The sequence below is a fragment of the Electrophorus electricus genome, unplaced genomic scaffold, assembly GCF_041902795.1.
Source record: "Electrophorus electricus isolate QZ-2024a unplaced genomic scaffold, ASM4190279v1 Scaffold33, whole genome shotgun sequence".
Taxonomy (NCBI): Eukaryota; Metazoa; Chordata; class Actinopteri; order Gymnotiformes; family Gymnotidae; genus Electrophorus; species Electrophorus electricus.
This window is the reverse complement of record NW_027658616.1, coordinates 1030694-1152589: the sequence shown is the minus strand read 5'-3', so window position 1 is coordinate 1152589 and position 121896 is coordinate 1030694. Positions and strand designations below refer to the sequence as shown.

The 121896-nt window shown below is 40.9% G+C and overlaps 1 protein-coding gene, 1 long non-coding RNA gene and 1 pseudogene across 3 annotated transcripts; 1 reads left to right on the top strand and 2 right to left on the bottom strand.

Annotated features, from left to right (window-relative positions):
• The first annotated feature begins 2455 nt into the window (after window positions 1-2455).
• On the top strand, window positions 2456-105450 carry LOC145655728 (uncharacterized). The gene is made up of 16 exons (XM_081709221.1): window positions 2456-2540; window positions 3083-3288; window positions 4597-4719; window positions 5165-5266; window positions 5772-5830; window positions 6584-6710; window positions 6838-6916; window positions 100628-100825; window positions 100917-100956; window positions 101178-101348; window positions 101596-101727; window positions 101850-101976; window positions 102135-102271; window positions 102698-102791; window positions 102920-102999; window positions 103118-105450. The coding sequence occupies exons 1-16, from the start codon at window positions 2456-2458 to the stop codon at window positions 103245-103247; spliced, it is 1890 nt and encodes a 629-aa protein (XP_081565347.1). The 3' UTR covers window positions 103248-105450.
• A 1352-nt stretch (window positions 105451-106802) lies between these two features.
• On the bottom strand, window positions 106803-112407 carry LOC145655727 (homeodomain-interacting protein kinase 1-like; annotated as a pseudogene).
• Window positions 112408-113142: 735 nt separating this feature from the next.
• Window positions 113143-118300, bottom strand: LOC145655735 (uncharacterized). Of its 2 annotated transcripts, XR_014121698.1 has the most exons (4): window positions 118243-118300; window positions 114674-114812; window positions 114184-114461; window positions 113143-113502 (listed from the first exon to the last, which is right to left on the bottom strand). It is a non-coding gene; the product is annotated as an uncharacterized LOC145655735 (long non-coding RNA). The 2 variants fall into 2 exon arrangements; XR_014121697.1 differs by having other exon boundaries at window positions 113143-114461.
• Between the last annotated feature and the right edge of the window lie 3596 nt (window positions 118301-121896).

The window sequence follows — 121896 nt, the reverse complement described above, 5'->3', positions numbered from 1 at the left end:
CCAACACCTCTATAAATGTGTGTTGAAAACGGTCATGCAGCCATTTGACCAAAATAAATTACACTGCCAAAAGAGACTTTTAGTAGAAGACAGAAACACATTTATAGTACAGCAGAGCCCTGCTACTACAAGGCAGTAATAATGGAATCTAGACCCTATAATAGGTTTATAATAATCACACGCTATAATAGGTTTCCAACAGTCCCATGTTGGGCCGTAGTTCAGCTGGGTGCTGGGAATATTGACAAACTATCGATATCTTGGTGCCCTTTTTTTTTGCTTTGGCTCCTCCTACAGGTCCAGCAGTCTGTGATGTCATCCCACGATAGATCAGGAAGCAGCTCCCTTCGTCACCAGCTCCCTGACCAGCCCTACCATTGGCCCGTGGCCTACTCGCTCGGCCAGAGGAAAGCCTGTATCCTTACCTGTGAGAGGAAGAGGAATACGGAGAGACATGAGGGATTCGGACATTGAACATCAGCTCGATTATTGAACTTGATTATTGTAGTTTCTGGGCTTATTGTTTGTTTTAATGCCTTCATTTTTTAAAAAAAATAGTGTTTTTTACAAACAGACTAACAAACTGTATTAAATGTATCTCAAATGCAATGTGTGATTAATGTGTTTAACAAGTTGATTGTCGTATTTTGAATTCCATGGGAGGTGTAACTATAAAAAAATAGTTATTTGGCACTTAGCGGCAGTATGTGTTCAAAACACATGCAACATCAAGCTCTTATGTAACCTTTATAGGATCTTCCCCTCAGACTTTGAATTTTGGCTTAATTTAAAGGGATATTGTGGGCTAATTGGAGCTAATTCTACAACTATAGTAGTGAACTAGTATTACTACAGGGAAAACCTTTTGGGATTGTGTGTGTTTAAAATAGAAAACAAAAATTAAAACGGGTAATTTATCAGGTTTTGGATTTCCTGTTCTGCTGGACTGAGGGCATGTTGCTATACTGACAAAATCCAAGTAACTGCAAAATCTTTAGTACAATATATCAACATGGGCAGTGGTAGTTCAGCGGTTAAGGTACTTGACTTGTTCTCGGAAGGTTGCTGGTTCACTGCCACGTTGCCACCGTTGGGCCCCCGCGCAAAACCCTTAACCCTCAATTGCTCAAATCATACTCAGTCATAATTGTCGCTTTGAATAAAAGTGTCAGCTAAATGACATAAATGTAATCAGCACAGTCAAAGATTGATTAACCACACTAAGTCCAATACTAAGAGACTGGTACAGTGGATGAGGCACAGAGCAGGATACAGCACTATTTTTTGCTTTCCATCAGCAAGTGCTACCTGGATGCAGTCTTGCTACTTGGGGATTTTGCAGGCTTTGACTCCTTGGGTGTGTGATGAGGATTTTGCTTCAGTTAAACTCCTCATGAACATGTCTGACAAACCTGCACGTATGCTCTACCAGGACCTCATTGAATACTTCTCTTTCAATAACTTGGAGCATATGGTTTTTGCTTTGCTATTTCTGACATAACTGGGCAACATTTTACATTTAATGTATATATGGAATCCACAGAATCTATACCATAATACTGTAAAGAAATAGTATACTTTATACATTGTAGCTAGTCCATGCTAGAAGCTCCCAAACAACTCCACATAAACTTCAGCTCAAATAAGCCTCTTCCTTTCCATGATGTCCAAAAGTATTGGCGTTCAAATCATTCTTATGGCTGCATGAGTTTCGCCGAACAGCGTCAAACGAATGGGAAGCTGGTTGGCAGCACGCAGACCTTTAAACGGTTAAAGGGAGAGCTAAATAAGACAAGAGAAGGGTCTACGTTTTCATCTAAACCTCCTCCATTTGTTGAAACAGCTGCCTTTCACACCACTTGCCCAGGAAACATATGTAGTAAATAATAGTCACCCACCCCACGTTTTATGTAATTGAATTTTCTTTGACAAAATCTGGTCATCTTATACTGGAAGCATGTTTTAAAAGGCCATTTAAAAGGACAGGCACGATTGTTGTGGAAATTTACCAGCAAAGCACGAAATATTTAGCGTGGGATTCTGGAGAACGGATGCATGTAGACGGCTGAAATCGGTAAGCAGTTACATGTATTAGTCCTAAGAAATGTGATGTTGATAAATTTAGTACTTTAAGAATATTCGATGTTATCAAGTGATTTATATGAGCCTGCCAGTTTGGGCCCGTAGGTGCAGCAGGCGGACAAGCAGACACTAGTTTTGATTATGTCTGGACAAAGAGTAAAATAAATGTGAGCTTTTATCTTGTCTACTGGCGAGGTTCAATACGTGCACTTGAAATTCCATTTTATGACGTTACACCTGTCCATGTCACCTTGTTGCCATGGAACGAAGAGTCCGTAGAGTAGCGAATTGATATTTGGTGGAAATCTTCTCACTCCGGTCGATATAGCGTGCTAATAATTTCAATTATTTAAATTAAGAACCGCAAAACAACATGGATGATCATGAATTAAATCCGTTCGGTTTTCATGAGCCTTCTTTCCGTAAGGTTAAAGGTGGGAAAATAATCAACACTCAGGGTAAGTTATGAAGTTAACTAGCGGTTAGCGTTAGCGTTAGTTAGCTAGCGTTAGCTAAATCATAGATCATGTTTTTGTTGTTTTAATCTGCTGTTTTAGTTTTAATTTTGAATATAGCCCCTAACTAGATCCGCATAGCATTCCTTTGGTTAGTGGCCCTGTTTTCATCTTTCCCTAAAGGTATATTCTCTTCCCCTTCAGATTCCTCCAGTGGGATCGCCAAGAAAGTAAAATTCGAGAGCAATTACTACCTGCGGAGTCCTGGTCCTCGGATCCAGGGTTCAGTTCAACCGATGGCTTACCTGCCCTGGTCTTTTCCCCCTCTGGAGCCTCAGACAAGGCTGCGTCGTCGTCCAGCCAGCGGGGAGAAGACGCCCGTCAGAAGCGGTGCAGCCTGAAGAGGAAGAGAGAAGGGGAACACAGCAGCGACAGCGTACAGATCCTGGAGGATCTCTACACCCCTTCATTGTCCAAGCGCGTGGCCAGGAGCGGAACAACCACCTCTTCCACCCAGTCCATTGCGTACTCCGGTTGTACCGCAGATAGAAAATCCGTAGGCGATTGCGAATACCAGCTGGGGCAGAATGGGATCCTCTGCTCTGCCTCCAACAGCTACGAGGTGCTGCACTTCCTTGGTTGTGGAAGTTTTGGCCATGTGGCCAAATGCTCCAAGAAGGACACCAATGAAATGGTTGCCATCAAGATCCTGCAAAACCATCCATTCTTTGCTCGACAGGGTCAGATCGAGGTGGGAAAGTTTTGCCTGCTTTTTTAGAGCTTTTGATATGGAATCAGCTGTAGCCCTGATTCTGTTTGTTGGTATCAGATGTGCTAACTCACACTGTGGAATCTGTATACAGCCAGGGTAGCACAAAAACACTTGTGTTTGGTATCAGCACACTAGTTCTAATTTTCAAAGCATCAGTAGGAACTAGTTCAGATAACACATGGACAGCTTGAAGCTTACTATAAAAAGAAGGCTTAGCTACAATTGCCATGCCTGTTTGGATGTGTATAAAAAAAAAAAACATGCAGAAAAATTAAATCCTGAGACGCCTGAGCAGGGAAAACGCAGACGAGTTCAACTTCGTGCGCGCGTACGAGTGCTTCCAGCACAAGAAGCACATGTGCCTGGTGTTCGAGATGCTGGGGCAGAGCCTCTATGACTTCCTGAAGGACAGCATGTTCAGCCCGCTTCTGTTTAAGTGCATCTGGCCCGTGCTGCAGCAGGTCGCCACGACGCTCATGAAGCTGAAGAGCCTGGGCCTGATCCACACCGACCTCAAGCCCGAAAACATCATGCTGGTGGACCCCGTCAGGCAGCCGTACAGGGTCAAAGTCATCGACTTCGGCTCGGCTAGCCACGTCTCCGAGGCCGTGTGCTCCAGCTACCTGCAGACCAGATACTACCGGTGAGGGACATGTGCTGAGGCGTGTTAGAAATAAGTGTGCACTTGTTGCACTCGAGTGTGCTTTAGAGTAGAGCTGCACATTTTGGCAGTTGTGATGACCCTGCTACACATTAAAATCGTGATAAGCATTCCAGTTAACTGGAGCACGACTGATTCATATTTGATTTACAAGTGGTTTAATTTTAGTGATTCATGTGAGTGCTGTTATTTAGCAACCATCTTCAGTGTCTGAGATTAGATAGGATGCTCCGAGTTGCAGGCTTTGGTAATATCAGTATTGGTCATGTCTGTACAAAACTGCTGTTGCATTGTAGCTATACCATTTAATTAACAGTGTCGTTTACTGAGTAACAGTGTTTAACTGCATTGATACTCTGTATTTACTTAATGGAAAACAGAACATCATTGTAGTGTCAGTGCATTTTTGCATATTGTGTAATGTAATGTAAAGGTGTGTAATGTAAAGTGGTGTTTCGGGGGGGAAAAAAACCTGGACTCATCAACAAAATACTATTTAAACCTTTTACATTTTCATGAATGAATTCAGCACCCTTTGTGTTAAGCAATTGCCGCCGAATCACCACAAACGACGGAATCAACCGAGGCTGATTTCATGATGGCGATATCGGTGTTTTTGGTTCAAGTCACTTGAGATCATCCTGGATCTCCCGTTCTGCGAGGCCGTGGATATGTGGTTGCTGGGCTGTGTCATCGCCGAGCTGTTTCTGGGCTCTCCCCTGTATCCGGGAGCCTCTGAATATGATCAGGTAAGCACACGGGTCTTTGAGCTGTGCCTAGTCTTTTTCACGCTTCTTGCGCTTAAATTCATAGAGATCTGTAGAATTTCGCTGATTTGGGGTCGTTTTTTTCATTTTCTTTTCATACTTTTCTCACTGTGTGATGAAGACGTAAATCTTATTTGTGAATAGAGTGGCGTAGTGTTGCTAATGGCAATGGCCGTTCTTCTAACTATGCAGTTTGTTAGGGAGTCCATAATGGCTAGAAGAGAGTGACTGTATGGTTTGCGCTTTTAGCTGCTGCTTTGGCTATCTCATTTTTAGGATTAATATAAATAATAAGAGTTTCTATGGCCTGTTTTTTTTGTTTGTTTGTTTGTTTATACATGCATTTTGAAAATGGAAGGATGAACACAAAATGAAATCGTAATCCTCTTGCCATGTGGTGTCTCTGCAGATCCGTTACATCTCCCAGACGCAGGGCCTACCAGCAGAGTACCTGCTAAGCGCAGGGACCAAGAGCAACTACTATTTCCACAGGAGCCCTGACTCCAGCTGCCCCCTGTGGAGACTCAAGGTTTGCCAGTCTTTCAATGCCAAATACCATGTGTTTGTTTCATAAGGGATGTAACTTAATGATGTCATGTAACTTTATGGTGGAGCTGAATGGTTGATTTTTTCTTTCCTTTCTCCAGACGCCTTCAGAGCATGAGGCAGAGCATGGCATCAAGTCCAAAGAGACACGGAAGTACATTTTCACCTGTCTTGACGACATGATGCAGGTTAATTTGGCTTTTGTGCGCATAACTGTACGCATTGCTTTACTGCTGTGATGTGAATTTGAAGAACGTGAGAAACAGCTTCCACGGCTCACGTTGTAGAGCAGGTCGAGCAAGGTGCTAGCTCAAAGCTCGAGCGTTCGTGCTGTCATAATGAGGAACGCACGTGAGTCGCTCTGGAGAACGGCGTCTACGAAAGGCAGAGCAATGCATAGTAACTTGCTGCAGAACTTGCTGCGTCTTAGGTGGATCGGTGCCCTCTGCTGGTGTTTAATATGACTCACCCCTGGGTCTCTCGCACAGGTCAATACGACCAGTCTGGAAGGCGCAGACGTCTCGGCGGAGAAGGCAGACCGGCGGGAGTTCATCGACCTGCTGAACAAGATGCTCACGCTGGACGCTGACAAACGGATCACGCCGATGAAGGCCCTGAAGCACCCGTTTGTCACCATGAGCCACCTCCTCCAGTTCCCTCAAAGTGCCCAGTGAGTTGTTCCAGGCCTTCCAATCTACATGTCACAGTTTTTAAAAAAAATTAAGGAACACCATCTTAATTTACAAATCCAAATGGTAGCACTGTAACTTGCCCCCCGCCCGTGTCTCTCTTTCTCTCTCTCTCTCGCTGCAGTGTGAAATCTTGCTTCCAGAAAATGGAGATCTGCAATCGGCAGTGCACAGGGTGTGATGGCAGCAAGAGCCTGTTTGGCAGTGGGGGTGGGGCGGGGGGCGGGGCCAGCACAGCTGCCAACCTCAATGACACCTTCAGCAGCTGGCTCGCCCAGCACAGCCAGGTGGGACAACCGGCACAGCAGGGCGGGTTCAAGAGGTCAAAAGATCGCCAAGCAGAGAGCCGGGCTAGGTACTCCCTGCTTCTTATTGCACTTTTTAATGGTTGGCATTAACGCTAAAACTCCGCACTAATTCAGTGCAAGGGAACCCTAGAACAGGACTCGAGACCTACTGGTCTAGTGTGTGGGTCTGCATTGTGGGTACAACTGTTGTAACAAGTGCTGGATGGCTCTGTGCCATCACACTTTGGTGATAGGTTGTGTGTGTTCACTCGAGTGTGCAGTGTGTGTTGAGAGTGTTGACGTGCTCCTCTGACCCTGTGCCAGACCTGTGTCCTCCCCCGTGCATGGCATGGGCGACGCATCGGAGCCCATTATCATCTCTGACACGCCTAGCCCAGCTATGAGCGTCATCATCATCTCCAGCGACTCGGAGGACGAAGATGACACCAAAGTCCAGCCCACCAGGTGCCCTCGCCTCGCCTTTTTAAAGCCATTATGAAATCCTTCCTAACACTTTCCTTGCTGTCACTCATCTTGTTGTTTAACCCTTCCTTCCCTTCCTTGGCCCCAACTCCCAGCTGCGGCGGGCAAACGTCATGAGCTGGGTGACGGCGCAGCACTCCGACATGTCCACATACATCCCGCTCAGCCCCAAGCGTCTGTCCAAGTTCGTGTAGAGCGCCACCAACCTGCCCAAGTGTTTTTTTGTTTTTGTTTTTTTTTACTTTGAATAAAAAACTTTGAATTGAAGTCGCTGACTGTGCCATGCCTTTCTGTGGGAGGCCCCATTTTTAACATTTTTTTTAACAATACCCATATTTTTATACATTTATATTTTGATGTTGATGGTTTTGGTTCTGTGTGAAGTTAAAATATTTTTTTATGCTGCACTTGGCCTCAATTAATGTATTTTAAACATATTGGATGTGAGTCCTTGACCAGCATGTCAATAAAGCTTCATCTAGTTGCTCTTGTCACAATGTGTTCAGTTCTTCTTAAAAGGGTAACATCGCAATTCTAAATTGTATTACAGTAAAGCAAAACATTAAAGGTTATTTGGTTGTACTATTCTATTGATCCTATAGTCAGTGGCTATCAATAAGAAATGATCAAGCACAGTTTTATTGGGTGTGTGTCTGGAAAGAGAACTACAGCTCCCGGCGAGATTTTTGGTTCAAGATTAATCATCATGCAAATTATTGTGATTAACGCGTTGTCTGTTTAATGAAACTATTATACTATAAATCTAATATTTTAATAGGGCTGGCAACTTTCTAGATCCGATTACTACACGTGTGTGAAGTACAGGTGCTGTAGCTATACAAAATACAAATGTCCACAGTAGCCTAATTATAATATATGCATCCAAAATAAACACCAGAAGCCTGGACTAATGCTAATGTACATAAGTGCATTAAATCTAGGTAGAACTGTTCGATAGGTAGGATAACAAAACACTTGTCCCGCCATACAAAAGAAATGAGAGCGTGATAAGGACTCCAAGTCGCCACCAGATGGCGCCCGAAACCGCTTAAATGTATTCCAGTCGGAGATGCCTTTTACCTTAACATGCCAGGATACACACTCACTGGATGTTTAATCTTTCGAATGGGTCAGCTATATTTTTATAGTCAGGAAAGATTTTTTATTATTATTAATCAGTTAAGTAATTCAAGCTGTTGCATTTTGCTGAGTTGAGGGAATATTGCATAACCCTGTACTAGCCAAATAATTAGATTTGATGTGCTATTTTGTGGATTAATACCATACCTGGCATGGTTTTAATGGCACATGGTCAATACTTGCTGTCAAAATACAGAGGTTCATAAGGACCTCCTTCCTTCATAAGGAGACTCCTGTTTTTGAAACTGTTTCACGCTAACACCACTGTTTCTGCATACTAGCTCTTACTGCTTTTTTGCAACATGTTTATTCTTCGCCGTTAGCAATAGTTTTATCTGTGAGAAGTGTAGATGAATTGCTGTTCTGTGACGTGGGAGACAAGGCAGGATGCAAAGACGAGCCGTGGTTCACATGAGACAGATGTTTATTAACACACAAAACAAAATGAAACCAAACACGAAGAACATTAAGCACTAACATCGGAGGCTCGTTGCTTTCAGAGTCCTCTGACCCGGTCTATAAACCACAGGAAGGATCCTCATGGCGGGCCTCCTCCACCTCCACTGATGGATCCTCAGAGCGGTCGGATTCGGTGTCCGACCTGAGGCCGACGTCAACATACTCCTCACTCCTGCTGTAATCCTCATAGTCCTCCTGGTAGTCCGTGGGGGGAGAGTAGGACCCTGCAGAGTCAGACCCTGGATATTGGTAGTCGTAATCGTACGGGTCCCGGTAATCCAGTGAAGGTAGGCAGGACTCTGCAGCATCTGATCCTGGACCACCACCAGGGCCCCCCCAAAATCCTCCAGAGATACTCTCCCCCGATGTGATGACAGGGAGTGTTCCCACAAGCATGGAGGATTCTCCTGCATGGGTTGGGTAGAAGCAGCTACACTGCTTCTTCCCCTTTTTCTTCTTTCCCTTGGCTCGAGGCAACCTTCAACGGTCGGTGTTCCTGTGACGTGAAGCCGGATGCAAAGATGAGCTGCGGTTCAGATGCCACAGACGTTTATTATCATACAGAACAAGACAAAACCAAACACGAAGAACATTAAGCATTAACACTACTTAGAACATAACAGGCAGTCTTAAAACACAGCAAAGCAGCATACATGGGGTCAAACACTGACAAGCAACAACAAAACAAGGGTTTAAATATGTGTGCTCACAATTAAAAGAACTATAGACAGATGCTGGTTCACTCCTAACATCTGCAAATTAAAATACAAGTTGGTTATTTCTCAAAAAGGACTGAAGCTCTTCCTCTGTCAGTGAAGCACCCTGGTAGTGTTCTCATATGTGGCGATGGAAGTGACGTCCATGTAAATAGGTGTTTAATCCCTGCCATGTGCTACTTGGAAAAGAAATTAATCTTTTAGTATGAACAATGTTGGGGATAAAGAATGGGGACTTGTACATCTCCAATAGCGATTAGAAGACAATAGCTGACACTAGGACACCTCATCTAAATATGTTGACTTGACAAGTATAGTATTATTCATGTTATAAATCTATGGCATAAAAATATGGAAAAAGTGTTTTAACAAGAACGCCAGAGGGGGCATTTACTATTTTGTGGAGAATAAAAAATGGCTCATTTTAATGGGTTAAAAATTTTTTAATTCTTTTACAGAGAGGGAAGGGTGAAAGGACTGAGAAAGAAGGTTAGCACCTGCCAACCGGTGCTGGGAGTAGGCCTCACTCACCTGTCATGCACAAGAGACCTGCAGTCCCAGGGCACAGTAAAGGCTAATTTACTCCCTACATATATAAGCTTGTAAAACTTGTTTCTGTTAGAGTGCTCCTAGACTGAGGTACCTACATTCCCAAGTCTGAAAGGTGAGATTCTACCTGTGCACGTAGAAAATCAGGTAGGCTGTTTTTGTCCTGCTCTTCAGGATGGCTGGCTCAGTGCTTCTTGATACTTTTAAGTCACTGAATGACAACCAGCTCTGTCCTTCTCCCTCAGCTGTGTCACTGATATAGTGGCCTGTCGGAGTAGTCGGTGGTCCTTAGTCATTTAATAGTTTCCACTGCACGTGTATAAATAATGTCAGATTACTCACCATGGTCCATGCTGTCACCTAAATGAGAAACCACCGCCTGGAGTCTGTAGGTGCCAGTGGGTGCACATTCCTGCAACAAACAAATACACCTTTTTTTTCATATGATTAACTGAAAACGCATCACGGATCGAACGCCATCTCTGTATTAACAGGCCTCTTTCATTCTCTCTCATTCTGTCTCTGTGTCTCTCTCAGCTTGCATCTCTCTTCTTTTTGGTCTCTCTCTCTCCTCTCTCCTGTTATGTTTTCCCAAATTCACACACACTCTGAGATTTGAAAGCTATATGATGAATACAAGCTGAACTTGTGAGCATTTTACATGTTCATATTTAAGTTATGTATGTTATGAAACTTTCATGAATACTTTAAACAGAGATGTCCGGAGAAAGCGCCTACTCTCGGTGAGAAAATGTACTTTAAACAAACACGTTAAGACTGGTTAAGACCAGTCAATTAACACAAAGGAGATATGCAACAGTGATACCTAATTACCTGGTGCATGTGAGCACAGACTTGATATGAAACTCAAAGTTTGCCACAGGGCAGATGTAAGAGAAGAAAGAGGCCCTGAGTCTCTCTCCCTCCTCTTTCAGCTGCAGTAAGCAGAGCATCAGGAACTCATGAGCATCCTGTGGAGGACAGCACAGGAGAACATCAGAGGAGGATTTGCTCCTGGACTTCAACAGCAGCACGGTGAGAAAACAAAGGTGGCCATGTGCAGTTCCTGCAGGGTACTGCGTGAGGTTCTGATGTGTTCTGAATGGCTGAGGGGGCCATTTAAAACACAATCTCTTGCCCTGAAACAGTGTTTAGGGCGATTACAATGCTGTTTCAATGTGTTTAAAAGTCAAAGAACAGAGTTGCAATGTAAAGATTCCAATTATAATGCATTACATTTTAGTCTAAAACACAATCTCTTCCCCTGAAACAGTGTTTAGGGCGATTACAATGCTGTTTCAATGTGTTTAAAAGGTAAAGAACAGAGTAGCAATGTAAAGATTCCATTTATAATGCATTACATTTTAGTCTAAAACACAATCTCTTGCCCTGAAACAGTGTTTAGGGCGATTACAATGCTGTTTCAATGTGTTTAAAAGTCAAAGAACAGAGTTGCAATGTAAAGATTCCAATTATAATGCATTACATTTTAGTCTAAAACACAATCTCTTGCCCTGAAACAGTGTTTAGGGCGAATACAATGCTTGGAAACGCTGTTTCAATGTCTTTAAAAGTCAAAGAACAGAGTAGCAATGTAAAGATTCCATTTATAATGCATTACATTTTAGTATAAAACACAATCTCTTGCCCTGAAACAGTGTTTACGGCGAATACAATGCTTTGAAACGCTGTTTCAGTGTGTTCAAAAGGTAAAGAACAGAGTAGCAATGTAAAGATACCATTTATAATGCATTACATTTTATTCTAAAACACAATCTCCTGTCCTGAAACAGTGTTTAGGGCGAATACAATGCTTTGAAACGCTGTTTCAATGTGTTTAAAAGGTAAAGAACAGAGTAGCAATGTAAAGATACCATTTAGAATGCATTACATTTTAGCCTAAAACACAATCTCTTGCCCTGAAACAGTGTTTAGGGCGATTTCAATGCTGTTTAAAAGGTAAAGAACAGAGTAGCAATGTAAAGATTCCATTTATAATGCATTACATTTTAGTCTAAAACACAATCTCTTGCCATGAAACAGTGTTTAGGGCGAATACATTGCTGTTGCAATGTGTTTAAAAGGTAAAGAACAGAGTAGCAATGTGAAGATACCATTTATAATGCATTACATTTTAGTCTAAAACACAATCTCTTGCCCTGAAACAGTGTTTAGGGCGAATATAATGCTTGGAAACGCTGTTTCAATGTCTTTAAAAGGTAAAGAACAGAGTAGCAATGTAAAGATTCCATTTATAATGCATTACATTTTAGTCTAAAACACAATCTCTTGCCCTGAAACAGTGTTTAGGGCGAATACAATGCTTTGAAACGCTGTTTCAATGTGTTTAAAAGTCAAAGAACAGAGTTGCAATGTAAAGATTCCATTTATAATGCATTACATTTTAGTCTAAAACACAATCTCTTGCCCTGAAACAGTGTTTAGGGCGATTACAATGCTGTTTCAATGTTTTTTAAAAAGGTAAAGAACAGAGTAGCGATGTAAAGATACCATTTAAAATGCATTACATTTTAGTCTAAAACACAATCTCTTGCCCTGAAACAGTGTTTAGGGCGAATACAATGTTTGGAAACGCTGTTTCAATGTGTTTAAAAGGTAAAGAACAGAGTAGCAATGTAAAGATTCCATTTATAATGCATTACATTTTAGTCTAAAACACAATCTCTTGCCATGAAACAGTATTTAGGGCGATTACAATGCTGTTTTAATGTGTTTAAAAGTCAAAGAACAGAGTAGCAATGTAAAGATTCCATTTATAATGCATTACATTTTAGTCTAAAACACAATCTCTTGCCATGAACCAGTGTTTAGGGCGAATACAATGCTTTGAAACGCTGTTTCAATGTGTTTAAAAGTCAAAGAACAGAGTTGCAATGTAAAGATTCCATTTATAATGCTTTACATTTTAATCTAAAACACAATCTCTTGCCCTGAAACAGTGTTTAGGGCGAATACAATGCTTTGAAACGCTGTTTCAATGTCTTTAAAAGTCAAAGAAAAGAGTTGCAATCTAAAGATTCCAATTATAATGCATTACATTTTAGTCTAAAACACAATCTCTTGCCCTGAAACAGTGTTTAGGGCGATTACAATGCTGTTTCAATGTGTTTAAAAGGTAAAGAACAGAGTAGCAATGTAAAGATATCATTTAAAATGCATTACATTTTAGTCTAAAACACAATCTCTTGCCCTGAAACAGTGTTTAGGGCGATTTCAATGCTGTTTAAAAGGTAAAGAATAGAGTAGCAATGTAAAGATTCCATTTAGAATGCATTACATTTTAGTCTAAAACACAATCTCTTGCCCTGAAAAAGTGTTTAGGGCGATTTCAATGCTGTTTAAAAGGTAAAGAATAGAGTAGCAATGTAAAGATTCCATTTATAATGCATTACATTTTAGTCTAAAACACAATCTCTTGCCATGAAACAGTGTTTAGGGTGAAAACAATGCTGTTGCAATGTGTTTAAAAGGTAAAGAACAGAGTAGCAATGTGAAGATACCATTTATAATGCATTACATTTTAGTCTAAAACACAATCCCTTGCCCTGAAACAGTGTTTAGGGCGAATACAATGCTGTTTCGATATGTTTAAAAGGTAAAGAACAGAGTAGCAATGTAAAGATTCCATTTATAATGCATTACATTTTAGTCTAAAACACAATCTCTTGCCCTGAAACAGTGTTTAGGGCGAATACAATGCTTTGAAACGCTGTTTCAATGTGTTTAAAAGTCAAAGAAAAGAGTTGCAATCTAAAGATTCCAATTATAATGCATTACATTTTAGTCTAAAACACAATCTCTTGCCCTGACACAGTGTTTAGGGTGATTACAATGCTGTTTCAATATGTTTAAAAGGTAAAGAACAGAGTAGCAATGTGAAGATACCATTTAGAATGCATTACATTTTAGTCTAAAACACAATCTCTTGCCCTGAAACAGTGTTTAGGGCGAATACAATGCTTTGAAACGCTGTTTCAATGTGTTTAAAAGTCAAAGAAAAGAGTTGCAATGTAAAGATTCCAATTATAATGCATTACATTTTAGTCTAAAACACAATCTCTTGCCCTGAAACAGTGTTTAGGGCGATTACAATGCTGTTTCAATGTGTTTAAAAGGTAAAGAACAGACTTGCCATGTAAAGATACCATTTAGAATGCATTACATTTTAGTCTAAAACACAATCTCTTGCCCTGAAACAGTGTTTAGGGTGATTACAATGCTGTTTCAATGTGTTTAAAAGGTAAAGAACAGAGTAGCAATGTAAAGATTCCAATTATAATGCATTACATTTTAGTCTAAAACACAATCTCTTGCCCTGAAACAGTGTTTGGGGTGATTACAATGCTGTTTCAGTGTGTTCAAAAGGTAAAGAACAGAGTAGCAATGTAAAGATACCATTTATAATGCATTACATTTTATTCTAAAACACAATCTCCTGTCCTGAAACAGTGTTTAGGGCGAATACAATGCTTTGAAACGCTGTTTCAATGTGTTTAAAAGGTAAAGAACAGAGTAGCAATGTAAAGATACCATTTAGAATGCATTACATTTTAGCCTAAAACACAATCTCTTGCCCTGAAACAGTGTTTAGGGCGATTTCAATGCTGTTTAAAAGGTAAAGAACAGAGTAGCAATGTAAAGATTCCATTTATAATGCATTACATTTTAGTCTAAAACACAATCTCTTGCCATGAAACAGTGTTTAGGGCGAATACATTGCTGTTGCAATGTGTTTAAAAGGTAAAGAACAGAGTAGCAATGTGAAGATACCATTTATAATGCATTACATTTTAGTCTAAAACACAATCTCTTGCCCTGAAACAGTGTTTAGGGCGAATATAATGCTTGGAAACGCTGTTTCAATGTCTTTAAAAGGTAAAGAACAGAGTAGCAATGTAAAGATTCCATTTATAATGCATTACATTTTAGTCTAAAACACAATCTCTTGCCCTGAAACAGTGTTTAGGGCGAATACAATGCTTTGAAACGCTGTTTCAATGTGTTTAAAAGTCAAAGAACAGAGTTGCAATGTAAAGATTCCATTTATAATGCATTACATTTTAGTCTAAAACACAATCTCTTGCCCTGAAACAGTGTTTAGGGCGATTACAATGCTGTTTCAATGTTTTTTAAAAAGGTAAAGAACAGAGTAGCGATGTAAAGATACCATTTAAAATGCATTACATTTTAGTCTAAAACACAATCTCTTGCCCTGAAACAGTGTTTAGGGCGAATACAATGTTTGGAAACGCTGTTTCAATGTGTTTAAAAGGTAAAGAACAGAGTAGCAATGTAAAGATTCCATTTATAATGCATTACATTTTAGTCTAAAACACAATCTCTTGCCATGAAACAGTATTTAGGGCGATTACAATGCTGTTTTAATGTGTTTAAAAGTCAAAGAACAGAGTAGCAATGTAAAGATTCCATTTATAATGCATTACATTTTAGTCTAAAACACAATCTCTTGCCATGAACCAGTGTTTAGGGCGAATACAATGCTTTGAAACGCTGTTTCAATGTGTTTAAAAGTCAAAGAAAAGAGTTGCAATCTAAAGATTCCAATTATAATGCATTACATTTTAGTCTAAAACACAATCTCTTGCCCTGAAACAGTGTTTAGGGCGATTACAATGCTGTTTCAATGTGTTTAAAAGGTAAAGAACAGAGTAGCAATGTAAAGATATCATTTAAAATGCATTACATTTTAGTCTAAAACACAATCTCTTGCCCTGAAACAGTGTTTAGGGCGATTTCAATGCTGTTTAAAAGGTAAAGAATAGAGTAGCAATGTAAAGATTCCATTTAGAATGCATTACATTTTAGTCTAAAACACAATCTCTTGCCCTGAAAAAGTGTTTAGGGCGATTTCAATGCTGTTTAAAAGGTAAAGAATAGAGTAGCAATGTAAAGATTCCATTTATAATGCATTACATTTTAGTCTAAAACACAATCTCTTGCCATGAAACAGTGTTTAGGGCGAAAACAATGCTGTTGCAATGTGTTTAAAAGGTAAAGAACAGAGTAGCAATGTGAAGATACCATTTATAATGCATTACATTTTAGTCTAAAACACAATCCCTTGCCCTGAAACAGTGTTTAGGGCGAATACAATGCTGTTTCGATATGTTTAAAAGGTAAAGAACAGAGTAGCAATGTAAAGATTCCATTTATAATGCATTACATTTTAGTCTAAAACACAATCTCTTGCCCTGAAACAGTGTTTAGGGCGAATACAATGCTTTGAAACGCTGTTTCAATGTGTTTAAAAGTCAAAGAAAAGAGTTGCAATCTAAAGATTCCAATTATAATGCATTACATTTTAGTCTAAAACACAATCTCTTGCCCTGACACAGTGTTTAGGGTGATTACAATGCTGTTTCAATATGTTTAAAAGGTAAAGAACAGAGTAGCAATGTGAAGATACCATTTAGAATGCATTACATTTTAGTCTAAAACACAATCTCTTGCCCTGAAACAGTGTTTAGGGCGAATACAATGCTTTGAAACGCTGTTTCAATGTGTTTAAAAGTCAAAGAAAAGAGTTGCAATGTAAAGATTCCAATTATAATGCATTACATTTTAGTCTAAAACACAATCTCTTGCCCTGAAACAGTGTTTAGGGCGATTACAATGCTGTTTCAATGTGTTTAAAAGGTAAAGAACAGAGTAGCAATGTAAAGATTCCAATTATAATGCATTACATTTTAGTCTAAAACACAATCTCTTGCCCTGAAACAGTGTTTAGGGCGAATACAATGCTTTGAAACGCTGTTTCAATGTGTTTAAAAGGTAAAGAACAGAGTAGCAATGTAAAGATACCATTTAGAATGCATTACATTTTAGTCTAAAACACAATCTCTTGCCCTGACACAGTGTTTAGGGTGATTACAATGCTGTTTCAATGTGTTTAAAAGGTAAAGAACAGACTTGCCATGTAAAGATACCATTTAGAATGCATTACATTTTAGTCTAAAACACAATCTCTTGCCCTGAAACAGTGTTTAGGGTGATTACAATGCTGTTTCAATGTGTTTAAAAGGTAAAGAACAGAGTAGCAATGTAAAGATTCCAATTATAATGCATTACATTTTAGTCTAAAACACAATCTCTTGCCCTGAAACAGTGTTTGGGGTGATTACAATGCTGTTTCAATGTGTTTAAAAGGTAAAGAACAGAGTAGCAATGTAAAGATTCCAATTATAATGCATTACATTTTAGTCTAAAACACAATCTCTTGCCCTGAAACAGTGTTTAGGGCGATTACAATGCTGTTTCAATGTGATTAAAAGGTAAAGAACAGAGTAGCGATGTAAAGATACCATTTATAATGCATTACATTTTAGTCTAAAACACAATCTCTTGCCCTGAAACAGTGTTTAGGGCGATTACAATGCTGTTTCAATGTGTTTAAAAGGTAAAGAACAGAGTAGCGATGTAAAGATACCATTTAAAATGCATTACATTTTATTCTAAAACATAATCTCTTGCCCTGAAACAGTGTTTAGGGCGAATACACTGCTTGGAAACGCTGTTTCAATGTCTTTAAGTGGGAGTTCATTCCACCATCTTGGAGCCAGGACAGAAAATGGTCTCGATGCTTGTCGTCCATGAGATCTGAAGCAAGGTATTTCAAGCCGAGCCAGACTTGAGGTTCGAAGTACTCCAGGTACGGATCGGGGTTTGACCATTGACCTAATGTATGAAGGGGATGGTTCATTTTTGGCTTTGTAGGCAAACATCAAGGTTTTAAATCTGATGCGTGCAACTAGAGGGAGCCAATGAATTATTACCATACTGAGGTAATATCAAGTATTATTCTTTAAGAGATGCTAACAGCTGACAGTGTGTGTTGGAACTCTACATAGACTATAGTTTGAATTAAATATGTGTTGTATCAACAGTTTTAAAAATTGAAAAAATATTATGTATTCAAGATATTCAGATATATTGCAGTATATTGTAAAGAATTCTCACGAAAATCAAAAATGAATTAAATAATATTTTCCAGAATAGTACGTATCAGCTAAGTAAACTTGTACATTTGCTTATTTCATTTTTAATTAATTTTTCTCTTTAAACTGTTATCATTGTGGTGACCGTTGTCAGCCAGAGGAGGATGCTTCCCACCTCCCCCCCGCCTTGAGTCTTGATTCTTCTCAAGGTTTCTTCCTCATGCTCTAGGGAGCTTTGCCTTGCCACTGTCGCTCTTGGCTTGGACATTTGTAAAGCTGCTTTTTGACAACATCTGTTGTAAAAAGCACTGAATAAATACATTTTGAATTTGAATTTTGAATTTGAATTTATATTAGCTTTGCATAAATCATGGAATAAACATGAAGTTCTTGGTAATCATCTAAGACTTTGGACTGTATTGTATGTGATTACAGAAATTTCTTAAAGATGTTATATTTGTATCATAAAATATGAGCTGGACCCTCAAAAAAACAATGATAAATCTGATGCATGCAGCTACAGGGAGCGCAGCTGTGGAGTAACGTGTGAACTTCGGAAGATTGAAGACCAGTCGGGTTGCTGCATTCTGGACAAGTTGTAGAGGTTTGATGGCTCTTAGAGGAAGACCAGCAAGTAGCGAGTTGCAGTAGTATAGCTTTGAGATCACAAGAGACTGCACAAGCACCTGGGTAGCTTCCTGCGAGAGAAAGGGTCGAATCCTCTGTATGCTACAAAGGAGGAATCTGCAAGACCGTGTTAGATTAGAAACATGAGTTGAGAACGACAACCTATTGTCCAAAGTTACGCCCAGGCTACGGGCAGCTTCGGATGGTGATACCAGGGAGTTCTCGAAGGAAACTGTGAGGTCATGGTAAGGGTTGGGATTACCTGAGATGAACAGAAGCTCGGTTTTACTGGGGTTGAGCTTCAAGGGTTGGACTGTCATCCATGATGCGATGTCAGTCAAGCATGCTGAGATACGTCTGGAGACCTGCATGTCAGAGAGTGGAAAAGAAAGCAATAATCGAATGTCCTCAGCATAGCAGTGGTAGGACAAACTATGAGAAGATATTACATCACCAAGAGAACGAGTATACAAAGAGAAGAGAAGGGGGCCTGATACTTAGCCTTGTGGAACACCAGTGGAGAGTCTACACGGTTTGGATGTGGATCCTTTCCATGTCACCTGATAGGACCGTCCCTCCAGGTAGGACTGAAACCATCTCCAAGCAGAGCCAGTCACACCAAGCCTGGAGAGAACAGAGAGAAGAATGTTGTGGTTCACTGTGTCAAAGGCTGCTGAAAGGTCTAGAAGAATCAAAACAGATGACAGTTTGACAGCTTTAGCAGCATGAAGTTTCTCAGTCACTGCTATGAGGGCCATTTCTATAGAATGTGCCGGTTTGTAGCCAGACTGACTGGGATCATGCAGCTGGTTCTGTGTGAGAAAAAGAGACAATTGATTTTAAACTGCTCGTTCAAGGGCTCTTGAGAGGAAAGAGAGAAGTGATACCGGTCTGTAGTTGGTAACGCTGGAGCTGTCAAGTGTGGCCTTCTTCAGGATTGGTACCACCCTGCCGGTTTTGAATGCAGTAGAATGATACATTTCTCTATGATTTTGGTCTTTCAATAAGCACTGACTTTTGGTGCCTGACTAAAATATAGAGGACCCTTGAAATTTCACTTTTCAAAATATGCTTGATGGGTTTTTTTGTTCATATATTTTCTTACGTAAAATGTGTCCCATGAATCATGCATAATTACTTAAATTTTATTAATATTTTAAAGAACCACCACATGGTGGCAGCATGTGCATAACTATAGACTGTATATATACAGCTTATGTTCACAATGCAGTACGTCCTATCATCCACATCTTGAAAAAGCACTGGATAAAATTAAACGTCGCTTTTGGTTAATACTTTTTAATCACAGCTTCTTTGTATGGGGTGTTAACATGGCGAGTTTACAGCTGTAATTGGGACCACATAACAAAAAGATTATTACTTCTAACAAGGTTCAGAACACAAAGCTATGTTTTGATTATTGCTGTTAAAGTGAATGGGATGTCAATGTCAATGAGGAAAAAAATATTCTGCTTGAATCAATACAGGGCTGAGGGCATTCTCCGTTCAGTTTAAACCCGTGTGTCTTATAACGAAGCGTCTTTCCCATAGCAGGGTTTGGCCTGCAGGTACTGGGCCAAGAACACAAAATTCCTGAGTGACAGTACATGTTGAGAAGTTGCCTTTTCTCTAGAAGACACCACACAGGCAGTCGTGTACTGTCTGAAGTCTACATTCTTTAGGTGCATCCTCTCCTGGGATTCCATGTAGTCGCCGACACCCGCAGGTGTGCTGAGTCAGGCAGGAGTTCTCTAACCCCGACCTCAACCCTAACCTCAACCCTAGCATGTCACTTGTAACCTGCACATAGTAGTATCTGATGGCTTTCCACCAGATGCATGGCTTGGCCTACTTTATCCACTCAGAGATGCCTTCCATGTCCAATTCCTGGCATTCCACCAGCAAAGTCAGTGGGACGTAGACGTAGCCAACGGTGCGCAGGTTGTCACGGTACATCATAGCCATCCGTTGGTAGGCACTAGGACGTTTCATAGGCCCTCTTTATCTGAATGACATTATATTCTGCATCCTATGCTCAGTCAGGTCCAAAAACGTCTGATGGGTGCTCTGAAGAACTGAAGGGATTTTGTGCTGCTGTAGTTTGCCAGTGAAACAGAGTGACCTCATACTGCTGTACTGAGCTCCTATGACATTGTTGCAACTTCTCAGCAGAATTATTACCACACTGAGTCAATATCAAGTATTATTCTTTAAGAGATGCTAACAGCTGACAGTGTGTGTTGGAAGTCTACATAGACTATAGTTTGAATTAAATATGTGCTGTATCAACAGTTTTAAAAATTGAAAAAATATTATGTATTCAAGATATTCAGATATATTGAAGTATATTATAAAGAATTCTCAAGAAAATCAAAAATGAATTAAATAATATTTTCCAGAATAGTACGTATCAGCTAAGTAAACTTGTACATTTGCTTATTTCATTTTTAATTTATTTTTCTCTTTAAACTGTTATCATTGTGGTGACCGTTGTCAGCCAGAGGAGGATGCCCCCCCACTCCCCCCCCCGCCTTGAGTCTTGGTTCTTCTCAAGGTTTCTTCCTCATGCTCTAGTGAGTTTTGCCTTGCCACTGTCGCTCTTGGCTTGGACATTTGTAAAGCTGCTTTTTCACAACATCTCTTGTAAATGGCACTGAATAAATACATTTTGAATTTGAATTTTGAATTTGAATTTATATTAGCTTTGCATAAATCATGGAATAAACTTGAAGTTCTTGGTAATCATCTAAGACTTTGGACTGTATTGTTTGTGATTACAGAAATTTCTTAAAGATGTTATATTTGTATCATAAAATATGAGCTGGACCCTCAAAAAAACAATTGAACACAGGCTATGTTAAACATGAAATAATTGCATTTTATTTTATCTTTATTACTTCTACAAAACTTCAAGCATAAGTTTTTATTATTATTGCTTGATCGACGTGACTTTTCATTCTCATTCATGCTCTCATCTTCTCATCTTCCTGGGGACGCTCTCTGTCTCGGAGCAGTGAGAGGAGCTCGGGGAGTTTGTCTCTCTCCTTCTCTTTCTGGAGCTCCTTTGCTCCGTCTGGCTCCTGCAGCTCTGGCCCACGGCAGGAGCAGCATTGGAACTGTGAGCTCTGACCTCACCAGGAAATCTGACAGTGTTTCCAGGCCAGGAGCTGTACTGAGGTTGGTGATTCTGTGCCATCACCAAGAAAGCAGGTTTAGGTGCACTGGAGGCATAAGTAGCTGGTGTATTGTACAATACACTCTGCTGCAGCGTATTGTAAAGCGGATACCATCCAAGTGTGGAACTATTCCCTGCCGCCCCAAAGCTGGCACCCCATGCATCAGCCTTCCAAGCATTCCTGCCCAGCAGAGGGTGGTCCCTGCCATATCCTGGGGCCATGTAGCCAAAGGACTCTCTTGGAATTCTGTTTCGTAGATATTCGTGGACATCGTCTATGATTTTGCTCACGCCGTCCAGAGCCGGATGTCTGACAAACTGTGTGTTCCCCTCAGTGGAAGCTGCTGGAAGCTGAAATGAGAAATTGCTCTGCTGCTGAAGAGTCCAGTCATCATCATTATCAGCTTCATCATCATCATAATCGCTTTCATCCTCTGACTCTTCAGCCTGTTCACCCTGATGCTGGGGGCTTTCTGGGAGAGGTGGGAGAGGTACCTGACCTGCATCCTCTACCTCATTGTTGACGGGGGGCTGAGGCCCAGTGGTTTCACTTGGTGCTTTCTCAGTAAGGGTCAGAGGGACACCACACTGAACACAATCATGCAGATTGGATCCGCACACTGAGGAAAGAAAAAAATTCATCAGGTCTCCACTGTTGCCAGGTTTTGCAATGAAATGGGTCATGTGGGTCTGTTTTTTGCAAGCGGCATGTGTCATTTTGGCAAATCTGGCAAACGTGGCACAAGCACAAACATGCTTCCTTCATGTTAAATGTTTTCTTCCAACTTGGGGTTTTGTTCTAAAAATACAGTAAAGTAAAATATTTTGTATGTACATACCTTTGCAGTCGACCCGATGCAGCTTAATGACCGGGAACATTTTTTAAAGTCCAGAATTGTTTCGTGGTTTTGTTTGAAAACATAAACTAGTAACACTGTCGCTACGTTCACCTTGCTGTGACTGTGTTCCGAATGAATGTTTGGAAATGACTTTAGAATTTAGACGCTATCAGTGTTCTATGACATCGTGCTTCTGACGTAATTGTGGTCGCGGTTCCCACGGCGACGCCACCATGTTTGTTTACTTCCTTGTTTTGGTCCCTGTCGGCTCCGCCCCCTGCTTAGTACCGCCTCCTGTTACTGTAATCACCTGCAGCGCGTTAGTCCTCGTTAGTCTTTCTGTATATAAGCGCTCTCGGTAGGTAAGTCCCGTTGGCTCGGGTTCCGTTTTGGAGCGTCTGTGTTTTGGATAACGCTCTTTGCCCGGTCTGCTGTTTTTTGGCTTCTGTTTGTGGGCTAAGCGTGTTCTCTAATAAAGTTGCATTCATCTTACTGCGAGCGACTCCATCTTTGTATGTGCTCAGAACATTACAATAGTATTTCAGGTGGAGAAAATCTTCCTTTTTTTTTAATTTACTTTGCTTATGAGAGGGTTTGTTAGCTTACACACTTGTAGCTTTTAAAATAACCTCATGTGATGTAGGTTACGTCAAGCCTGTATCCATGAACTGAACATTGGGGGAGTAAATCTCCCCAGGGGGCAGGACTTCACTAGCTCATGAGATGAAATTATTTAATTATTTAATTAATTATTAAGTGACTAATAAAGTATAATTACATTTACATTTATGGCACTTAGCACATGCTCTTATCCAGAGCGACTTACAAAAGTGCTTTATTATTTACTCATAGAATATATCCTAGTACAGTACAGTAGGTTAGAATCAAACATACCAATGAACTAGAATACTGTAGAATACAGGGATGAATGCTGATACCTAGAAGTACAAAATACATAAAGTCTATCTTAAACAATGAAAAGTGCTATAAACAATAAGTCCTAGAGTTTATTAAACAACATAAACAATACCCTACAATAAGTATTAATTTAGTCAATCAATATGGGAGCAGTGTCAGTTGTTCTTTAAATATTCTGCAAATAGATGGGTCTTCAGTCTGCGCTTGAAGACCGCAAGGGACTCTGCTGTCCGGACAGCAAGTGGGAGTTCATTCCACCATCTTGGAGCCAGGACAGAAAATAGTCTCGATGCTTGTCATCCATGAGATCTGAAGCAAGGTATTTCAAGCCGAGCCAGACTTGAGGTTCGAAGTACTCCAGGTACGGATCGGGCTTTGACCATTGACCTCATGTATGAAGGGGCTGGTTCATTTTTGGCTTTGTAGGCAAACATCAAGGTTTTGAATCTGATGCGTGCAGCTACAGGGAGCCAAAGAATTATTACCACACTGAGTCAATATCAAGTATTATTCTTTAAGAGATGCTAACAGCTGACAGTGTGTGTTGGAAGTCTACATAGACTATAGTTTGAATTAAATATGTGCTGTATCAATAGTTTTAAAAATTAAAAAAATATTATGTATTCAAGATATTCAGATATATTGAAGTATATTATAAAGAATTCTCAAGAAAATCAAAAATGAATTAAATAATATTTTCCAGAATAGTACGTATCAGCTAAGTAAACTTGTACATTTGCTTATTTCATTTTTAATTTATTTTTCTCTTTAAACTGTTATCATTGTGGTGACCGTTGTCAGCCAGAGGAGGATGCCCCCCCACTCCCCCCCGCCTTGAGTCTTGGTTCTTCTCAAGGTTTCTTCCTCATGCTCTAGTGAGTTTTGCCTTGCCACTGTCGCTCTTGGCTTGGACATTTGTAAAGCTGCTTTTTCACAACATCTCTTGTAAATGGCACTGAATAAATACATTTTGAATTTGAATTTTGAATTTGAATTTATATTAGCTTTGCATAAATCATGGAATAAACTTGAAGTTCTTGGTAATCATCTAAGACTTTGGACTGTATTGTTTGTGATTACAGAAATTTCTTAAAGATGTTATATTTGTATCATAAAATATGAGCTCGACCCTCAAAAAAACAATTGAACACAGGCTATGTTAAACATGAAATAATTGCATTTTATTTTATCTTTATTACTTCTACAAAACTTCAAGCATAAGTTTTTATTATTATTGCTTGATCGACGTGACTTTTCATTCTCATTCATGCTCTCATCTTCTCATCTTCCTGGGGACGCTCTCTGTCTCGGAGCAGTGAGAGGAGCTCGGGGAGTTTGTCTCTCTCCTCCTCTTCCTGGAGCTCCTTTGCTCCGTCTGGCTCCTGCAGCTCTGGCCCACGGCAGGAGCAGCATTGGAACTGTGAGCTCTGACCTCACCAGGAAATCTGACAGTGTTTCCAGGCCAGGAGCTGTACTGAGGTTGGTGATTCTGTGCCATCACCAAGAAAGCAGGTTTAGGTGCACTGGAGGCATAAGTAGCTGGTGTATTGTACAATACACCCTGCTGCAGCGTATTGTAAAGCGGATACCATCCAAGTGTGGAACTATTCCCTGCCGCCCCAAAGCTGGCACCCCATGCATCAGCCTTCCAAGCATTCCTGCCCAGCAGAGGGTGGTCTCTGCCATATCCTGGGGCCATGTAGCCAAAGGACTCTCTTGGAATTCTGTTTCGTAGATATTCGTGGACATCGTCTATGATTTTGCTCACGCCGTCCAGAGCCGGATGTCTGACAAACTGTGTGTTCCCCTCAGTGGAAGCTGCTGGAAGCTGAAATGAGAAATTGCTCTGCTGCTGAAGAGTCCAGTCATCATCATTATCAGCTTCATCATCATCATAATCGCTTTCATCCTCTGACTCTTCAGCCTGTTCACCCTGATGCTGGGGGCTTTCTGGGAGAGGTGGGAGAGGTACCTGACCTGCATCCTCTACCTCATTGTTGACGGGGGGCTGAGGCCCAGTGGTTTCACTTGGTGCTTTCTCAGTAAGGGTCAGAGGGACACCACACTGAACACAATCATGCAGATTGGATCCGCACACTGAGGAAAGAAAAAAATTCATCAGGTCTCCACTGTTGCCAGGTTTTGCAATGAAATGGGTCATGTGGGTCTGTTTTAAGCAAGCGGCATGTGTCATTTTGGCAAATCTGGCAAACGTGGCACAAGCACAAACATGCTTCCTTCATGTTAAATGTTTTCTTCCAACTTGGGGTTTTGTTCTAAAAATACAGTAAAGTAAAATATTTTGTATGTACATACCTTTGCAGTCGACCCGATGCAGCTTAATGACCGGGAACATTTTTTAAAGTCCAGAATTGTTTCGTGGTTTTGTTTGAAAACATAAACTAGTAACACTGTCGCTACGTTCACCTTGCTGTGACTGTGTTCCGAATGAATGTTTGGAAATGACTTTAGAATTTAGACGCTATCAGTGTTCTATGACATCGTGCTTCTGACGTAATTGTGGTCGCGGTTCCCACGGCGACGCCACCATGTTTGTTTACTTCCTTGTTTTGGTCCCTGTCGGCTCCGCCCCCTGCTTAGTACCGCCTCCTGTTACTGTAATCACCTGCAGCGCGTTAGTCCTCGTTAGTCTTTCTGTATATAAGCGCTCTCGGTAGGTAAGTCCCGTTGGCTCGGGTTCCGTTTTGGAGCGTCTGTGTTTTGGATAACGCTCTTTGCCCGGTCTGCTGTTTTTTGGCTTCTGTTTGTGGGCTAAGCGTGTTCTCTAATAAAGTTGCATTCATCTTACTGCGAGCGACTCCATCTTTGTATGTGCTCAGAACATTACAATAGTATTTCAGGTGGAGAAAATCTTCCTTTTTTTTTAATTTACTTTGCTTATGAGAGGGTTTGTTAGCTTACACACTTGTAGCTTTTAAAATAACCTCATGTGATGTAGGTTACGTCAAGCCTGTATCCATGAACTGAACATTGGGGGAGTAAATCTCCCCAGGGGGCAGGACTTCACTAGCTCATGAGATGAAATTATTTAATTATTTAATTAATTATTAAGTGACTAATAAAGTATAATTACATTTACATTTATGGCACTTAGCACATGCTCTTATCCAGAGCGACTTACAAAAGTGCTTTATTATTTACTCATAGAATATATCCTAGTACAGTACAGTAGGTTAGAATCAAACATACCAATGAACTAGAATACTGTAGAATACAGGGATGAATGCTGATACCTAGAAGTACAAAATACATAAAGTCTATCTTAAACAATGAAAAGTGCTATAAACAATAAGTCCTAGAGTTTATTAAACAACATAAACAATACCCTACAATAAGTATTAATTTAGTCAGTCAATATGGGAGCAGTGTCAGTTGTTCTTTAAATATTCTGCAAATAGATCGGTCTTCAGTCTGCGCTTGAAGACCGCAAGGGACTCTGCTGTCCGGACAGCAAGTGGGAGTTCATTCCACCATCTTGGAGCCAGGACAGAAAATAGTCTCGATGCTTGTCATCCATGAGATCTGAAGCAAGGTATTTCAAGCCGAGCCAGACTTGAGGTTCGAAGTACTCCAGGTACGGATCGGGCTTTGACCATTGACCTCATGTATGAAGGGGCTGGTTCATTTTTGGCTTTGTAGGCAAACATCAAGGTTTTGAATCTGATGCGTGCAGCTACAGGGAGCCAAAGAATTATTACCACACTGAGTCAATATCAAGTATTATTCTTTAAGAGATGCTAACAGCTGACAGTGTGTGTTGGAACTCTACATAGACTATAGTTTGAATTAAATATGTGCTGTAGCAACAGTTTTAAAAATTTTAAAAATATTATGTTTTCAAGATATTCAGATATATTGCAATATATTATAAAGAATTCTCAAGAAAATCAAAAATGAGTTAAATAATATTTTCCAGAATAGTACGTATCAGCTAAGTAAACTTGTACATTTGCTTATTTCATTTTTAATTTATTTTTCTCTTTAAACTGTTATCATTGTGGTGACCGTTGTCAGCCAGAGGAGGATGCCCCCTCACTCCCCCCCGCCTTGAGTCTTGGTTCTTCTCAAGGTTTCTTCCTCATGCTCTAGGGAGCTTTGCCTTGCCACTGTCGCTCTTGGCTTGGACATTTGTAAAGCTGCTTTTTCACAACATCTCTTGTAAATGGCACTGAATAAATACATTTTGAATTTGAATTTTGAATTTGAATTTATATTAGCTTTGCATAAATCATGGAATAAACTTGAAGTTCTTGGTAATCATCTAAGACTTTGGACTGTATTGTTTGTGATTACAGAAATTTCTTAAAGATGTTATATTTGTATCATAAAATATGAGCTGGACCCTCAAAAAAACAATTGAACACAGGCTATGTTAAACATGAAATAATTGCATTTTATTTTATCTTTATTACTTCTACAAAACTTCAAGCGTAAGTTTTTATTATTATTGCTTGATCGACGTGACTTTTCATTCTCATTCATGCTCTCATCTTCTCATCTTCCTGGGGACGCTCTCTGTCTTGGAGCAGTGAGAGGAGCTCGGAGAGTTTGTCTCTCTCCTCCTCTTCCTGGAGCTCCTTTGCTCCGTCTGGCTCCTACAGCTCTGGCCCACGGCAGGAGCAGCATTGGAACTGTGAGCTCTGACCTCATTAGGAAATCTGACAGTGTTTCCAGACCAGGAGCTGTACTGAGGTTGGTAATTCTGTGCCATCACCAAGAAAGCAGGTTTAGGTGCACTGGAGGCATAAGTAGCTGGTGTATTGTACAATACACTCTGCTGCAGCGTATTGTAAAGCGGATACCATCCAAGTGTGGAACTATTCCCTGCCACCCCAAAGCTGGCACCCCATGCATCAGCCTTCCAAGCATTCCTGCTCAGCAGAGGGTGGTCCCTGCCATATCCTGGGGCCATGTAGCCAAAGGACTCTCTTGGAATTCTGTTTCGTAGATATTCGTGGACATCGTCTATGATTTTGCTCACGCCGTCCAGAGCCGGATGTCTGACAAACTGTGTGTTCCCCTCAGTGGAAGCTGCTGGAAGCTGAAATGAGAAATTGCTCTGCTGCTGAAGAGTCCAGTCATCATCATTATCAGCTTCATCATCATCATAATCGCTTTCATCCTCTGACTCTTCAGCCTGTTCACCCTGATGCTGGGGGCTTTCTGGGAGAGGTGGGAGAGGTACCTGACCTGCATCCTCTACCTCATTGTTGACGGGGGGCTGAGGCCCAGTGGTTTCACTTGGTGCTTTCTCAGTAAGGGTCAGAGGGACACCACACTGAACACAATCATGCAGATTGGATCCGCACACTGAGGAAAGAATAAAATTCATCAGGTCTCCACTGTTGCCAGGTTTTGCAATGAAATGGGTCATGTGGGTCTGTTTTTTGCAAGCGGCATGTGTCATTTTGGCAAATCTGGCAAACGTGGCACAAGCACAAACATGCTTCCTTCATGTTAAATGTTTTCTTCCAACTTGGGGTTTTGTTCTAAAAATACAGTAAAGTAAAATATTTTGTATGTACATACCTTTGCAGTCGACCCGATGCAGCTTAATGACCGGGAACATTTTTTAAAGTCCAGAATTGTTTCGTGGTTTTGTTTGAAAACATAAACTAGTAACACTGTCGCTACGTTCACCTTGCTGTGACTGTGTTCCGAATGAATGTTTGGAAATGACTTTAGAATTTAGACGCTATCAGTGTTCTATGACATCGTGCTTCTGACGTAATTGTGGTCGCGGTTCCCATGGCGACGCCACCATGTTTGTTTACTTCCTTGTTTTGGTCCCTGTCGGCTCCGCCCCCTGCTTAGTACCGCCTCCTGTTACTGTAATCACCTGCAGCGCGTTAGTCCTCGTTAGTCTTTCTGTATATAAGCGCTCTCGGTAGGTAAGTCCCGTTGGCTCGGGTTCCGTTTTGGAGCGTCTGTGTTTTGGATAACGCTCTTTGCCCGGTCTGCTGTTTTTTGGCTTCTGTTTGTGGGCTAAGCGTGTTCTCTAATAAAGTTGCATTCATCTTACTGCGAGCGACTCCATCTTTGTATGTGCTCAGAACATTACAATAGTATTTCAGGTGGAGAAAATCTTCCTTTTTTTTTAATTTACTTTGCTTATGAGAGGGTTTGTTAGCTTACACACTTGTAGCTTTTAAAATAACCTCATGTGATGTAGGTTACGTCAAGCCTGTATCCATGAACTGAACATTGGGGGAGTAAATCTCCCCAGGGGGCAGGACTTCACTAGCTCATGAGATGAAATTATTTAATTATTTAATTAATTATTAAGTGACTAATAAAGTATAATTACATTTACATTTATGGCACTTAGCACATGCTCTTATCCAGAGCGACTTACAAAAGTGCTTTATTATTTACTCATAGAATATATCCTAGTACAGTACAGTAGGTTAGAATCAAACATACCAATGAACTAGAATACTGTAGAATACAGGGATGAATGCTGATACCTAGAAGTACAAAATACATAAAGTCTATCTTAAACAATGAAAAGTGCTATAAACAATAAGTCCTAGAGTTTATTAAACAACATAAACAATACCCTACAATAAGTATTAATTTAGTCAGTCAATATGGGAGCAGTGTGAGCAGCATATGGACGATTTTTGGAAAATGCTTTGACTAGGTAAAATTTTGAAATATAAGGTGTTGTTAAAGCCTCTCATTCACGCTATTAACGTTATAAGTTAAAATAATTGAATAATTCATAAATAAATAAATAGCGTTTGGATAATATTTAAAAATAAACATTTACGTAAAATAACTCTTACGTAACAACCAAGTTGTCATGTATTTTTATTCAAAAGCTAAAGTGTTGCTTTGATCGCTTTGGTCGGTCGACACTTGCCTGGCTCTGTTGAATTGCTGTTTCAAACTGTTTTATAATTCGTGTAGTTAGATAATTTGGTTAAATCATTTACGATTTTATTTTGTTCATTTACTACTTTCGACTACGATTTCCAGAAAGGTTGACCGACGATAATCACGAAAATGAATCCAAGTGCTCCAAGTTCGCCGATGACTTTGTTGCACGTGGGTGACCTTCATTCAGACGTTACCGAGGCCATGCTATTCGAGAAATTGAGCCCTGCTGACACAATTGTCTCCATTCGAGTTTGCAGGGACATGATGACCAGTCGCTCACTCGAATATGCGTATGTGAACTTTCAGCAGCCGGTGGATGGAAGAGGAAGAGCGCAGTTGGCAACATCTTCATCAAGAACCTGGACAAGTCTATTGACTGCGGAGCCCTTTACGACACATTCTCCAACTTTGGAAACATCCTTTCCTGCAAGGTGGCGTGTGATGAGAATGGCTCTAAGGGCTACGGCTTTGTGCACTTTGAGACCGGCGAGGCTGCGGAGAGAGCCATTGAGAAACTTAATGGCATGTTGCTCAATGACCGCAAAGTGTTCATTGGCCACTTCAAGTCTCGCAAGGAGCGTGAGGCTGAGATGGGGGCCAAGGCCAAGGAATTCACCAATGTGTACATTAAGAACATTGGAGAGGACATGGACGACAACAAGCTAAATGAGATCTTCAGCAAGTTCAGCCCAACGCTGAGCCGTCGTGTCATGACAGACGAGAGCAGCAAGTCCAAGGGTTTTGGCTTTGTGAGCTTCGAGAGGCACGAGGATGCCAAAAGGGATGAGATGAACGGGAAGGAGTTGAATGGGAAGCAGCTGTATGTGGCTCGTGCCCAGAAGAAAGGCGAGAGGCAGACAGAGCTCAAACGCAAGTTTGAGCAGATGAAGCAGGACGGCACGACTCGCTACCAGGGAGTGAACCTGTACGTTAAAAACCTAGACGACAGTCTGGACGACGAGCGTCTGCGTAAAGAGTTCTCTCTATTCGGGACAATCACGAGTGCCAAGGTGATGACGGAGGGCGGCCGCTCCAAAGGGTTCGGCTTTGTGTGTTTCTCCTCGCCGGAGGAGGCCACCGAGGCAATGAAGGAGATGAACGGGTGCATCGTAGGCACCAAGCCGCTGTACGTGGCCCTGGCGCAGCGCAAGGAGGAGCGGCAGGCCCACCTCACCCACCAGTACATGCAGCGCATGGCCAGCGTGAGTGCCGTGCGCAACCCAGTGCTCAACCCCTACCAGCCCGCCCCGCCCTCCGGCTACTTCATGATGGCCATTCCACAGGCTCAGAACTGGGCTACCTGCTACCCGAGCAGGCAACTGGCACAGCTCCACCCCAGCACCCGCTGGGCTACGCACAGCATTCAGCCACAGCATTTCCAATACATGCCGAGTACCATCAGGCCCGCTGCAGACCAATCTCTGGGCCAGGAACCTCTCACTGCCTCCGTGCTGGATCTGGAACCTCCGCAGGAGCAGAAGCAGATGTTGGGTGATCGATGGTCTGTTTCCCGTGATCCAGAACATGCACCCCAACCTTGCAGGGACGGGTTTGCTCCTGGAGATCGACAACTTGGAGCTTCTGCTTATGCTGGAGTCTCCTGAGTCTCATTGAAACATTGAAACTGAAAAAATAAAAACGCATTAAATATTGAAATATTTTTGCCTGGTCCATAGACTCCAGTTTCAGGCCTTGATTACAGTAAACTAAAACAACATGTAAAAAGGCTAAATGATTGACACGTGTACAGTCGGTGACTCCTTTCTTTTTGTTCCTCTTACTGTTCGAATGCTCAGAATGTCAGTTTTTGCAGTTGACAGCTGAGCATTAGGCATGTGTATTGGATTGTATTAATAATACAATTGAGGATTCATTGCTGTTCAGGGACCCAGCAGTGGTAACTTGGCAGTGGTAGGGCTTGAACTAGCAACATTCTGATTACTACTCAAGTAACCTCTGAATAGTATTATTATGATTAATATTATTAATATATCTTACACTGAGGTCTGCTGAAGCTTACCCAGGATCCTTTGCAGCAGCCTGCCATATGCACAAATCATTACGAAAGGACACAGAATCTCTAAACTCCCTTGTTTTATGTTATTAGTTTGTCTAATTCAATGTTAAAGCACTTTCCCCTGTAAACACTCTTTTTATGACCTCATTTCACCGTTTCATGACTTTATGCCACGAACCAACCAACTATTCTTTTATACAACTCTTTTCAAACACTTCAACCATTGTGGGTAACTACACTATTATACACCTGTAATTCTTGTTATGCTATTTATTTTATTGGTACTGTCGATACATCGATGTTAGGAGAAATACCTCATGAATACTTTAAATGAATCCTTAAAATGACACCTATTCCATTTACTAATGCTAAGCTTGCTACAGTCTGAACTTCTAGTAAGTCAAGAGAAGTATCATGCAGTTTCTGTATTTTCTATAATTGCATAATATATGGATGGTTTTAAACTCAATAACATACGCACTTGCAAAATATGTGAATATAAAGGAACAAAAATAAATTAACATAACCACATACCTAAACATCATCTGGTACCATCACCCCATCACCCCTCAATGCAGTATGAGGATGGTCAGATTGTTGTATTTACTAATAGTTACCACTAGTATTAAAATAACAGTAAGCCCAAACTGTTCGACTATGTCCTCTTAAACAAACCTGTGATTTTTTAAATATTTGGACCACATCCTCCTGCAGAATAAAACAATCAGGAAATACAGTTGAGTTGGCCCATACCGCCCTCACATCAGTGTGATTTCCATCAATGACGTGTTATGGCTCTGGGTAAGGAACAATGTTATATTGTTCAATAAACTTTTCACAGGATGCATATTTTTCATTGTTTTAGCAAAGTTTTCGCTACCTCTATACAGCAAACACCAGAATCGACAAGGTTTACATTAATTATAGTCAGTAGAATTAAAGGGAAGAGGCCATATAAAAGGCTGGGATCTACATTTAGCAGACTCGGCACTGTGTTACTAGATATCGCCCACATTCCATTAATTTTATTAAGTCCTCTTTAAACAGAAAATAAAGATGCAGACTCAAGAATTAATTGAAGAGAGTAGTAGGTCCATTATTTATTTTGAGCTCAGCGTTACATACAAACGAGGCATAGTCCAGAATATGTCTAATAATCACACAAGGAACACACATTTTTATCCAGTTTTCACAACTGATTATGTGATTGCCACACCTTCTCTACATACTGGTGTTTGAAATCTCCACCATTGTGTTCAACCATACATTATTCAATATATGCAAATTGAGATCTATCATTGTACAAATTGAAGCTTGACCCCAGTATATCCTATTGGAAGATTTTCCTGGGGGTTTTTTTTGTTGTTGTTTTTTTTGTTTTTAACAAAGATGATCTCAACTCATACCATCAAACACCTGCAAGATGATGTTGCAGGTCAGTATCACCCTGCTCTTATGGTAAGATAATGAACCTTGCTTAGCCACAGAACTCTCGAAGAGGCTTTCACGTCTTTTAAAAGCCGGGATCTTTCCCAATACTTAGGAAGCTATTTCTCACGGGAACAGTCCAGAGTCATCTGCCGTAGACTTCCACAGAGGCCTTGAAACCACCTGCATCAGAGCCTCTGCTCTGCACTTACAGACCCACAAAGGCCTTAAGATACCCCAGAAACATTATTCCTCTTTATGCTTTCAAACACAGTCTTGCACCACTCTGCACCTGTTGCAGAGAGCTTCAAAGCCTATTATAATAAGATCACAGATCGCCTCATGAAAATACCTTTACCCCAAAACATTTTATTACCTCAGGTGGAACAGTGTGTATAGGCCTAGACCTCTTTAGATGTAACTTAGAACCGCCGGTGACCGCTGTATGCGTTTCTTTGGTTGTACAAGCTCCACTGGAGGACTCGATGAATAGTTGATGATGGAAGAGGGGTATATCAGATTCACCCCTTCTGCCTCCATGTGACAAATTAACACACTACATAAACTTTTAGAAATAAATCAGTCTTTTAACAAATGGTAAACATTCTCTAGAAAAGATTATCTTGTAACAATTCATTGAGTATATGAACTGTTTTTGTGTCCTTATATCTATAAATGAAAAGTAATAAAACATTATAGATGATAAATAAATTACATAAAATGTATAAAAGTTCACAAATAAGAAAGTACCTGAGTCTGCACTTCTCTCCACAGATTCAAGAAACTCGTGAAAGTTGGAAGCTATAGAAACACATAGTACAGAATTATAGACTGACTGAGGTGTGAGCAGAAAGATCGCCATGATGTCCTTATATCTAAAGCACTCAAAGCATTGATGCTATGTAAATAAACTGTGATCCGATTGGTTCAATCTAAGTAAATAGATTCACCTACTTTGAAGTTAAAGTTTTTCTCAAAAGGTTAGAACTGGTTGACTATACTTTGCCGTGTTCTGTAATAGAAAATGTAAACATTTATATCTAAAATATTGCACGACAGAAATCAATTCAAGACTAACCTCTAATGACCGCTAGATGGGGGAAGATATTAAGTAATAAATGAGTCCAGATCCTCCTGCCCGACAATACGGTGAGACTCTGTTTTTACGTGTGATGGAAAATGATACGAAACTATGTATTATGTGATTCATATAAAATCACACTGATCCTTTTGTTCTTAAATTAATAATGCTGTTTGCACATTTATATCCGCCTGTTGCTGATTAAGTTGAACATGTATCAGGAACTGTTAACATCAAGGTCAACTTGACACACAACCCACACTGTTTGGAGTCAGTTTGGGTTGGTTTGTGGAAAAAAACAAGCTGAGAGCTGATTGGCTTATAGCCACAGCAACAAAGGAAAGAAGAGCTGCTTAAGAAAAGATGATTGGTTAAAGACAGCACAGGAGTAGTATAACTAGCCACGGTTTTGTATACTCGGGGCTCCCTACCTGAGGAGAGCCAAACATTTATTTTATTCTTTTTCTTATTAAATTACTCTCTTAATCACGTCTGACTTGCTGTTTGTTCAAAATTCCACAACATATGTCATTACTACGCCGCACAAAAAAGACCGCCATATTTGTAGTTCCACAATGTGAAAAGGCGTCATTTTCTATGCAAACGAATGAATAAACACCATGCCATGCCTTGCTGTATCCCCTCTTTGCACCGCTGGACAGACACACTCATGACACTGTACTCATCAAAAGCAGCACCAGAGACGCACTGAGTCATATCCCGCTACACACCTCTCAGGCCAGCTTGTTTGCACGTTTTGTCATAAAACTTAAAATGTCATTTGTTGCCATTATATATAAAATTACCTATTTAAAAAAACAAATAAATCAAAAAGTACTTGTGGCTAGAGAAACACGTGGCTAATCACCTACAAGAAATAATGTCAGTGATGTTTGGGGCAGGTGTTTCAAACTTGCCCAGACTCTTGAGAAGCACCTAAACGCTCACACAAGGGTGTCCGCTTGCCATAGTGCTGCAAATACTGCAGGAAGGGCTTTGGTGAAACAGGCCACATGGAGGAGCAGAAGACAATCCACACAACTGAAGAAGCCCGTAGCTGCCCAGTATGTCAGAATCCACACGGGAGAAGAACCCTGTAGCTGCCCAGTATGTCAGAAGCAATTTGTGCAGCTGGGTAATGAACCATATTTGTACCCATTCGTATGTTGGGAGCAAATCAGTTGAAGACTTGAACAGTATGTTAACAATCAGTTAAAATTACTGTTGATGAAAAGAAAACAATGGCTAATATGTTTCTTCACAGCTATGTCATTGGTTAATCTATTTTTGTCAGATTTAGTGCTTGTTTGGGCAAGTGTGTTAAAGTCTTCCTTTGTTTTTGGTTTTGTTCCTTTTCATATAGTTGTTTATTCCTTTTTTTCTAGTGATGTCCATTATCCATTTAAAATCTGTCAAATTAAACAAATGTGAAACAAATTCCATAGTATTCAGATTTGATTGCAAAAGAGACCAACCACTCCCCGTATTTTGAATTTTGCATATACAGTATATGTGCAGTTCCAGCCTAGTCAATTGATCCAAAATCTGGCCCAGATGTATCTGTTGACTGCAAATTTGAATGATTTCTGTGCTCTGCAGCAAAGGAGCGTTTGGTTACTATCTGATGGATTAAAATAGGCTTGTTGGTAGCAAAGACATCACTAAAGTGTACAGAGCAAAGGTACTCCAGGACCAGGATGGGTAAGTAGCAGCTTGATCAGTGGAATCTTCTGTGAGACGTAACAGGATTTCGGTCTTAAATGTAATGTTAGATCAAGTGAAAAAAATTAGTGGATTGAAATACAGATAAAAAAATCCACTAAAAGTGCATCTGCATCATTGGTTAAAAAGTTGTTCTGCTAGTTGTCAGATTTTGTTCCAGTAATCTAATGTTTCCTGGGACTAGGTGGTTCAAGATTATATTGGTGTTTGCTTTATTTCTGTGATTTTTTTAACCATAGTCTAATTGTTTATACTGTCTACCAAATGCAATACTGAGTAGTGAAACACTGACACAATCCCTTTTGGCGTCAGACATTTGTAATATTTTCAATAATCTACAGTTGTAAGTCAAGAGGGCAGCACCATTTTAAAGTGTAGTTTCCTTTCTCTGTCTCACTTTCTGGAATTTTTCCGTCTGTGTTTTTATTAAAGTTAAAAATGGAAAGGGTATTAAAACTCCCTTTCACTGACATCTCTTCCACTGAACTTGTAGAGAAAGTGATGATATGAAGATGATTATGTTTATCGCTTTCACTCAGAGATCATTGTCTGAGGGTCATGTTGTACAGTTCACGATGTCCCGGGTTGCAATCAGGAGGTTTAACAGTGATGTGCCACACAGTTGTCTGTGGTGTTCTTATATGATCTAAAAGTCAGACTTACCATTTATCAGTCAAATCAATTAAAGAACATTCATGATCAACAATTTGTGGGTGGCCATGATACTAATGGCCTGGTGGAAATTCCACAAGATATCAAACTCCACACTAACATAAACATAACACTGCTTTCATGTCACTTCCACAAGTAGCCCAAACATAAGATATAGAAAGCAGGTAAGAGCGGAGCAGTCAATGTGCCTAATATGACTGCAAAAGCCTGGCAGGACAGGAGGTATTCCTGCTTCTGCTAATCAGCAAAAGGAAGCTCCTGGCAAAGTGACGTGGACTGCAAAAAAATCACCAGGAAGGTCAAGCTACAAATGCCAGAGAGGAGCAGGGAGCACCAAAAGTTCCATAGCATCCTGCGGAAAGAGTACCACATAAGCATGGAAACAGTACAGCAACCCATGGTATGAGCATGGACAGATGAGGAAGAGCTGCTAGAACAGTACGTCCCCAATAAGCAGGCAGGATGTGGATCCGTCTCACTATTTCATCGGCAGAAATGCAGGAGCAGGTGATAATACTCCTGGGCCCAGCACTCTTCAACCTGGGTACTTTAAGGAGAACACGGCAGCCTCCCAAAAGTGATACAAAGTCCCAAAATGGCTATTACCTGTGCTGAATAACAGTATGAAGGACAAATCTACCCCTGTCCAAAGTTTAATTGATTTAACTGAATGCCAACTATACTACCACCATCAATCTGTGTAAGGTGTACTTGCAAGTGCCTTTAGCACCAAAAGCAAAAGAACTCAGTGTTTTCAACACATTTCATCCAAGCATCATCATGTGAAATGATGTTCTTTTCGGAAATTCTTCATCTAAATATGGTTGTGTTGCTAATGAGATCATATTATTTGTTACTCTTTAAACCTTATTATTCATTTAAGATTCAAAGTCTACTGTGTTAGGAAACCTATGTGAGAATATAAAATCAGCAGTTTCTGCATGCTTGTGTGATGAATACAGAAAGTGATCTCTTATACCTGCGGAATTAAGGCTTCAAATGTCTTGGTGTTCAGACGATATGGAGAGGCTCTGGGAATCTGGAAGGATAAACGTTTGTTTCATTTTCAGGGACTGTTGATCATTTATTTGTCCATTCATTTATTACACTATTAAGGGATTATTAATGTGCACTGGGAGAACAGTATAAAGTTATCAGTCTTCTTTATCAGTCTTCTAACTAAATAGCCTGGTCTTGTAAGGTAACCACATGCACACCTTTCCCTCAGTGATGGCAAGGAGTGGTTTAAACTCACCATGTCATCTGTGATTCTGAGTGTGAGTGCTCCTGCATTTTTGTACACAAAGCCTGCTGAGTTGGCAGTGAAGGCAGAGATGCCCATATACAGCATGTTGCTTTCATCAGGTGGCAGTGAAAATGGTGTCGGGGCAAAAGCGGGTTTCTTGTGCACTCCAATGTTGTAAAACTCCCCCTATATAGAGAGCAATGCAGAGATGAACTTATTCTTTTACAGCTCCTGGGTCTTGATTCTTCGTTCAGATTAAACTGTTTTATCAGTGTAACCTTTGTGTAACCTTTTTTTCCTACAAAAGCCCAACAGTGCTTTCTGGATACACTTAGGCACAGTTTTGCAAGTGCTCCTGTTATTCCCTGTTAATTCAGATCTTTGGCTCAGAAAGGCTTTCTTATGATCATTATGGTCATTATTCTTATGCTTTGACAACTTGTGCCTTTTTTAACTTGTGCCTGAAAACCCCTTTACCTATGCCAATGATAAAACACTGATGAACTCCTGCAAACAAGTTGTAGTTTATTAATTAGTGCATTAATCTTAGTTTGGGATCTTTAATGACCATCTTAATCTGTGTATATTATTTGATTGTTGGTTCTTTCCTAGCTGAATGTAACTTCCTCTCACAGTAGTGTACAACTTCCAAGCTTATCAAAGGATAGTGTTGTAGTCAGGACCATTAAAAAATCATTCAAGCAAAGACCAAGATTTTGTAGTGTTTGAATCTGAGACAAGAATGAGACTTATTTAACAATGATTTTACTTTAATTATACCACTCACTGATAATGTATTGTAAATTGTCATTGTCATAAATAATTGTCATTATAAAGGCAGCTGAATATAAACAAATATAAAGCAAAAAGGTTCATATGGTCATTTTTATTATTAAATTAAAACATAGTAATACTTAAATAATTGCTATCAGCCCTTGGGTCAATCATGGAAAGGATTAACTAGATGTGTTCTGTAATGTGTTAAATCCTCTTGATAAATGCATAGCTTTAGCTATATCATAAAACATATGATGAGTCCTTTTCTCATTATTACTTGTGTACAACAAAAGTTTGTGTGACAAGCAGCAACATGTATATTTGCCAATTTATGAAAACGGGAGTATGCGCAGTGGGAGAGTAAATATCTTTTAAAATGACTCTCAATTAATGGCAATGCATTTACAATAAGTCTCTTGCCACAATAACAACACTGTCTGGATTTGCCATCAGCTGGTTGATTGCAGCATCATGCAGCCTGCAGCCTAGCATTTGTTTGCAGGGGAACATACACTGCCATAATTATTAGCATAATGAATTTTTTAAGGAGAAAGAATAGTCTGTACATTAATGTTAAAAATTCCAGATCCAGATAGCAGTGTTTATGTATGTCAGTGGCTGTGCACCAGTACTTGTGAATGTACAAACACAAACCTCACCCTTTGGGTCTTCCCCAAGTCCCCTGTCCTGTTCACACTACTAGCTAAGAGCAACCAGCTAACTTGATAGCAGTGTGACTCAATAATAATAATAATAATAATAATAATAATAGTAATAATAATAATAATAATAATAATAATAATAATAATGATAATATGGCGCTTCCATGCACATCAGCAAGCAAATAGGAACACTAGCACTTGCATGAAATTAAGCATATTAGCATTTCAGAAGGCAGATTATTTAGCCTGCTAAAATAGCAGGTGTGGCAGCAAATGTCTGTTCAAAACACTATGTCACAGGTATGAGTATCATGTATTTGATATAGTATGATTGTTCATGTTTGTAAATTTAAAGCTTACAAATGCTGTATTTACAGTGTATTGCAGGTTATTAAAATGTGGCAGTAATTATTAGGATATAGAGAATTGTAGTTTTTAAACAAATCATTATGTCAGAAGTATGTTTAGGGGAGAATACACCCTGACCCACCCAGAGTTAACACACACTTACCTTACATTATTGATCATAAACTTGAATAGCTACAATACTGTCTGCTAATCATGCAGTTTGAAGTTTGCAAAGTGTGTACCCAGGCAAAATCTGTGTTAAAACTTTCCTTTAACACAGAGTCATACATGAGTCAGACATGATTCTGAATAAATTAATGAATGAAAAAATGAAAAGCCTTATTTCATTTCAAACTGCACTTCAGGAACACTGAGCTCAAGTTCTGAGGAAACTTCCCTGCATATTTTCAGGGGTTTTCTGCCTCACCATGCCTGAATCACCTCATAAGGAGCTTGATAATGAGGAGACAGGGTGACTGAGGCAGTGAACACTCCTCACTGAGCATACTGGCTTCCAAGAGCTGGAGCTGGGAAGACCTATAGGTCTGTGACACACACTCCCACCCAGTCCTGATACTAAGAAGGTGGAACCTACAGGCTAATATGCAGCTGCCTGTGCATCAATAGGCATCTGGGGTGTCCATCACTCAGGGAGGCGTGGCTGAAGGCGTGGCCTTGCAGACTCTGAGAGCTGGCTGAGGTAATCTCTAAAGGAGAGAGTAGTCACCAATAATCATGGAAATGTAGCCATAACTGTACAGTATATTTCACAGCCATGTATATTACATATCACAGACCAGGCTTACCAGAATAAATATTCCACACATACAGCTCATATATATCTGTGTGTGTGTGTGTAAAAACATGCTCCTGTTTTAGTCTCAACACAGACAGATATACATGTAGGAGTAGCAAACTGAAGTAAGAGCTCACCTTCACCAGTACATAGTCTCCAGCTTTAACAGTGACAGGGTTGGTATCCGTGGGATAAGAAAGCAAATCCTTTCTTGGAAAAATAACCTTCACATTCCCATCATTCCGACCACAAAGATCTTGAGATGACTTCTTACTTTCCTGCAGAAAACAGACTCAGTCAAGCAAAAACAGCAGATAACATTTGTACAATATAAAAGGCTTGACTAAGCACTGTAGCAGACAGAAATTCTCTCCTGCTCTTACATTGCCTCCAGATACCATGCCACAACGTCTCACTAGTGTTATCCAAACCAAGGGTGGTTATTCCCACTGTTATGTAGATGGTCATAAAATTCTGTTATCAGTGTGTATATCGGTAGATCCAATCTCAGCATGACTGGTAGCGCATATTAACACACAAGTGGCAAACACCTTGGGGTAGTTTTCTGTGCATTCGCCAGGCATGTCCTCAAAAGAAGGACACTAACAAGAATCAAAATTAACTAAGACCCCAATCTTCAAACAGTTATTGATGGCAGGTAATACACTAAAGACCACAAGCACAGGGAAACCAGTCATTGGGATTTCCCGGTACCAAAGATGTGAACTGCTCTCAACACTTCAAAAATAACAAAAAGCTCAAAGCATCCAAAACAGACACAATGCTATGCCTAACCAGGGAAGGGTTTCAAATGAAAGGGCCACAGAAACCCATGCGGCAATCGCAAACTAACACCACAAACGGGAAAGTGACCATACAACTCAAATAGACTAAAATAGACCAAACAATGCCCTAAATACATAAACACATAAACTCTATTTGCCCTCCAGAAAAGAACAAAGCCAAAACCAAAATGAAATGCCAAAAGGTGCTAGGGCTGAGCTGATAGACAATGCCATTGTTCATCATCGTTGTCAGACAGACCTCATGATGTTGATCCAGCAGGTCTAAATAAGATAAGGGAGGAGAATTTACTGCAACTATTTATTTTCTTGCAGAAATCTAGTTAAATCGATATGCAAAACATGATGACCAAGACACACAGATGCAGCAATCCCAAATTATTAACAGCAGAAGTGCTCCAAACACAGTTGTAACACAGCATGGCTTCAACCCACTGCAGTACTCACTCCCTCCACTAGGACAAGCTGTTTGCTGTCGATGAAACTGGTGTTGACCTTAGCCGCATCTTCTCGGAATGTAAAGATAAGCTCCTCCAGGCGACAGCTTCTTCACCTCAGCTGGGATATCGTCCCTGAGACGGTGATATGCCTGAGTTTTCTGTGGGTGTGGTACACACATGTTCATGTCAGAAGGTAAAGCCCAACTGGCAGCCACAAGACCCTTTCAATTCTCCAAATGATAATAGACAATGGTGAATTTCTTGATAGAACCATCACATGAACCAGGGAGAATGTCTGTTTTTTGATAGTGTTAAACACAATGACAAAATAGGATCTCACCTTCCTCATGCTGTAGGCAAACAGGAAGGCTACATTATAGCCCACTTCCCTGATCAAAGAGACCGACTGCTGGTGGTCCTCCTCGGTTTCCCCACAGAAGCCTGTGATGAAGTCACTGCTCAGACTGACCCCTGTAAAAAGAAATTATACATAGATATATATTCACACAAGACCTATTATAGCTACAATAATTTTATAATTACATATTGAATGTTTGGTAATGATAGGACACCTGGTATTATCTTTCAAATGTTTTCCACAAGCTCAAGGTAGGCTTCCCTAGTATACCTATGAAAACATCCCAGAGCATGATGACTTAAAGTGAGAACTAAGTTTTAACACATGAGACATCAAGAGATTTGAGATAAGCAGGCTAATCTCTACTGTGCTTGTGGTGAGTGCTGTCGTTCTAGGAGCGTTTCTCACCCACGCCTCATGGTCTGTAAGACTCTGCTGCTGCCGCTCTGAGCTGGCAAGTGGATCTGCTTACAGATGTTCCTCCGCTCTTGGATTAGCTATAACACCTTCAGGAAACATACTCACCCACCCCAGCACAGGTCAAACGAAAACAGCACAAATTGACTATGGCAGTCAAACCTTATTTCACATATCTGATAAGCATAAGGCTTTTTCAATCTGATAATCTATTAATGATCTTTTCTACTGCTCACATCCAAATTTGCGAATCCTAAATTATTATCCAATCTGCTGCTTAAAATGGCCTATGAGCAATATCTGCACATGAATAATTCAGACTATAAGAAACTGTTCAACTAAATACTTAAACTCTTTGAACATCCACTACACCACACAAGCCATAAACAGTCAGGGCCGGATTACCAATAGATTACCAGAGCAGGCAGTGACCTGTAGGTCCCACACCTTTTAGGGGCCATGCAACAAGGAATTAAAAAAAAAAAAACATATTAGGAGATAATTTGCAAGGGAGGCCCCAAGATTATGACTGCCTAGGGGCCTCCACAGGGTTTAATCTGCCACTGTAGGCAGTGTACATGTACATGCCCCTAAATGTAATTGGTAACATATTCCATTACATTACTCAAACGAGGAACATACTTTAAAAACTTTGGAATACTTCAACATTGTCCAAGACTATTTCAAATATAACTCACTTTAATTACATTTAAATTACATTTAACAGCATGTATTCTGTGTTCTGTATTTTGTCACCTGCAATGAAATACATTTTAAAAGTACCTTCCCCACACTAGTCATGGGTATCCCAACCAAAAACCACATGCTCACATCCATGACTCTGGGGTTTCTACCTCATCAGGAAAGTCTTTAGGATGTGGCCAGGTGAAGCGAATCCTTGTCAGGGTTTACGAGGGAGACGTGGTGTAGCAGGTCAGCGAATCGTAGGCCTCCTTGCTCATCACGGGAACACGGTGCTGAAACCACGGCTGAGGTGCGAACCAAGCTCCGAGTTGCTGGCCCCGTCCCCAGACACGTCTCTGTAGCTGTTCACGTTTTGACCCAGCAGGGTCACTTCCTTCACCCCCTATGGCCATGATCATTTCATATACTTAGTGTTCACATCTGGCCAAGTTTCACACACAGAAACTAGTAAAGCCAGACTGCACACATAGTCGCTGAAGGGAAGAGACCTGGTCAGACAGCATGCGCACTTCTTCAAGTATGGAGGACACAGGTCTGCTCCTTTCCCTCCCCCAGGTAAACGGCACAATGCAGTAGCTGAACATGTTGTCACAGCCCCGCATGATAGACCTACAGCAGTCAAAGAGGGACAAAATATACTGGATAATCCCACTGTAAGACAAGGTGCCACCAACAAGGCTTGCAGTACACAAGGTCTGTACTGTCAACAGCGTGAAAGGACTTTAAAAGTATCGACACCCCTGATATCAAACCATTATTTGAAGTGCTACATCTAAAAGCATGAAGGAGCTGAAGATGAGCCACCACGGTGTTTGAAGTTTTATATCCCTTCATAAGTGTAGGAGGGTCAGTCATGTATAAATATTTAACCAAAAAATGCAGATTGACAAGTGTTCAGTAAAATGATAATAATAAACAACTGAACTATGAGCATTTGCTGTTTTTGGCTTTATTGTGGATGCAAGTCCCATGTTTCATGCAATATGGTAGCAAATGCCTTTAAATTATAGCTGACTTTTCTGTATTTTAATCTAACAGTTGCTGTTCAGATTAAATTCAGTGTATTAGAGTTGAATATGAAAACACCAAAAACTGTCTATACATGTTAACTTAAAAATTGAACTGTACCATCTTTACAAAATCACACAGTGCAAAGTTAATTTAAGAGTTAGTGTTTAGCAGGAACTCCTCCCTTATAAATCAGCCAGATATTATTATGGCACTCACACAAAGGCACTGTGTCCTGAATGGTGAATGGGCATGACATCAGCATATGCCTCTTCCAGGGAGAGCAGGACATTGCTGGTCCTCTGACCCCCATGGGCCAGTGCAAGGAGTCGGAGAAGATCTCTGTAGGCATCTGGCCCTGCTACAACATCCACCACCCTCTCCTTCTCCAGCAACTCAGTCTTCAGTCTCTCTGCCATGCAACCTACAAGAGAGCAAGCACACATATGCGTATACGGGCGCGTGAACCCACACACAAACATACATGCGCACACACGAACATTTCAGACTGAGAGATACATTTGAACGTGAATGAAGAACTATGGTGAAGTGAGAAGTTACCCAGGACTCCTATCTTTAATGGAGTGCTGCTCTTTAGATGCTTCTTTTTCAGAACTGCTGGATGTTTGAGTCTGTTCCAGATGGTCTGCTCTGCCTTTTCCCTGTCACAATGATTTTTATTTTTTCCAACAGAAAATAGCATTACATCCAAGCAAAAAATGTCACTGAAGTCAAGGACTGCTGTCAAGTTGCATAAGATTGGCAACGTATAGATTCACTGTGTAAAATACAAACAGAAATAGGCTTTTCCTACCTTATGGAGCATGTGACAAGAAGCACCACATCTGCCTGTATATAAAAAAAAAAAAAATTAGGAAAGATGAGAATGAAAGCTTTCAAATAAAGGAAGCGCTGTTTTTATCAAGGGTCAAAGGTCAAGGCATTGACACTTACCTCTGATAGTTCGTGGGTCCGAACATATCCACCCTTCTGAAGAATGGACCACGCAATTTCAGTGTCGTTGACGTTCATCTGACAGCCGTATGTTTCGAAATACACTGCAAGATGTAAACACCAAAATAAAATTGGCAACGACTACCGGCATACTGACACATGGGAATTAAAATCCTAAAGCCTGAACTATCATGGCAACAAATGCAGTTACATACCTTTCCGTAGCTGCGCCAGACCACTTTCTTCAGGAAGATACGATTCCTCATGTTCCTGTTGCGTCTCAGTTGAACTTTTGCCTGAAGAACTCTTAATGACGACAGCTTGGTCTTAAATGTGCTCACTCTCGTCTCATCAGTCTCATTAGTAGGAGTGCTAGATAGAGAAACTGAGCAATAACCTCTGCATTTGTCGGCGAGTCGAGATAAACACTTTTGAACAGAAAACACTAGAAGTCTAAGCCTGCGGGCAGACATCATGTCTAAACGGGAGATTCGGCTACAAAGCCATGAACAAGACAAGAAACTCAATTTAACTTTAAAAGTAACGTTAGCTAAGGCTAAGTGCTAACTTAGCAATGGTGCTGTGGTTTGCGCAGAACAATTTTATATACAAAAGTATATTATCAGCGAGCTAACAAATCTGTACAAGCAGCCAATAAATATAAAAATATCTGTAGCTTAGTTAGGTAACCTAATAATTCAGCTGTAACATACACTCACGTATGACCCCACACGGTTAACATTGACATGCAGTTTTGTAATTTTCAAAATAACGGTTTCATTAAAACGTAACAGTGATACTCGTGTTTCAGTTCTAAGACAAGTAAACGGTGTAACTTGGGAGGGAGATCAATCGCAAAAATATCGATTTACGTTTTTAAATTCATATTTTTGTAATTAATATTTTTTAATTAATATTTTTTTAATTAATAGTTTTGTGAAATCTTATATTTAACATAAACGGCTACTTTTATTTTGCAAGTGTTTACTTGTTAGTCATAAGTAGTGTTTTGTGAGATGATTGTTCGTTTTCACACATGGCTCTCTGTCCCTCACCTACTCTGATCTAATGACGAATGCGTAATTTATTTTATAAGTGGACTTCACATTTCGTTCTGTTACCTAAGGGTCAATACAACATACTCGTTTAAATGTGCTGATACAAAGATTGTGAAACAATTAATGTTTTTAATTAACTGATTAAAGTTTTACTCTGAATGAACACATTTTACGAATATATAGGAATGTTAACCTTATTACATTGTCTTTGATGAGGAAATGGGTATTTTGGATGTTTTAACCTTTTAAACATGTTTTAACCTTTTAAACTTTTAAATATTACCGTAAGGTTGTAAATACGTTCATTAATATTTTAGGTATTTTGATTATTCATTTTGCAATTTTGATTAAAAATAAATAAATAAATAAAATAAAAAATCAAGTTATTTAAACATGTCCAAGAATTGCTGTCCACTCTCTCATCTTTGGATAACCATCTTGGTAAAAATGCGACCTTTGACATCAGTGACCTCACAACTTTAAAAAAGGTCTATCTTCATTCGCCTAAAGGCATAAACTGCATGCTCCTATAGTATGTCAGTTCATTTGAATTTCTCACTTTGTCTCCATACTCAGATGAGTTAAAGCTAAAAATGTCCACCCCATTGTGATGAAATATTGAGTTAATAAACATTATTTTAGAATATCAAAATATATGTTTGAAATGCTAACTTTAGCTAAAATTGTCCACCTGCTGACATGACAGTTGCACAATACAGTGAACATATACTTGCATATACCTTCTTTGCTGTTTTCTTGTTGTTTTGTTTTAAGTAATATTTCCTAATAACTATTAAACTATTGATGTTCAGCTACGACAGGAGCTGAAGTAGCAAAGAGGAAAAGGTCCAGGTGAGATGCAGACCCTTGGAGGAAAGAGACAATTACCTGTGAAATTAGAGAGAGAGAAAGCGCTGTAGAAAAGGTGAGGAGATTTTAACAAAAAAGGGAATTCATGACTGAAAAAGAAAGGTATGCCAAAAAAACCCCAAAACAAAACAGAGTCGAGAAAGGAATAGTTGCCATGACAACTAAACATTCTTGAAGAGCTATAAACTGTGTTATCAAGGTGTATTTTAAATGTTCATAACTTTGCTTTTAATGGCTTTAAACGTTATATATAGCTTAGAAGTATGTAGAGGTTGGAGGAATATGTGTGGCTATATTTGGGCTATTTCTTCTGTTTGGGTATGAGTGGTTTGTAGCATTTAGCCTTGGACATTGAGAGTGCTGAAAAGTCTAAATGTGTCTGTGAAAGCTTTAGAAGTATAAAGTGATTGATTTTTAAATTAGTAATGAAAATGCTGAGGTAATAAAATGATATTGTAAGCAGAAAAGTATGGATGGTCCCGAATAAACTGGTTTCATGCAGGAAAGACCAGTGTAGGCTTCAGCATAAATCTTCAGGAGGCCTCTTTGAAAAAGCCTCTAGGGGATTCCGTTGAAGGGAGAGCCTTGGTTCAAGGATGGGACATCCCGGCCAAGCACTGGAAGAAACAATATGGAGATCACCAAAAGAAACAATATGGGCATCCGGTGATATAGAATAGGATCGTCTTTTAAAAAAATAGAAGTAGTTCAGGTTGAACATAATAGTACCAAGAACTTGTTGGTGTAACTATTAAATATCAATTAGCATATATTGAATAATGTATGGTTTGAACATAATAGTGGAAACCTGGACAAGTATTATGAAAAAATAAAAATGGTTATGCAAGTGTCCTTGAAGCGTTTGGTTACTATCTGATGGATTAAAATAGGTTTGTTGGTAACAAAGACATCACTAAAGTGTACAGAGCAAAGGTACTCCAGGACCAGGATGGGTAAGTAGCAGCTTGATCAATGGACTCTTCTGTGAGACGTAACAGGGCGTCGGTCTTAAATGTAATGTTAGATCAAGTGAAAAACTTTAGTGGATTGAAATACAGATAAATAAATCCACCAAAAGTACACCTGCATCATTGGTAAAAAGTTGTTCTGCTAGTTGTCTGATTTTGTTCCAGTAATCTAATGTTTCCTGTGGACTAGGTGGTTCAAGATTATATTGGTGTTTGCTTTATTTCTGTGATCTTTTTAACCATAGTCTGCTTGTTTATACTGTCTACCAAATACTGAGTAGTGAAACACTGACACAATCCCTTTTGGCGTCAGACATTTGTAATAATTTCAATAATCTACACTTGTAAATCAAGAGGGCAGCACCATTTTAAAGTCTAGTTTCCTTTCTCTGTATCACTTTCTGGAATTTTTCCGTCTGTGTTTTTATTAAAGTTAAAAATGGAAAGGGTATTAAAACTCCCTTTCACTGACATCTCTTCCACTGAACTTGTAGAGAAAGTGATGATATGAAGATGATTATGTTTATCGCTTTCACTCAGAGATCATTGTCTGAGGGTCATGTTGTACAGTTCACGATGCCCCGGGTTGCAATCAGGAGGTTTAACAGTGATGTGCCACACAGTTGTCTGTGGTGTTCTATATGATCTAAAAGTCAGACTTACCATTTATCAGTCAAATCAATTAAAGAACATTCATGATCAACAATTTGTGGGTGGCCATGATACTAACAGCGTGGTGGAAATTCCACAAGATATCAAACTCCACACTAACATAAACATAACACTGCTTTCATGTCACTTCCACAAGTAGCCCAAACATAAGATATAGAAAGCAGGTAAGAGCGGAGCAGTCAATGTGCCTAATATGACTGCAAAAGCCTGGCAGGACAGGAGGTATTCCTGCTTCTGCTAATCAGCAAAAGGAAGCTCCTGGCAAAGTGACGTGGACTGCAAAAAAATCACCAGGAAGGTCAAGCTACAAATGCCAGAGAGGAGCAGGGAGCACCAAAAGTTCCATAGCATCCTGCGGAAAGAGTACCACATAAGCATGGAAACAGTACAGCAACCCATGGTATGAGCATGGACAGATGAGGAAGAGCTGCTAGAACAGTACGTCCCCAATAAGCAGGCAGGATGTGGATCCGTCTCACTATTTCATCGGCAGAAATGCAGGAGCAGGTGATAATACTCCTGGGCCCAGCACTCTTCAACCTGGGTACTTTAAGGAGAACACGGCAGCCTCCCAAAAGTGATACAAAGTCCCAAAATGGCTATTACCTGTGCTGAATAACAGTATGAAGGACAAATCTACCCCTGTCCAAAGTTTAATTGATTTAACTGAATGCCAACTATACTACCACCATCAATCTGTGTAAGGTGTACTTGCAAGTGCCTTTAGCACCAAAAGCAAAAGAACTCAGTGTTTTCAACACATTTCATCCAAGCATCATCATGTGAAATGTTGTTCTTTTCGGAAATTCTTCATCTAAATATGGTTGTGTTGCTAATGAGATCATATTATTTGTTACTCTTTAAACCTTATTATTCCTTTAAGATTCAAAGTCTACTGTGTTAGGAAACCTATGTGAGAATATAAAATCAGCAGTTTCTGCATGCTTGTGTGATGAATACAGAAAGTGATCTCTTATACCTGCGGAATTAAGGCTTCAAATGTCTTGGTGTTCAGACGATATGGAGAGGCTCTGGGAATCTGGAAGGATAAACGTTTGTTTCATTTTCAGGGACTGTTGATCATTTATTTGTCCATTCATTTATTACACTATTAAGGGATTATTAATGTGCACTGGGAGAACAGTATAAAGTTATCAGTCTTCTTTATCAGTCTTCTAACTAAATAGCCTGGTCTTGTAAGGTAACCACATCCACACCTTTCCCTCAGTGATGGCAAGGAGTGGTTTAAACTCACCATGTCATCTGTGATTCTGAGTGTGAGTGCTCCTGCATTTTTCTACACAAAGCCTGCTGAGTTGGCAGTGAAGGCAGAGATGCCCATATACAGCATGTTGCTTTCATCAGGTGGCAGTGAAAATGGTGTCGGGGCAAAAGCGGGTTTCTTGTGCACTCCAATGTTGTAAAACTCCCCCTATATAGAGAGCAATGCAGAGATTAACTTATTCTTTTACAGCTCCTGGGTCTTGATTCTTCGTTCAGATTAAACTGTTTTATCAGTGTAACCTTTGTGTAACCTTTTTTTCCTACAAAAGCCCAACAGTGCTTTCTGGATACACTTAGGCACAGTTTTGCAAGTGCTCCTGTTATTCCCTGTTAATTCAGATCTTTGGCTCAGAAAGGCTTTCTTATGATCATTATGGTCATTATTCTTATGCTTTGACAACTTGTGCCTTTTTTAACTTGTGCCTGAAAACCCCTTTACCTATGCCAATGATAAAACACTGATGAATTCCTGCAAACAAGTTGTAGTTTATTAATTAGTGCATTAATCTTAGTTTGGGATCTTTAATGACCATCTTAATCTGTGTATATTATTTGATTGTTGGTTCTTTCCTAGCTGAATGTAACTTCCTCTCACAGTAGTGTACAACTTCCAAGCTTATCAAAGGATAGTGTTGTAGTCAGGACCATTAAAAAATCATTCAAGCAAAGACCAAGATTTTGTAGTGTTTGAATCTGAGACAAGAATGAGACTTATTTAACAATGATTTTACTTTAATTATACCACTCACTGATAATGTATTGTAAATTGTCATTGTCATAAATAATTGTCATTATAAAGGCAGCTGAATATAAACAAATATAAAGCAAAAAGGTTCATATGGTCATTTTTATTATTAAATTAAAACATAGTAATACTTAAATAATTGCTATCTGCCCTTGGGTCAATCATGGAAAGGATTAATTAGATGTGTTCTGTAATGTGTTAAATCCTCTCGATAAATGCATAGCTTTAGCTATATCATAAAACATATGATGAGTCCTTTTCTCATTATTACTTGTGTACAACAAAAGTTTGTGTGACAAGCAGCAACATGTATATTTGCCAATTTATGAAAACGGGAGTATGCGCAGTGGGAGAGTAAATATCTTTTAAAATGACTCTCAATTAATGGCAATGCATTTACAATAAGTCTCTTGCCACAATAACAACACTGTCTGGATTTGCCATCAGCTGGTTGATTGCAGCATCATGCAGCCTGCAGCCTAGCATTTGTTTGCAGGGGAACATACACTGCCATAATTATTACCATAATGAATTTTTTAAGGAGAAAGAATAGTCTGTACATTAATGTTAAAAATTCCAGATCCAGATAGCAGTGTTTATGTATGTCAGTGGCTGTGCACCAATACTTGTGAATGTACACACACAAACCTCACCCTTTGGGTCTTCCCCAAGTCCCCTGTCCTGTTCACACTACTAGCTAAGAGCAACCAGCTAACTTGATAGCAGTGTTACTCAATAATAATAATAATAATAATAATAATAATAATAATAGTAATAATAATAATAATAATAATGATAATAATATGGCGCTTCCATGCACATCAGCAAGCAAATAGGAACACTAGCACTTGCATGAAATTAAGCATATTAGCATTTCAGAAGGCAGATTATTTAGCCAGCTAAAATAGCAGGTGTGGCAGCAAATGTCTGTTCAAAACACTATGTCACAGGTATGAGTATCATGTATTTGATATAGTATGATTGTTCAAGTTTGTAAATTTAAAGCTTACAAATGCTGTATTTACAGTGTATTGCAGGTTATTAAAATGTGGCAGTAATTATTAGGATATAGAGAATTGTAGTGTTTAAACAAATCATTATGTCAGAAGTATGTTTAGGGGAGAATACACCCTGACCCACCCAGAGTTAACACACACTTACCTTACATTATTGATCATAAACTTGAATAGCTACAATACTGTCTGCTAATCATGCAGTTTGAAGTTTGCAAAGTGTGTACCCAGACAAAATCTGTGTTAAAACTTTCCTTTAACACCGAGTCATACATGAGTCAGACATGATTCTGAATAAATTAATGAATGAAAAAATGAAAAGCCTTATTTCATTTCAAACTGCACTTCAGGAACACTGAGCTCAAGTTCTGAGGAAACTTCCCTGCATATTTTCAGGGGTTTTCTGCCTCACCATGCCTGAATCACCTCATAAGGAGCTTGATAATGAGGAGACAGGGTGACTGAGGCAGTGAACACTCCTCACTGAGCATACTGGCTTCCAAGAGCTGGAGCTGGGAAGACCTATAGGTCTGTGACACACACTCCCACCCAGTCCTGATACTAAGAAGGTGGAACCTACAGGCTAATATGCAGCTGCCTGTGCATCAATAGGCGTCTGGGGTGTCCATCACTCAGGGAGGCGTGGCTGAAGGCGTGGCCTTGCAGACTCTGAGAGCTGGCTGAGGTAATCTCTAAAGGAGAGAGTAGTCACCAATAATCATGGAAATGTAGCCATAACTTTACAGTATATTTCACAGCCATGTATATTACATATCACAGACCAGGCTTACCAGAATAAATATTCCACACATACAGCTCATATATATCTGTGTGTGTGTGTGTGTGTGTGTGTGTGTGTGTGTGTGTGTGTGTGTGTGTGTGTGTGTGTGTGTAAAAACATGCTCCTGTTTTAGTCTCAACACAGACAGATATACATGTAGGAGTAGCAAACTGAAGTAAGAGCTCACCTTCACCAGTACATAGTCTCCAGCTTTAACAGTGACAGGTACGAATTGATGTGCGTAGACAACTACACAGGGTGGCCGGAAGCGTGGCCAACAAAACGGGAAGACAGTGCTTCAGTGGTAAAGTTCCTGGTGAACCAGTACATTCCTCACCATGGGTTTCAGAGAAAGGTGAGATCAGATAATGGCACTCATTTTACAGCGCGCAATTTGCAGGAGTTAGAGAAAATGCTGGGTCTGAAACATTCATTTGGGGCAGTGTATCATCCTCAGTCTCAAGGTAAGGTGGAAAGGATGAATCTAAATGCGAAAAACAAAGTGGCCAAAATCTGTGCACAGACAAAATTAAATTGGGTTGATGCCTTACCTTTGGCATTAATGCAAATTAGATGTTCAGTGAATGCAACAACTGGTTTTACCCCTTTTGAATTGCAGACAGGTTGAGGATTTCCAGGACCCCAGGGACCCTTAACAATAAATGAGAAAAGAAAAACATCTCACACACACATCATACTTTAATGAATTGCAAAGTATCGTTTCAGCTTTCTCCACGCAGGAGGGGGACCGGACGGGGAGCAGACAAACACAGACGATACCCGTTACGGACTGGGGGCTGCTGAGAGTCATCAAGAGAAAATGGAGTGAGCCGAGGTGGACAGGTCCATTCCAGGTGACAGAAAGAACCAGCCACGCCGTACGCCTGAAGGGTAAAGGGGAAACGTGGTTTCATCTGAGCCAGTGCGCCGCCGCAGAGTCACCGCAGAGGAGTCTGCAAGAGACAGCGAGGGACCTTGCTGAAACATCACCTAACTCACCTGACCCGGAAGGGGCAGAATAATCCCCGGGAGCAAAAGGGTCAAGGTAGTCCACCCTTAGACCCCGAAGTAAGAAGAACAGAACACCAGTGATGACTTCTGGACAATTGTGTTGTTTGATTATTTGTTGGTGTATTGTGTTGTGTGTTTCCATTTACAGTTTGGTCACACTTGGGTTAAATAATAGCATGGCAGTAGGAAAGGATTAAAACATTAACAACAAGACGGTGAAGAAGAATGGGGGTAGAGATTGGTGGATGTGTAGCATGTGCAGCCGCAAGACCCAGACTTATAACCACCCCGGCACCCCTATTCCCACAAAAAGACCCCAAGGGTTATGCGTGCATGATTGGCCTGACTAAGGAAAGAAACCCTAAGAATTGTGACACTTTGAGCGTTATTTTCCCCCCCATCAGTAACAGAACCAGGACAGGACTATTTTCACCCGAAAAGGGGGAGGGGAACTACACGTGCTTCGTTAGAAGTTCAAGCACACCTCAAGTACGCTTGGCGCACATCCCGGCGGAATGGTGTAACCGCACGGTCACTGGGAACGAGTCTGTGGGTTCATGGGCACGAGCAGGATTGTATGATTATTGTGGAAGGATGACTTTGGTTGTTAACATGCCAGAGAATTCGGAGGCGACATGCGCCATGGTCAGGTTAGCAGCTCCTTTATTACTGATAGGCAAAAAACTACACAGGGACCCGGTAACTGATGCAGCAAGACAGTAGCGAGAGGCATACCATTTTGATTTAACAAGGAATACCCCCACATACATAGATGCAATAGGAATACCTCGCGGAGTTCCGGACAGATATAAGTTAGCAGACCAGATAGCAGGGGGATTTGAGAATATTCCGATACTTTCTGCATTATTCCCCATTACTCCAAATAAAAATGTGGATCGGATTAACTATGTACATTATAATGTCCTCAGGCTAGCCAACCTGACTAGGGATGCAGTGGAAGGACTTAGAGATCAGCTGGGACCAACCTCACTGATGGCGGTGCAAAATCGTATGGCATTAGACATGTTGTTGGCGGAAAAGGGGGGTGTCTGCGCTATGCTTGAGGATGTGTGTTGTACATTCATTCCTAATAATACCGCTCCGGATGGGTCAGTTAGTAGAGCATTGGATGGTTTGAAGACCCTATCAGAAGAAATGCATGAGAATTCAGGCATAAACAACCAGTTGGAATCCTGAATGGTGAGCCGGTTCGGTCAGTGGAAAGACTTAATTGTGTCATTGATGGTTTCATTAGCCACATTCACGGGAATTGCTGTGACATGCGGGTGCTGCTGTATTCCATGTATTAGGGCGTTAATGGTTAGACTAATCTCAGCTATGATAGAAAGGAAAGATGTGCATGAGGGTACGACGATGATGCCACTGATACAGGGGGAAAGGGACGTAGAGACAGGAGATGCCAGAATAAAGGAGTGTGATTGGTGATCTCTTTGTAGAGATCAGAAGGGGGAATTGTGGAGTTTCAAAAATTAAATGAATGCTAAGCTTACACTAGTAGAGAATAATGTGCAGAATGGAATAGGACTAATGCTTGAATAAATAAAATAATTACTGTATGTCCAGACATAACAGGAAATGCCCTAGACGTGCATATGTGTGATTATGCAAGAAGACGTGTGTACGAGACGGTCAAACAGAGGTGACGGCTGAGATGGAAAAACACAAAAGCAGAAGTGGCACAAGGCGAGAGAAATATAAGTCTGTCTGTTGCAAAGTTATGCTTTAGAACTCACTCGCACTGTGTTGTGAAGTGACATCTCCAGAGCTCTGCATTAATAAAAGGCCACAGGGTAACGCACTGTTTCCTGTCTCTTCTTTCCTGCATCAACGGACACGACACTAACTAATGATATAACAGAATCTGGCCCTTAGCTATTTTATTAGCTTTTTATCAGGGCACGCTTAGTAAAACGTCACATCTCTACATCAACTTTTTTAAAAAAATTAACAGGCAATCAAATTATTTTGGCTATACTAAAACCTGTCCTGGAGCAATGCCTAGCTAGCTGGATAGCTAACACTAACATGCAAGACTGGGTTTGTTTTGCAGAAGTAGCAGACGCTAAATAGCTGCCTTGTAAAAGAGGTTTGCATTGGGGACTGTTTGTATTTGATGTATGCACTTTAGGTATTATTGCATAACGCTATTTGTGATGTATTTTTGTTTTTCAATCAGTCACATTCCGAGCCAAACTTCTCTTAGGTATCTTGTATCAGTGGAGAACTACTTTTGAAGGCATTGTTACTAGCTAACTGTTAGCTAGCAAGGTAACAAGGTAACTCTTTTTAAACAACAAAAAGAAAAAACACTTTACTGTGATTAACAACTATGAATTTACTAAGTTGTGATTGTTTCATAGAAGGTCTGATTAGCTAGCCTAGCTAAAGCTATGTTTGATACGTTTTGATACGTCTAACGACACTGGCATTTTTGGACAAGAGTAGCTTTATAGTTGCTTAGCTAATGTCACAGAATTAAAAGTAGAATCAGAAGGAAATGTTGAATATTGTGTCATTGCACCAGCCATGAGGCATTAAAGTGTCTGGACAAGAACATAGCTAGCTAGCTAACTGGCTTAGATCACTACTGCAGCTCTCACACCTCGGTTTATTACATCATAATAGGTAATGTGGAATTTTTAAAGACCATTGTTGCGTCCGATAACCCGTTCAGAAAAGGTGTTCTTCAGCTGAATGAACAGATACTGAAACGAACACTAAAGAGATCATTCAACATTCAAGATATTTCAGTAGACACACTAGTGGAAGAGCTGCTGAGGTTCCTGAGCCATGAATGTCCGGCCTCCAGCATCTACTCTGGACAGGTATGTCACCGCCTTGCACCAGGACGCAGAGATCCATGAGCATGACTGAGATGTAATTATAACTATATACACCTCATTAGTCTGATGCTAATGAGCACACATGCACACCTGCCGTCCAGTTCTTTAACATCCATATCCGTCACCTTGATTTATCTTAGTAAGTTGCTGCTGAAGCTCTGTCTCTCTTTCTCTCTTTCCCCATGCCTCCTTCCCTTCCTGTAGGAGTGTGGATACACCACTGGCGTTGTTGCCTGATGCACCTCCTTTGGAAGAGGACACGGTCCACTGTCAGAACTGGCAGGAGACAGTGGAGCCGCACACACTCGCCTCTCTCGGCTCCCGGGAGATCGAACGGCAGGCTGTCATATATGGTAAAACAGCAAATGTGGTGCACAGCAACTGACTATAAAAGACAACTCCCAGTACACAGTTAACATGTAAAATGAAAAAAATTATTTACTGATCTAACTTAAACTAAATAGCTACTAAATCTTTTGAACATACAGTATTCTATTTATTATGCACATATGATAATTCTATCCTGACTCATGAAAATGTGGAATTCTGAATTGTGTAACGTTTGTAAGAAATTGTAGTGACTTTGCTATATCCTCTTCCTCAGAGCTGTTCACAACGGAAGCATCTCACTTGCGGACTCTCAGGGTTCTCGATCAGGTGTTCTTCCAGAAGATGAGGAACCTTTTGACCGTCGAAGAACTTTCCTGTATCTTCCCCAACCTGCCCCAGGTCTACAGTCTTCATGGTCAGTCTCTCTGTGTGCGAGCGTGTGTGTGTGCGTGCAAATCTGCTCCATTTGTCTTAGTGTGTTTTCAAACCTAAATTTCTGAAGCCTACTTGGTGTCTAAATCATAATCAAGATTAAAGAAGTGTAAAACCCACCCAAACTGAGAATTTAATGACAGAACAATATCAGCTATCGGCACCATGCCATTACTGTGAGCAGGTATGGACTGGAGGCTGTACATGTTGTTTCTGCGGTGGCCTTCATGACACAAGTAGAGTTCTGTTGCCCACTGACACAACTTTCTAACAAACCACATATACACTGGCTCGCTTAAACAGATTCTGTTTTGTGGTGTTGCATTTGTGTTTCAGCGAATCTGTGTGAGTCCATGAAGAGGCTGAGGGACTCTTCTATAGTTCAAGGCATCGGAGACATCATGGTGTCTAGAGTGAGAGCTGGCTAGTGTTACTCCCTTTCTAGTTCACATCATCTTTTGGTGCTGTCTAAAATGAAGGGGTTGTTCTGTGTAGTGTGGGATATACTTGTTGCTTTACTTGATATGTCAGTAGCTCATGTGTTTGTGCGTGTGCATGATAGTTTGAAGACGCTGCAGGAGAGGAGTTCCAGGAGCAGGTGTCTCACCTGTGCAGTCAGCAGAGTCAGGCACTGGAGCTCATTAAAAATAAATGCAAAGACCTGCGTTTCGCGCACCTTATACAGGTAACACTTTTTAGAGGTATAAAGCCTTTGGACAAACCTACAAACACTAGAGCTTCTGCCATATTTGTTAGTGGGCTGGGTTGTGAATTGGTTGACCCATACTTTGAATTGGAGACTATCCAGTCTTTTATATTTGACTTTTATTGCAGCACATAACTTCTAGTGATGCTGTTTTAGGTATAAATTGGTGTTGCAGTCAACAGAATCCACATTTGGACTTAGATGTCCTTGGCTCATTCGTGTGTGTGTGTGTGTGTGTGTGTTAGGAATGTGAAGCCAGCCCTCACTGCCGCCGACTGCAATTAAAGGACCTTCTAGTGTCTGAGATGCAGAGACTCACCAAATACCCCTTGCTGCTGGATAACATCATCAGACACACAGAAGGCATGTATAGAAACACTCACACACAATGTATTGAACCATGAAAACACTTCAGTATACACACACATACCAGTTTACCAAGGAGGCAAGCACACACACCCTTTCTCCTGGATTAACACTAGTATGTGCCCCCACAACAGCTGGTTCTCCAGACCTGCAGACATTGGTGAGGGCACAGGCGTGCTGCCGTGGGATACTACGAGCTGTCAATGAGGTCGTCAGGGAGACGGAGCACCGGCGACTGCTCAGCCGTTATCAGCGCAGGCTAGACTTGTCCCCTCTGGAGAGGCAGGCCAGTCCTGTCGCTGCTCAGTTCAAGGTACGGCCTTACTATGTATCCACCATCTGCCTTCCAAACAGCTTCTCTGGTCTTGGAGCACCTGATCCAGAGTATGAATTATTAACTATATTCTTTTTCTATGTAGAATCTGGACCTGACCACTAAGAAAATGATCCACGAAGGACCGTTGACTTGGAAAGTTAGTAAAGATAAAGCTATAGGTAAGAGATCATCACAGCTGAACAAATCACATTTTTGTTTTTCCTCTTGCAAATGATTACTTGACAGGTCCATTCTCACTCTGTGTGTGTGTGTGTGTGTGTGTGTGTGTGTGTGTGTGTGTGTGTGTGTGTGTGTGTGTGTGTTTCAGACATTCATGCTCTGCTTCTCTCAGACCTGTTGGTGCTACTCCAAAGGGGTTCAGGTGACCGTTTGATCTTGCGATGTCCTGCGCGCTCACTGGGTGGGGTTTGGGGTAGGAACACGGACCTCAAAACCCCCTTTTGCCCCGTTGTTCGCTTGGATTCATCTCTTGTCAGATCTGTGGCTACAGGTATATTTGTAGTTATTCTTACAGCTATGAATAGCCAGAATAGATGAATGGGTCTGGAATAACTATGTCTTTATTTTATTTTTAAAAAATTAAGAAGCCAGTTACAAATTGCATTTGGGTTAGTTTGAATACATTGTTTGACAGCCTGCTCTTCTCTATCAGATAACAAGGCCTTGTATGTGATCAGTACATCAGAGAGACAGATATACGAGCTGGTGGCTGGGACTTCCTCTGAGAAAAACACGTGAGTTTGTTTTTTTGTCTCTCTCTGACCCACCATCTTCTCATCAAGGTCAACCAGTCAGCACTGCTGTGTCTGTTTTGTGATAACATTTATGGTGTCAGGCCATTTATGTTCAGATGATTTTAACAACATTGTGCTGTTGTAGAAATTGGGACCTGATGGCTTTAGCGATGTTTCCACAGATGGAAGAATCTGTTAGAAAAGACCATCTCCTCGGCCTCTGGAGGCATTGAAGCCACCGAGCAAGGATCAACAGCTCCGTAAGTACTCAGGATTTTTAAAGTTTTCTAATGCTGCTGTAATGCTGTTAAGAGAAGGCAGAATTTCAAAGATGCACTTACAATGATTGGACTCCTGACATCTCCTCTAGGTCTGCGGTTCTACGGTTGCATGGTAATCAAGTCGGTCGTCTAGGTAAGCCCATGTTTGTTTTTGTTTGTATACAATGTCATAGGATTTGCTCTCTGTGGTACTTATGGCTGATGCCTTTGGTCCCTAGATGGCTCCCTATCAGAAGAGTCTGGTTCGATAGAGAGAGATTCACAGAGTGATGATGAAAATGTTCTCACACCTACTATCCCAACTGACCAATCAGAAGCCTACATGCATACTGGTGGGCAGGGTTATGTGGGAGGACAAGCTAAAGTGGCTGATGCTGCTTTTCAAGATGGTAAGAATTTGTTACACTCCGTTACACAGTCATTGTTGCACTATGATAGTTAAACAGTATATTTCTGGTGGTGGTGGTGTTTTTATAAATAGAATTTTAGCAGGCTCAGATATTTACCAACTTTTTTGCACCCTTTGTGTTCTGCCAGTCAGGACACTAAGACTGTTGATCCTTGGATCCTTGGATCCTTTAGAGGCTGCCAGTCAGAAGCAGAAAGTGACATCATTGTCCTCACAGCAAGAAGGGCAGGAGATGCCTTGCCAGTCACCAAAAGGCCGTTCACACCTGGAGATGCTGAGGCATGAAACGAGGCCCTGCCAATCACGAGCAAGCATACGGCAGCGCATGATAAAAAATGTGGATGGAATCTTTCAAAGAATGGAGGGACTGATGAAAAACCTGCATCAGCTTAGGGTAAAGTGGATATATTACTCACTCTCTCTCAAACACACACACACACACACACACACACACACACACACACACTATCATTGCAGCTAGCTAGCACTTTCATGTTATGTTTTAAAAGAATGGCTTTGTGCACTTGTGAGATCCTGGTTAACTCCTTGTTTTCATTTTCATAGGAGATTGAAGCAGACCAGTGTAGACTGCTCACAATGGTGAGAAAAAAGTCACCTGTCAGTCAGTTCAGATGACACCATCCATGGGTCTTCCTCCATTATCAGGACACCATCTATTTATCTTGGGTTGAGCGATGGTAAGTGTGTCAAAGAAGCAATTTATAAATACTGGGGCTAAACCTGTTTAATGCTGTAGCACAATTCTTTTTGATTGTACCAAACAAAAAGAACTAATCTGGAATCACTGGGATAATTTGGGGTTGAGTTTAAATGGAGCACACAGTTGAATATTAAAACATTACCGCAGATCTTGGGTCTTGCTATTGCCAGACTGAAAACTGGCCTTCAAACCTGTAGCAATTCCTAATTTCAACTTTAAGAATTTTATGTATGTATTTGAATAATGTTTAGTATTGATTTTGGAGTTGATGTAATTATGTTGCTTATGGTGTACTACCCCTGCAGACTGTGACAATTGTATGGTCATCTTTCCAACCTGTTTAGGTAACGAAGAAGGGCCAACAGAACCAGCTCAGCCCGAGATCCATTCTACAGGATTCTGATTTATTACACGAGACATTGTAAAGAGTTTTACTTACACATTTGAAACATGAACACACACAATAAGGGTGTGGCATTCCTGCCATTTCATACATCCGGTGTAGCTCTTTACTAGAATCCCAGCATGCCTTTCTCCTGGGAGAAACCTGCAAATATTGTATTGTCTGCAACTGAGAAGAGAGAGACAGGACAGACGAACCTTCAGCACATGCACCGAGTTGGAATAAAAAGCATTCAAATGAAAGTCCAGATATGTGAGGTGTTTTTTTTTATCAGGTAAAGCTAAAGTTGGAACAAGGGAACTGAGGTGACAGTTTAAAAAAAAAATTAGTCAGTGAAGATGAAGAAGTGGAACTAAAATGAGACTGAAAATGTATGGCTGAGGAAATGAATCTGCCCACTAAAGGGACCCCCCCCCCCAAGCACTTTGCCCAATACATGTATGTTAATACTCACTCACGCCATCAGTGACAAACTGGCAATCCAACAGGTGCCATTTTGCTCGAGAACCCATAATGTGCCCATGTCAACTTGAGGCAAGATGGTGGTCTTCATCTCTCTTCGCCTTATGGAATGTGTGGATGGGTGACTTAAACAAATTCAGGTTCTTTTGCACTGGGACCCCTGCAAGACACATGGGCTCCAAGAGGGTATTTTGCATTAATATCATCATATGTCTATGTTGTATCCTTTATTTTATAAATTAACACTATGCGAGAGCAAAGAATAAAGAGTGTGGAAGGAGTTTATTTTATTTCTTTAAGCGTTCTACAGAATAGAAAATAAAGGTTTGGCCTCTCTTTGCGCACAATGGATAAGGCAGGGCTTACTGGGATTGCCATTGTGTTGTGGCAAGACATCATCTTCACTGCTCATTACTGTATACTTATTTGTGCAGCCCTGTTCTGGACTGACTCCTGTCAACATTGCAGGGGACATAAAGGAACATATTTGTTGTCTGATATCATGTCATTACCGATGAAGAGGCACATTCTGTGTAGTGTAAATACTGTGAAGCTCGTCCCTCACCTCTTGAAATGGCTCAGTGATGCCAGGGTTGGTTTTTGACACATATGAAAGGATTTATACTTTGATCTGTTAAGATGTTGGTAGAAGTGGCTCCTTTACACTGACTCCAGTTTGGCCTTTGTTGTATAATGGCTAATGTTATGGTTCAAAAAAGAATGAAATCGTCTAAGATCAGTGTTAAGGACTAAGGATTATGGTACTAATGTTTTAATTTAGGATTAGTTAAGAAATCAGTATTTGGTGGAATATCTCAGATTTTGATTGCAGCTTGTTCATGCATCTTGAGGTGTTCTCCACCAGTCTTTCACACTGCTTGTTAAATAAGCTTTGATTACCTAATCAGAATCTCATTAAATACAAAGAGCTGTACATGTGGTGGAATTCAACAGACTGTGGAATTGAAATCATTGCCAAACGCAGAGATACTAATTTGGACTGATCTCTTAATTTTCTTCGAGAGTTATGTTTTTATATATGAGTTTTTATTTTAAACTTTATCATAAAATGTATGGGGTTATGGTCCCATTCTATTCTGTTCAAATGTAGGCCTACTGTTTTTACAATTCCTGTGAGAAGCGTGTGTGTGTGTGTGTGTGTGTGTGTGTGTGTGTGTGTGTGTGTGTGTGTGAGAGAGAATCCAAGAGCCCCTATTTGAGATTGATGAGTGGCATGTGTTGGGAGTCTGCCCTCGACAAATAGTATCCTTGACTGTATTATCAGTTTTGTAAACAAACCCTGACAAGTGGGTGAGTGAGTAGTGCATGCACATAGACACAGCAGAAAGAGGAGGTCTGTGTTTTTGGCTTCCTAATCAAGTTTGCGTTCCCTTCATATACAGCCAATCAGAGAGAAGGGGACAGACATTTAGAAATAGAAAGTGAGGAAAGTTGTGGTTCTTCATTAAAGGAATTGGATTAAGAGTCACTATTCTTAAGAATGTGTTTAGTACCTACTCAGGCACACACAACAGCTTCTTCAATGACAGTTGCTGCTGTTATTTTAGAGCTGACCACACACACAAAGACCCAGGTAAACATACAAACAGCTCACTGACATATTTTTGCTCTCCCCAGAAATAGGGTTGTGTGGTTAAAGGTCATGTAACCATAGAAACCTAGCCCCCACACTGTTCACTGCTCCTGTACCCCCTTATTCATTCCCTTGGTAAGAGCCAAGCTTGGTAACCCTAGAGATGATGGGAGATGGCTGGGGAATGTGTGTGTGTGTGTGTGTATGTGTGTGTGTGTGTGTGTGTGTGTGTGTGTGTGTGTGTGTGTGTGTGTGTGTGTGTGTGTGTGTGATGAGACCTTGTGGTGAGTGTGAGAATTGTGAAAGCACTGATTCACAAAGTTGTTGAATGATGGGCCTGTTTTTGTAAATTGCTTCCTTAGGTTGAAACACATTTAATACCTTGAAGGTGAAGTAGTGTGTAATGCTATTTTCTGGTTTGTTCATTATTCTTGCACAGTTCAATTAATAGATGAAGACTACAACCTTTGTTTGAATTTTCAGTGTGTATTCAAGATGTTCATTTTCAAAATGTGACTTAATTTTATACTATCACTGTTCCGGGACATTAATGGATTCATTGAAATATATAAAAAGAGATCTTTATAGATCTCTACATATTATGGTGTTGCTCTGATTTTATATGCACTTGTTAATTCTGAATGAGAACAGATTGTAATGAAATTGTGGGCACTTGTAGCTCACCTTTAAGAGCAGATAGAGCTTTGTGCTGACACCACCAGTCTTTGGTTTGATTAACAGGGAGCGTGTTCACTCTGAGATGTGTTGCTCTGGATTATGGTATTTGCTTTAAAGGTATACTTATTTCTCTTCCTCCCTCAGGTTAGTCCTCCTCCTCTTCAGCCTTCAAAATAGATTCTCTCAGGAGTAAGGTTGAACTGCTGCAGCTGCCGCTGGCTCTATCCTCTAAATCTATCTCAGAGCGCAAAACTCAAATGCGCAGAGCAACAGAACGTTCCAGTGGCGGAGCTGGGGTCCACAAACCCCAGGCACTGGCCCCAGACATGGACAACGAGTCACAGTACTCAGGCTACTCCTACAAGTCCTCCCATTCCCGTAGCTCTCGCAAGCACAGGTGCGTATGCCATTTCCCGACATTCTTCCATTTTGCCTAAATGTGGGCGGGCATTGATGTTTTGTCTAGAACATACAAATGTGAATGTACACTACTGCAAACACTGAGGGTACCACCGTATCGTTATTTAACGATTATCCATTTTATGTTGCTTTATGTACCAACTTGGAGTATACTGTGTATATAAATGTTTATATACATCTGTGTGCGCGTGCGTATGTGGTGGTGTTTCAGGGATCGGAGAGACAGGCACCGTTCTAAGAGCAGGGACAGCAGAGGGGACAAATCGGTCACTATCCAGGCTCCTGGAGAGGCCCTGCTGGACACAGAGTCCACACGTGGAGATGATCGAGTCCGTGTTTTCACTTCATACCTCGTCCAGCCTGGAAAACCATTCCACTATAGCTTCAGACCATAAAAAGTCTATAGTGCTTCAAAATATGATTGACTGACTTTTGTTTTTTTTTTTTTACTGAAATGTTGGACTGGGCATCTCATGTCTCCTCATGCAGTGTCAGAGATTTTGCTCTAAAATCTTGCAGTACACATATACGCAACACGCGTATAAAAACAACCGATAAGGAACAGCCTGCCTTTTTGATGTCACATTTTTGTGACAAAAGCACAATATCTTAATGATCTAGCATGATAGTTTCCAGAAAATCTTTATCATGTAGTCTGATATTGAGAACAACCATCGATGTAGCACTGTGCCATGGAGTTTGGTCAAGGTTTCAGATGCATCATCTTGTACAGTTTGAAATGCAAAACAATGTGTAAGACTGCTGGAATTACACAGTGCAAAGGCAGGTTGGGGTGAGTACCAATGTTGTACTGCTGCTTCCTCAGAAATGTCCCACCTGGGCCCAGTAAAGTATTATTTGATCTTCTCACCACCAGCTCTGTATTGCATCAAGTGAGGATGAATTTTGCTGCACTGGTTTGTAGCTAACTGGGTTGACCTGAGAGGGTGAATGAGCAGGGTCAGACTTTCCTATTGAATACAAAGCATTTCTTCCACAGTAGTGGAAGTGTGTTTTTTGAACACACTCAAAATGCTTATTAAGTGTTATATTGGCACATATTTGCCATTCTCTTGTTGTGCCTTGCAAGTGCAAAAGAAGCAGCATGCAAAATGAAACTCTTGGCATTAAATTCATACTCATGTTAGCTGGCATGCTTTTGTTGTAGACTTGATGGCCGATTCATTGTCTTTTTTCCAAGTCAAGCTTCCACACTTTCACACTTGACACTGTAACCTCATCAGCATGGTATGTTTCTCTACCAGTCAAGTTTTCAAAACCAACTGATGGTGAATGACATCTCAAAACTATTCTTGAACGTACTTTTTCAGATTTGAATTCCTTACTGAGAAGTTTGAAAGAACTTAGGAGTCGTTGTTGAGTTACGAAAAAATGTGTCTGGAGTGTGAATGGCCATCATAACTTGCGTTTTTCATCGGAGCCTTGCTCACTAAAGCTGTTATTTTAACTAAGCCTACTCGCTGGTTGAGTTAGCTAAACAGGCAAGCTTGTTAAGGTTTAATTCCCGAAGTTTGGGCCCTGCTGTCGGCTTGTATGTCGACACGTAGCCCCCAGGAGAGAGAGTTTCGCCTGGTTTGGGCTCCTACGTGACAGCAAGGATTGTATTTTGCACTGGAAAACTTAAATCAGATTGTGAGCTAAGAAAAGGGGGAGAGAGACAAGTACTCATGCATGTGAGCACACAGCTTGACAACATGGAAAAAAGACACCCAACATGCAGCAGGAGTGGCTAAAGCCATACAGAAAACAGCGCATCTGGTAATGGGACATCCAATCATGGTACTAACCACACACAGTGTAATAGCATACGTGAACTCACAAGCCTTCACCTTGACAGCACTAAGGCAACAGAGGATCAGCAAAATTTTGGAAGCACCACACATCACGTACACACATGAAGGAATCAACATGGCAGACATGATGGGAGGAGGAGAGCCTCATCAGTGCGAACAGGAAGTCAAAAAGCAGGAGAAGGTGAGACCAGACCTAGAAGGAGAACCAATTCCAGGAGCAGGGAACATGTTCACTGATGGGTGTGGATTTAGAGGACCAGATGGGGATATAAAAGCAGGGTATGCAGTGGTGGCAGAAACACAGGGAGAAGTAGATGAATTTTGGACGGTGAAAGCAGAAAGGCTGAAAGGTTAGCAATCAGCACAGCGAGCTGAGGTAATGGCAGTAGTGGAGGCCTTGAAGTTAGCAAAGGGCAAGGAAGTGAATATTTATACTGACTCTGCTTACACGGTAGGGGCAGCACATGTGGAGCTAAGACAATGGATGAGAGCAGGGTTTAGGACAGCGGGAAACAAACCAATTAAACGTGCATATGTGTGATTATGCAAGAAGACGTGTACGAGACGGTCAAACAGAGGTGACGGCTGAGATGGAAAAACACAAAAGCAGAAGTGGCACAAGGCGAGAGAAATATGTCTGTCTGTTGCAAAGTTATGCTTTAGATCTCACTCGCACTGTGTTGTGAAGTGACATCTCAAGAGCTCTGCATTAATAAAAGGCCACAGGATAACGCACTGTTTCCTGTCTCTTCTTTCCTGCATCAACGGACATGACACTAACTAATGATATAACAGAATCTGGCCCTTAGCTATTTTATTAGCTTTTTATCAGGGCACGCTTAGTAAAATGTCACATCTCTACATCAACTTTTTAAAAAAATTAACAGGCAATCAAATTATTTTGGCTATACTAAAACCTGTCCTGGAGCAATGCCTAGCTAGCTGGATAGCTAACACTAACATGCAAGACTGGGTTTGTTTTGCAGAAGTAGCAGATGCTAAATAGCTGCCTTGTAAAAGAGGTTTGCATTGGGGACTGTTTGTATTTGATGCATGCACTTTAGGTATTATTGCATAACGCTATTTGTGATGTATTTTTGTTTTTCAATCAGTCACATTCGAGCCAAATTTCTCTTAGGTATCTTGTATCAGTGGAGAACTACTTTTGAAGGCATTGTTACTAGCTAACTGTTAGCTAGCAAGGTAACAAGGTAACTCTTTTTAAACAACAAAAAGAAAAAACACTTTACTGTGATTAACAACTATGAATTTACTAAGTTGTGATTGTTTCATAGAAGGTCTGATTAGCTAGCCTAGCTAAAGCTATGTTTGATACGTTTTGATATGTCTAACGACACTGGCATTTTTGGACAAGAGTAGCTTTATAGTTGCTTAGCTAATGTCACAGAATTAAAAGTAGAATCAGAAGGAAATGTTGAATATTGTGTCATTGCACCAGCCAGGAGGCATTAAAGTGTCTGGACAAGAACATAGCTAGCTAGCTAACTGGCTTAGATCACTACTGCAGCTCTCACACCTCGGTTTATTACATCATAATAGGTAATGTGGAATTTTTAAGGACCATTGTTGCGTCTGATAACCCGTTCAGAAAAGGTGTTCTTCAGCTGAATGAACAGATACTGAAACGAACACTAAAGAGATCATCCAACATTCAAGATATTTCAGTAGACACACTAGTGGAAGAGCTGCTGAGGTTCCTGAGCCATGAATGTCCGGCCTCCAGCATCTACTCTGGACAGGTATGTCACCGCCTTGCACCAGGACGCAGAGATCCATGAGCATGACTGAGATGTAATTATAACTATATACACCTCATTAGTCTGATGCTAATGAGCACGCATGCACACCTGCCGTCCAGTTCTTTAACATCCATATCCATCACCTTGATTTATCTTAGTAAGTTGCTGCTGAAGCTCTGTCTCTCTTTCTCTCTTTCCCCATGCCTCCTTCCCTTCCTGTAGGAGTGTGGATACACCACTGGCATTGTTGCCTGATGCACCTCCTTTGGAAGAGGACACGGTCCACTGTCAGAACTGGCAGGAGACAGTGGAGCCGCACACACTCGCCTCTCTCGGCTCCCGGGAGATCGAACGGCAGGCTGTCATATATGGTAAAACAGCAAATGTGGTGCACAGCAACTGACTATAAAAGACAACTCCCAGTACACAGTTAACATGTAAAATGAAAACAATTATTTACTGATCTAACTTAAACTAAATAGCTACTAAATCTTTTGAACATACAGTATTCTATTTATTATGCACATATGATAATTCTATCCTGACTCATGAAAATGTGGAATTCTGAATTGTGTAACGTTTGTAAGAAATTGTAGTGACTTTGCTATATCCTCTTCCTCAGAGCTGTTCACAACGGAAGCATCTCACTTGCGGACTCTCAGGGTTCTCGATCAGGTGTTCTTCCAGAAGATGAGGAACCTTTTGACCGTCGAAGAACTTTCCTGTATCTTCCCCAACCTGCCCCAGGTCTACAGTCTTCATGGTCAGTCTCTCTGTGTGTGAGCGTGTGTGTGTGCGTGTAAATCTGCTCCATTTGTCTTAGTGTGTTTTCAAACCTAAATTTCTGAAGCCTACTTGGTGTCTAAATCATAATCAAGATTAAAGAAGTGTAAAACCCACCCAAACTGAGAATTTAATGACAGAACAATATCAGCTATCGGCACCATGCCATTACTGTGAGCAGGTATGGACTGGAGGCTGTACATGTTGTTTCTGCGGTGGCCTTCATGACACAAGTAGAGTTCTGTTGCCCACTGACACAACTTTCTAACAAACCACATATACACTGGCTCGCTTAAACAGATTCTGTTTTGTGGTGTTGCATTTGTGTTTCAGCGAATCTGTGTGAGTCGATGAAGAGGCTGAGGGACTCTTCTATAGTTCAAGGCATCGGAGACATCATGGTGTCTAGAGTGAGAGCTGGCTAGTGTTACTCCCTTTCTAGTTCACATCATCTTTTGGTGCTGTCTAAAATGAAGGGGTTGTTCTGTGTAGTGTGGGATATACTTGTTGCTTTACTTGATATGTCAGTAGCTCATGTGTTTGTGTGTGTGCGTGATAGTTTGAAGACGCTGCAGGAGAGGAGTTCCAGGAGCAGGTGTCTCACCTGTGCAGTCAGCAGAGTCAGGCACTGGAGCTCATTAAAAATAAATGCAAAGACCCGCGTTTCGCGCACCTTATACAGGTAACACTTTTTAGAGGTATAAAGCCTTTGGACAAACCTACAAACACTAGAGCTTCTGCCATATTTGTTAGTGGGCTGGGTTGTGAATTGGTTGACCCATACTTTGAATTGGAGACTATCCAGTCTTTTATATTTGACTTTTATTGCAGCACATAACTTCTAGTGATGCTGTTTTAGGTATAAATTGGTGTTGCAGTCAACAGAATCCACATTTGGACTTAGATGTCCTTGGCTCATTCGTGTGTGTGTGTGTGTGTGTGTGTTAGGAATGTGAAGCCAGCCCTCACTGCCGCCGACTACAATTAAAGGACCTTCTAGTGTCTGAGATGCAGAGACTCACCAAATACCCCTTGCTGCTGGATAACATCATCAGACACACAGAAGGCATGTATAGAAACACTCACACACAATGTATTGAACCATGAAAACACTTCAGTATACACACACATACCAGTTTACCAAGGAGGCAAGCACACACACCCTTTCTCCTGGATTAACACTAGTATGTGCCCCCACAACAGCTGGTTCTCCAGACCTGCAGACATTGGTGAGGGCACAGGCGTGCTGCCGTGGGATACTACGAGCTGTCAATGAGGTCGTCAGGGAGACGGAGCACCGGCGACTGCTCAGCCGTTATCAGCGCAGGCTAGACTTGTCCCCTCTGGAGAGGCAGGCCAGTCCTGTCGCTGCTCAGTTCAAGGTACGGCCTTACTATGTATCCACCATCTGCCTTCCAAACAGCTTCTCTGGTCTTGGAGCACCTGATCCAGAGTATGAATTATTAACTATATTCTTTTTCTATGTAGAATCTGGACCTGACCACTAAGAAAATGATCCACGAAGGACCGTTGACTTGGAAAGTTAGTAAAGATAAAGCTATAGGTAAGAGATCATCACAGCTGAACAAATCACATTTTTGTTTTTCCTCTTGCAAATGATTACTTGACAGGTCCATTCTCACTCTGTGTGTGTGTGTGTGTGTGTGTGTGTGTGTGTGTGTGTGTGTGTGTGTGTGTTCAGACATTCATGCTCTGCTTCTCTCAGACCTGTTGGTGCTACTCCAAAGGGGTTCAGGTGACCGTTTGATCTTGCGATGTCCTGCGCGCTCACTGGGTGGGGTTTGGGGTAGGAACACGGACCTCAAAACCCCCTTTTGCCCCGTTGTTCGCTTGGATTCATCTCTTGTCAGATCTGTGGCTACAGGTATATTTGTAGTTATTCTTACAGCTATGAATAGCCAGAATAGATGAATGGGTCTGGAATAACTATGTCTTTATTTTATTTTTAAAAAATTAAGAAGCCAGTTACAAATTGCATTTGGGTTAGTTTGAATACATTGTTTGACAACCTGCTCTTCTCTATCAGATAACAAGGCCTTGTATGTGATCAGTACATCAGAGAGACAGATATACGAGCTGGTGGCTGGGACTTCCTCTGAGAAAAACACGTGAGTTTGTTTTTTTGTCCCTTTCTGACCCACCATCTTCTCATCAAGGTCAACCAGTCAGCACTGCTGTGTCTGTTTTGTGATAACATTTATGGTGTCGGGCCATTTATGTTCAGATGATTTTAACAACAAAGTGCTGTTGTAGAAATTGGGACCTGATGGCTTTAGCGATGTTTCCACAGATGGAAGAACCTGTTAGAAAAGACCATCTCCTCGGCCTCTGGAGGCATTGAAGCCACCGAGCAAGGATCAACAGCTCCGTAAGTACTCAGGATTTTTGAAAGTTTTCTAATGCTGCTGTAATGCTGTTAAGAGAAGGCAGAATTTCAAAGATGCACTTACAATGATTGGACTCCTGACATCTCCTCTAGGTCTGCGGTTCTACGGTTGCATGGTAATCATGTCGGTCGTCTAGGTAAGCCCATGTTTGTTTTTGTTTGTATACAATGTCATAGGATTTGCTCTCTTTGGTACTTATGGCTGATGCCTTTGGTCCCTAGATGGCTCCCTAACAGAAGAGTCTGGTTCTATAGAGAGAGATTCACAGAGTGATGATGAAAATGTTCTCACACCTACTATCCCAACTGACCAATCAGAAGCCTACATGCATACTGGTGGGCAGGGTTATGTGGGAGGACAAGCTAAAGTGGCTGATGCTGCTTTTCAAGATGGTAAGAATTTGTTACACTCCGTTACACAGTCATTGTTGCACTATGATAGTTAAACAGTATATTTCTGGTGGTGGTGGTGGTGTTTTTATAAAAAGAATTTTAGCAGGCTCAGATATTTACCAACTTTTTTGCACCCTTTGTGTTCTGCCAGTCAGGACACTAAGACTGTTGATCCTTGGATCCTTGGATCCTTTAGAGGCTGCCAGTCAGAAGCAGAAAGTGACATCATTGTCCTCACAGCAAGAAGGGCAGGAGATGCCTTGCCAGTCACCAAAAGGCCGTTCACACCTGGAGATGCTGAGGCATGAAACGAGGCCCTGCCAATCACGAGCAAGCATACGGCAGCGCATGATAAAAAATGTGGATGGAATCTTTCAAAGAATGGAGGGACTGATGAAAAACCTGCATCAGCTTAGGGTAAAGTGGATATATTACTCACTCTCTCTCAAACACACACACACACACACACTATCATTGCAGCTAGCTAGCACTTTCATGTTATGTTTTAAAAGAATGGCTTTGTGCACTTGTGAGATCCTGGTTAACTCCTTGTTTTCATTTTCATAGGAGATTGAAGCAGACCAGTGTAGACTGCTCACAATGGTGAGAAAAAAGTCACCTGTCAGTCAGTTCAGATGACACCATCCATGGGTCTTCCTCCATTATCAGGACACCATCTATTTATCTTGGGTCGAGCGATGGTAAGTGTGTCAAAGAAGCAATTTATAAATACTGGGGCTAAACCTGTTTAATGCTGTAGCACAATTCTTTTTGATTGTACCAAACAAAAAGAACTAATCTGGAATCACTGGGATAATTTGGGGTTGAGTTTAAATGGAGCACACAGTTGAATATTAAAACATCACCGCAGATCTTGGGTCTTGCTATTGCCAGACTGAAAACTGGCCTTCAAACCTGTAGCAATTCCTAATTTCAACTTTAAGAATTTTATGTATGTATTTGAATAATGTTTAGTATTGATTTTGGAGTTGATGTAATTATGTTGCTTATGGTGTACTACCCCTGCAGACTGTGACAATTGTATGGTCATCTTTCCAACCTGTTTAGGTAATGAAGAAGGGCCAACAGAACCAGCTCAGCCCGAGATCCATTCTACAGGATTCTGATGTATTACACGAGACATTGTAAAGAGTTTTACTTACACATTTGAAACATGAACACACACAATAAGGGTGTGGCATTCCTGCCATTTCATACATCCGGTGTAGCTCTTTACTAGAATCCCAGCATGCCTTTCTCCTGGGAGAAACCTGCAAATATTGTATTGTCTGCAACTGAGAAGAGAGAGACAGGACAGACGAACCTTCAGCACATGCACCGAGTTGGAATAAAAAGCATTCAAATGAAAGTCCAGATATGTGAGGTGTTTTTTTTTATCAGGTAAAGCTAAAGTTGGAACAAGGGAACTGAGGTGACAGTTTAAAAAAAAAATTAGTCAGTGAAGATGAAGAAATGGAACTAAAATGAGACTGAAAATGTATGGCTGAGGAAATGAATCTGCCCACTAAAGGGACCCCCCCCCCAAGCACTTTGCCCAATACATGTATGTTAATACTCACTCACGCCATCAGTGACAAACTGGCAATCCAACAGGTACCATTTTGCTCGAGAACCTATAATGTGCCCATGTCAACTTGAGGCAAGATGGTGGTCTTCATCTCTCTTCGCCTTATGGAATGTGTGGATGGGTGACTTAAACAAATTCAGGTTCTTTTGCACTGGGACCCCTGCAAGACACATGGGCTCCAAGAGGGTATTTTGCATTAATATCATCATATGTCTATGTTGTATCCTTTATTTTATAAATTAACACTATGCGAGAGCAAAGAATAAAGAGTGTGGAAGGAGTTTATTTTATTTCTTTAAGCGTTCTACAGAATAGAAAATAAAGGTTTGGCCTCTCTTTACGCACAATGGATAAGGCAGGGCTTACTGGGATTGCCATTGTGTTGTGGCAAGACATCATCTTCACTGCTCATTACTGTATACTTATTTGTGCAGCCCTGTTCTGGACTGACTCCTGTCAACATTGCAGGGGACAAAAAGGAACATATTTGTTGTCTGATATCATGTCATTACCGATGAAGAGGCACATTCTGTGTAGTGTAAATACTGTGAAGCTCGTCCCTCACCTCTTGAAATGGCTCAGTGATGCCAGGGTTGGTTTTTGACACATATGAAAGGATTTATACTTTGATCTGTTAAGATGTTGGTAAAAGTGGCTCCTTTACACTGACTCCAGTTTGGCCTTTGTTGTATAATGGCTAATGTTATGGTTCAAAAAAGAATGAAATAGTCTAAGATCAGTGTTAAGGACTAAGGATTATGGTACTAATGTTTTAACTTAGGATTAGTTAAGAAATCAGTATTTGGTGGAATATCTCAGATTTTGATTGCAGCTTGTTCATGCATCTTGAGGTGTTCTCCACCAGTCTTTCACACTGCTTGTTAAATAAGCTTTGATTACCTAATCAGAATCTCATTAAATACAAAGAGCTGTACATGTGGTGGAATTCAACAGACTGTGGAATTGAAATCATTGCCAAACGCAGAGATACTAATTTGGACTGATCTCTTAATTTTCTTCGAGAGTTATGTTTTTATATATGAGTTTTTATTTTAAACTTTATCATAAAATGTATGGGGTTATGGTCCCATTCTATTCTGTTCAAATGTAGGCCTACTGTTTTTACAATTCCTGTGAGAAGCGTGTGTGTGTGTGTGTGTGTGTGTGTGTGTGTGTGTGTGTGTGTGTGTGTGTGTGTGTGTGTGAGAGAATCCAAGAGCCCCTATTTGAGATTGATGAGTGGCATGTGTTGGGAGTCTGCCCTCGACAAATAGTATCCTTGACTGTATTATCAGTTTTGTAAACAATCCCTGACTAGTGGGTGAGTGAGAAGTGCATGCACATAGACACAGCAGAAAGAGGAGGTCTGTGTTTTTGGCTTCCTAATCAAGTTTGCGTTCCCTTCATATACAGCCAATCAGAGAGAAGGGGACAGACATTTAGAAATAGAAAGTGAGGAAAGTTGTGGTTCTTCATTAAAGGAATTGGATTAAGAGTCACTATTCTTAAGAATGTGTTTAGTACCTACTCAGGCCCACACAACAGCTTCTTCAATGACAGTTGCTGCTGTTATTTTAGAGCTGACCACACACACAAAGACCCAGGTAAACATACAAACAGCTCACTGACATATTTTTGCTCTCCCCAGAAATAGGGTTGTGTGGTTAAAGGTCATGTAACCATAGAAACCTAGCCCCCACACTGTTCACTGCTCCTGTACCCCCTTATTCATTCCCTTGGTAAGAGCCAAGCTTGGTAACCCTGGAGATGATGGGAGATGGCTGGGGAATGTGTGTGTGTGTGTGTGTGTGTGTGTGTGTGTGTGTGTGTGTGTGTGTGTGTGTGTGTGTGTGTGTGTGTGTGTGTGATGAGACCTTGTGGTGAGTGTGAGAATTGTGAAAGCACTGATTCACAAAGTTGTTGAATGATGGGCCTGTTTTTGTAAATTGCTTCCTTAGGGTGAAACACATTTAATACCTTGAAGGTGAAGTAGTGTGTAATGCTATTTTCTGGTTTGTTCATTATTCTTGCACAGTTCAATTAATAGATGAAGACTACAACCTTTGTTTGAATTTTCAGTGTGTATTCAAGATGTTCATTTTCAAAATGTGACTTAATTTTATACTATCACTGTTCCGGGACATTAATGGATTCATTGAAATATATAAAAAGAGATCTTTATAGATCTCTACATATTATGGTGTTGCTCTGATTTTATATGCACTTGTTCATTCTGAATGAGAACAGATTGTAATGAAATTGTGGGCACTTGTAGCTCACCTTTAAGAGCAGATAGAGCTTTGTGCTGACACCACCAGTCTTTGGTTTGATTAACAGGGAGCGTGTTCACTCTGAGATGTGTTGCTCTGGATTATGGTATTTGCTTTAAAGGTATACTTATTTCTCTTCCTCCCTCAGGTTAGTCCTCCTCCTCTTCAGCCTTCAAAATAGATTCTCTCAGGAGTAAGGTTGAACTGCTGCAGCTGCCGCTGGCTCTATCCTCTAAATCTATCTCAGAGCGCAAAACTCAAATGCGCAGAGCAACAGAACGTTCCAGTGGCGGAGCTGGGGTCCACAAACCCCAGGCACTGGCCCCAGACATGGACAACGAGTCACAGTACTCAGGCTACTCCTACAAGTCCTCCCATTCCCGTAGCTCTCGCAAGCACAGGTGCGTATGCCATTTCCCGACATTCTTCCCTTTTGCCTAAATGTGGGTGGGCATTGATGTTTTGTCTAGAACATACAAATGTAAATGTACACTACTGCAAACACTGAGGGTACCACCGTATCGTTATTTAACGATTATCCATTTTATGTTGCTTTATGTACCAACTTGGAGTATACTGTGTATATAAATGTTTATATACATCTGTGTGAGCGTGCGTGTGTGGTGGTGTTTCAGGGATCGGAGAGACAGGCACCGCTCTAAGAGCAGGGACAGCAGAGGGGACAAATCGGTCACTATCCAGGCTCCTGGAGAGGCCCTGCTGGACACAGAGTCCACACGTGGAGATGATCGAGTCTGTGTTTTCACTTCATACCTCGTCCAGCCTGGAAAACCATTCCACTATAGCTTCAGACCATAAAAAGTCTATAGTGCTTCAAAATATGAATGACTGACTTTTTTTTTTTTTTTAACTGAAATGTTGGACTGGGCATCTCATGTCTCCTCATGCAGTGTCAGAGATTTTGCTCTAAAATCTTGCAGTACACATATACGCAACACGCGTATAAAAACAACCGATAAGGAACAGCCTGCCTTTTTGATGTCACATTTTTGTGACAAAAGCACAATATCTTAATGATCTAGCATGATAGTTTCCAGAAAATCTTTATCATGTAGTCCGATATTGAGAACAACCATCGATGTAGCACTGTGCCATGGAGTTTGGTCAAGGTTTCAGATGCATCATCTTGTACAGTTTGAAATGCAAAACAATGTGTAAGACTGCTGGAATTACACAGTGCAAAGGCAGGTTGGGGTGAGTACCAATGTTGTACTGCTGCTTCCTCAGAAATGTCCCACCTGGGCCCAGTAAAGTATTATTTGATCTTCTCACCACCAGCTCTGTATTGCATTAAGTGAGGATGAATTTTGCTGCACTGGTTTGTAGCTAACTGGGTTGACCTGAGAGGGTGAATGAGCAGGGTCAGACTTTCCTATTGAATACAAAGCATTTCTTCCACAGTAGTGTTTTTTGAACACACTCAAAATGCTTATTAAGTGTTATATTGGCACATATTTGCCATTCTCTTGTTGTGCCTTGCAAGTGCAAAAGAAGCAGCATGCAAAATGAAACTCTTGGCATTAAATTCATACTCATGTTAGCTGGCATGCTTTTGTTGTAGACTTGATGGCCGATTCATTGTCTTTTTTCCAAGTCAAGCTTCCACACTTTCACACTTGACACTGTAACCTCATCAGCATGGTATGTTTCTCTACCAGTCAAGTTTTCAAAACCAACTGATGGTGAATGACATCTCAAAACTATTCTTGAACGTACTTTTTCAGATTTGAATTCCTTACTGAGAAGTTTGAAAGAACTTAGGAGTCGTTGTTGAGTTACGAAAAAATGTGTCTGGAGTGTGAATGGCCATCATAACTTGCGTTTTTCATCGGAGCCTTGCTCACTAAAGCTGTTATTTTAACTAAGCCTACTCGCTGGTTGAGTTAGCTAAACAGGCAAGCTTGTTCAGGTTTAATTCCCGAAGTTTGGGCCCTGCTGTCGGCTTGTATGTCGACACGTAGCCCCCAGGAGAGAGAGTTTCGCCTGGTTTGGGCTCCTACGCGACAGCAAGGATTGTATTTTGCACTGGAAAACTTAAATCAGATTGTGAGCTAAGAAAAGGGGGAGAGAGACAAGTACTCATGCATGTGAGCACACAGCTTGACAACATGGAAAAAAGACACCCAACATGCAGCAGGAGTGGCTAAAGCCATACAGAAAACAGCGCATCTGGTAATGGGACATCCAATCATGGTACTAACCACACACAGTGTAATAGCATACGTGAACTCACAAGCCTTCACCTTGACAGTACTAAGGCAACAGAGGATCAGCAAAATTTTGGAAGCACCACACATCACGTACACACATGAAGGAATCAACATGGCAGACATGATGGGAGGAGGAGAGCCTCATCAGTGCGAACAGGAAGTCAAAAAGCAGGAGAAGGTGAGACCAGACCTAGAAGGAGAACCAATTCCAGGAGCAGGGAACATGTTCACTGATGGGTGTGGATTTAGAGGACCAGATGGGGATATAAAAGCAGGGTATGCAGTGGTGGCAGAAACACAGGGAGAAGTAGATGAATTTTGGACGGTGAAAGCAGAAAGGCTGAAAGGTTAGCAATCAGCACAGCGAGCTGAGGTAATGGCAGTAGTGGAGGCCTTGAAGTTAGCAAAGGGCAAGGAAGTGAATATTTATACTGACTATGCTTACACGGTAGGGGCAGCACATGTGGAGCTAAGACAATGGATGAGAGCAGGGTTTAGGACAGCGGGAAACAAACCAATTAAACATGAGCCAGAAATGAGGGAGCTGGCAAAGGCCTTGCAGCTATCATAGAGTGCAGGGGACATGTAGAGTATGTCAACAGTACAATCCCAAACCTACAATTAAGGTGGCACCCGGTAAGTATCCGTTGCCATTAACACCAGGGGAAGAGATAGTAATTGACTACACAGACATGGTGGACTCAGCACAGGGGTACACGTACGAATTGATGTGCGTAGACAACTACACAGGGTGGCCGGAAGCGTGGCCAACAAAACGGGAAGACAGTGCTTCAGTGGTAAAGTTCCTGGTGAACCAGTACATTCCTCACCATGGGTTTCCGAGAAAGGTGAGATCAGATAAGGCACTCATTTTACAGCGCGCAATTTGCAGGAGTTAGAGAAAATGCTGGGTCTGAAACATTCATTTGGGGCAGTGTATCATCCTCAGTCTCAAGGTAAGGTGGAAAGGATGAATCTAAATGTGAAAAACAAAGTGGCCAAAATCTGTGCACAGACAAAATTAAATTGGGTTGACGCCTTACCTTTGGCATTAATGCAAATTAGATGTTCAGTAAATGCAACAACTGGTTTTACCCCTTTTGAATTGCAGACAGGTTGAGGATTTACAGGACCCCAGGGACCCTTAACAATAAATGAGAAAAGAAAAACATCTCACACACACATCATACTTTAATGAATTGCAAAGTATCGTTTCAGCTTTCTCCACGTAGGAGGGGGACCGGACGGGGAGCAGACAAACCCAGACGATACCCGTTACGGACTGGGGGCTGCTGAGAGTCATCAAGAGAAAATGGAGTGAGCCGAGGTGGACAGGTCCATTCCAGGTGACAGAAAGAACCAGCCACGCCGTACGCCTGAAGGGTAAAGGGGAAACGTGGTTTCATCTGAGCCAGTGCGCCGCCGCAGAGTCACCGCAGAGGAGTCTGCAAGAGACAGCGAGGGACCTTGCTGAAACATCACCTAACTCACCTGACCCGGAAGGGGCAGAATAATCCCCGGGAGCAAAAGGGTCAAGGTAGTCCACCTTTAGACCCCGAAGTAAGAAGAACAGAACACCAGTGATGACTTCTGGACAATTGTGTTGTTTGATTATTTGTTGGTGTATTGTGTTGTGTGTTTCCATTTACAGTTTGGTCACGCTTGGGTTAAATAATAGCATGGCAGTAGGAAAGGATTAAAACATTAACAACAAGACGGTGAAGAAGAATGGGGGTAGAGATTGGTGGATGTGTAGCATGTGCAGCCGCAAGACCCAGACTTATAACCACCCCGGCACCCCTATTCCCACAAAAAGACCCCAAGGGTTATGCGTGCATGATTGGCCTGACTAAGGAAAGAAACCCTAAGAATTGTGACACTTTGAGCGTGATTTTCCCCCCCCATCAGTAACAGAACCAGGACAGGACTATTTTCACCCGAAAAGGGGGAGGGGAACTACACGTGCTTCGTTAGAAGTTCAAGCACACCTCAAGTACGCTTGGGGCACATCCCGGCGGAATGGTGTAACCGCACGGTCACTGGGAACGAGTCTGTGGGTTCATGGGCACGAGCAGGATTGTATGATTATTGTGGAAGGATGACTTTGGTTGTTAACATGCCAGAGAACTCGGAGGGGACATGCGCCATGGTCAGGTTAGCAGCTCCTTTATTACTGATAGGCAAAAAACTACACAGGGACCCGGTAACTGATGCAGCAAGACAGTAGCGAGAGGCATACCATTTTGATTTAACAAGGAATACCCCCACATACATAGATGCAATAGGAATACCTCGCGGAGTTCCGGACAGATATAAGTTAGCAGACCAGATAGCAGGGGGATCTGAGAATATTCCAATACTTTCTGCATTATTCCCCATTACTCCAAATAAAATTGTGGATCGGATTAACTATGTACATTATAATGTCCTCAGGCTAGCCAACCTGACTAGGGATGCAGTGGAAGGACTTAGAGATCAGCTGGGACCAACCTCACTGATGGCGGTGCAAAATCGTATGGCATTAGACATGTTGTTGGCAGAAAAGGGGGGTGTCTGCGCTATGCTTGAGGATATGTGCTGTACATTCATTCCTAATAATACCGCTCCGGATGGGTCAGTTAGTAGAGCATTGGATGGTTTGAAGACCCTATCAGAGGAAATGCATGAGAATTCAGGCATAAACAACCAGTTGGAATCCTGGATGGTGAGCCGGTTCGGTCAGTGGAAAGATTTAATTGTGTCATTGATGGTTTCATTAGCCACATTCACGGGAATTGCTGTGACATGCGGGTGCTGCTGTATTCCATGTATTAGGGCGTTAATGGTTAGACTAATCTCAGCTATGATAGAAAGGAAAGATGTGCATGAGGGTACCACGATGATGCCACTGATACAGGGGGAAAGGGACGTAGAGACAGGAGATGCCAGAATAAAGGAGTGTGATTGGTGATCTCTTTGTAGAGATCAAAAGGGGGAATTGTGGAGTTTCAGAAATTAAATGAATGCTAAGCTTACACTAGTAGAGAATAATGTGCAGAATGGAATAGGACTAATGCTTGAATAAATAAAATAATTACTGTATGTCCAGACATAACAGGAAATGCCCTAGACGTGCATATTTGTGATTATGCAAGAAGACATATGTACGAGACGGTCAAACAGAGGTGACGGCTGAGATGGAAAAACACAAAAGCAGAAGTGGCACAAGGCGAGAGAAATATAAGTCTGTCTGTTGCAAAGTTATGCTTTAGATCTCACTCGCACTGTGTTGTGAAGTGACATCTCCAGAGCTCTGCATTAATAAAAGGCCATAGGGTAACGCACTGTTTCCTGTCTCTTCTTTCCTGCATCAACGGACACGACTAATGATATAACAGAATCTGGCCCTTAGCTATTTTATTAGCTTTTTATCAGGGCACGCTTAGTAAAACGTCACATCTCTACATCAACTTTTTAAAAAAATTAACAGGCAATCAAATTATTTTGGCTATACTAAAACCTGTCCTGGAGCAATGCCTAGCTAGCTGGATAGCTAACACTAACATGCAAGACTGGGTTTGTTTTGCAGAAGTAGCAGATGCTAAATAGCTGCCTTGTAAAAGAGGTTTGCATTGGGGACTGTTTGTATTTGATGCATGCACTTTAGGTATTATTGCATAACGCTATTTGTGATGTATTTTTGTTTTTCAATCAGTCACATTCCGAGCCAAACTTCTCTTAGGTATCTTGTATCAGTGGAGAACTACTTTTGAAGGCATTGTTACTAGCTAACTGTTAGCTAGCAAGGTAACAAGGTAACTCTTTTTAAACAACAAAAAGAAAAAACACTTTACTGTGATTAACAACTATGAATTTACTAAGCTGTGATTGTTTCATCGAAGGTCTGATTAGCTAGCCTAGCTAAAGCTATGTTTGATACGTTTTGATACGTCTAACGACACTGGCATTTTTGGACAAGAGTAGCTTTATAGTTGCTTAGCTAATGTCACAGAATTAAAAGTAGAATCAGAAGGAAATGTTGAATATTGTGTCATTGCACCAGCCATGAGGCATTAAAGTGTCTGGACAAGAACATAGCTAGCTAGCTAACTGGCTTAGATCACTACTGCAGCTCTCACACCTCGGTTTATTACATCATAATAGGTAATGTGGAATTTTTAAGGACCATTGTTGCGTCTGATAACCCGTTCAGAAAAGGTGTTCTTCAGCTGAATGAACAGATACTGAAACGAACACTAAAGAGATCATCCAACAGTCAAGATATTTCAGTAGACACACTAGTGGAAGAGCTGCTGAGGTTCCTGAGCCATGAATGTCCGGCCTCCAGCATCTACTCTGGACAGGTATGTCACCGCCTTGCACCAGGACGCAGAGATCCATGAGCATGACTGAGATGTAATTATAACTATATACACCTCATTAGTCTGATGCTAATGAGCACGCATGCACACCTGCCGTCCAGTTCTTTAACATCCATATCCATCACCTTGATTTATCTTAGTAAGTTGCTGCTGAAGCTCTGTCTCTCTTTCTCTCTTTCCCCATGCCTCCTTCCCTTCCTGTAGGAGTGTGGATACACCACTGGTGTTGTTGCCTGATGCACCTCCTTTGGAAGAGGACACGGTCCACTGTCAGAACTGGCAGGAGACAGTGGAGCCGCACACACTCGCCTCTCTCGGCTCCCGGGAGATCGAACGGCAGGCTGTCATATATGGTAAAACAGCAAATGTGGTGCACAGCAACTGACTATAAAAGACAACTCCCAGTACACAGTTAACATGTAAAATGAAAACAATTATTTACTGATCTAACTTAAACTAAATAGCTACTAAATCTTTTGAACATACAGTATTCTATTTATTATGCACATATGATAATTCTATCCTGACTCATGAAAATGTGGAATTCTGAATTGTGTAACGTTTGTAAGAAATTGTAGTGACTTTGCTATATCCTCTTCCTCAGAGCTGTTCACAACGGAAGCATCTCACTTGCGGACTCTCAGGGTTCTCGATCAGGTGTTCTTCCAGAAGATGAGGAACCTTTTGACCGTCGAAGACCTTTCCTGTATCTTCCCCAACCTGCCCCAGGTCTACAGTCTTCATGGTCAGTCTCTCTGTGTGTGAGCGTGTGTGTGTGCGTGTAAATCTGCTCCATTTGTCTTAGTGTGTTTTCAAACCTAAATTTCTGAAGCCTACTTGGTGTCTAAATCATAATCAAGATTAAAGAAGTGTAAAACCCACCCAAACTGAGAATTTAATGACAGAACAATATCAGCTATCGGCACCATGCCATTACTGTGAGCAGGTATGGACTGGAGGCTGTACATGTTGTTTCTGCGGTGGCCTTCATGACACAAGTAGAGTTCTGTTGCCCACTGACACAACTTTCTAACAAACCACATATACACTGGCTCGCTTAAACAGATTCTGTTTTGTGGTGTTGCATTTGTGTTTCAGCGAATCTGTGTGAGTCCATGAAGAGGCTGAGGGACTCTTCTATAGTTCAAGGCATCGGAGACATCATGGTGTCTAGAGTGAGAGCTGGCTAGTGTTACTCCCTTTCTAGTTCACATCATCTTTTGGTGCTGTCTAAAATGAAGGGGTTGTTCTGTGTAGTGTGGGATATACTTGTTGCTTTACTTGATATGTCAGTAGCTCATGTGTTTGTGTGTGTGCGTGATAGTTTGAAGACGCTGCAGGAGAGGAGTTCCAGGAGCAGGTGTCTCACCTGTGCAGTCAGCAGAGTCAGGCACTGGAGCTCATTAAAAATAAATGCAAAGACCCGCGTTTCGCGCACCTTATACAGGTAACACTTTTTAGAGGTATAAAGCCTTTGGACAAACCTACAAACACTAGAGCTTCTGCCATATTTGTTAGTGGGCTGGGTTGTGAATTGGTTGACCCATACTTTGAATTGGAGACTATCCAGTCTTTTATATTTGACTTTTATTGCAGCACATAACTTCTAGTGATGCTGTTTTAGGTATAAATTGGTGTTGCAGTCAACAGAATCCACATTTGGACTTAGATGTCCTTGGCTCATTCGTGTGTGTGTGTGTGTTAGGAATGTGAAGCCAGCCCTCACTGCCGCCGACTACAATTAAAGGACCTTCTAGTGTCTGAGATGCAGAGACTCACCAAATACCCCTTGCTGCTGGATAACATCATCAGACACACAGAAGGCATGTATAGAAACACTCACACACAATGTATTGAACCATGAAAACACTTCAGTATACACACACATACCAGTTTACCAAGGAGGCAAGCACACACACCCTTTCTCCTGGATTAACACTAGTATGTGCCCCCACAACAGCTGGTTCTCCAGACCTGCAGACATTGGTGAGGGCACAGGCGTGCTGCCGTGGGATACTACGAGCTGTCAATGAGGTCGTCAGGGAGACGGAGCACCGGCGACTGCTCAGCCGTTATCAGCGCAGGCTAGACTTGTCCCCTCTGGAGAGGCAGGCCAGTCCTGTCGCTGCTCAGTTCAAGGTACGGCCTTACTATGTATCCACCATCTGCCTTCCAAACAGCTTCTCTGGTCTTGGAGCACCTGATCCAGAGTATGAATTATTAACTATATTCTTTTTCTATGTAGAATCTGGACCTGACCACTAAGAAAATGATCCACGAAGGACCGTTGACTTGGAAAGTTAGTAAAGATAAAGCTATAGGTAAGAGATCATCACAGCTGAACAAATCACTGTTCACTCTGGGGAATGCAGCTATTGAGAGCATGGTGCTATGCTGACTTGGAGTTATTTGGTTCCCTGCTACCTCACACATGACATGGTCTGAATAACTGTGTGTGTGTGTGTGTGTGTGTGTGTGTGTGTGTGTGTGTGTGTGTGTGTGTGCACCTGCATCTGCCTGTATGCTCATATGTGTGTATGCACATGTTTCAAGGACTTTTAATGTGAATGGATGCTTTCAGTGATCTGTGTGCAAGCTTGCATACATTTTTGTTTTTCCTCTTGCAAATGATTACTTGACAGGTCCATTCTCACTCTGTGTGTGTGTGTGTGTGTGGGTTCCAGACATTCATGCTCTGCTTCTCTCAGACCTGTTGGTGCTACTCCAAAGGGGTCCAGGTGACCGTTTGATCTTGCGATGTCCAGCGCGCTCACTGGGTGGGGTTTGGGGTGGGAACCCGCACCTCAAAACCACCTTTTGCCCCGTTGTTCGCTTGGATTCATCTCTTGTCAGATCTGTGGCTACAGGTATATTTGTAGTTATTCTTACAGCTATGAATAGCCAGAATAGATGAATGGGTCTGGAATAACTATGTCTTTATTTTATTTTAAAAAAATTAAGAAGCCAGTTAGAAATTGCATGTGGGTTACGTTGAATACATTGTTTGACAACCTGCTCTTCTCTATCAGATAACAAGGCCTTGTATGTGATCAGTACATCAGAGAGACAGATATACGAGCTGGTGGCTGGGACTTCCTCTGAGAAAAACACGTGAGTTTGTTTTTTTTCCTCTCTCTGACCCACCATCTTCTCATCAAGGTCAACCAGTCAGCACTGCTGTGTCTGTATTGTGATAACATTTATGGTGTCGGGCCATTTATGGTTTAAATGACAAACCAGGCACCCAGAAGTATAGAAACCAAGCCTTAAGTGAAGTAGATATTGTGCATGAATGGATAACCATTTGAATTTCCCGCAAAATCAGCTCAGAAATATGGCAAGTATTTCTTTGAATACTATGCCCATATGTTCAGATGATTTTAACAACATTGTGCTGTTGTAGAAATTGGGACCTGATGGCTTTAGCGATGTTTCCACAGATGGAAGAACCTGTTAGAAAAGACCATCTCCTCGGCCTCTGGAGGCATTGAAGCCACCGAGCAAGGATCAACAGCTCCGTAAGTACTCAGGATTTTGAAAGTTTTCTAATGCTGCTGTAATGCTGTTAAGAGAAGGCAGAATTTCAAAGATGCACTTACAATGATTGGACTCCTGACATCTCCTCTAGGTCTGCGGTTCTACGGTTGCATGGTAATCAAGTCGGTCGTCTAGGTAAGCCCATGTTTGTTTTTGTTTGTATACAATGTCATAGGATTTGCTCTCTGTGGTACTTATGGCTGATGCCTTTGGTCCCTAGATGGCTCCCTATCAGAAGAGTCTGGTTCGATAGAGAGAGATTCACAGAGTGATGATGAAAATGTTCTCACACCTACTATCCCAACTGACCAATCAGAAGCCTACATGAATACTGGTGGGCAGGGTTATGTGGGAGGACAAGCTAAAGTGGCTGATGCTGCTCTTCAAGATGGTAAGAATTTGTTACACTCCGTTACACAGTCATTGTTGCACTTTGATAGTTAAACAGTATATTTCTGGTGGTGGTGGTGGTGTTTTTATAAAAATAATTTTAGCAGGCTCAGATATTTACCAACTTTTTTGCACCCTTTGTGTTCTGCCAGTCAGGACACTAAGACTGTTGATCCTTGGATCCTTGGATCCTTTAGAGGCTGCCAGTCAGAAGCAGAAAGTGACATCATTGTCCTCACAGCAAGAAGGGCAGGAGATGCCTTGCCAGTCACCAAAAGGCCGTTCACACCTGGAGATGCTGTGGCATGAAACGAGGCCCTGCCAATCACGAGCAAGTATACGGCAGCGCATGATAAAAAATGTGGATGGAATCTTTCAAAGAATGGAGGGACTGATGAAAAACCTGCATCAGCTTAGGGTAAAGTGGATATATTACTCACTCTCTCTCAAACACACACACACACACACACACACACACACACACACACACACACTATCATTGCAGCTAGCTAGCACTTTCATGTTATGTTTTAAAAGAATGGCTTTGTGCACTTGTGAGATCCTGGTTAACTCCTTGTTTTCATTTTCATAGGAGATTGAAGCACTGTAGACTGCTTACAATGGTGAGAAAAAAGTTACCTGTCAGTCAGTTCAGATGACACCATCCATGGGTCTTCCTCCATTATCAGGACACCATCTATTTATCTTGGGTCGAGCGATGGTAAGTGTGTCAAAGAAGCAATTTATAAATACTGGGGCTAAATCTGTTTAATGCTGTACCACAATTCTTTTTGATTGTACCAAAAAAAAAAAAGATCTAGTCTGGAATCACTGGGATAATTTGGGTTGAGTTTAAATGGAGCCCACTGTTATCACTCATAATCCGGTTTCAGTTGTGAACTGTCTTTTGTGATGTTTCTTTAACCCAGTCCCCCACTGCGAGTAAGCCTGAAAGGCTGGGCCAGGCCGGCACTGAAAGCATGCCTAGACTGCTCATGCAGTCCTCCACCAACGAGCTGCTCACATGCCTGGGTGTGTTCTTGTGCCGGCGTTGCTGCCTGCTGAAGGACCTGACTGCTGACGAGCCTGTGCAGTGGCTGCGCATTGTGGACTGCTACGTGACACTGACAGAATGGCAGGAGCAAAGCTTCCTCATTCCAAGCACCGTGGTCTTTCTCTACATGCTGTGCCGTGACATCATTTCAGTTGAGGTGGCCACCAAGGAGGAGTTGCAGGCCGTGCTGCTCACATGCTTGTATGTGTCTTGCTCCTACATGTGTGAGGAGATCAGCTACCCAGCCAAAGCTTTCCTGGTGGAGAAAAACAAAGGGGCCTTCTGGGCCCGATCCCTGGACATTGCTAACCGCATGAGTGGCAAGATGCTGCAGATTAACAATGACCCGCACTATTTTTGGCAGGTCTTCACTGACCTGAAGAACAAGATGGTTCATTAAAGGATTAAACAATAAAATATTTTATTAATTAAACATTTTGTTAAAAAGTTCAAGTTCAAGAGGTTTTATTGTCATTTCAGCTATATACAAGTACACAAAAAAAACAAGACAATGTTCCTCCAGGACCATGGTGCAACATAAAAACAACAGTGCAACAGACAACATGCTACACAAGTGCAAACAGTCCAATATACTGCAAAATGTCATTAAATAAACATTAAATAAACAATAATAAATACAGGACAGGACAAATACAAAATACAAAATGAGTAGACAGTGCAATTTAGTACAGTACACAGTACTGGGCATATGTAAAGCGAGTTGTGCATAGCAATCAGTGATATGCTACCCTGAACATAGCAGTCACCGGTAGCAGCCAGAACAGTTCAGAGTACAGTGCTGGTTTAGTACAGTACTCTAGCAGCAAGTAGGATAATGTGCAAGACTGCAACAGGAGTGCATAGTTTATTTGTGTGATGTTTGACTTCAGCACTAGTCCGATGCAAAACAATGTGTGAGTGTGTGTATAGATATGTATGTATGTACGTATGTATGTGTGTGTGTGTGTGTGTGTGTGTATGTGTGTGTGTGTGTATGTGTGTGTGTGTGTGTGTGTGTGTGTGTGTGTGTGTGTGTGTGTGTGTGTGTGACTGTCTATAAGCATGTATAAAAGTGCCCATTTTGGAATCTGAATTGGAATTGGAGTTAGCCAGAGTTCAGGAGTCTAATGGCTTTAGGAACGACACTAGCGTTGATTTTGATTCTAGCCACAGTTCTAGTAATAAGCAGAGTTACAACTCTGCATGCAAAGTCACTGAACGTTTGACTGTTAATTCTGTAGCAAGCATAATTGAAAAAATTACATGTCCTAAATGCATGTGTGGTAAATACATTGACATTAGTATTTTTAATTAATTTCTAACATTCGGAGACATTCAGAGGTGTTTCTATTAGGCCCAGAGTTAGCTAGGTCCCCACTGTCTAATTACTCAATGAACCTCAATGGTCTCCCAATCACATCTTATCTAACGGTTAAAGATCTTGGAGTTATGGATCCCACTCTCTCGTTCAAAGCTCATGTAAATAAATAATGTTTCTAGGACCGCCTTTCTCCATTTTTAAATTGACTTTATTAAGAAAATTCAATTCAATTCAATACAAACACTCCATCACAAAAACCTCACAAACAATATCTACCAGAGGACACAGACTACCTTCACTCTATACATTAATAATTAACAATACAATTTACATCTGTAAATTAGGTATACATCCATTTATATGTCCAAAAGAGTCCAGGGAATTTTTCCTCTCATATCAAACGTCTTCAACCTTTTTAACTCACACACAATCTGTTTAAAAACTATTTCTGCAGGTATTATACATTGCTCAATAATCATCTTACATCGTGTTTTCCAAATCTTCGAATTTGGCACACAAACAATCATCCAACAAAGGTCCTTCACATTCTCAGTCAAATTCTCATTAAACACTCCATACATAATACTTTTCCTGTTACGATCCCATTTAAACCCAATACCTTTCATTTTCTCCCAAATTTCAATAGTCCTTGTGCACTGCAGTAATATATGTTCTATCATTTCATCGGCTATGCAATTTTACATCGTACAGGCAATCTTCCAACAGATATAAGCCATGCAGTATCTCGAACATTTTCCGAGATACTTTTAGACTGCACATCTTTAACACAGGTTTCACATTCTGTCACTGTCAGACCCTTATAATTGACATTCCCCCAAAATCACAGTCTTGTATTGTTTTATCTATCATTTTATTTGGGGACTTATTCCAATCAATATTAAGCTGCCCATATTTAAACAAAAAATCTCCATATAGTAATTTAAAATAAGGAGCATGTTTCCTTGACTTGCCTCTTTTCTTTCCACTGATTTACATCTCCTACCCAAATTTCTTTCCGAAATATAGCTTTCGTTACATTTTTGCAAAAGGCATTTTCTAATTTCTGAGCTAACTCAACTCCCCCTAATCCGCCTTTATTTTTTGACTTGTACATAATTTCCCTTTTTGTCACTTCTGTTATTTCCCCAAATAAAACCAACACACATTTTATTCAGCCTCTTAATACATTTCTCATCCGGAGGGAAAACCATAGCCAAAAACAACAATTTCGAAAAAATAAAGGTCTTAACCTCCTGTATTCTAGTCTTATAGTTTGACACCCTCCATTTTCCCAATTCTAGTTTAATTTCACACTCCTTTTTCTCCCAATTCCGTTCGCTACACCTACCATTTACTACCATCAAACCTAATATTTTTATTTCAGTTTTTATTTCTACATCTATTGGTACAGGTTGCCCATCTCCTATCCATACCCCTTCACTTTTACTTTCATTTAATTTTGCTCCAGCCACAACTTCATACATTTCAAAGTGCCTCTTAACTATATGAAACTCATTTTGATTCTTGACATAAGCCGTCACATCATCTGCGTACGCAGATATTTTCCATCTTTCCATACCTAACATGTGAACACCTTGTAATTGCTGATCATTTTTAATTTTATATAATAGTGGGCTAATAGTGATGACATATAATGCAGCACTCAATGGGCATCCTTGTTTAACCCCTCTATGTATTTCAAAATCTTCAGTTAACACACCATTAACATTAATTTGGACTTTTGATTTACTATACAATAATTTAATCATATTTACAAACCTCTCTGGAAATCCATAATGTTCCAATGTACACCATAAGTAGTCTCTAGAAATATAATCAAAGGCCTTTTTCTGATCCAGTCCTATTATATAAAAATCCCTCTCAGACCCTTCAATAACCAAACTCCTTATTACCCCTAAACTATCCCACATGTATCTTACTCTTATCACACATATCTGTTCCAACTCTATGATATCATTCAATATTTCTGACATCCTATTAACAATTATTTTTGCACAAATTTTGTACTCCAAGTTTAATAGGCTGACCTGTCTCCAATTATCCAACTTACAAGGATCTCCTTTTTTTATATATTAATGATATCACACTATGATAAAATGAATCATGCAATTGCCCCCCATCTAATGCTTCATTAAAAACATCAGCTAGAAGATCAGCAATTTCACTAACGCACACCTTATGAAATTCAGCAGGTAAACCATCGGCTCTAGGATTCTTGCGTGGGTTTCATTCCTCTATTGCTCTGATAACTTATTTTTTCCTAATTCATTCTTCCAACTCCTGCAGCTCCTCCCCTTGAATTCTAAAATAATCACTTGGAATGTAAACCTAGCCGAGGTCCACAACGAGGTGCAATTTGTAAAAGGACTTTTTTATTTCTCTCAGAGATAGAAATCTGGAGAAATAAATATATAAATGTATTACCCCCCATCAGAGGACCTTTAGAGCTTTATTATTAAAAATAAGACAGACAGATGAACAGACAAACGCAAAATGTATATAGAATATTTTTAAGCATTCGCCATCTGCACCATTACAGGAATGATGTGCGTGTGTGTATGTATGTATGTATGTATGTATATATATATATATATATATATATGTGTGGTTATGTGCGAGTACATGTATGTTGGATTAGAGTGTGATATTTATCGTTTATTGATTCGCTCTGTATGGATTTTATCAAAGGTGTCCAGTCTAGATTATTGGTTCTGTTATTGATTAATTCTGAGAATTATTCTATAGATATATAGTCTATCAATAGATTTTTCTTATGGGTGACACTAACATTATTTTTTGTTTTCCAGTTCATGAGTATGTTTTTTTTTGTTTGCTGTTTTTTTGCAATAATATTTTTATTATATCAATATAATAATGTTATACATAGTATCCTGTCATATTGGTTGATGATATGTCTCCTAGGAGACATAAAGATGGTGTTGGATGGATATGGTTATTTAAAGCATGGTATATGTTGGTGATGACGACTTGCCAAAATTGCTTGATTGTTGTGCTCTGCCATTGTGCGTGAATGTAATCGTCAGCTGTGTTTTGAGTAAAGTATGTACAGATTGCTGAGCTTGTGAAACCAATTTTAAACATCCAATGTGTAGTATAATGTACTCTGTATTATTTTGTACTGAATGCATTGTAGGTTAGTGTTGCTGTCACGTGGTAATTATTATTACACATTTTAATCCAAACTGCAGCGTCGGGGGCTGGTAATAAATCTTCTTCCCATTGTCTCGATGGGAGGGTAACTGTGAGATTTGATTTCACTATTATTTTGTATATCTTAGATAATAGGTTTTTTGTATTAAGAATGTTTGTTTATAAATTCTGATATGGATGTAGGTATCGGAATTGATTTTTGAACACATAGGTTATTTTAGCTGATGGTATTGTAGGAACTGGGTGCTTTCTATTCCGTATTTTGGGGCTAGTTGTGGGCGTGACATGAAAGAAGTCTTATGATAAATATGTTTAAGGTGTGTAATGCCCTTTTCTATCCAAGATGTAAAGTTTAATATTTTTGTTCATGGTAAAGTCTGGATTGTTCCAAATGGGAGAATGACTAGTTTGTGTGAGTGTGGAGTTTGATATCTTGTGGAATTTCCACCAGACTGTTAGTTTCATGGCCACCTTCAAACTGTCGAAACATGGAAATTTTTTAATATGAGTCTGGGCACATTTGAAAAACCTGCCGCAAACATTACTGACATTATATCTTGTTTATGTGATTGACTGTGTTCGTCTAGCCACAAGTACTTTTTGATTTATTTATTTTTTAATTTGGTAATTTTATATATAACAGCAACAACTGACATCTTAAGTTTTATGACAAAATGTGCAAACAAGCTGGCCTGAGAGGTTTGTAGTGGGATATGACTCAGTGCATCTCTGGTGCTGCTTTTGATGAGTACAGTGTCATAAGTGTGTCTGTCCAGCAGTGCAAAGAGGGGATACAGCTTCTTCTCCCAGAGGTTTCCGATAAATATGTAGATATGTTAGTATGTAATAGAAAGACAGCTGCCCAGCCTCATAGTCTAGGTACATGCCCGCATTCCTGGGCAATTGTGTCAGGGGCAGAGGGGTCTCAGGCTTGGTGCAGGTGTACAACTTCGGGGTGTTCCTCCAGAGCACCCAGAAACCCTCACAGTGGCTTTCGCAACTTGCTCAGACTCAAATCTGAATATCGGCGTCCGAAAGGTCTTAGAGAAGAACAAAAAACACAATACATTTGATTAAATCGTTCCAGTATAAATATGGTTATCAAACATGCTTTTAAAAATATACTTCCATGGAGATGGTGCCCTACAGGGTGGTGTTGGAACAGTGTGTACAGGCTTAGTGTCATGTTGTGGCCCCGCCCCCTCCTCAAACATATTGGTGTGTGTGTGTTCGTCTGTGTTGCCACACCCTCTCGTGTCGTTCGCCTGTTCTGTTATGTGTAATCGGCTTGGGTGCATATATGTCTCGTGTGTCATAGTACGTGTGTTGGTGTTTGAGATGTGCATAGTGTTTGAGCTTTGTTGTATGTTTTGCATGTTTGCAAAAATAAAAGTGCGTTTCATCGTGCCTCGTCCCCGCATCCTGCTTATCCTTGCAACGTCACAACTAGACCACTTTAGATGTAACTTAGAACCTCCAGTGACCTCTGTATGTGTTTCTTTAGTTGTATGAGCTCCACTGGAGGACTCTGAATAGTTGACAATGGAAGAGGGCTATATCAGATTCACCCCTTCTGCCTCGGTGTGACAAATTAACACACTGCATTAACGTTTAGAAATAAAAAACATATGATAAACACAGTTTAGAAAATATTACCTTGTAACAATTCATTCAGTATATGAACTGTTTTCTGTGTCCTTATGTCTATAAATTAAAAGTAATAAAAAATTTAAATGATAAATAAATTACAATAAATGTATAAATGTTCACAAATAAGAAACTACATTGGTCTGCACTTTTCTCCACAGATTCAAGGAACTCATGAAAGTTGGAAGCTATAGAAACACATAATACAGAATTATAGACTGACTGATGTGTGAGCAGAAAGATCACTGTGATGTTCTCATATCTAAAGCACTCAAAGCATTGATGTTATGTAAATGAACTGTGATCTGATTGGTTTAAGGAAATAGATTCACCTACTTTGAAGTTCAAGTTTTTATCAAAAGGTTAGAACTGGTTGACTATACTTTGTCTGTTCTGCAACAGGAAATTTAAACATTTATATCCAAAGTATTACGCGATAGAAATCAATTTAAGACTACCCGTTATTGACCGCTAGATGGGGGAAGATACGAAGAAATAATTGAGTCCAGACGCTCCTGCCCGACTTTACGGTGAGACTCTGCTTTTACGTCATTAAAACGTTAAAGAAAAAAGGCCGCCATATTTGTAGTTCCACAACGTGAAAAGGCGTCATTTTGTATGCCAAAGAATGAATAAACACCATGCCATGCCTTGAAGACGACGAAATTGCAATCTATTTAGCTAGCCATAAGAATAAGAATAGCTGTTTGATTTACATAATCACAAATATATTGCATGTACATACATCTACATTTCAGCCGATCAAAATGTTTCACGTACTTATAACCGCAACTTTATGTTACAGCGGTCATATCAGAGATTTACCAATATAAAACGCAACAGGTGTCGTGTTCTGTAATAGAACATTTTAACATTCATATCCATATTACACTGCAGAAATCAATTCAAGACTGTAGAGTCGTCGTACCAAATGACCTAAACTCAATATAAGCCGCTGACTTAATTTAATGAACAGTATTAAGATAATGAGTGAGTACAGCGAGTCTTGTCTTACTGATGCCTGTTCTAACTGAACATAGGCAGACTCCTGCATGCTGACTGGTCTAGTCACCAAACACCTGCAGCTATGGCAGCTCGTAGCAGGCAGTTACCCCTGCCATAGCATTAAAAAGATTCAATTTCAGCAAATGTTAGCGCATTTGACAATGGGACAGAGACAGAGCAGGACGAAAATCCACCCTCTGTCGACTGAACATGTGCGGCGGAGGATGAGCAATGACTGGCCCATTAGACCAATCTTGAAGCGTATCGAATTCTGCATAGAAAGTGACCAAAGCTGGAGGTTCTCTGCACGAAGATCAGGCACTAGCAGGCAAACCGAGCATTGCAAAGGCCATATTTGAAATTCCCACAATGCTTTTCTCACCGGGCGTATGTCGGGGCAATAACATTGTCAGTTGGTCCTAGCAGACAATTATCAGAATGACAAGAGTCTTTCATATCAATAAATTCTGACAAAACTTTGAAAGCGATAAGCAGTGGTTAGCTCGAAAGTTATTCATAAACAAGCATGTTGAAAATTACGAAGCAAGAGACTTAGATCAGCTGTTGTCTCTATCGATGGTCTGAGTGAACCATGTCTTCTTAGCATGCAGGTAGGGTCTAACGCCTTCTGTGCTGAGTTGCTGTTTCCAGATTTTAAAAATAGAACTCATTGTTAAACGGCATCTGTAATAGTTAAGGAAAGTGCGTTATAAGTATAAAGTGTTACAGTAAGTGTTTTGGCCCCTGACTGCCATTAGGACAAGCCAAGACAACCGCTCACTACGTTAGCTTATCTACTTGTTAAATCAGCCTGAAATTAAGATACAGCTAAAAGTGTTGATTTTTATACTAACATTTTAACAACTTCAGCCAAAGTATTCAGAATGTAAATGTTTGGTCTAGCAGGTATGGCCCACAACTGATGCAGAGAGTGCATGACATGGCAGAGGGGATTCATGTTGGCAAAATGCCCTCCTACGAATTAGTCCCAAATACTGAAGCAAAAAAGAGGCCGAATTCATCTGATGGAAGTAAGTCTAAAAGGGCTTCTTGATGTTACCCTGGTGACTTGCATTCTTTCCAGATGCTCAACAACCACTAAAAGTAGTGCATTGCTAAAAACTACTACTTGTGCTGGAGGTGTTGAAAATATGGTTTCCTTGTCATTGTCAGTTTGATTTTATAAGGTTCTACGTGGGTATCGATAGGAGCTGAAACTGTGCATGTGTTGCCCCTCTGAGGAGATGAGCCAATGAGGAAGATGCCCGTGTTGAAATTTGGCTCTAGACCACGCTTTGAGCTGGTGCACTTTGTCAGCGGTTGAAGTTGCAGCAGCATTGGCGGAGTGGGACGCAATGGGGAGAAGGAGAGCGAGAAGGATCTCAGGAGTGAGAAGCTGAACAGCAGCAAGCAGCGGGAGGCTGGAGACAAAGCCTCTCCTCTCCCTTCTCTGACACAAACACAGTCACGTGTTATATACTCACATAATCCAAAATCCAGCATCTTTTATTTGCTGTTAGCTGGCGAAGAGTAATCAGTATAGTCAGATTCCTTTAATGTAAACACTTGGGAAAATTCCTGCCATGATACCACTTTGGACACAGGGAAGATTTGATAGTAAATATTCTGGCAGGGACAGGCCATGACGACTAAGGAAAGTTTATAATGAAGGTTAATTACACCATTCCATAAAATATAGATTCAGTTAAAATGATCAAACTTTTAAGTCATTCACTTTTATTTTTATGTAGCTAACCCTTTCTTACCGACTTAGTACAATGACAGGAGTTAATCAGAAACGCTCTCATTGGCATTTCTGCTTGAATTGGCTTGACTTGGAAATGGTTGGCTGGAAAATTCCTGCCATGAGATCACTTTGGACACAGGGAAGATCTAATAGTACATATTATGACAGGGTGAGGTCATGACTGCTTAGAAAAGTTTATAATGAAGGTCATGAAAGGTCAGTTTTGACTAATTGCAAAAAACACCATGTAAACATTAGAATGGGAAAGTCAAGCGGTCTGAGCGAAGCCAACTGCGAACGAGGCATGGAACAGACTAGCCAGGACCAATATTTTGAAAGTGATCAGAAGAGGATGACATCAAGAATCATTCTGATGATCAAGTGGCGCACGGTCAAGCAAATTGCAGCCAGATACAATGCTGTTGCTCCAACTAACATGTCTGAAGGCACACCATGGGTCCTCTGAAATCAGTAGATGTTTGAACAGAAGGGCTTACCTATGTATTGTGACCAAGTGCATCCCTTCATGCAGCTGCTTAAACTATGGCAGAAGGACACTTTCAACAAGACAAGAAACCCTGCCGCAAGGGTTGTATAATCACGGATTTGTTCCAGTATCAAGACAGCAAATTTTCAATGTTTCCCTGGCCTTCACAGTCCCCAGATCTTAATCCTATAGAACATCCCTGGGTAAAGGTATAACAGGCAGTTTAGAACATGTCAGTCCCTCCATGTAATTTGAGAGAAAATATCCTAGGAAGATTGGACCAAAAGGAAAAGCACATTTGGTAAATATGGGAAAAAGAAAAACGAAAAGACAAGATCCCTACCAGAATATTCACGCAGCTTGTGCTATTGTTCACTTGCTGCTGTCGGAAGGGTGTTAAGAGAAGGAACACGACCTCAGAGGATGACTTCTTTAAGGGTAAGTTCTGACCACAGCCACCACTTGGATGAACTGTGTGTGTGTGTGTCTGAGAGAGAGAGATCTACGTAGAAGTGTTCTAAGTATCTATACAACGCTAATAAGACATTTTCTGTTACTTTTTAAACAGATACTAGAAGAAAGTATTTAATGAAGAATTACTTGACTACTGAGGGAACTGAATCAGCCATAGTAAGTAAAGTAGAACCAAGACAAATGATTTAAAGCCAAACTGAGGCAGGGGACAAAAGCCACAAAAAATGGAAAAACGGCTATGGTGAACAGTGATGCTAATTTAATGCTTGTACTTAAGTACACTGAATGTCTCTGAATATAAATTACAAATGCATTTCAACAAATGTTCGAGAAATTAATTAAAAACACTAATGTAAATGTATTTAGAATATATTTAGGACACATACATTTAGCATATGCAATCTTTGTCAGTTACAGGAAAAAAAAATACTGTTGGTGGGTTTTTTGTTTGTTTGTTTTACATTCTCCTTACTATAGAATTAACAGTCGACTGTTCGGTGACTTTGCATGCTGAGTTGTAACACTGATTATTAGTATAATTGTGGCGAGAATCAAAATCAACACTAGCTAAAATGACTGAGCGCATTGGAATTTTTTATTCCAATAGCACAATTTGAATGGGTCTACGGTACCTTAGTGTGTCAGGTCCTGTTATTTCTGTTGAACATTTGATGTTTGGGGGCACATTTTTACATCATTAGGCCTGCAGGCTATGTGATAACGGCTATGCGATAAAAATTGTATTTGTTTCCTTTCCAGTCCAATACAAATTATAAATTACAAATGTATCAAAATGTAATTAAAGTCATATTTCAATTAAATGTATTTAAATACTGTTCAACAATATTTCTACTCATATCTACAGGTGGAACCTAAAGATATGAATTTCAATGAGAGGGATAAATGTATTGAGGACATTTGTTTGCTAAAGTGAGAAAGTCTGCAGTGGAGCAGAGCAATCCTAACGCTTTCAAAAGGTACTCAGAGCTGAAATGCCTGAGAAAGGCAATTTAAGTGGGTGTGCTAAACCTCTATAGGCTGAATAGGCAGAGATAGGTAAATAAAGTGTTCTTGTGACATTAGAAATACAAATTTCAAAAGGGGCATTTTTGGCAGCTTAACTGACATAGTTAAGAATTTTAACATTTAAAAAATATATATTAAAAGGAGAATGTTACTTATTTCACTCTGACTGTAAAACAGTGCATATTGTGTTAAATGGGATTTCCATCCCATGTTTTTAAGGCTGCCTTATGTATAAATAAATATGCAAGAATGCAGAGCATGAATAGGTCGGTCTTCCATTCTGTATCACATACCTACCCTTGATAACACCGTGGTAACTGGAAAAAAAAACAACCCTTTTTACTCAGTTGTCACTACTTCCAATAGACTTCACGCTAATCTCATAGAAGTCCACCCCTTTCCGTGTCCTCCGGAAACAGCACTTCCGTTGTGTTGTGACAGGATTTGTTCCTGAAGTTGTATGCGTTTTCTAAATTTGCACCGCATTTCTAAAGTGTGTTACCACTTTGATGAATATGCTTTGTGTATTTGCAGCACGATGGGTTTTCCAGGACACCGTAATTTATGCATGTTTAATTCCATCTTTTATTCACGTACTAAGCCCAACTCTATAGGCTAATATTTATAAAACCGAGATAACCATAGAAACGTCTTCATCTGTGCTTGATACTTTCACGGAAAAACGGAACTGCTGCTTGTCAAGCTTGTTTCATCAGGTTTTATATCATCGTCATGACGTGTTTGAATTGATCCCAGGCATATGCAGTCCTCATCAAAATCCATTCAAGTCCTAGGCTGTGAGTAAGGTAGCTAGCTATGTTCTCTCTCTGGTCACAGTTGGCAAATAAATTATGCATATAGATTGTGGGGAAAACACTTTAGCACGTGTTCTCCAAAGAAGTGTCTTAATATGAGCTATCTAGCTAGTTCCAATGTCAACTGTAATCATAACACTGGGTTTCTCTCTGTGCTCAGGTGTCTTATTCGCATGCCAGTAACATGTTAGCGATATTGCAGTAGTGTGATTTTTTATGTTGCCCGTGATGAAAGGTGACAGCGAATAAAAATCCAAACATTTTTTTTGTTCAGGTCTTTTTAACGGTCATAACCCACACATATTTATCTAACAAAAAAATCAGGTTCCCTAAACTATCCCACATGTCATACTGAAGAAAAAAAAAATCACTTGTTGCTAAGAGATAGTAGAAGCACAGTAATCCTCTACCTGTAAAAATAACTGAACGTTACAACTCTGGCTTTGAATACATTCTTATGGATTCTATTTACAGTGTGGTTATACAATAAAATAAGTTGTACATTAAAATAATTGTAATTATTTACAGGTGCACACGTTTGCCAGAGCGCAAGACTAATTGCGTTTTAAAGTAACAATGCTTATAGATGTATGTCTAGAGAAATTAGGGCGCAAATGTAACTTTGTAGCCAGTTATCTATGATAAAACGTAACCTGTCATATTTGGAACATTTCTCCTTACCACAGGGCGAGACAGTGAGGATTTTAGGAAAAACATTACGCTACCTGAATTTACCAAACTATACTGCGGAAGTTAAAGAATCTTACGTTTGAAACGCATACACACACACACGTAAATAATATTTATTTTCAAGAGGGTGACAACGTATGAGAACTGAGAACTTGCATCAGTAATGACAAAATAATACATATTCAGAACATCTAAGAGTCAAAACTCCGTTTTAAAACAAAACAATGAGGTGCGCTGTATCGCGAATATCAGTTAAAGGACCTGTAAAAACCATATTTGATATTTTACTTAATTCTCTAATCGAGTAGATCACAGATTCGAACAGGATGGGCTGTGTTTGCTCGTGTATGAAGGTATGTATGTTTTTTCCTACACTTTGGGAACGATTTTAAATACGATAATCTGAAAAGGATTAAGATTTATTGTGCATGTCACGGAACGCTTCCACTGGTCACGTGGTATGGCCCGCCGCGTGCACTGGGAGTTCTTCGTTGACTGTCTCGTGCGTAACCTTGCCTATGTTGTTCAGCACACACCTGCATCGGTTTACTCTTGTCATGTTTGTATGTATTTAAACCCTTGTTAGTGTGTGCCTTATTGTCAGTCGTTGATCATGTTCGTGTTCACGGTCACAGTTTGTGTTATACGTGAGTGCCGGTGTCTGTATCGTATGTTAATAATCGTTAATAAACGTCTCCGTGGAGCGAGTCTGTACGTCCTGTGCCTTGACCAGCGGCACTCGGGCCGTTACAGTGCGTAACTAATTAGCATTTTCCTGTTAAAAAAACTAGCGCAAATGCAGATGATTAAAAAGTTTTGTTTTGTTTTGTTTTTTAAATCAAAATGAGATTCTTGTAAGAATACCGAGATATCGCTAAGTCGCGATAATACTTCATATACAAATCAATACGTTTCTACAATGCTTTTCTACAGAAAAAGAAGAAGGAGAAAACGAATAGAAGTTGGTGGAGACACATAATCTCATCCTCCAAAGTGTCTGACTCCTGCGTGGCATTAGATGGTCACGCCGCGAATGTGACCACCTCCACTTCTTGCCCCTCTTCCTCTGAGGGGTCCCTGATCTTCAGTACTGCTTCTTCCTTTTCACCTGTGGACATATCCCACAATGCCTCTTCTACCCAGTCGTGCCTTCCTGGTCAAGCCTCCTCCTCCTCCTCATATGAGTCGCTCAGGACTACAGCAGTGATTGTTCCTGGTTAGAGCTCAGCAGATTTGATCATGTTGTTCAAATGCATAGTCTGTTTTTGGTTAAGGACATTTACTCCAAGTTTCTGTTCTCTATACAGAGGCTGCAGATAAAGATGTGGACTCCGTGCGCATTGAGAGGTGGGTACATTATCAAAATTAATCTTCGTGGCAGAGAAAAGTGTGGCATGGTGGTTACCCAATGGCACTGCCATTGTAACTTCCTTGGGGCATAAAACGAGAAAAAACATCATTGTATTTTTCATTCTTCACACCTTTATCTGTCTAAGGGTTGTTATGTGAACATTTTGTGCATAACTGGCCACTGTGTATTCATCTCTCCCTTCTTTTCTGTCTCTCAGGTTTCCGGCTGTTCTGATGCAAGCAGACACTCGTGTTCAGCCGCAGAATTTATTGGGACAGCTGCTGCACGTCCTCAGGAGTAAAAGGAGGCGTCAGATTGGTCAGGGTGAGGGCCAAGGCCACACCCCCATCCATTCCGCTGTCGAACACCTCAACATTCGGCAGCTCGGGTAAAGACGAGAATACACACCGCGTTTTACTACACAGCCTATTAAGAGTAGATGATTTTACAGTTTACACAGGTGAAGCTCAGTCTTTTTCTCCTATACAAATACAAACATATTGTAATTAAATGAGCAGTAAGTCATTTAGCAGTTCTTCTTCACATTATGAAACAGCCATTATACTGACATGTAGTGGCCTGGATGTTTCAGAGCTTGTGCACTAAATCTATTTTTAACATGGATGACCTGTTAGGTTTCCCAACATTGGGAACAGCTGCTATATGAACGCCACTCTGCAGTGCCTACTGAGTATCTCCTGCTTCTGGAGACCCATCAGAGCTCAGTCATCCTGCTTGACGGATCCTTCTAGTTGCCAGATGCTCAGGTACCCGTTCAGAACCAGAGGCTTCACATGGGTCTAAATGAACTGTTTAATCATGAGTGCTTAAGGAGGTGCTGTGATGCTCAGAGATATAAACCACTTGGTCTCCCTGTTGCTGTGTGTAGATGTTTTTCAGATCTGCAGCAGGCCCGGCTCACCACTTGCAGCACAAAGCAGAAGGTGCAGCTCCTGGGAGCCCTGCTTGAGTGTGTTTCAGCCCGCTGCCCTGCATTCGAAGAGGACTATGAACAGGTCCAGCTAAATGGCCCCCTCAGCCATTCAGAACACATCAGAACCTCACGCAGTACCCTGCAGGAACTGCACACGGCCACCTTTGTTTTCTCACCGTGCTGCTGTTGAAGTCCAGGAGCAAATCCTCCTCTGATGTTCTCCTGTGCTGTCCTCCACAGGATGCTCATGAGTTCCTGATGCTCTGCTTACTGCAGCTGAAAGAGGAGGGAGAGAGACTCAGGGCCTCTTTCTTCTCTTACATCTGCCCTGTGGCAAACTTTGAGTTTCATATCAAGTCTGTGCTCACATGCACCAGGTAATTAGGTATCACTGTTGCATATCTCCTTTGTGTTAATGGACTGGTCTTAACCAGTCTTAACGTGTTTGTTTAAAGTACATTTTCTCACAGAGAGTAGGCGCTTTCTCCGGACATCTCTGTTTAAAGTATTCATGAAAGTTTCATAACATACATAACTTAAATATGAACATTTAAAATGCTCACAAGTTCAGCTTGTATTCATCACATAGCTTTCAAATCTCAGAGAGTGTGTGAGTTTGGGAAAACAACAGACATGGACTGAGCATTCTAAATGTTTTCTGCTCTGATGCTTCACATTAGATAAGATGTTATCTACTTGTAAAACTGAGCATATTAGCATGTGATAACTCACACTGTATAAGGGATGCAGGAGATTATTTCTGTGCAAATGTTGTAACATTTCTGTTCTCCATTTTGTGAAAGCTGTGGAAAGCAGAGCTGCAGAGTGGATGTTTACAACCACCTCTCTGTAAATCTGAGCCCTGCTACGACTGACAGCCTACACACTTACTTTAAGGTCGGTCACCTCACACACCCTCTTTGGATAAGGCTTCATTACCCTGTTGTAAAGGAGAGAATACAGTTATGACATGCTACCATTTTGATTTTATCACTCTCAATGAAAGGGCCTCTTTCTTTTTTCAGCCAACACTACTGGAGCGTTTTTGTGAGTGTGAAGCAGGCTGCGAGGCAACTGAAGAGGTGGAGTTTTTCACACTGCCACGGTGAGTCTCGTCTGACGTAGATGACCTTAAAGAATGAGTTTTAAACCAGTCCAACACACACACCCTCCTCCACTCACACACACTTCCAGTCCTTAAGTCACTTTTCCTCTTGGAACAGTATTTTCGTCCTCCACCTTAAGCGGTTTGACATGCTGGGCCAAAAGCTCTCAGACGTGATGGACGTCCCGTCCGAGCTGGATCTCTCTGCCCTTCCTGGGGTGGCTTCTCTCAGGCAGCAGTCGAGGTGAGCTCGTACCATCAACCCGTGCCCACATACTTCTCTGTCCACCCATTCCCATTTAGCTACAAAATGCCGACTGAATGGCTTTGTGGTTTGTCCTCAGTGGAGCAGCGGGAACCCAGGACAAACCGCAAGAAATGCAAAATGATAAACTGGGGGAAAACTCCAGTCCCCAGCCAGGTAGAGCTGTGCCATTTTCTTACAGTGGAGTGATAATATGGCTGTGTATTAGTATCTGCCATAATGACTAAGTTCTTTTAACCCATCAGTAGTAAATGAGAGAGGAGAAGGACAGGGAGCTAGAGGACAGCAAGTAAGCCTACCGGTGAGGAGAGAGAGAGACCAAAAAGAAGAGAGATGCAAGCTGAGAGAGACACAGAGACAGAATGAGAGAGAATGAAAGAGGCCTGTTAATACAGAGATGGCGTTCGATCCGTGATGCGTTTTCAGTTAATCGTATGAAAAAAAAGATGTATTTGTTTGTTGCAGGAATGTGCACCCACTGGCACCTACAGACTCCAGGCGGTGGTTTCTCATTTAGGTGACAGCATGGACCATGGTGAGTAATCTGACATTATTTATACACGTGCAGTAGAAACTATTAAATGACTAAGGACCACCGACTACTCCGACAGGCCACTATATCAGTGACACAGCTGAGGGAGAAGGACAGAGCTGGTTGTCATTCAGTGACTTAAAAGTATCAAGAAGCACTGAGCCAGCCATCCTGAAGAGCAGGACAAAAACAGCCTACCTGATTTTCTACGTGCACAGGTAGAATCTCACCTTTCAGACTTAGGAATGTAGGTACCTCAGTCTAGGAGCACTCTAACAGAAACAAGTTTTACAAGCTTATATATGTAGGGAGTAAATTAGCCTTTACTGTGCCCTGGGACTGCAGGTCTCTTGTGCATGACAGGTGAGTGAGGCCTACTCCCAGCACCGGTTGGCAGGTGCTAACCTTCTTTCTCAGTCCTTTCACCCTTCCCTCTCTGCAAAAGAATTTAAAAAATTTTAACACATTAAAATGAGCCATTTTTTATTCTCCACAAAATAGTAAATGCCCCCTCTGGCGTTCTTGTTAAAACACTTTTTCCATATTTTTAACCCATAGATGTATAACATGAATAATACTATACTTGTCAAGTCAACATATTTAGATGAGGTGTCCTAGTGTCAGTTATTGTCTTCTAATCGCTATTGGAGATGTACAAGTCCCCTTTCTTTATCCCCAACATTGTTCATACTAAAAGATTAATTTATTTTCCAAGTAGCACATGGCAGTGATTAAACACCTATTTACATGGACGTCACTTCCATCGCCACATATGAGAACACTACCAGGGTGCTTCACTGACGGAGGAAGAGCTTCAGTCCTTTTTGAGAAATAACCAACTTGTATTTTAATTTGCAGATGTTAGGAGTGAACCAGCATCTGTCTATAGTTCTTTTAATTGTGAGCACACATATTTAAACCCTTGTTTTGTTGTTGTTTGTCAGTGTTTGACCCCATGTATGCTGCTTTGTTGTGTTTTAAGACTGCCTGTTATGTTCTAAGTAGTGTTAATGCTTAATGTTCTTCGTGTTTGGTTTTGTCTTGTTCTGTATGATAATAAACGTCTGTGGCATCTGAACCGCAGCTCATCTTTGCATCCGGCTTCACGTCACAGGAACACCGACCGTTGAAGGTTGCCTCGAGCCAAGGGAAAGAAGAAAAAGGGGAAGAAGCAGTGTAGCTGCTTCTACCCAACCCATGCAGGAGAATCCTCCATACTTGTGGGAACACTCCCTGTCATCACATCAGGGGAGAGTATCTCTGGAGGATTTTGGGGGGGCCCTGGTGGTGGTCCAGGATCAGATGCTGCAGAGTCCTGCCTACCTTCACTGGATTACCGGGACCCGTACGATTACGACTACCAATATCCAGGGACAGACTCTGCAGGGTCCTACTATCCCCCCACGGACTACCAGGAGGATTACAGCAGGAGTGAGGAGTATGTTGACGTCGGCCTCAGGTCAGACACCGAATCCGACCGCTCTGAGGATCCATCAGTGGAGGTGGAGGAGGCCCGCCATGAGGATCCTTCCTGTGGTTTATAGACCGGGTCAGAGGACTCTGAAAGCGACGAGCCTCCGATGTTAGTGCTTAATGTTCTTCGTGTTTGGTTTCATTTTGTTTTGTGTGTTAATAAACATCTGTCCCATGTGAACCACGGCTCGTCTTTGCATCCTGCCTTGTCTCCCACGTCACAGAACAGCAATTCATCTACACTTCTCACAGATAAAACTATCGCTAATGGCGAAGAATAAACATGTTGCAAAAAAGCAGTAAGAGCTAGTATGCAGAAACAGTGGTGTTAGCGCGAAACAGTTTCAAAAACAGGAGTCTCCTTATGAAGGAAGGAGGTTCTTATGAACCTCTGTATTTTGACAGCAAGTATTGACCATGTGCCATTAAAACCATGCCAGGTATGGTATTAATCCACAAAATAGCACATCAAATCTAATTATTTGGCTAGTACAGGGTTATGCAATATTCCCTCAACTCAGCAAAATGCAACAGCTTGAATTACTTAACTGATTAATAATAATAAAAAATCTTTCCGGACTATAAAAACATAGCTGACCCATTCGAAAGATTAAACATCCAGTGAGTGTGTATCCTGGCATGTTAAGGTAAAAGGCGTCTCCGACTGGAATACATTTAAGCGGTTTCGGGCGCCATCTGGTGGCGACTTGGAGTCCTTATCACGCTCTCATTTCTTTTGTATGGCGGGACAAATGTTTTGTTATCCTACCTATCGAGCAGTCCTACCTAGATTTAATGCACTTATGTACATTAGCATTAGTCCAGGCTTCTGGTGTTTATTTTGGATGCATATATTATAATTAGGCTACTGTGGACATTTGTATTTTGTATAGCTACAGCACCTGTACTTCACACACGTGTAGTAATCAGATCTAGAAAGTTGCCAGCCCTATTAAAACATTAGGTTTATAGTATAATAGTTTCATTAAACAGACAAAGCGTTAATCACAATAATTTGCATGATGATTAATCTTGAACCAAAAATCTCGCCGGGAGCTGTAGTTCTCTTTCCAGACACACACCCAATAAAACTGTGCTTGATCATTTCTTATTGATAGCCACTGACTATAGGATCAATAGAATAGTACAACCAAATAACCTTTAATGTTTTGCTTTACTGTAATACAATTTAGAATTGCGATGTTACCCTTTTAAGAAGAACTGAACACATTGTGACAAGAGCAACTGGATGAAGCTTTATTGACATGCTGGTCAAGGACTCACATCCAATATGTTTAAAATACATTAATTGAGGCCAAGTGCAGCATAAAAAAATATTTTAACTTCACACAGAACCAAAACCATCAACATCAAAATATAAATGTATAAAAATATGGGTATTGTTAAAAAAAATGTTAAAAATGGGGCCTCCCACAGAAAGGCATGGCACAGTCAGCGACTTCAATTCAAAGTTTTTTATTCAAAGTAAAAAAAAACAAAAACAAAAAAACACTTGGGCAGGTTGGTGGCGCTCTACACGAACTTGGGCAGACACTTGGGGCTGAGCGGGATGTATGTGGACATGTCGGAGTGCTGCGCCGTCACGCAGCTCATGACGTTCGCCCGCCGCAGCTGGGAGTTGGGGCCAAGGAAGGGAAGGAAGGGTTAAACAACAAGATGAGTGACGGCAAGGAAAGTGTTAGGAAGGATTTCATAATGGCTTTAAAAAGACGAGGCGAGGGCACCTGGTGGGCTGGACTTTGGTGTCATCTTCGTCCTCCGAGTCGCTGGAGATGATGATGACGCTCATAGCTGGGCTGGGCGTGTCAGAGATGATAATGGGCTCCGATGCGTCGCCCATGCCATGCACGGGGGAGGACACAGGTCTGGCACAGGGTCAGAGGAGCACGTCAACACTCTCAACACACACTGCACACTCGAGTGAACACACACAACCTATCACCAAAGTGTGATGGCACAGAGCCATCCAGCACTTGTTACAACAGTTGTACCCACTATGCAGACCCACACACTAGACCAGTAGGTCTCGAGTCCTGTTCTAGGGTTCCCTTGCACTGAATTAGTGTGGAGTTTTAGCGCTAATGCCAACCATTAAAAAGTGCAATAAGAAGCAGGGAGTACCTAGCCCGGCTCTCTGCTTGGCGATCTTTTGACCTCTTGAACCCGCCCTGCTGTGCCGGTTGTCCCACCTGGCTGTGCTGGGCGAGCCAGCTGCTGAAGGTGTCATTGAGGTTGGCAGCTGTGCTGGCCCCGCCCCCCGCCCCACCCCCACTGCCAAACAGGCTCTTGCTGCCATCACACCCTGTGCACTGCCGATTGCAGATCTCCATTTTCTGGAAGCAAGATTTCACACTGCAGCGAGAGAGAGAGAGAGAGAGAGAGAGACATGGGCGGGGGGCAAGTTACAGTACTACCATTTGGATTTGTAAATTAAGATGGTGTTCCTTAATTTTTTTTAAAAACTGTGACATGTAGATTGGAAGGCCTGGAACAACTCACTGGGCACTTTGAGGGAACTGGAGGAGGTGGCTCATGGTGACAAACGGGTGCTTCAGGGCCTTCATCGGCGTGATCCGTTTGTCAGCGTCCAGCGTGAGCATCTTGTTCAGCAGGTCGATGAACTCCCGCCGGTCTGCCTTCTCCGCCGAGACGTCTGCGCCTTCCAGACTGGTCGCATTGACCTGCGTGAGAGACCCAGGGGTGAGTCATATTAAACACCAGCAGAGGGCACCGATCCACCTAAGACGCAGCAAGTTCTGCAGCAAGTTACTATGCATTGCTCTGCCTTTCGTAGATGCCGTTCTCCAGAGCGATTCATGTGCGTTCCTCATTATAACGGCACGAACGCTCGACCTTTGAGCTAGCACCTTGCTCAACCTGCTCTACAACGTGAGCCGTGGAAGCTGTTTCTCACGTTCTTCAAATTCACATCACAACAGTAAAGCAATGCGTACAGTTATGTGCACAAAAGCCAAAATAACCTGCATCATGTCGTCAAGACAGGTGAAAATGTACTTCCGTGTCTCTTTGGACTTGATGCCATGCTCTGCCTCATGCTCTGAAGGCGTCTGGAGAAAGGAAAGAAAAAAAATCAACCATTCAGCTCCACCATAAAGTTACATGACATCATTAAGTTACATCCCTTATGAAACAAACACATGGTATTTGGCATTTAAAGACTGGCAAACCTTGAGTCTCCACAGGGGGCAGCTGGAGTCAGGGCTCCTGTGGAAATAATAGTTGCTCTTGGTCCCTGCGCTCAGCAGGTACTCTGCTGGTAGGCCCTGCGTCTGGGAGATGTAACGGATCTGCAGAGACACCACACGGCAAGAGGATTACGACTTTATTTTGTGTTCATCCTTCCATTTTCAAAATGCATGTATAAAAAAAAAAAGAAAAGAAAAACAGGCCATAGAAACTCTTATTTATATTATTCCTAAAAATAAGCTAGCCAAAGCAGTAGCTAAAAGCTCAAACCATACATTCACTCTCTTCCTTGCTAGCCATTATGGACTCCCTAACAAACTGCATAGTTAGAAGAACGGCCATTTCCATTAGCAACACTACGCCACTCTTTTCACAAACAAGATTTACGTCTTCATCACACAGTGAGAAAAGTGTGAAAAGAAAGTGAAAGAACCGACCCCAAATCAGCGAAATTCTACAGAGCTCCGTGAATCCAAGCCCAAGATGCGTGAAAAAGACTAGGCACAGCTCAAAGGCCCGTGTGCTTACCTGATCATATTCAGAGGCTCCCGGATACAGGGGGGAGCCCAGAAACAGCTCGGCGATGACACAGCCCAGCGACCACATATCCACGGCCTCGCAGAAAGGGAGACCCAGGATGATCTCAGGTGACCTAGACCAAAAACACAGATATCGCCATCATGAAATCAGTCTCGGCTGATTCCCTAGTTTGTGGTGATTCGGCGGCAATTGCTTTAACACAAAGGGTGCTGAATTCATTCATGAAAATGTAAAAGATTTAAATAGTATTTTGTTGATGAGTCCAGGTTTTTTTTTCCCCCCTACACACCACTTTACATTACACACCCACTATTCTAACATGGAACTATATGCAAAAATGCACTGACACTACAATGATGTTCTGTTTTCCATTAAGTAAATACAGAGTATCAATGCAGTTAAACACTGTTACTCAGTAAACAACACTGTTAATTAATGGTATAGCTACAATGCAACAGCAGTTTTGTATAGACATGACCAATACTAATATTACCAAAGCCTGCAACTCGGAGCATCCTAACTAATCTCAGACACTGAAGAGGGTTCATCAGGTATTTTGCTAAATAACAGCACTCACATGAATCACTAAAATTAAATCACTTATAAATCAAATATGAATCAGTCGTGCTCCAGTTAACTGTAATGCTTATCACGATTTTAATGTGTAGCAGGGTCATCGCAACTGCCAAAATGTGCAGCTCTACTCTAAAGCACACTCGAGTGCAACAAGTGCACACTTATTTCTAACACGCCTCAGCACGTGTCTCTCACCGGTAGTATCTGGTCTGCAGGTAGCTGGAGCACACGGCCTCGGAGACGTGGCTAGCCGAGCCGAAGTCGATGACTTTGACCCTGTACGGCTGCCTGACGGGGTCCACCAGCATGATGTTTTCGGGCTTGAGGTCGGTGTGGATCAGGCCCAGGCTCTTCAGCTTCATGAGCGCTTTGGCGACCTGCTGCAGCACGGGCCGGACGCACTTCAACAGAAGCGGGCTGAACATGCTGTCCTTCAGGAAGTCGTAGAGGCTCTGCCCCAGCATCTCGAACACCAGGCACATGTGCTTCTTGTGCTGGAAGCACTCATACGCACGCACGAAGTTGAACTCGTCTGCGTTCTCCCTGCTCAGCCGTCTCAGGATGCTCACCTGAGGAGGAGCAAATGAGGAAAGACAGATTTAATTTTTCTGCACTTTTTTTTTTAATACACATCCAAACAGGTATGGCTTATGCAATTGTAGCTAAGCCTTCTTTTTATAGTAAGCTTCAAGCTGTCGATGTGTTATCTGAACTAGTTCCTACTGATGCTTTGAAAATTAGAACTAGTGTGCTGATACCAAACACAAGTGTTTTTGTGCTACCCTGGCTGTATACAGATTCCACAGTGTGAGTTAGCACATCTGATACCAACAAACAGAATCGGGGCTACAGCTGATTCCATATCAAAAGCTCCAAAAAAGCAGGCAAAACTTTCCCACCTCGATCTGACCCTGTCGAGCAAAGAATGGATGGTTTTTCAGTATCTTGATGGCAACCATTTCATTGGTGTCCTTCTAGGAGCATTTGGCCACCTGGCCAAAACTTCCACAACCAAGGTAGTGCAGAACCTCGTAGCTGTTGGAGGCAGAGCAGAGGATTTCATTCTGCACCAGCTGGTATTCGCAATCACTTATCGATTTGCTGCTATCTGCGGTACAACCGGAGTACGCAATGGACTGGGTGGAAGAGGTGGTTGTTCCGCTCCTGGCCACGCGCTTGGACAATGAAGGGGTGTAGAGATCCTCCAGGATCTGTACGCTGTCGCTGCTGTGTTCCCCTTCTCTCTTCCTCTTCAGGCTGCACCGCTTCTGACGGGCGTCTTCTCCCCGCTGGCTGGACGACGACGCAGCCTTGTCTGAGGCTCCAGAGGGGGAAAAGACCAGGGCAGGTAAGCCATCGGTTGAACTGAACCCTGGATCCGAGGGCCAGGGCGTCCCCGGCCGAATCCGAGGACCAGGACTCCGCAGGTAGTAATTGCTCTCGAATTTTACTTTCTTGGCGATCCCACTGGAGGAATCTGAAGGGGAAGAGAATATTCCTTTAGGGAAAGATGAAAACAGGGCCACTAACCAAAGGAATGCTATGCAGATCTAGTTAGGGGCTATATTCAAAATTAAAACTAAAACAGCAGATTAAAAAACAACAACAACAAAACACGATCTATGATTTAGCTAACGCTAGCTAGCTAACGCTAACGCTAACCGCTAGTTAACTTCATAACTTACCCTCAGTGTTGATTATTTTCCCACCTTTAACCTTACGGAAAGAAGGCTCAAGAAAACCGAACGGATATAATTCATGATCATCCATGTTGTGCTGTGGTTCTTAATTTAAAGAATTGAAATTATTAGCACGCTATATCGACCGGAGTGAGAAGATTTCCACCAAATATCAATTCGCTACTCTACGGACTCTTCGTTCCATGGCAACAAGGTGACATGGACAGGTGTAACGTCATAAAATGGAATTTCAAGTGCACGTATTGAACCTCGCCAGTAGACAAGATAAAAGCTCACATTTATTTTACTCTTTGTCCAGACATAATCAAAACTAGTGTCTGCTTGTCCGCCTGCTGCACCTACGGGCCCAAACTGGCAGACTCATATAAATCACTTGATAGCATCGAATATTAAGTACTACATTTATCAACATAACATTTCTTAGGACTAATACATCTACCTGCTTACCGATTTCAGCCGTCTACATGCATCCGTTCTCCAGAATCCCACGCTAAATATTTCGTGCTTTTCTGGTAAATTTCCACAACAATCGTGCCTGTCATTTTAAATGGCATTTTAAAACATGCTTCCAGTATAAGATAACTTCAGATTTTGTCAAAGAAAATTCAATTACATAAAAAGTGGGGTGGGTGACTATTATTTACTTCATATGTTTCCTGGGCAAGTGGCGTGATTGGCAGGTGTTTCAACAAATGGAGGAGGTTTAGATGAAAACGTAGACCCTTCACTTGTCTTATTTAGTTCTCCTTTTAACCGTTTAAAGGTCCGCGTGCTGTCAATCAGCTTCCCATTTATTATAAGAATGATTTGAACGCCAATACTTTTGGACATCATGGAAAGGAAGAGGCTTATTTGAGCTGAAGTTTATGTGGAGTTGTTTGGGAGCTTCTAGCATGGACTAGCTACAATGTATAAAGTATACTATTTCTTTACAGTATTATGGTATAGATTCTGTGGATTCCATATATACATTCAATGTAAAATGTTGCCCAGTTATGTCAGAAATAGCAAACAAAAACCACAGGCTCCAAGTTACTGAAAGAGAAGTATTAAATGAGGTCCTGGTAGAACATACGTGCAAGTTTGTCAGACATGTTCATGAGGAGTTTAACTGAAGCAAAATCCTCATCACACACCCAAGGAGTCAAAGCCTGCAAAATCCCCAAGTAGCAAGACTGCATCCAGGTAGCACTTGCTGATGGAAAGCAAAAAAATAGTGCTGTATCCTGCTCTGTGCCTCATCCACTGTACCAGTCTCTTAGTATTGGACTTAGTGTGTTTAATCAATCTTTGACTGTGCTGATTACATTTATGTCATTTAGCTGACACTTTTATTCAAAGCGACAATTATGACTGAGTACGATTTGAGCAATTGAGGGTTAAGGGTTTTGCGCGGGGGCCCAACAGTGGCAACGTGGCAGTGAACCAGCAACCTTCCGAGAACAAGTCAAGTACCTTAACTGCTGAACTACCACTGCCTGTGTTTATATATTGTACAATTAAAGATTTTGCAGTTACTTGGATTTTGTCAATATAGCAACATGCCCTCAGTCCAGCAGAACAGGAAATCTGAAACCTCATAAATTACCCGTTTCAATTTTTGTTTTCTATTTTAAACACACACAATCCCAAAAAAGATTTCTCTGTAGTAATACAGTTCACTACTATAGTTATAGAATTAGCTCCAATTAGCCTACAATATCCCTTTAAATTAAGCCAAAATTCAAAGTCTGAGGTGAAGATCCTATAAAGGTTACATAAGAGCTTGATGTTACATGTGTTTTGAACAAATACTGCCACTAAGTTCCAAAGAACTATTTTTTATAGTTATACCTCCCATGGAATTCAAAATACAACAATCAACTTGTTAAACACATTAATCACACATTGCATTTGAGATACATTTAATACAGTTTGTTAGTCTGTTTGTAAAAAACACTATTTTTTTAAAAAAATGAAGGCATTAAAACAAACAATAAGCCCAGAAACTACAATAATCAAGTTCAATAATCGAGCTGATGTTCAATGTCCGAATCCCTCATGTCTCTCCGTGGTAAGGAGGTAAGGATACAGGCTTTCCTCTGGCCGAGCGAGTAGGCCACGGGCCAATGGTAGGGCTGGTCAGGGAGCTGGTGACGAAGGGAGCTGCTTCCTGATCTATCGTGGGATGACATCACAGACTGCTGGACCTGTAGGAGGAGCCAAAACAAAAAAAAGGGCACCAAGATATCGATAGGTATGTCAATATTCCCAGGCCCCAGCTAAACTACTGCCCAACATTGGAAACCTATTATAGCGTGTAATTATTATGAACCTATTATAGCGTCTAGATTCCACTATTACTGCCTCGTAGTAGCAGGGCTCTGCTGTACTATAAATGTGTTTCTGTCTTCTACTAAAAGTCTCTTTTGGCAGTGTAATTTATTTTGGTCAAATGGCTGCATGACCGTTTTCAAAACAAATTTATAGAGGTGTTGGTGAGGTGATCCTTCCTGAGTTCCCCGGCCAGCAGAGCATGAATGACCTGAGTGGGCGAGCAGCTCTGCACCATGGCACCGAGCGCAAGGTCCTTGTCCTCCCTGATGAAGAGGTTGCTTTCGCCCGCCTTGTGCGGCAGCATGCAGGCAACCAACTCCGCCTTGGCGTCCATGGCCCTCCACAGGTCGGTGGACATGTGCGCCAGTGTTGTCATGGAAGCACGCGACACCATGGAGCTCAGATTCTTCAACTGAGACAGTGGACATGGGGCTCAGGTGTTCAGGCACTCCATGGGGATGTGCCTGTTTAAACACGCCGATCGGACTCATCCGATATGTGGCAGATTTACTTGGTGTGTCAGAGAAGGAAAAGCATCAGTTTGTACTACCTACCATGTTTAAGGACAAGATATTCCTCGCTAGAACATTCCAAATTGACTCTTCATCAAGTTAGAACCATTTTGGTCACAAAACAGAGCAATTCCAGCTCGGACAGCAAAATGCGAAGCTCCTTTTTGGGCCATTGTTTATATGATTTGATTAGAGAATCTTTTGTCCCTGAGAGGGCCCCTCTGGACCACAGTCAGGCACACATCGTGGAGCTTGGGAAGCAGGATGTCGGTGTGGTTCTGGGCCAGAGACTGCACCAGAGTCAAGCTCCCCTTCTTCTTCTCCCTAAAACAGCGTTAGAACACGGTGTACATACCTGGTGTTATGATATCGGTAATGCTAAACAGGTTTCATTAATAAAATAAACTTTTAAAAACACAGAAACAAATGTATTCGCTGTCAGGGTGACCCTCACTAATTTTTATATTTATTTTTCCAAAGCATGCCATTTGTGTATTTTTAGGTATGCTCTGTAATTATAGCTCTTTGCCACCTGCCTGAAGTGGGGCCGCTCTTCTCTGACAGCAGCCTGTGGGCCGCGGATCCTTCGCTCTCTCTGGGGCTCATCCAGTGGTGGGAAATGGCTCACAGAGGAAGCATCTGCCTCAGAGTGGGAGCTACTCTGGCTTTTCCTCAGGAGATCAAATCAAAAATCAAAATCAAAAGTTATTTATATAGCGCTTTTTAGAACAGATGTCACAAAGCACCTTTACAAATGTCCAAGTCCAAGCCACCAGTGAGCAAGCCAAGGCTGACAGTGGCAAGAAAAACCCCACTAGAGCATGAGGAAGAAACCTTGAGAGGAACTAAAACTAAACGGTGGGCCCATCCTCCTCTGGCTGACAACAGTCACCACAATAATAACAATTTAAAGAGAAAAATATCATTATAAAATGAAAAAACAAGTAAAGTGTCTTGGTACAAGTAAAGAACCTGCACCTTTCGATCTAAGCAGACATGGTGGTTTATAATGAACTAAGAGTTCTCTAAGGAACTGTGGAGCAAGACCATTCAATGCTTTGTAGGTAATTAGAAGTATTTTATAATCAATATGAAATTTTATTGGGAGCCAATGTAAAGTATCTTAGATAGCCGTGATGGATTCAGATTTTGTCGTTCTAGTGAGCACTCTGCCTGCTGCATTTTGAACTAGCTGGAGCTTGTTTAACCACTTTGTAGTACAGCCTAATAGTAGGGCATTACAATAGTCCAATCTTGAAGTAATAAATGCATGGACTAGCTTTTCTGCATCATGTGAGGAGAGCATGTTTCTAATCTTAGAAATGTTCCTAAAGTGGAGAAAGGCCTTCCTAGAAATATTATTTACATGAGCTTCGAACGAGAGACTGGGATCCATGATACCTCCAAGATCTTTATCTGTTAGGGAAGATGTGACTGTGATTTCACTGAGGTTCATTGAGTAATTAGAGGATCTAGCTGTCTCTGTGTCTAATAGAAGCACCTCTGTTTTGTCAGGATTAAGTGAGAGAAAGTTTCTCAACATCCTTTATGCATTCGGTTCTGATTCAGATATGCGCTTAGCTGCTGAACTACAGCTTTTTCTAGGATCTTGGAAATAAATGGTAGGTTTGAGATCGGTCTGTAGTTTGACAGCTGACATGGGTTGAGGTTAGATTTTTTGAGAAGTGGTCTGATTACTTCAAATTTGAATGATTTAGTAACGTAGCCAATATTTAAGGATTAGTTTATTAAATTTAGTAAAGGTTCAATAACTTCAGGTAGAATTTCTTTAAGAAAGTGTGTGGGCAGTGAATCTAGTAAGCACTGGAGGACTTTGAGCGCGACATCAGATATGCAATTTCTGGCTCTTGGATAGGTGTAAAGGATTCAAAAGTCATTTTTGGCTTGGTTGTTCTTGGTTGTACCTAAGTAGTTGCCCGATGTCATATTAATGCTCTTAACGTTATCTCTAATGTGCTTTATTTTCTCATTGTAGAAATTCATGAACTCCTTACTACTATGGTGGTGATGTAATCTGAGCATTGGTGTCAATCTTATTCTTAGTTAGATGGGCAATTGTACTAAAATGAAATCTAGGATTATTTTTTTCTTTTTCTATTTGGTTTGAGAGATAAGCTGTTCGAGCGGTAATAAGTGCTTTTCTAAACTTGAGAAGGTTCTCCTTCCATGCAAGCCGGAAGACTACAAGCTTAGTGTGGTGCCATTTACATTCAATTTTTTATTTAAAATGTGAAAGTGTTTTGATTTAAATTGCAAATGTGGTCATTATACCAAGGTACCAATTTTTTGTCCCTAATGTTTTTATTCTTAAGTGGGGCAACATCATTAAGTGTGCAGCAGAATACTGATTCTAAGCATTCAGTTATTTGATGAAGTTCTGTGGCGTTTGAGGGCATCCTAGTCACAAATAGTATGTCTGGGAGACTGCCAATGTCATGTTATGGCCCCACCCCCTCCTCAAACGTCTTGGTTTGTGTGTGTTCATCCGTGTTGCCATGTCCTCTCGTGTTGTCCACCTGTTCTGCATTATGTGTAATCGTCTTTAATGTATATACATCTCCTGTGTCGTAGTGTGTTTGTTGATGTTTAAGGTGTACAGAGCATGTGGGTTGTTTTATGTATCATTCGTGTGTGTAATAAACGTCTGGTTAATCGTGCCTCTTCCCCGCATCCTGTTTACCTCGAGACGTTACAGAAACACCAACCGAAGAAGGATGCCTGGGAAGGGTAGGAAGAAGGGGAGGAAGGGGAGTAGACACACTTCCCCAGCTCGTGCATGCAATTCCCCCGTGTTCTTGGCTACCCTGCTGACTCCCACAATACGGGAGTGTGGTCCTGGGACGGAAGTGGAGGAGTCACAAGGGACTACGTCCGACTACCGTGACTGGTATAATGATTTCCAGTCCTCGGAGTTGTGTGCAGCAGAATACTGATTCTAAGCATTCAGTTATTTGACCAAGTTCTGTAGGGTGTGAGGGCATCCTAGTCGCAAATTATATGTCTGGTAGTTTGCCAATAAAACCAGGTGCAGTGGCTGATGTGATTGTGCGTACATAGTTCAAATGAAATTAAGGAATGGTCTGAGATGGAGTAGTATAACTACATCTACACCATAGCTCAGTACTAAGTCAGGCGTATGTCCACCAGAGTGTATGGGTTCTGTTATACATTGGGTAAAACGAACTGATTCTAATATAGAACTAAAGGCCCATCAGAGGGTCTTGGCCACTATCAAAGTGAATATTGTTGAAATCACCAACAAAAATGTAAAGGAAATCTGCAAATTCCTTAATAAATTCTGAGTAGCGTCCTGGTGGCCTGTAGATGCCTGGAAGAGGCTGGGTGGGCTTTTTATCGCTGGCTACATGATTTATGCTAGTAAAAATAATTTCAAAGGCTTTCTGGTTTATGCTTAATGTGTCAATAGAAATAACTGCAATGTCACCTCCACGGCTAGTTAGACGAGGGTGGTGTACATAGCTGTAGCCAGAAGGACACGCTGCATTTAAAGCTATGTACTCGTTTGGCTTGATCCAGGTTTCTGTTAGGAAAAGTACATTACATCTATGATCTGTTAGTATTTCAGTTATCATGAGCATTTTAGACGCTGATGATCTAACATTTAGCAAACCCAGCTTTAGATAAAAGGAGTTTTCTGTGAATCAGTTACTTTAATACTAATTATGTTATTAAGAGCATACTACAGCATCGGACATCGCCTTCGCTAATTGACACACCTCTTCAATATTATTTTTAGTAATCTCTGACTGACGAAGGCGTATATCGTTAGCTCCTACGTGAATAACTATCTTAGAAAACCCATGCTTGCCTAAAACCTTAACACTACCTGCAACATCTGGCGCCCTGGCACCTGCTATACAGCCAACTGTTGCTGCTGGTCTCCCTAAAGGCCTGCTAATTTCACGTGTCGCAAAATAAAGTCCCCTATAACCAGAGCACTTCTAGCGCTTGAGTCTTCTCCGTCAGACTAGCAATTCAACTACACTTCTCACAGATAAAACTATCGCTAACGACGAAGAATAAACATGTTGCAAAAAGCTAAATGTTAACGTTACTTACGTTTCTGGTAGTTCCTTAGATGTAGTTTGTGATGATAAAGTAGTTCGATGGAAGTTGCCACCATACCTGGTATGGTATTAATCCACAAAATAGCACATCAAATCGAATTATTTGGCTAGTACAGGGTTATGCAATATTCCCTCAACTCAGCAAAATGCAACAGCTTGAATTACTTAACTGATTAATAATAATAAAAAATCTTTCCTGACTATAAAAATATAGCTTACCCATTCGAAAGATTAAACATCCAGTGAGTGTGTATCCTGGCATGTTAAGGTAAAAGGCATCTCCGACTGGAATACATTTAAGCGGTTTCGGGCGCCATCTGGTGGCGACTTGGAGTCCTTATCACGCTCTCATTTCTTTTATATGGCGGGACAAGTGTTTTGTTATCCTACCTATCGAGCAGTCCTACATAGATTTAATGCACTTATGTACATTAGCATTAGTCCAGGCTTCTGGTGTTTATTTTGGATGTATATATTATAATTAGGCTACTGTGGACATTTTCTATTTTGTAAAGCTACAGCACCTGTACTTCACACACGTGTAGTAATCAGATCTAGAAAGTTGCCAGCCCTGTTAAAATATTAGGTTTATAGTATAATAGTTTCATTAAACAGACAAAGCGTTAATCACAATCATTTGCATGATGATTAATCTTGAACCAAAAATCTCACCGGGAGCTGTAGTTCTCTTTCCAGACACACACCCAATAAAACTGTGCTTGATCATTTCTTGTTGATAGCCACTGACTATAGGATCAATAGAATAGTACAACCAAATAATCTTTAATGTTTTGCTTTACTGTAATACAATTTAGAATTGCGATGTTACCCTTTTAAGAAGAACTGAACACACTGTGATAAGAGCAACTGGATGTAGCTTTATTGACATGCTGGTCAAGGACTCACATCTAATATGTTTAAAATACATCAATTGAGGCCAAATGCAGCATAAAAACTTTTTTAATTTATACAGAACCAAAACAATCAACATTAAAATATATAAAATATATAATGTATAAAAATATGGGTATTGTTAAAAAAAAACAAAAAAGAACTAACCCTAACCCTAACTGTACGCTAACCAAACCCTAATCCTAACCCTAAACCAGTAGCACAGATGTGTGTCCCAATTTGTCTGGGACAGCAAGAGATAGATAGATAGATAGATAGATAGATAGATAGATAGATAGAGAGATAGAGAGATAGATAGATAGATAGATAGATAGATAGATAGATAGATAGATAGATAGATAGATAGATAGATAGATAGATAGAGCTACTTGAAAAGAAATGTGAGCTATGTCCTATTTTCCTTTCTTTACTGCAACACTGTCATGGGACCCAATGTTAATGCCTTTCTTTTGTTCCACTTTCCCACTGTTCACTTTACTATGTTGTGAGATGCTATGAAAGGAAAAATAAAACATGCCACAACTACTGTACGCATAATAAAGCACAAATAGAACATGAAAGTCCAAGCTATTGTGATCTTTGGCGTCCCAAGAGCTCGTCTGCGACTGCCTCTTGCCGTAGTTGTGACAAGTCACCACAAGAGGTCTCTGTTAAAGCAAACACACAAAAAAGACAGGTCTTCTGTGACCTACGGCATTAATTCTGCTTACTCCAGATACAAAAACAAGTATACAATTTTGCAAAAGGTGCAGTCTTGTATGTGAGATTTGTTTATAGATCTGGGAAATGTCAAAGTATATGTATCCATACCCTGCCTGTTCAGACACAGAACAAATGTGTAAATATAATAGATAAATGCATTTATTATAATAATTTTAACAGAATTCAATACATATATTTTGCATAATTGATGAGAGAAACATTATCAAATAAAACCAAGACAAACAGCTGGAAAAGAATCGCGAAGATCCCTTTTTTAAGTGCACACTGTTCAAGTTCAAGTTTGGTTTATTCGTCACATACATAGTCATACACAGTATAACTGTTTGCACAGACAGCAGTGCGAGCCACTGCTAACCAGACTGGATCTGCTTCTCCAGAAAGTTGGTTATTTCAGTGATCAGTAACATATAATTTTCTAATTTAAGGCATATGTTTTGAACAGTTTGCATACTTTTAGGGCACGCACACTGGCTTTGAAAATTACGTGAACTGGCTTTGATGTGGTATGAATGAACAAACAGAAATAAAATGGATCATTAACAATGCATTGGTCAAGGAATGTGCAGTCATGCAACCCGCAGTCCCTCGCTCGCCCTTGGCCAAAACTAGTCGAGGAATAGCAAAGCCATTCCTGATACGGTAGGCTTGGAAAAAACTCCAGTTGTTTCTGCACAGTCCGAGTTCACTACGTCTCAGCGCCACCGAACCAGAGACAGTAAATCCCCTGGCACTGCAGGTACACGGGCATCTCGTCGTTCACGGAAAAAGCAGGATGTGGTTACTTTACAAGTTTTATCACACTAGGTTCTTGTCCGTTATCACACTTTGGGCCCTTAACACTTTTCAGTGCATTCCACATCTGAGAGTGGTGTTGGGGAGGGGTGGATTGTAATTTACAGCTTTTATCTGAAAACCATTTCTTTTTTTCACACCTACACTTCTTTCTTAAAGCCGTGTTTTACGGTACTTCACTCCTTTAGTTCACAGTCGTAATTGTAAGCGATACATCTAAAAACTTTTGTCAAGACCTCTGAACGAACATGGACATGGCTCATCCGTTTTGAACAGGTAAGCAATTCAGTAATGCTTAACTAATTCATGCTATACTTTATATTAGTATAAGTTACTAAAAAGGCTAAAGTGTATCTAGTTATTTATTTAGCTAATGGTTGAAATAATTTATCATGCACTGTATGATTTAACTCGGTAGGGCTTAGCGTCATAATTAATTTTTAGGTCTAGATAAAACATACATCTTAACAAACGATCATTACATATTATGTACATTATGTACGTATCTATTCTTTTTGCGAGCTAGGAAAGGATATTATCTTTATTCTGATTATTTTTGATCAATATCAAATATGACCATTGTGTTTTAGAGTACGTTAAACATTTTGATTGACTGAAACTCGATGGCTATTCTTATTCTCATGGCTAGCTATACAGAAAAACTTTAACTTCGAAGTAGGTAATTCTATTTACTTAAATGAATCATTAAATGATGTAACATCTATTTGTTCTGGTAAAGAAGATACCATCATGATGATCTTTTTATGCTCACGGTTTATAATTCTATTTTATGTATCTCCATAGGTTCACACGATCACGAGTTCCTTGTTCCTGATAACATTGTATGGTGTTATACATGTTGGCAACCTCTGTATGATGAGCTGATGAACAAAATAAACCCGAGTTACAATTTTTTTCAGTTTTAAAGGCCACTAAAGTCTTTTGCAGCTCCTCTTCATAAAAGATCCCATCTATATTTTCCCCATCAAAATCCCGTAATTTGTATACAGGAGGGTCTCTCCTTAGACATTCAGAAACGGTAAAATATTCATCCATAAAGTGATTCATCCTGCTCGTACCCTTTCTCAAAATGTCTTTTTAATCGTGACATTCTGATGGTATCACCGAGTCTAAACTTCAATCTTAGTTTTTCCACCTTTTTCGGTTGAAACAACCCATACAAGGTTTTAAACACTGTGAAGGAATTTCCTTCGTTCAC

Excerpts from the sequence above, each read along its gene's own strand:
- LOC145655728 (XM_081709221.1), top strand. The coding sequence starts at position 2,456 with ATGGATGATCATGAATTAAATCCGTTCGGTTTTCATGAGCCTTCTTTC. Across the intron at positions 2,541-3,082 it reads GAAAATAATCAACACTCAGG|ATAGAAAATCCGTAGGCGAT; the intron begins GTAAGTTATGAA and ends GTTGTACCGCAG. Across the intron at positions 6,917-100,627 it reads CATCCCGCTCAGCCCCAAGC|ATGGTCACGCCGCGAATGTG; the intron begins GTCTGTCCAAGT and ends GCGTGGCATTAG.